At 35.9% G+C, this 144,179-nt stretch overlaps 2 long non-coding RNA genes across 2 annotated transcripts; both read right to left on the bottom strand.

The window, feature by feature from the left end:
* Window positions 1-16,982: 16,982 nt before the first annotated feature.
* On the bottom strand, window positions 16,983-48,025 carry LOC139044766 (uncharacterized). The gene is made up of 5 exons (XR_011501863.1): window positions 47,894-48,025; window positions 43,264-43,382; window positions 20,845-20,888; window positions 19,388-19,439; window positions 16,983-17,546 (listed from the first exon to the last, which is right to left on the bottom strand). It is a non-coding gene; the product is annotated as an uncharacterized lncRNA (long non-coding RNA).
* Window positions 48,026-56,102: 8,077 nt separating this feature from the next.
* LOC139044765 (uncharacterized) lies at window positions 56,103-112,947 on the bottom strand. Its single transcript, XR_011501862.1, has 7 exons — window positions 112,818-112,947; window positions 111,519-111,572; window positions 104,601-104,664; window positions 101,721-101,756; window positions 79,921-80,045; window positions 57,864-57,934; window positions 56,103-56,239 (listed from the first exon to the last, which is right to left on the bottom strand). It is a non-coding gene; the product is annotated as an uncharacterized lncRNA (long non-coding RNA).
* Between the last annotated feature and the right edge of the window lie 31,232 nt (window positions 112,948-144,179).

Here is a 144,179-nt window from a genome sequence, read left to right on the forward strand (position 1 = left end):
AGAAATAGCTCCTAGGTCTCCGAGCAAGACATTCTTTGGGTTGTAAAAATGGCAAGAAGTTTTTTAAAAAGGGCACAGAAAACATTTACAGTTACAAGTTTTCTAAGGTAAATGCTCTTAAGAAAAGGGGAACCAGGCTCTGTGGTTAGGAAGAAGCCTGTCTAAATTTCAGTCAAGCTGAGGGTAAGATTAAGGCCATTTTGGTCATTTCTTTAAATTTTTATTCCTTAAGGCCAAGCTTTCTTTGCCTTTCACCATTGAAGGGGTCCTAATAAGAATATTAAATAAACAGGTATGAGCCAAATTTAGAGATAAAAAATAAAGTATTATGTAAGGGAGTCTAGTAGTCAGAGAGACAAGGTGAAGCATATTTCAGGACACAAAAATCAAAGATACAGAATTGCTTGAAGAGTCAGTTGTACAAATATCTAAATAACTAAACAACAAAGCACTTAAGAAGATTCAATGCATCACAGAAAAATAAGACACTCTGGAGCCAAATTTATCTTAGCAAACTAAAGAAATCAATAAGCGATTTAAGGAAAGCATGTTATTTTTCAACATATTTTGTATGTCTGACAGTTTACATTCAAAATATATCTTATACTACAAACACATAGAGATAGAAATCTTATCAGAGAAGATAAGAAACAGGAGATCTAACATAATAGTCCATATAGGGAGAAAATGAAGGTACACAAGAGTGGCAATAATTAAACAAATAATAACAGGAAAAATTCCTAAGTGAAAGAAAACTGAGTTAGCAGACTGGAAGAGTTCAACTATTTTTCAGGTGTATGGATGAAAAATTACATATACCTAAGTCTTAGCATGGTAAAATTCTGAACCTAAAGGATGAAAAAAAATCTTTTAAACTCTCTGATAGAAAGAATAAGTTAGCTACAAGGAAAGAAAAGAAAGTAGAAGTTGTACATCAAATCTATTGCCATATTGGAATTTAGGATATTATATACACCTGTCAGGGAATAAGAAGGATAGCCAAAGCATCTGAGAAAAAGTACTACCTATCAAATACCTGACATATGAAATGATGTTCAATTTCACAAATAATCAGCAAATAGAGTGGAGGTTAAGATCACGGAGGAAAAGAAGTCATGGAACCAAAAGCCCATTGTATTAAAAGGATGATCAATACACTGATTTCTTCAGAAATCTTCAGAAAATGAGAGAAAGTAAACTAAGGTTTGTAGATGATTGCAACAAGAAAGGGTTATCAGATAGTATCGTCTTCATAGAGGGCTATTTAGGGAGGAGAGAGAGAAAATTGCACAGAAGGAGGATTGGGAGACAATTTCCAAGAGTCTCTGATGTTTCCACGTGTCTCATGAGCAAAATGTCTTCGCTCTGGACTATCTTTTCAAGGATGTTTGTGTAGTGAACAGCTTTGGAAGACAGAGATAACAAAGGGCAGATTTGTGTACCGGCCATTATGATAAAAATAATGCCTCCCTATACGGCAAAGTTGAGGCAGGCTTACTACCCATTGTTAAAGATGTCTGCTCCCTAGGCTCAGGGTTCCTCTCCTGTAATGCATCCCCATGTGTGCGTGTGTCGCCTGACCCTCTTTGTGTCACTCTGCAGGAAATGGGCTTCAGGGAACTGGTAAAAGAAAAATGATACTCTAGCCCTTGCTGTTGCTGTGAGTAATAAACCGTTCTTTGTCTCAGAAAAGAAAAGGAAAGAAAATACTATTCAAATACGAAAGAAACTAAACTGAGACTTGACAGGGACAATGAGGAACAATAGTGACAAATGAACATACATACATACAAACACAGAATTTGTGTGTTTCTATATATTAAGTCATATTTTAATGGGTTTGTAGTCTGTCTAGGAACACAAAATATAAAACCTGGAATAAAAGAGGACACACTATAAGGGAAACCCTCCTGAGTACTCTATGGCTCCTAAAACCTAAGAGTTGGGGCAGGAGGTGATGGAAATACGTTTCCAAATTTCCCCTTAGATAGTGGAGAAGGAAGAAGGAGAGAAAGGGAGTAAATGTAATTCAAAGATCTCAACTATGAGATGGATTACGGCACGGTGGAGGGCAAACGGTGCTTCTCTGCAGGGGAAAAAATGTTGGCATCTTGTTTCTAAATACTAGTCACAAATGTCTGAAAAGAACTAGGAAAAGGAAAGTAACTATGAATATAATAAAGCAGCACAGAAAACCTCTACATGCTGGGGGTCGGGGTGGAGAGGAAGAATTAATGGCATCTTGATTAAATAAGAAAAAAGAAGAGGAAAAAAAGGAGGAAACAGCCTTATTTTGTGCCTGAAGGCCTCCTGGAGGGCACTGAAATCCGAGAGGCGGCCTTAGCAGGAGTGGACTGCAGAGAATCAGGGGACAATCACAGGTGAGCCATTCCAGGCCAGCTAAGGAGGCAATATCCTTATCTGCAGAATTGCAGGTGAGAGATGCACAGACACTGAGGTAAGGGGAGCATTGAAGATTACAAAAGCATGACGGGAAAGGGTCAAGTAATTACTTCTGAATATGTTGGAAAGACTTCTTGTTCAAAGTTAAAGCTTCTCCACTTTTCCAGCTTGGAACAAGAAGGTTAGAAGCCGGCCGTGCCACTCTTCCATCTTGGTTTCATCCACTTATACCTTGTGACCTCTGAAGCTTCCAGTGTTGGGGAGGTAAGTGAGAAGTGGTAACAAGGCAAGAAAAAGTCTTTTTTGATTAGTCACTATGTGGCATTGGTTTCTACTAGATATGAAATTGTTTGATGCCAAAATCTTTTCCAGTTTAAACATTTATGACTATTACCTCTTATCTTCCTAGGTCACTCCATCTATTACCCTGACTGAAAATTCCCCGAAGTGATTGAGACCTACATCCATTGATCTCACTATCTTTTCAACACATTACTAGTATCTCCAGCTTTTCATCCTGTGGTATTTACTAGCATACACTGAAAAATATCTTTAAGTTAAACGTTTCCTCAGTAGAAAACATCTTGTTTTCAATATACAAACTTAATAGGAATATCTCCTAGTAAACCATTTTTCACATCAAATTTTTAATGGAAAAATATACGCTTATATTCCCCAAACTCAATATAGCATTTCATTTTATTTAATTAATTAATTTATTTATTTTAGGAAGATTAGCCCTGAGCTAACATCCACTGCCAATCCTCCTCTTTTTGCTGAGGAAGACTGGCCCTGAGCTAACATCTGTGCTCATGTTCCTCTACTTTATATGTGAGACACCTGCCACAGCACAGGTTGACAAACGGTGCCATGTCCGCACCCAGGATCCGAACCAGTGAACCCCAGGCCGGCCGAGCGGAGCCTGCAAACTTCACCACTGCGCCACTGGGCCAGGCCCTCAACATAAGATTTTAAACAACAACAACAAAAAATGCAAATAAATCTCAAGATGCATTCTAATTATAATTGATAGAATGTCAGAATTATATGGCAGCATATTGAAGATCAGTTTGTATATGAATGGTATGCAAACTCAATACACTTTTATATGCAAAGCTATTATTGTTATTGGCAAGGAATAATTTTAAACATTTCATCTAAACAAGAAAATTTTTAATTTATATACAGGCATTTTACTAAATTTAGTTCCACTTAGGGAAATCAGTTGGAATTTTAGGGTTAATATAGTTGTTTATAACTTTTCCCTTTAAACAAAATAAGATATATGCTCTTTGTTAGCTTTTTTCACAAAAATCACATCTGATTTTCAGAAATGGATTACTAACTAAATGAGACTTCTCACATTTCCTCACCATCTGGCACCCAATGTCTAATTTAATACCACATGTATTAGCATTCTATTACAGCAGCCACTTTAAGGCTTAGATTTCTGCGTTAGAGGAATCCTTGTTGCTATAAGAAACATGCATCAAGATTTCAGTGACTTAAAAAATAAATGTTGCTGATCTTGCTATTACAATAATGGCAGCCCCTGGTTTCTGGTGGTTAAGTGTCACCCCTGGCCTCAAGTGCTTCAGGTCCTCATCATCCCCTTTGCCAAGCTCTGTGACCATCTCTGTACTAGAGGTCCTAGCCTGCAGATGAGAGCTACCACCAAACTTCTTAGTGATGCTGATGTCCTTCTGAGGCAACATCTTCCTGATGAATATCATGAATGATATGTCCTCTGGACTCTCTCATAAATACTCCTTTGGTGGGCCTTGTGGCTTCACTGAATATACACATTCCAACATGCCTATGTCCCTGTGCCCTTTAATCCCTTCCCCACCATCTTCCTTGATAACTCAGGCATTTCAACTCTACTCAGTGAAGGCCACTGCTTTCTCTCCACTTCTAAGAGATACCACATCAGTGAGTTTGCCTAATTCCTTTGGGTCCTTGCCAGAGAGTTAATGTTCCAAAAGATCTCGTGCAAGTAAATTAGCTCTTGCTCATCCAACCCCATACCAATCCATGAGTCCTCCACTGAAAGCTCCAAGGGACTTTAAAAGTCCCTAAAGTGCTCTTTTGTGGCTACCAAATGATTCCAGATACCATGGAAGTCCCAACAGCAAGGAGCTATGGGATGCTATATTTGAAGATATGGGAGGAATCACCAAAGCCAGGGGACCAAATAGGAGTTACAGCCTGATGTCAGGGGATCTGCAAAGCATCGAGTGGTTGGGGCGGCCCCATGGCTGAGTGATGGAGTTGGTGCACTCCGCTTCGGCAGCCCAGGGTTTTACCCATTTGGATCCTGGGTGCGGACACAGCACCGCTCATCAAGCCATGCCAAGGTAGCATCCCACATGGCACAACCAGAAGCACCTACAACTAGAATATACAACTGTGTACTGGGGGGCTTTGGGGAGAAGAAGAAGAAGGAAAAAAAAGGAATTGGCAACAGATGTTAGCACAGTTGCCAATGTTTAAAAATTAAAAAAGAGCCTGAGAGGTGCCTGGTCAACAAAGAGCTATGGCCCAGCTTTCTGAGAGCTATTGTCTCGCTCAGAGAACAGACTATGTGGTGCACCAGCTGCAAAGTCTCCAGCTCTAAGGCAGTGTGAACAGTGTAACCTGGAACCTAGCAGTAATGAGCCATGACCATGCTGCAGAAATGGCTTCATGTGCACAACAACTGGAGGAAATGTCAATTCTCCCTGTACTCAGACGCTATCCAGGAGAGGAGGAAGAGGAGCTGAGACCCCAGGAGGCTGGAGAGGCCATTGAAATAAGGAGTTAAACTTTGAAATCGCTGAATAAATTACCCAAAAGGCACTCATTTAAGCTAAGAAAAAAATTCTAAACTGGAATTTAATGATATATTTAATCCTCATTATTGTTTATATCCCATGAAGTAAATGGGGGTTTATGTGCAAGATGATGTCCTTGTTGAAAATTAAGGAAGTTTAGATCCCTGTTGCTTTCATATTTATTCCTATTCTTATTTCCCTAAATAGCTTTTTCTTAAGTTCTTCTGTTTATGTTCATCTATAAGAGAAGGCTGCTAAAGAGGAGAAATGAACCTACCATACTTGAGTCTCTAACATCCCTTCCAGCATTCTTTCATTGATAAAAGTATACTAAGTTTGGGGAATTGATTCCAGATCCAGGAATTGTCCCTAATCAGTAAAGCCAGTCATATTACCCATTTCCCTTGATAGTAAACGGTTGAGGAACCCAGATCAATCATTGCAGGATTTTCCTGGGGCAATAGGCAGGCGACTTGTGCTAAGTTGGATTATAGGGTGAAAATTTATTCTATGGATGCAAAAAAGGAGATACGTACACGAGAAAACATGCAATCTTTTGACTTATGACAGCCATATTATAACCACAGGGAGAAGGACCTTAGAAAGAAATTAACATTGTGCAGCGTAGACTGGTGAGTTGGAGGAATCTGAATCCTTAATGAGAAAATTGAGCTGCTGAATCTGTCAAATTGGAAGCCCACACAACTTCTGAACTTTTGATATTTCCTTACTGTTTAAGCCAGTTTGTGTCAAGCATTTTGTAACTTGTACCCAAAAGCACCCCAGTTGATACCCACCAACATGAAAATCCAAATTATTACTTTTGTGTGGCCTGTAGTCCCTTTTGAGGTCAGTGTTATCTCAAACAGAAGACATTTATTGTCGTTCAGTACCAAAGCATTAACAGGAGTTATCAGCTACAGCAATAGGCACAGTAGTAGTCATCTCTTTGGGCATAGACACCACATTTTGTAGTCCTGTTATAAAGATCAGTAAATTGATCTGCTTATTGAATTCATTTTTATAAAAGAAAAATTTATTTCTTAAATTGCAGGATGGGGTGTTTTCTAGGAAAGGAGAGTATTCTCTACTGAGAAACTGACAGTGATCTCCAAACCCTCCATGCTGGTGGAACAAATCTTTAAAAAGAAAATGGTTATCATCTAATGACATAACTCTTGTAATTTTCATTCACACTGCTTGCTAAAGGCCACAACAAAAGTGCTTCCTCTGCAAGCACTCCTGTGTGGAGCTCATTTGTAATACATAAAGCTGGGTAGAAATTACTCTACAAGGCATTGTACGGAACAAAGAATTTTTTTAAAAAAGATATATAAATCCAATATACCTAATTATTTTGGAAAGAGAGAGGAAGAAAAGAAGGACCCAGAAGGTTTTTTTTCTTTTGCACTAGTAGAGGAAATCGTTATACACATTTGCTGAACTGCTGCTTTATCTTAAAGCAGTTTCTCTTTCGATCACTAAAATTGGGTATTTACATAAATACCTGGAAGAAATGTAGGGTATTCCTGCTAATGTTTTGTTCACTACATGTTGTAGCTAATTGATTGTGACACCTGTAAAATGACGTGTCAGGGGGAAATTCAAAAAGACAGATTACAAAGGAAAATGCTACTGAGTCCTCCTGTTAACTTAACTCCAGATGCAGAACCACTTACTAAAGCCAAGGGAGCTTTGCCTTTAGATAATCCAGCTGATGCTTAGCTTAAAAAAAAGAAAAAGCTTTTATGTATACTATTTGCCTGGAGTGTATCTGCATAGACAAAGGAAGTCCTAATTCTAAATTCTACAATTTTGACCGGAACTTCTAAGAGCTCCCTTTGCCACTTCAATTGTTCATTCGGGGTTTACTCCAGAAGAATTTTAGAGTTAGTCCATATTTTCTTAAAGTTTTTTACTATTGAAAATAGTATTAAAATGATTAGTGTCTAATAAGGTGAAAACTATAAAAAGGAAATGATATGTTCCACGTTCAGTTGGAAAAAGCACAACATGTACATGTGAGAAAAACAAGATATTTCACATTCCTTAATACGACATCATTCAATCTGGGTTTTAACTCATTTATAGGAGTTTTTCATTTATTTTAGTTTATAAAATAAATAAGCTGTCCTAAATGGATTGCTGAATAGTTCCTTAGAGTTATAAGATTATATTATTCTGAGAACAAATCAATAGCATAAAGAAAGCATATTAACAGGAAGTAAAGAAGTAATCAAATCTAAGTGGGATCTGTGAGAGAATTTGGAGCCCAGTAGGGTGAAGTATTGCTTATTTGTCATGTTCCATCAATAAGATAGAATCTACACCCTAAGTCTTAATAAGTATTATTAGATATCTCCCATTATCTTCTTTTTGAAAAAGAAACTACAATACACATCTCATTCTCCTATATAGTATCTTAAATTGTGTTTTGTGTAGCCATGAAATACTCTGAAAATTTTCCCTTGACTTATTATTTCTAACAATTCAAAAATAAATTCTCATTTAAAGTAATTTTATTTTAATTAGTTAAGCATCTCAGAACTTTCTTCAGTTTGGGCAAGCCACTTCCCGAAGCTGAATCTCAATTTTTCGTCAGTCAAATGAGGGAGCAAGGATGTTGGATAAGGTTGCTTCTGTAGTCTCTGTCAAGACTGAAACTTGAGGATCCCATGTATCAACTAAGAAATACCTATGATAATATTATGTTTTCTCATGGAGAGTGGGGCTGGAGACAAAGAATGGAAAAGTTGCCTGCAAATCATTACGTATAGCTGTCAGAGAAAACCTCAGAAATGGATTTTTTATAAGTGGAAATCTTAAAAATTTGAAAAAGTAGCTATTTTCCAAAGTAACAGTTTTGCCTGTATTGCTTGAATAATTTCAAATTATGTAACTTACTAACACAACTATTTTAAGCATATCATCATTCACTTGAAAATAAAATTCCTCAAAATTACTCAATAAAAGTGATATTTCTCAAATATTTAAATATTTAGGATCTGAATGGAATATATACATGCCCTTCCTGAGAATCCATACTTTAGTAGAAACTAATTATAAACTCTTGTTCATGATAAACATGGCTTTTTGCCACATAACAACATAAAAGTGTGAAATTCACATATACCAGACATGCTTCACAGAGGTACTTGATGTATGTTCTCTTACTGAAATACTACATAAAAATAGAGAGATCCACAAAGCACATAAGCATGTTTTAAATGTTTTCTTAAAGTTCTGTTTATAATTAGCCTATTTGGGTGGAAGTGGAAGGAGAGCAGATGGCAGATATTAAATGGGGAATATCTTCCAGAATATGATTTATGATGTCCTCAAGTGAAAAATAAGTCAAGGCCATACTTTACATTGTTAGCTATAGAATGTGACATTTTAAAGTAAATGAATCAGAGATAATTTGTACTGATGAATAAGACTTGGCCATAGAGCATTTTAACCCCTTTTTATTGCTAAGTTTCTTGTCCATAGATAAGATAAAACGGCTGAGTCTATGGTAATTAAACCCATACTTCTCTGGATGGATCTTAAGAGTAGGCTGGATCTTAGAGGTAAGGGATTAGTATAAGTTAAGCACCCTTTGAATAAACCTTGGGAGAAAGGAAACAATCAGCAACAGATTCTGCTCTAACAGCTGGGGAGAGACTGCTGTGATGCATATCCCACTTGTTTAGATGATACAAACCTTCAGAACCAACACAACAGTTATGACTGCCCCATAAAACAAGCAAATAATGAGCAGGTCACATTCTAAGAAGAGTCATTAGCATCCTATCCATTTAGAAAAATATTTGTACCAGGAGAAAATAGAAAAGTTCTACCCTATCTTGAGAAAAATGATAAAACAGGGGAACAGGGTTTTGGTATAACAGTGTCCTTTGTTTTCTATTTATTGTGCTTGGTATTTTCCCAGCTTCTTGGATCTGTGGTTTGGTATCTTCCATTAACCTTAGAAAGTTCTCAGCCATTATTACTTCAAATATTTCTTCTGTCTTGTTTTCTTTTTTCCCCTGCTGATATTCCAATTATGTGTACATTGCCCTTTTTGATGCTGTCTCACAGTTTTTGGATGTGCTGCTCAGCTTGTTTTTATTATTTTTTCTCTTTGTATTTCAATTTGGAAAGTTCCTACTGAGCTTTCTTCAGTTTCACTGATTGTTTCCTCAGCTGTGTGGAGTCTACTGATAAACCTGTCAAAGGCATTCATGTTATTGTGTTTTGTATTTCTAATTTCTTTTAGTTCTTTTGTATAGTTTCCATCTCTCTACTGACATTACCCATCTGGTCTTACATGTTATCTAATTTTTCCATTAGAGTCCTTTACATCTTAATCATAGCTATTTTAAGTTCCTTTTCTGATAATCCTAACACGTGTGTCACATCTGAGTGTAGCTCTGAAGCTTGCTTTGTGTCCTCAAAATGTACTTTTTTCTTTCCTTTTAGCATATCTTGGAATGTTTTGTTGAAAGTTGGACATGTTGTATCAGGAAATAGGTACTCAGGTAAATAGGCCTTTAGTGTAAGGTTTTATGTTAATATTGTTAGGAGCTGGGCTATGTTTAAGGTTTGTTCTAACTATGGGTACCAGAGACTTCAAATTCTTCTCGAGTTCTTGTTTTTGTCTCCTAACTTGGATTTGAGGCTTCTCCTTACACTGCTCCTGAGAGATAGTCTGTGTCTTGCACCTTTCAGCTGTAATCCACGCTCAGTATCCTGGAGGCTTTTGGACGTGATGACGGGGCATGGGGAAGGGGGAGCTTTCTACAGTATTCTGATTAAGACTCAGTCTGTTGTGAACCAGTGTCTTGAGGAGGTGGTCTTCACAGGTATTTCGGTCCCGCTTCCAGTGGTATAACTCCTTTTCCTCTTGCCTTTTATGCTCTTCCCTGGCTGCGGTATTCGCAATCCATCTCCTTGAACTCCTCTTCCCTGTTGACTTGATTTTTTGTTTTGTTTTGATTGTTTTCGGTTGTTTTTGTTTCTTTGCTTGTTTGTTTTTTTCCTTAGGTGACACAGGAAATTTGAAGCTGGGGTGAAATTTCCTTCTTCCAGTTGTGATAAGGTTTCAGAATTGCCCTCTGGCAAATTCATTCCCCCTGGAAACTAGGTTTTGTAGGGAGAAAAGTCTGAGTCAGTTTCAAGATGGTTATTATTCCCTTCGTCAGAATCAGGAGGAGATTTTTCTCAGATCCTCACTGGGAGAACCTGGAGGGATTTGCAGAGTGAAAGCTCAACTAAGTGTGGGGACCCACCTATGACTGCAGCTCCCAGGAATGTCTTACTCTTTCGTTAGCCCACACTCAGCCTCAGGAATTCATCAAAACAACCATTTGACTTTTCCTACCATCTTTTAGATTCTAGAGGCTTCTGCTCCAGGGAAACAAGTCTCAGGAGCTGTATCTCACTTTGTGTGCCTGTCTCTTTCCAGTTTGGGGTGGCCATTTGCCCAAAGACTGGTCCCCTGAAGGGTCCAAAAAACCTCTTGATTTTCAGAGTGCCCTGCTTTTTCTTGTTGTAGGGATGAAAGTCACAACTTCCAAGCTCTTCACATATCAGAGCTGAACTAAGTCTCACATCGTTCACTTTTGTTTGTGTCCCGACATTTGTCTTTTGCTTTTTTAAGAGTCTTTTTTAAGTGTTCCATTTGATCAACCTATGGGGATGAGTTAGGGACTGTTTGGAAATTTTTTCTTCAATCCCCTTAGTTAGTCAATGAGGCATTGAGAAGAGATGGCTAAGTGAAAAGTACTGATTCACAAAGTCCTGGAGTCCTACAGAGGAAGATACAAAGTTTTATGTGATTGTCCCAAATTGGAACTAATGAGCACTCTGTCGATCATGTCCTTTGTGTCATCAGGACTTTGAAAGCAGTTCTGTAGTCTTTAGATTTAAGTTTCTCAGTCAGGGCTAGTGATATCAAGCCAGGAAAGAACAGGCAAGTGCTCTGATCTGTAGCAGGAGAGAGGGATGAGCTTCTGGGTCAGGTTCTTTGTGATCGCTGCTCTCACCAGAATTAGACTCAGAGGAGAGTTGATGTTCAGACACAGACTGCTCTTGCCAATTCTATCTCACTGAAAAAGAAAGACTCTCTTTCTGGATAATTTGATTGTTTTTTCACTTCCTCAAAAGATCACAGTCATAGATTTCTGATATTCTATTTTCTTGTTACAGAGTGTGTCACATACGTTGTGCTGTTATAGCATTTTAAAAATAATTATTTCAAATAGTATAGCTTACCTGAGCATTTATACATATTTAGTACATATAGTACATGTCTGAAATGCATTTAAATTATTTATTACTCTGGAAAATGTAAATCCTTTAACTACTTAATTGGAATTTGCAGGATCCATAAAACTGAGTTTTGTTACTCAAAATTGCTACAAGATCTAAGAACAACTGCTAGATATTTTTGCTTAAGAAATGCTTGATTACATCAGTATTGTGATTTTTGTTTTATAAATTTTTCATTCAAAATTTTGAAATGGGATCATCAATTCATATTATATAAGCTAAATCTGTTAAGTATTTACAATTAAATAGAAAACCCCATTCTTTACCCAAATCGCTAAACAGAGGATTGCTTATAAATAATTCTTGGCTTAGTAATGTTGACACAAATCATCCATAATCGATCTATAAATATAAATTGGGGTGAGGTTACTATGACCCAAGTCTGAGGACCATAGTCTGGGGCCTTCTTTCTGCAAGGAAGGAAGAGCACCAAAGAAGTGGGGTAGACAGGGCAGTTATATACCATCTTGGAACAAAGAGCATACATCACGTGTGACAGGAATGTCCCTTTTACAATAGTCACAAGATTGCTTTGCTGGCACAGCAGGTGAGTGGTCACAAGGTGAGAACAGCATGTCAGTAATTAATCCTTAGTTTCTAGGGAGATGCCAATATGGGGGAAGATATATGTCCTTATCTTTAAGGGCATCATTCTTATCTTTGGAACATCATAAATGTTTAGAGCAGATGTACCATGTATGCTCAACAGGCCACATCAGGCCCTTTTGGAAAAACAAGGTCAGGCTGAATTAGTTTTAAACCAAATGGCTTCCTCATATATTCCAATATATCTTATTGCTTTTCATTTATATATCAGTAACAGTTAATGATTTCTGCAGCATCCAATGCTTGACTCCACAGACAATGCTTTATATCTTTCAAATCATTTACAAAATTTTAATCTAATGAATAACCTGCTTGGGTAAAAACTTTTACATTTATAAGAAGATTGAGGGGCCGGCCCCATGGCCGAGTGGTTAAGTTTGCGTGCTCCACTGCGTCGGCCCAGGGTTTCACCAGTTCAGATCCTGGGCATGGACATGGCACTGCTCATCAGGCCACGTTGAGGCGGTGTCCCACATGCCACAACTAGAAGGACCTGCAGCTAAGATATACAACTGTGTACCTGGGAGGATTTGGGGGAGATAAAGCAGAAAAAAAGAAAAAAAAAAAAAGATTGGCAACAGTTGTTAGCTCAGGTGCCAATCTTTAAAAAAATAAAAATAAAAATAAATAAATAAATAAAATTTTTAAAAAAGCAGTTTGAAAAGAATTCAGATCCTACTTACCAGCATGTTTTAACCTTGCTCTGAAAAAAATTAACATGGATCTTATCTTTGTTCAACTCTTGGCTCGTTCAAGTCTGGCAGATACCATCAATTGAGGTCTTTTCACAAACAGTCTCTTAACTCTCTACCACCTGTCCATTAGGAAGTGAATTTATATCATCAACAAATTAATCATCAGCTACTAAACAGATAGGAGCAATTTTTAGTTACTATTAATTTGATCAGATTTGGAATACCAGTTTTGCTGAGAAACCTCTGTTTTATATTATTTGTTCTTGTGGGCATTAATTTATTCTCCTTTTTTCATAAAAGATACATAGTTCTGGCAACTTTCAGCTTGTTTTAACAAGCTTCTCATGTCCCATTGAGTCTTTCATTGACTTAAATGTATATTCACTCTTATAAAACTAAAATATTTTAGTAGCAATCCAAAGGTATAGTTGAATTGAAAGAATCTTTTCAAGAAAGTAGTTTATCTCTAACTGCTTAGTAGACAGTTTGCCTAGAGTTTAATCATTTAGAATCACTAAATACAATATGGTAAAGATTTTTGTTATCTCTGCTTTCCATTTCCATGACAAAATGCTACATTAGAAACTTTTGTTTGTAAGATTCAGATTAAAACCATAAAGATAGCATTCTGTGCAGAACCTAAATATATAGTGCAGAAAAGAACTGTTAGAATTTATCCAGTTACGGTCGATCCCCATTATTTGTGAATTCACCTACTCACTAAGCTTTATTTGTAACTCCAAAATCAATACTCAGGTGCTTTCAGGTCATTTGTGGACATAGGCAGAGGAACAGAAAATTTGAGTCACCCATTGCCTACACTCCTAGCTGAGCTCAAACAAAGCAACACTCTGCCTAGTTGTTCTAGCTCTCCTACTGTACAGTGTCCTTTTGTGGTCTTTAGAGCCACATCTTTCACATTTTTGAGGTTTTTCTTGGTGATTTTGCTATTTAAAATGGCCCCCAAGTGTAGCGCTAAAGTGCCATCTGGTTTTCCTAAGCCCAAGAAGGCTGGGATTTGTCTTATGGAGAAAACATGTGTTGGATAAGCTTCATTCAAGACATGAGTTATATATAGTGATGTTGCCTGTGAGTTCAGTGTTAATGAATCAATAATATATTAAATAAGTTGTCTTTAAACAGAAATACATACAAAACAAGGTGATATAGTGATCGGTTGATGAAAATTTTGTGAGCAGAGGCTCACAAAGCACTCAAGAGTACTTTTGCATGACTTTTCTAGAAACCATGATATAAACACTGAAAACCACACCAGGACAGTGTAGCCGCCTCTGACGCAGGAAGGGTTAATAATCACTGGAAAAGGCTTGCCAACAAACTGTGACCCAGAGGTGAGAAGGCCAGTTAGCTAATGACGGGAAAGACCTCCCTGGTGGGGCAACCTAAGCCAGGCACGGTTGCCCGGGGGCACAGATGGAGACACGATATCGGGAGCAGGAGGGGCCATTGCCTAGGAGGCCTTGCATGCTCCGAGATAAAATTATATAAGCACAGCAATAACATGATAATATCAAAACAGACGCCAAGGGAGGGCTCCTTGAGAAATCACTAGGAATTCTCAGCATTCGCTAATTACATTGTCCAGAACACCTGTGTATGTTTAACAGCTGTAAGCTATATATATATTGAAACCCTGGTTATAATAAACTCAGAGCGGCCATCAGCCCTCTCTGCATCTATCCTGTTGTGTACATTGGATTGAGACACTGACAGACAGACAATGCCTTAAAGAACAGAGAAACAGAAAAGATGCTAAGGGAATTATTGTCTCCAGCTTTCACAAAAGTCACGTTCCTAACATCCACTTAGGTCAGAGAAGAAAATAAAATCTGTTATGACCTTACCATATGAAGGAATGAGCACCACTTTCTCCCACTTCCAAAGAAACTTCAATTTTTCTTTGATTTAGTCCAACACAGTCCTTTCAGAATTATGTGAAAATGTTTTGTCGTGTTTTTTTAACTGCTGAAGCACAAGCTACATTTCAGATTCTCAGGCTTTTGCCTTAGCAAACATGAAATTATTTTAGCACAATAAAATTTTTAAAACTCTTTTTGGTATGTTAGTTCATTTTCAGTTTTTGTCTTCAGTCCAAGAAAAAAATACCTGGAATTTTAGATATATTTGAAACGATATCAAAATCTATAAAATTTTAGACAATTTCTTATAGCTATACAAATGCCCCCTGCTGCCCAAAGCTGAGGTCAGACACGCTTTCCTAACAACCTTGAAATATTCTACCATAAATATTTATTGATACTTTAAGAGTAGTCATATTGTACTCATGGTAGATTTTAAACCGGTCTACAAATGTGCTTTTACTTACACTCAGCTGGGATTCTTAAGAGATATAATCAATAGAACTGTACTGTAATTGAAATGCAAAGAATGAAAGAAATAAGCTGAATAACAAAATTTGATCAGAAAAAGTTATTTTTAAGGGAAAACTTTTTAGAGTAGGTTGGAAAAAGAAGCTTCTGGAAGGCCTTGATTATTTTTTAATCACACTAGCAGTCTGAAAGTCCTATGTCTAAATGCAGAGAATGCCTTGGGCTTTCCCAGAAAAAGATTACATTGATTTCTGCATCAGGATCTGAACAGATGGATGAGGGTCATAGTACATTATGCTAGAAATCAATGCCATTTGACTCCGTCACTTTTCAAGCAATAAATATTCTGTTTTAACTGATGTTATTTTAGTGTCTTTTATTTTTAAATTCTAAACACAGTGCCAACCTATTAAATACCTTATATATTACTACCAAAATAGAGTAATTGAAAGAGACAATGTTTTTTTTAGAAAAAGCAAAGCTGCCAGCACCAATATAGAAATTATAAAACCCCTTCCTCTACTCCTAGCAGGAATTCTATCTCTAGATTGCTATAGTAAAAACCCATAAGAAAATCTCTGGACAATGACATCAGGAAATGTTCCAGGAAGAATCTTATGTAATTTGTAATCCATCTGGTGTCTTCCTGAAAGCAGACTTCAGAAACGACTAGAATACAGTCCACTTGCTTCCTCAGGTGGCACCCAAAGGATCTTCTGCACTGAGGCAGGAGTGAATCTTTTATTCAGGCGTGATTTCTGTTAATGGAAATCAGAGATCTTTTATTTACAGTATGTTAGCTTATGACCCCATGTGAGACTGGTAGATTTTAGCTTCTGTTTTTGCAGGACTTAAAGAAAGCCCTCCTTGTGAATAACCGTGCTTAGGAAAGAAGTGTTCACTCAGCTCTTTTAGAAAGAGAGTCCCTCCAGGCATTTTTGTTTTCCTTTTTGAAAACTTTAATTTTGTGCTGTGCCTCATTTCAGATGATGAAATTCACGATTGAGAGACGGTTGTGGCATTCTATTTCCATTCTCTTGCTCCCTAGTCTTTGAAATAATGAAAGAAAGGGATGCCTGAGTCCTACCATACAGTTTTTTCTCCTTTTAACACCTCTCAAATTCCTGAAAATCCATCACAAGCTGAAAACCAAACTAGGACAGAAAATATTTTGAGTGGCATATAGAAAGGAAAGGGACTGGAGGAATTATTGCTAGCCCACATTTCATATATTTTATTTCATATAATTATGAGTCTCTAACATCTATGTACTTAGGAAGCTTAAGTCTAAAAATTTGTCCAAATAACCATAAAGCTCAAAATCAAAACAAATAAACACACTACATGAGCTTCTGTCAATCATTGATATGCAAATATAGAGTGTATATAAATTATTTAAACTATGCTTACTATGCAAAATATGCTTTGCTTTATAATGAAACTGATAGCTAATGTCTATAGGGCATCTTCTAAGCTCTTTACATAAATAATGTTGGAGTAATTATTGAGTCTAGTACCATAATTACCCCCAGTCTACAGATGTTACATTTAGGATCCAAAGGAGTCAAGTAATTTGTACAATTTTCCATAACTGATATGTGATAGAAATAGGACTCATTTTTGGACACAGGTGCTTTGAAAAGTGAATAATTAAATAGACATAAATTCCACCTTCTGGGTTTAAATTTTCAATCTCAAAAATGATCCAAAATTATGTAAATTAATTCATCAAATTACAGAAAATCTTTTGTAATTCCCACCAGACACTGAATCCCTTGAATAATTTCTTTAAATCCTTTGAATTTTCATAAATTTTTATGCTGTTTATTTCTACACAGTTCATCTTTATACACTCCTATTTGGCATATCTTCGCTTATTCTTCGAAATCTTTACAGAAGAATCTCATTTCTGTTTGACACAACTTGATCTTCAGTTTTCTCACCTGGGATGTGTTTCATAGCCAGAGCACTTCAGCCTCTACTCTGCAGCTCTTGAAATCACTTGATACCTGGGATGACAGACGGCACTTATGTACCCAAGAAGAAATGTCAAGCTACTTCTTCATTGTCAAAACTGTCGGAAGTTGCTGAAGCTGGATCTGGAAGCTTGGCTTACAGTGAATGAGCTCATTAGAACATCCCTTTCACACTCCTGGTCTCCAGACTGTATCCTGGGCTTGCTGCACTGTCCTCTCCTGCAGGTGTCCTCAGCAATAACTTGAAGAGTCACTGCAGCACAGAGGCTGAATACTCAGGACGAAGTGGTGCCATTCCTCTGCAGAGGAAGGAGAAAGCTGAAATAGCGATGAATAGTCCTATTAGAAGGAAGACAGTATTTGTAGGGACTTCATTTGAAATACAATCTAGAATAAAGAGTAAAAATTAATACTTACATTAATAAGTCTCCCTTCATAAGCACAGTGCCATTGTGTGTTAAAGAGTTACATTTTCTACCCCAGTTTTTGTGTTGGTGGGCACATTCTTCCTCTGTTACTCTTTGTTATTATACAGTGATAAAATGGTCTCTATTTGTGATTAAACAATGACAAAGACATATCTGAGAGAAATACAGTGACTCGCAAAGTCTCTAATTTATTGTCCAATGGAGACAAATTATTATGTAGGTGGCAATAGTAACAGTAGTATTAGCATGGGTAGTTGTTGGTGTTTTAAAATTTGGTTGATGAACCGAACTTGGTCTCCGAACCAAAACATTTCCTAAAATAGATTTCCATTTAGTTTTTGTCAGAATTTTTTAAATTAAGAAAAATGTGTAGTCAACTAAGTCAGGGAGCTATTACTCGGCCCTATCCTGATGGAAATGCTGGCCTCAGCATGCTAGCGTGTGCTAAAATGAGTCTTTACAGTATTCCTAAATGCAATGAGTTCAACTCTTGACATCAGATGGCTAAGCTGTGATATTTCAATTAGTCTATAATAGGATATTATAAAGTCTGTTTCTCCAGGATTTCCTAAGGACAATCTTTGGCTGTTTTTTTTCCAATTTGTTTGTTACTTCTCAACATATTTTCTGGTCAGCATTTCTTTTTTCTAAGTTTAAATGTTTTTTTAAAAATGTGACTATAGATAATCTTTTAACTTAAAATCTGCTCTGTTAGTTGTGAGCTTAATTTTATAAGATGTAATTATTAACCAGCATTTAATTCCTTTCTATAAAAATCTTGCATGATTAAAAGGAAAACATAACTGGATTAGACATTGGTTTTTAGCGTTCATAATTTTAGTAGGGTGTAAGAAGTTACATAACTTGTCTTGATCTGTTTAGGGTCTACAATCATAACAAAACATCAATATTTAAGAAGGAACTGATTTCTATGAAAATATCATTGCATCATGGTCAATCCCATTGTTACCGTCAAATGCTTCCTCCAAAACCAAGCTTAAGACTCAACTTCTGGTTTCCTAAAGGACTCGTCACCTAACATGCAGATGAAATGTTTTGTTCTCAGATCTTCACTTTGTAATAAATCGCTGCAAGTTCTGGATTTGTTGCTTACTGACATTTTGTACGTTATTTCAAGAGTGCATTTTAATATGGTCATAAAGAAGAAAAATATATTTTAAAATTATGTTATATCTGCCCCATGGTAACATGCTGTGCCTCAGGAAGTTGGAGCTCAATAAATAGTCTTTAAATAACCAAAATATATTTTCTGCCAGTGGCATGCTGATTAGGATTTTTCCGAATCAATTCACTTTCCCCAAGCAATCAGAAACTCATCAATGCAAGAGACTTATCCAAATGATAAATATGACAGTTCTGCGGAGAAAAACACCACGGTGATTAACAAGCTGAAAATCTGCCCTAAAGCCAAATTGTCCTTTCTTATTATTAACCAGATCTATATGATCACAGCAAGAATCAGTTTGAGCCCAAAGGTTTTGATCACCCCGCAGCCCAGAAGTCCATTTAACTGTGCATGCGAGTGCCTTAGGGCTGCGTTGGTGCCATAAACACACAATCGATTATTTCAGTTCTGTCTGATTCCATCACAGTCATACATCATGGACTGTGGACTAAGGTTGATTATTCTGTTTTCTTACTCAACAAAAATCATTTCTTTGACAGCAAAGAAGCAGATAGTACAGTCTTTTTAACAATTAGTAGTACTATGAAATAAAATGGCAGATCTGGAAGGAATGTGGTTAAATTGAATCCAAATTGAGTTAAAATTCAACTTACTCTCAATGTAACTTGATAGTTTTGAATTTTTTCTCTTCTCTTCAATGATTTCCTTAAAATCAAAAACATGTTAATTATATTTTTGTCCTAACTCAGTTTTATTCCTTATAATAATTGTGGTGATAAGGAATAGGACTATTTATTTTTCCAAATTAGGAGGAGATAGAATTTACACACCAAATGTGAGAAAGCTGAAAAAATTAAATAATTTGGGCTTTAAAACATGTACTGGGAATTCAGATTCTGCTTTGGATATATAAAGCATGGCAGGCCATTATCCCCATTGTAAAAAACTAGAAAAAGATATAATAAAACAAACAAAAAATTTTAAGGCATCTAAGAGTTTTGTATGCAAAATAGTCTAAACTAACTGGTGCTCCGAAAATTAGCAGAAATTGACAGCTGCTTACCTCCATAGGATATTTTCTAAGTCTAGGGGGGAAATTGTACCTGTCATGGGTAGAGAAACTCTTGAGGGCTGGGAAGAACCAAGCAGGGATTTTAATGGCCATCTAGTCTGATGTGGTAGATAGGGGTCTGGGGGACATCCAAACTTGAAGGTTATTCTCCCTTATTGTTGATTCTCTGCCAAAGACTTTACCTGAGTATGTGCCAGTATGAGATGGAAAAGCAGACAGATCTTATTCCCTTAGTGCTTAGATCCCAAAGCCTGAACTTTGCAATACATACAGGACAACGATTGTTATCATGTTTTTGGAAATCAGGACAGAAAATGAATCTTGACACTGAATTATTAGAAATCAGAGGTCAACCAAAATTAACTGAGGTTGCAATTAAGCCCTAGTTCAAATAATTCCTCTTCAAAGTGACCCGGCCTTCATCCTGGCTGCCTGATAGAGAGAAGTGCTTGCCCTTTCTAGGGAAAAATGTTATCCTCCAGAGGCTTTATGGTTTGTTTACGCACAGTGTCCAGTATCCATAAAACATTTCAAGACATGCAAAGAAACACAATGGAAAAGAGGGTCAACTGATGCAAAACATGGATGATAAGATGTAGAAATTAACAAATGTGTACTTAAATTAACCATTATTAATATGAAAAGATGGAGAACTTAAACAGAAATGGAATTTTGGATATTCTGGAACATTTACAATAATGTAAATTAAGAATGTATTGGACTCATCAGAAGAAAGGATCAGGGAATTACATATCAGTAGAAATTTTGAAAAGTGGAGCATAAAAAAATGATAATAGTAAAACAAAACAAAATATGAGAGACACGTGAACAATGTTATATGATTTAACATATTGTGAAATTGGGCCATGATAAAAAGATGAGAAAAAAATGTTGCCAATACATATATAAAAATCTCAGTAAAACCCAACTAACTAATACATTTAAAATTCATCAAAATTAAAATATTTCACTCATCAAAAGACATTATTAAGAAAGTGAAAAAACAAGAAACAGACTAGGAGAAAATGTTTGCAGTACCTATACCTGATCAAGATTCATATCCAGAACAGGAAAAAGAATTCCTATAAGTAAAGCAGGAAAACACAACTCAATTCAAAACATAGTCAAAAACTTGAACAGGCATAAACAATAGATGTCAACATGTTCAATAAGCATATATACATACACACACACATGCATTCATATATGCTTAGCATCATTATTTATCATGAAAATACAAGTTAAAATTGCAAGGAGATAAAATTACATACCTACCCAAATGGATAAAATTAAAAATTGACAATAGCAAGTGTTGATGAGCATGGGGAGAAAATGGATCTCTCATTCACCAGCAGGAGTGGAAAATGGTAGAGCTACTTGGGAAAGAGGCATTTTCTACTAAAGTTAAACATACCTCTAACCTTAACCAAGTGATTCTGCTGTTAGGTATATACTTAGAAATTAGTGCATTTGTCTACAAGAATAGTTGTACAAGAATATTAGTGTTAGTTTTATCATAAGAATCCATTCAAGAATCAACCCAAAAGCCTGTCAAAAGAGAATGGATAAAGAAATGTGTTATATTCACACAATGTTATATTACCACCCATAAAATGAATGAACTACTAGCACATGCAATGACATAGTGGGATCTCAAAAGGACCTTGAGTGAAAGAAGGCAAACAAAAGACATGCATACTGTATAATACCATTTATGTGAATTACAAAACACAGAGAACCAATTTATGGTGCTAAAAGCTGAAAAGTGGTTAATTCTGGAAAGAAGAGAGAGGATTGTGGGTTATTAAATGGGAAAGAGCACATGGGAACTTTCTGAGGTGAAGGAAATTTTCTGTATCTTCTCTGAGTGGTGGTTTTATGGGTCTACGCATTTGTTATAATGGATAGAGTGGTTTACTAAAGATTTGTGCATTTAACTCAATAAAATATACCTCAATTTAAAAAAAATAGTTAATACTTGAGAATCAGGAACTTGGGAAAATAAGACAACTAGAAATTAATATTTGAATATTGATTTCTACAAGAATTAAAAGTTAAGACAGGGAGATTTATTGTGGTTTAAATTTGTTGATAATTAGGACAATGGAATATGCTCAAGAAAACCTACATTTGATTCTCTGTTGTGAATAATTCAGAGTCTCTTTCTTTTATGCTTTAAATCAGAAGGAGAAATTGATCTAATCTAAAGAAAATTACTCTATTTTTAAGTTTTAATGGTTTTATCATCTGAACAAACCTAAAACGTTTAGCAATATAAAAATAATAAAGTTCTGAAAGTAGAATAATATGGCTAATGGGAAATTCTGGAGGAGAAGATGTTATATAAATGTCACAACTTTACTTGTTATTACTTCACAATACAGTACAATCAGCCATTTAAAGCAAAGATGTATATGGACAAAGAGAACAGATTAGTGGTTACCAGAGGGGACGGGGTTTGGGTGGTGGGCATAAGGGGTAAAGGGGCTCATGTATATGGCCACTGACAAATAAAAATGTACAACTGAAATTCCAATGTTATAAACTATTATGCCCAGTAAAATAAAAAAAAAAAGATGTAAATTAGCAGAAGTCCATTTACATCATGATAATAAAGTGGCCTACCCCACTGGCAATGACTTCAGGGTTTCTAGAATGTCCAGCATTAGAAAAATTTGCATTAATCTTAAGTATGTAGATATTAATCAATCAAAAATGTAAAAAAGTGTTAGAGATTTCCTAAGTAATTATGGCTAGACTAAATTTTGACCATGGATTTACAGAAATTATTAATTTCTAAACTTGAGCTATCAGAAGAGAATGTCAGAGAAGTATGTTTCTTAGACTTATAATTAAGACAAAAAACTCAGGATTCTATTTTTGCAAAGTACAAAACTGCCTAGAGCCTTCTCTATAATTCTTTATTTCTGCTAGTTTTTTCTTAGTTCCATTATCATAATTTTCTCTAAGATGTGTTTTTTCAATAATAGTCTTAATATAATAATTTTAAGGAATTAATACAAATTACTAGCTATAATATCTTAAAATTATAAAAAGTGTTTCATCTTAAAGTTTAAAATTTATCTTTTTCACTATTATGTAAATTTTTTCCTTTTTTTGGCCTTGATCTCTTGAGAATTGAATATATGGTACTCATTTAAAATCTCCATCTGTCAACCCTGAAAAAGGAATGCAGTTAATTTTAAACCTAATTTATGAACCAGAAATGGAAGAAAGGAATAGGACAGCAAGCAGAATAAGAAGAAAGTAATTCTTTGACGGCTTACATCCACAACACAGAATCACACATTAAGGACAATTTGCTTTTAGCATACTCAAACCTATGGACATCAAATTCATGACAGTAAAATGTCCCTAAAGAAATTTAGAAAATTATGAAAAAATAATCTAGAAGAAAATATTTTACATACTTTAATGAGACACATTTATATTATTATTGAGATTTTCAAGTAAAAGGGTGATATATAGAAGAAATGTCTGAAAATTGAGATCTTTGTATCCCAAAATATTTCCTAAAGCAAATGATAAAAAGGAACCCAGATTGACAAATTCCCAATAGCTGTGACATTTCTAATAACTTTAGAGAGATGACTGACCTGTCAGTGATGTTGAGGAGATAGAAATTTTTCTAATTTTTTATTTTCTTGCTAAACACTCTCTAAATTGCCACCGTCTTAAAAAACTTTTTCCTCTTAGCTAGAATACACATAAGAGATATTTGCACTCACTCACAATGAATCTTTACTTGTTTAATCAGTTAAATTCCAAAATGAGATGATGTGCCAACTTTTGAGGATCTGTAACAGTCTTATTTCTAAGGGAATTTCCCTGATCTGACATTTTATTGTGCTGGTGTTGTCTGTTTTAGTTTGGGTTTTGAGTTTTAGAGGTTTGGGGGTTGTTTTTGGTGTAGGTTGTATTCAAAGATCTATAATCACTAACAAAGACAGGAAAAACACTTTCTGTCTTCCAACTCAGTTTGGAGGATAGTGGTAAAGATTCAGTTTCCGTGGATGACCGAGACAGGAAGCCAGCAGAAGACACTGAGCTGAACTCAACGCACAGAGAACAGTGTAACCCCTGCCCTGGGGGAAATCTCATCAACAGAGAGTAAGTGAGCGAACCAGAATAGCACTGAGCAATAGAGCAGCCCTCAGGAGAATGGCTCCTGCAGAACTCCAGCTTGCAAGCCTCCTTCATTCAGGAACAGTGGCACCTGGGCATATGAAGGAAACCAAAATCTGTTGCTATAACTGCACAGCAGATTTCTTGCTTGGAATAAAATGGTATACAAATAAATACACATCTGCAAATTTCTAAGTAAATTATCTTTTGATATAGCACGACGACAGTGCTTACAAGTGAAGGACTGACGCAAATTTACAAAGCAAGTTAGAGTTTTTCCCCAGTTTTTGAGAACACTAAAAACAAAAGTAAATTTTAAGGGCAAACACAGTTTAATGAAGAAGCTTATATTCCTGTAGAAAATTTTTCCTCTGAGAAGTAAAAACAAATATTCTTTTGAGTTTTATTAAATTCATACCTACTTGTAGAATTATTTCCACAAATAAGTGGATAATGATGATCGTTATGTGTTTCTCAATTATCAACTCATAAAAACTCTAAAATATTGGCTTGAGCAATCAAAACCAGGCACGGTTAGGAGCCTGGTATCAGCCAGCACTTTTTTTCTGCAGCACCCATCACATTCTAACATAGCACTCTACTTCTCCATGTTGTTTATTGTTTGTATCTCTTCTTAGGAGACAATCTCTGAACGGGCAGGTTTCCTCACATGTATTGTTCACTGTGGCATTCCTAACTCCTCAAACAGTACCTGCTTTAGAAATATTTGTTGAAGGGATATTTAAAAGAATGTCTGAGAAAATTCTGAGGACTTTTCATAAATATACCTGGCATCATGACTGGGAAAAGTTCTTACGTGATCTGAAGAATCTCTGTACTTTATACCTTCTGGTTTTATGTGTGATTTTTAAAATTTATTTTTTATTTTTTTATCGTGGTCATAATAGCTTATAACATAGTGAGATTTCAGTTGTACATTACTGTTTGTAAAACACCATATAAGTATGCCCCTTCACCCCTTATGCCCACCCTTCCCCCACTTCCCCCAGTAACCACAAATTTATTCTCTTTGTCTGTAAGTTTGTTTACATTCCACATATGAGTGAAATCATACAATGTTTGTCTTTCTCTGTCTTGCATATTTTGCTTAACATGATGCCCTCAAGGTTCATTCGTGTGGTTGCGAATGGGACGATTTTCTCTTTTTTTATGGTTGAGCAGTATTCCATTTCATATATATACCACCTCTTCTTTATCCAATCATCTGACGATGGCCATTTGGGTTGCTTCCACATCTTGGCTATTGTGAATAATGCTGCAGTGAACATAGGTCTGCATAAGGCTCTTTGAATTGTTGATTTGCAGTTCTTTGGGTAAATACCCAGTAGTGAGGTAGCTGGGTCATATGGCATTTCCATTTTTAATTTTTTGAGAAATCTCCATACTGTTTTCCACAGTGGCTGCACCAGCTTGCATTCCCACCAGCAGTGTAGGAGGGTTCCCTTTTCTCCACATCCTCTCCAACATTTGTTGTTTTTTGTCTTGGTGATTATAGCCATTCTAATGGGTGTAAGATGGTATCTAAGTATAGTTTTGATTTGCATTTCCCTGATGATTAGTGATGCTGAGCATATTTTAATGTGCCTATTGGCCATCTGTATATCTTCTTTGGAAAAATGTTTGTTCATATCTTCTGCCCACTTTTTGATTGAGTTGTTTGTTTTCTTGTTGTTCATTTGTGTGATCTCTTTATATATTATACAGATTAACCCCTCATCGGGTATATGATTTGCAAATATTTTTTCCCAGTTGGTGGGTTGTTTTTTCATTTTGATCTTGATTTCCTTTGCCTTCAAGAAGCTCTTTAGTCTGATGAAATCCCACTTGTTTATTTTTTCTTTTGTTTCCCTTGTCTGAGCAGATACAGTATTTGAAAAGATCCTTTTAAGTGTGATGTCAAAGACTGTACTGCTTATATTCTCTTCCAGAAGTTTTATGGTTTTAAGTCTTTGGTCCATTTTGAGCTTATTTTTGTGCATGGGGAAAGATAATTGTCTACTATCATTCTTTTGCATGTGGCGGTCCTGTTTTCCCAGCACCATTTATTGAAGAGGCTTTCCTTACTCCAGTGTATGTTCTTGGCTCCTTTGTCAAAGATTAGCTGTCCATACATGTTTTATATTTTTGATGTCACATTTTACATCTTTTTATCTTGTGTGTCCCTTAACCAGTTATTATAATCATAGTTATTTTTACCACTTTTTTCTTTTAACCTTCATAGTAGCTTTATAAGTGATTAATCCCCTATTTTTACTATATATTTACCTTTCCAGTGAGATCTATTCTTTCGTTTGTGTTCTTGTTACTAATCAGCACCCTTTCTCAGCTTAAAGTCACTTTAACATTTCCTATAAGACTGGTTTAGTGGTGATGAACTCCTTTGGCTTTTGCACGTCTGGAAAACACTCTCTCTCTATCACTTCTGAGTGATAACTTTGCCATGTAGAGTATTCTTGGTTTTTCTCTTTCAGCATTTTTGAATATATCGTGCCACTCTCTTCTGTCCAGTTTCTGCTGAAAAATCTGCTGCTAGGCTTAGGGGGGTTTCTTTGCATGCACCAAGTTGTTTTTCAGCTGATTCTATGTTTCTAATGCAGCTAAATTATTGATAATTCCACACTGCTCCTTCTGGCATTTATTCTTACTTTGTCTTAGAGTAGCATTTCTGTTGTGCTCCCTAGAAATTTTCAAGAGAAAATAACAAAGAAAAATCATGGAAGCAGTATTGTTAAGATATCTGTCACATAACAACCAATACTCCTCATCCTTCTGGATCTTCCAGATGTGCTGGGAAGCCAAATGTCAGTAGAGTCAGTCATCTGTATCCAAGCGTTCCACATCCACGGATTCAACCAACCCCAGGTTGAAAGGCCCACGATGGTTGCATCTGTGCTGAACATGTACAGACTTTTTTCCCCATCATTATTCCCTAAAGAATACAGTATAAAAACTATTTACATGGCATTTACATTGCATTAGGTATTATAAGTAATCTAGAGGTGATTTAAAGTACATGAGAGAGTGTGCATAGGTTATATGCAAATATTAGGCCATTTTATATAAGGGACCTGAGCATCCACAGATTTTGATATCTGCAGGGGGTCCTGGAACCAACCCCTCCCAGATACCAAGGGGCAACTGTATCTAACAATTTGTTAGATGCAGCAACATGCATCTTTCCTAAAGTTTTTAAGTTAGCCTGCATACCAATGAAGCTGAAATTGGAGAGGTGTTAGTATTCACAGAAATAGCAAGAAAGGCCACTTTCTTGTCATTGTGCATACCTGTGAAATTCCATGTTGCTTTAAACGTTTTTATTCAATTACTCAAAATTATATTTTTAAGTAATTTATGAGATAGATAGACTTTGATCTGAGATCAAAATCTCAAAATTTTCATGGTCCAGTCTTGTAAATCTAACAAAATCAGGTAATACAAGTTAGGTACCATGCATTTACTTATTTGCTTAAATCTAACCAAGCAGATAAATAATATAAATAAACTTGTTTTAAAGACCACTGGGCCAGAAAGTAATTTTATTTCTAAAAATCCAATATATATAATTATATTTGGTTCCTAAAAACCTATATGTAATTATTCTTAAGGCAATTACTTTGTTTAAATATATAACCTTGGTCAACCAAGAATTGTGGAGTTTTGTATAACATTTTCCTTTACTGTAAAAATTAAAAAGAAATCAATGAACAAGATGTCAAGTTAATACCAACATCTTACATGTCAAAATTTATTGACAAGAAAATGTTTTAGCTGCCTACCTAATACGCCAGAAGCCTTTACAGTCAGATGTTTTTTCACTGGGTACACAAAAGAATATCATTTATAGTCCCACAATGTGCTTTCACTTTCCTGTAAAATAAATCATGTGCAACACATTTTTAAATATGCTCCCTAATAGCAAAGTTTGACAAGGTGCTTGTTTTTAATTTTTCATGGGGGTTTAACTCCAACCTGAAATGCTATTTATATTCAGCAGTGCAATCAATTCTATCACTTTCTATTTTACTGGAGATAGTTTCATTGAAATGTGCCAGTGTAAATGCATTTCGAGTTGTTTGCTAAATATCTCATATGCCTCTTGGCAGTACTAGAACACAATAGTTTAAAAACGTTTAAAAGCTACAAGTCTACATAACATAAAGTAAAATATCTGCAATTATGGCGAAATGTCAGAGGTAGACACTTCATTTAAGATTTCTAATAGTTTAAACTCATTGCTATGATGTCTGGTTTCTTCTGGCTTCTGACCATAGTTTAAAGAAAAAAATAATTTTTTAAAGCAGAAGCAATTTACATATATAGAATTCGTGACGTGTTATGGCTACAAATTCTTGACTAGAGAATTGTTAATACAATTGTTTAGCTTGTCTAAAAGGCTAATATACATGACTATTATTGAAGAAATTGAGTTAGAGGCTGTCATAGACAAAGTTAAAGTCTAATTTAGTAATTAAGAATTGTAATTGAACAGTTATTAACATTCCAAGAGATCTAAAACTCATAGCTCATACCCAAACATAAAAGCATTTGCTTTGGCTGGAAGGGCAGAGCAAAATGGCGGGGTGAGCTGACCCGGGATTCTCTCCCCTCCAAAATACAACAAAAGATTGGAAGAACTGAATTTCAGAGAATAAACATAATGCCAGCTCGTTAGAGACCTACAATACCAAGAAGGCGGAGATCATAACCTTGCTTTACACCTTCGGAGGCGCTGGAACGGTAGGAGAGGACATCGCTCCCTCCCCTAGAGTCTGCGATCGCTGCGGCGCGGGTCGGGAAGGAGCAGGGGAGGGGCTGCGCCAACGGGGGATCATCCAGGACTCCTGCCGCTGATTCAGTGGAGACCCGCTGATGGGGGAAAGCTTCTGTCCGCGGGGACCCTATAAATCAAGGGCCTTGGGAGACCAGAGAACAGAACTGATCTGAACCCAGACCGGGGCGTGTGAGTAACAGCCCCTCCCCCCCAGCAAAGCCAGTGGGCGCAGCCATCTTGCCCCAAGGCGGAGAGCTAACACGCCGCTCTCAACCCCCATCTAGTGGCGACAGGCTGTAACTGCAACTGAATTCTACCACCATGAGAAAAAACCGCTCCTCTACCATCCAGCAATTTATAAAAGCCCCAGACCAGAAGGAAAACAATAAAAACACAGAATTAAGTCCTGAGGACTTGGAATTAGGTAAACTAAGTGATAATGAATTCAGAGCAGCTATAATCAAAAAACTCAATGAGCTAGAGAGAAAGATAGAGAAACAAGCTGAGTTCTGGAGTTACTTCACGAAAGGGATTGAGATCATAAAGAAGAATCAAACAGAATTACTTGAGATGAAAAACACAATGGACCAGATAAAACAGAATACGGATTCCCTGAATGCCCGTGTAGACAACATAGAGGAGAAAATCAGCATAATCGAGGACAGACAGGCTGAATGGCGCCAGACAGAGGAAGAAAGAGAACTAAGAATTAAAAAAAATGAGGAAAATCTCTGAGAGATAATGGATTCAATGATGAGTAAGAACATAAGGATCATAGGAATTCCCGAGAATATGGAAAAGGAAAATGGAGCAGAAAGTGTGCTTAACGAAATTATTGAAGAGAACTTCCCAAATCTAGGGATCAATGGAGAAATGTGTGTAGAGGAGGGTTTTAGATCTCCTAGATTTGTCAATGTAAAAAGACCCACCGCAAGGCACATAATAGTAAAGTTGGCACATAGGAAGGATAAGGAAAGAATACTCAGGGAAGTAAGAAAAAAAAAGAGAATAACCTATAAAGGAGCCCCTATCAGACTGTCAGCGGATTTCTCTACAGAAACCCTACAAGCTAGGAGAGAATGGAGTGATATATTCAAAGCTTTAAAGGATAAAAACCTTCAGCCAAGAATACTCTATCCAGCAAGAATTTCCTTCAGATATGAGGGAGAAATTAAATCTTTTCCAGACAAACAAAAGTTAAGGGAATTTGTAACTAAAAGCCCTCCATTACAAGAAATCCTCAAGAAGGCTCTCATAGTTGAAAAAAGAAAAAAGAGAGAAAGGGGACACAATCCACAGACTAGGGAGACCGATGGATAGAACCAGAACAGGATAGCAAATATTCAACTATAGCATTAGGGTAAAAATAAGGAAACTACCAAAACAAGGACGATCTTAGCACTCTAACTACAAATTAATAAGACGAGTTGGAATAAAATATTCTCTGGTGAAAGAATAGACTATATTATACACGAGATTCTAAATACAAACTTCAAGGTAGACACTAAAATAAAGTACAGAACAGAGTCACAAATCATAGATAAGGAAAAATCTAAGAAACCCAGCATAAGAAATTGCAGTATTAAATGGGTAGTCTAAAGCACACAGGAAAAGAAACACAGGAAAACAAGATAATGAGCGACAGATTGACAGCATTAAGTCCACATGCATCAATAATCACTCTCAATGTGAACGGATTGAACTCTCCAATAAAAAGACACAGAGTGGCAAAATGGATTAAAGAACAAGATCCAACAATTTGTTGCCTCCAGGAAACACACCTCAGCCCCAAGGACAAACACAGACTCAGGGTGAAGGGGTGGAGGACAATACTTCAAGCAAATAGCAAGGAAAAAAAGGCAGGTGTTGCAATTCTTATATCAGACCAAGTGGATATCAAAATAAGACAGGTAAAGAGAGACACAGAGGGACAATATATAATGATCAAAGGGACACTTCATCAAGAAGAAATAACACTTATAAATATCTATGCACCCAACACAGGAGCACCAAGATTCATAAAGCAACTATTAACAGACCTAAAGGAAGATGTTAAAAACAACACAATAATAGTAGGGGACCTCAACACCCCACTCACATCAATGGACAGATCATCCAGACAGAAAATCAACAAGGAAATAGTGGAGCTGAATGAAAAACTAAAACAATTGGACTTAATAGACATATATAGATCACTCCACCCTGAAGAAGCTGAATACACATTCTTCTCAAGTGCACATGGAACATTCTCTAGGATAGACCATATGTTGGGAAACAAGGCAAGCCTCTACAAATTTAAAAAAATTGAAATAATAACAAGCATCTTCTCAGATCACAGTGCTATAAGGCTAGAAATTAATTACAAGAAAAAAGCTGAGAAAGGCACAAAGATGTGGAGACTAAACAACACACTAATGAACAAGCAATGGATCATTGAAGAAATTAAAGAAGAAATCAAAAAATACCTGGAAACAAATGAAAATGATAGCATGCCATACCAACTCATATGGGATACAGCAAAAGCTGTATTAAGAGGAAAATTCATCGCAATACAGGCACATCTTAACAAACAAGAAAAATCCCAAATAAGCAACCTTAAAGCACACCTAACTGAACTAGAGAAAAAAGAACAAATGAAGCCCAAAGTCAGCAGAAGGAGAGAAATAATAAAGATCAGAGCAGAAATAAATACTATTGAAATGAAAAAGGCAGTAGAAAGGATCAATGAGACAAAGAGCTGGTTTTTTGAGAAGATAAATAAAATTGACAAACCACTAGCCAGACTTACAAGGAAAAAAAGGGAGAAAGCTCACATAAACAAAATCAGAAATGAGCGAGGAGAAATAACAACAGACTCTGCAGAAATACAACAGATTATAAGAGAATACTACAAAAAACTATATGCCAACAGAATGGATAACCTAGAGGAAATGGATAAATTCCTGGACTCCTACAATCTCCCAAAGCTCACTCAAGAAGAGGCAGACAATTTGAACAGACCAATCACAAGGAAAGAGATTGAAACAGCAATCAAAAACATCCCAAAGAATAAAACCCCAGGACCAGATGGCTTTCCTGGGGAATTCTACCAAACTTTCAGAGAGGATTTAATACCTATCCTTTTCAAGCTATTCCAAAAAATTAGGGAAGATGGAACACTTCCTAACACATTCTATGAGGCCAACATCACGCTGATACCAAAACCTGACAAGGACACCACGAAAAAAAGAGAACTACAGGCCAATATCACTGATGAACATAGATGCAAAAATTCTAAACAAAATTTTGGCAACCAGAATTCAGCAATTCATCAAAAGAATCATACATCAGGATCAGGTGGGATTCATACCAGGGACACAGGGATGGTTCAACATCCGCAAATCAATCAACGTGATACACCACATCAACAAACTGAGGAATAAAAACCACATGATCATCTCAATAGATGCAGAGAAGGCATTTGACAAGATCCAACAGCCATTTATGATAAAAACTCTGAACAAAATGGGCATAGAAGGAAACTACCTCAACATAATAAAGGCCATATACGACAAACCCATAGCCAACATCATACTCAATGGGCAAAAACTGAACCCCATCCCCCTGAAAACAGGAACGAGACAAGGATGCCCTCTATCACCACTCTTATTTAACATAGTACTGGAGGTCCTGGCCAGAGCAATCAGGCGAGAAACAGGAATAAAAGGAATCCAAATAGGGAGGGAAGAAGTGAAACTCTCGCTGTTTGCAGACAACATGATCTTATATATAGAAAACCCCAAAGAATCCATTGGAAAACTGTTAGAAGTAATCAACAACTACAGCAAAGTTGCAGGGTATAAAATCAATTTGCATAAATCAGTAGCATTTCTATACTCCAGTAATGAACCAACAGAAAAAGAACTCAAGACTACAATACCATTCACAATCGCAACAAAAAGAATAAAATACCTTGGGGTAAATTTAACTAAGGAAGTGAAGGACCTATATAATGAAAATTACAAGGCCTTTCTGAGAGAATTGGATGACGACATAAGGAGATGGAAAGACATTCCATGTACATGGATTGGAAGAATAAACATAGTTAAAATGTCCATTCTACCTAAAGCAATCTACAGATGCAACGCCATCCCAATCAGAATCCCAATGACATTCTTTACAGAATTAGAACAAAGAATCCTAAAATTCATATGGGGCAACAAAAGACCCCGAATTGCTAAAGCAATCCTGAGAAAAAAGAACAAAACGGGAGGCATCACAATCCCTGACTTCAAAACATACTACAAAGCTACAGTAATCAAAACAGCATGGTACTGGTACAAAAGCAGGTGCAGAATTGAAAGCCCAGAAATAAAACCACACATCTATGGACAGCTTATCTTTGACAAAGGAGTTGAGGGCATACAATGGAGAAAAGAAAGTCTTCTCAACAAATGGTACTGGGAAAACTGGAAAGCCACATGTAAAAGAATGAAAATTGACCATTCTTTTTCACCATTCACCAAAATAAACTCAAAATGGATTAAAGACCTAAAGGTGAGACCTGAAACCATAAGGCTTCTGGAAGAAAACGTAGGCAGTACACTCTTTGACATCAGTATTAAAAGGATCTTTTCGGACACCATGCCTTCTCAGAGAAGGGAAACAATAGAAAGAATAAACAAATGGGACTTCATCAGATTAAAGAGCTTTTTCAAGGCAAATGAAAACAGGATTGAAACAAAAAAACAACCCACTAACTGGGAAAAAATATTTGCAAGTCATATATCTGACAAAGGCTTAATATCCTTAATATATAAAGAACTCTCGCAACTCAATCACAAAACATCAAACATCCCAATCAAAAAATGGGCTGGAGACATGAACAGACATTTCTCCAAAGAAGATATACTGATGGCCAATAGGCACATGAAAAGATGCTCATCATCGCTGATCATCAGGGAAATGCAAATCAAAACTACACTAAGATATCACCTTACACCCGTTAGAATGACAAAAATATCTAAAACTAATAGCAACAAATGTTGGAGAGGTTGCGGAGAAAAAGGAACCCTCATACACTGCTGGTGGGAATGCAAACTGGTGCAGCCACTATGGAAAACAGTATGGAGATTCCTCAAAAAACTAAAAATAGAGCTACCATACGATCCAGCCATCCCACTACTGGGTATTTATCCAAAAAGCCTGAAGTCAGCAATCCCAAAAGTCCTGTGCACCCCAATGTTTATTGCAGCACTGTTTACCATAGCCAAGAAGTGGAAGCAATCTAAGTGCCCATCAACAGACGAATGGATAAAGAAGATGTGGTACATATATACAATGGAATACTACTCAGCTGCAAAACAGAACAAAATCATTCCATTTGCAATAACATGGATGGATCTTGAGAGAATTATGTTAAGTGAAATAAGCCAGTTAGAGAAGGACAATCTCTGTATGACTCCACTCATATGAGGAATTTAAAACTATGGACCAAGAACAGTTTAGTGGATACCAGGGGAAAGGTGGGGTGGGGGGTGGGCACAAAGGGTGAAGTGGTGCACCTACAACATGACTGACAAACATTAATGTACAATTGAAATTTCACAAGATTGTAACCTATCAATAACTCAATAAAAAAAATAGCATTTGCTTTGAATAAATATTTAAAGTTATTATATTTGTGACTTATAGAAGAATTAATACTGAGATTGTTTTAGTATTCAACGAATTTATATTCTAGAGTTAAAATAAACCTCACCTATTGCATTATATTAGTTTCCTATTGTTGCTACAACAATGATTACAAATTTACTGGCTTAACATAACACAGATGTATTCTCTTACAGTTCTGGAGGTCAGAAGGTTAAAATTCGTCTTCCAGGGCTGCCATCAAGGCGTTAGCAGGGCTGGTTCCTGCTGGAAGCTCTAGGGGAGACTGTTCCCTACTTTTCCAGCTTCCTTGGCTCCTAGCCTTCTTTCATCTTCATCAGCAATGTCATCCTTCCGACCTCTGCTTCCACATTTTCTTTCACTTTCTTGTCTCCCTCTTTTTCTTAGAAGGACCTTTGTGATCACATTGAGCCCATTCAGATAATCGAGAATAACCTCTCCATCTCAAAATGCTTAACTTAAAAACATCTGCAAAGTGCATTTAGCCATATAAGGTAACATTTTCCCAAATTCCAGGGACCGGGGCATAGAGCCATTATTCTGCCTACCAAAAACAGAAAAGTAAATTTTATTTTAATTTTTACCAGCACATCATAGTTTTTAAACAAAGGCTTAGCCCTTTTAATTATACTATTAAACACATTGCCATATTTAAAATTAATTTCCACCTTACCTTGATTGACTATATATTTTTTTCACAAATAGTTCTATTTCCTTCTGATCATTTCAGCTAATAGTGAAAATTATCATCCAATTGATAGCACAGCTAATAGCTATTTTGAGCTGATATATATGACTTTGAAAATGTTCTTAACTGTGTGCACCAGTTTCATTGTGTTTCTGTAATAGTGTATCATTTTTTGTGAATCATTATCTTTCTTGAGAGAGTAAGTCCTAATAGTTCAGGTGGGACTTTCCTCATCATTTGCAGCCAAATCACACACGTAGCCTTCACTTTAGATACCCCCTTCTTGTCATGTGAGCCACGTTTCTAATGGCATAAAAGAAGAAGTCAAGTGTTCTTGTTAATTATTAAAACCTCACGGAAAGTTCAAGTTGGTTTAGTAAGGTGGTGATTCTTATAAACTTTACCAAAAAATCAAGTGTAAGATCTGGAGATGTTTTTCCCAATTCAAATGTATAATGAACATTTTCCCACTAAGACAGTAAACAATAAAATATAAAAGAAAACAGTTTATTATTTCAGATGGATGGAAAAGAAAGTGAGACAGTTTATGACTAAGCACAGTCTTTGTAGGCCAGCCACTGAAAAGGTAGCGTGAATTTCACTGCTGTCCTTGTAAGAAATGGAAGGCCCTCCTCTCCTACTCCCTTGACTCTAGTTCAGGCGTTATACATGGAAGAGTACACAAAGGACAGGCTATAAATTAGGATGCTTTACTGCTCTTCGAGATCCACTGATTGGAAGACAGCAGAAGACACTGTATATAAATATCATTGCCTCTATTGGAGAGGAGAAAGACTGGATAAGAAGCAGTCATTCTACTTATTGGTTATGCAAAGAATATTTGGTGTTATTTAGATTTCTACAATTCACATTGCTGAGACCAAATTTGGGCCTGTGGCCAAAAAAAAGAAAAAACTTTCAGAATAAAATCAAGAATCTACACAGATCCTTCCCAAAACTACACTGTCCTACCACCCAAACTATCATCTTTGGAGTGGGATAAAACTACTCCTAACTTAACATTAGCAGTTCATATGAAAAAAAGTTACTTTTTTGGTTGGCAACAAGTTCAAAATCGACTTCCCTGAGATGAGACCAAATTTTTAAGAACGTGTGCTTTATTCATTAACAGAAATATGTTACCCAGAACAACTGATACGTTATGGATAAGATACAATACAAAATGATAATCAAACAAAGTGATAATACTCTGTATTGGTCATGCCCTCTCTGGAGTATTATTATACTTAGTACCGGACATCTTTCTCAAACCAGAGAGTATAAAGAAGAGGATGAAGCCTTTAGTGCAAGCTTTGAAGGTTCCAGAGCTCTTAATCCTTAAAAAGAAGTAATGGAGTTTCAACGTGGCCCCTGGGGGGGGTATGTCTTTGTTCAAAAAACCATTTGAACAATTAACAGTTATCCGCATGAGCTACCTTGTAAGAAAACATAATAACTATATTAAATTACTACAGCTCTTGAGGTTCCAATGTATTTTAACACCTAATGTTTTCTTTAACCTCTAAGACTTCCCTAGAAGAGAGACAAAGCAGTAATTGTTCCCATATTATAGGTAAGGAACCAAGCTAATAGGGATTAAGTAATTTGTGCAAGATCACGCAGCAAGTGGGAGACTCAGGTCTCAAATATTGATATTCATATTCTAAGTCTTTGTTCTGTGCATTAGATGACAGTAGTCTCTAGTGAGGGCGATATTTATTATTGTGTGAACTAAATGATATAATATATGTAAAAGCACATAGCAAAATATGAGACAGTATAGTGGAGAAAAGCAGACGCTAGACACAGATGACCTCAATTTACATCCCTGCCCTAACAGTGACGAGTTATTTCATCATCTGTGAAAAGATGTTAACACCATCACCTATCTTTCAGGGTGTTTGGAGGAGTAAATGAGTTACTATGCTGTAAAGTACTTTGCTGTAAGAGCTCTATCAGTGTTAGTGAATATAAAAATCTATTATTGTCTGGCACACAGAAGGCACTCAATAAATGTTAGCTGCATTAGCTGTCTGATATGAGAAGTGTTAATTCAGATGATGAATTAATATGTTTGTCATATTTTAGAAGATATTCTAGAAATGCAGGGAGTGGGAGAACGGTGGAAAATTTGAATAAGCAACCTCCTGAGTTCCTTTGTAAAATCCCGTGAATCCCTGATTTGTGGAGAATCATATGGAAATTCTCTCCCAAACCAAAGATGTTCTTTCTCCATTCCATATATATCTAATCTGTGCCTAACATGCAATTAATTGAGCGGCTAAATTTGCAAGCTACCATAGGCCTCAGTAGATAAGAAAAACAGTCATAGCTGTAATTATACATGATTTCCTGTTGTAGCAATTTCAATACCTACCTATTTACAGGATTTTTTTAAAAACAAATCTTATTTACCACTGTATGAATAATGTGACCTCATTGCAAAGATTTTCCTAAAATATTCAGTTTTGTATTTAATATCATTTCCAAGTTTGCATTATACACTGGTGAAAATCAAATCCCTACATTTTCTCTGGTGTTCATAGGGAATAAAATTCACAGGAAAATAACTAAGTTTATATATTTCACGAATACAATCTGGACCAAGATGAATTAGATGCCTTTTTTCCTTCAGGCACTGGAGCAAAAGCAGACTGTAATTTAGTCATAGTACATCTCCGGAGGAAATTACAATTTGTAAATATGTCATGATCTGAGAAAAGGTGGATCCACTAGACATATTTTACAACAATAATACTGTCTCATGTGTGCATAAATTTATGAACTGGATACTCTGTGTTCTCTGCTGGATTCATGGTCTTGTCTATGTTACAAATTCACTGCTTTCAATATGAACTAGAGAGTGATTACCCCCGGCCCAGGGAGCATAACCATCTATTATGAACTGGCTCCAATAACACATTATCATGTTGGTGCCTTGAATGGTAAGTAAGAAATTTTTCAAATTGTTTTATTGTTTTGTCACAAAAAGGAAATTAATATCTAAGCTAATGAAGAAGAAAAAGATGCCTATAAATTATTGACAGTGGAAGATCCTTGTATAAATCTACAAATCTATATTATGTATTAAGCAGAATGTTTTCCATTTCTAAAATGTTGTTTTGGTGGGGTTTGTTCTTATGACTATTCAGAACAATGTAGTTTTCCTCTTCTCCTTTTGTGATGTTTTTTCTTTTTTTCTCACCATTATTCTTCTCAATTTTCTACTGCTTATAACTTTGTTGACTTCTCACACGTTATCTCTTTTATAACAAATGTACTGAGGTCTAATTTACATACAATAAACTGCACACATTTAAATATTAAACTTTGACAAATGTGACAGCTATACATTATTTTAAAATCACCATCAAATTCAAGATACAGAAATTTCCCCTCAAAGTTTTTTTGTTCCCTTTGCTGTGTATCTCTCATGCCACCCATCTCCAGACAACTACTGATCTACTTTGTAACTCTAGATCAATCTGAATTTTCTAGAATTTTATGTAAAGTTTATGCACTATAAACTCTTCTTACCTGGTATCTTTCACTCGGCACGAATTTAAGGTCCACACGTGTTGTTGTATATAGCAGTAGTTGATTCCATTTTATTGCTGAATAGTATTTCATGGTATGGATTTAGCACAACGTCTTTATATATTCACCAGCTGATGAGCATTTGGATGTTGCCAGTTTGGGCAATTGTAAATAAAGCTGCTGCGAACATTTGGATACAAATCTTTGTGTAGACACATAATTTCATTTCTTTTGAGCAAATGCCTTGGAGTAGAATGGATGAGTCATATGAGAAGTATATGTTTAATTTTGTTATAAACTGTCAAACGGCTCTCAAACTACTTGTGCTGTGTACAACCCCATCAACAATGTATGAGAACTTCAGATTTCTACATCCTTGCCACCTCTGGGCATTATCAATCTTTTTAATTTTCACCATTCTAATGAGTATGTATCTAATTGTGGTTTATTTTGAGTTTCCATGATAATTAATGACTTGAGCACCTTGGCCACTCATAAATCTTCTTTTATGAAGTGTTTTCTCAAATCTTTTGCTTATTTTTCAATTAAGTTTATTATATTCTTATTGAATTATAAATGTTCTCTACATATTATGGATTAGAGTTCTTTGCCTAATATGTGTGAATATTTGTTTCCAGTCTGACTTGCCTTTTTATTTTTTGATGGTATCTTTCCAAGAGAAAAATGTTTTAATTTTGATAAAGTCCAGTTTATTAATTTTTTATCTTTCACAAATTGTTTTTGTGGTCTAGCTAAGAAATTTTTGCCTATCGCAATGTCACATAGGTATTCTCTCCTGTTTTCTTCTAGAAGTTTTGCAGTCTTATCTTTTATTTTTTACATTTAGACATGTGATCCATTTTGTGTTAATTTTTTCTTTTTTTTTTTCTTTTGAGAAAGATTAGCCCTGAGCTAACATCTGCTGCCAATCCTCTTCTTTTTTGCTGAGGAAGACTGGCCCTGAGCTAACATCCATGCCCATGTTCCTCTATTTTCTATGTGGCACGCCTGCCACAGCATGGCTTGACAAGCGGTATGTAGGTCTGAGCCGGGATCCAAACCAGCAAACCCCATGCTGCTGAAGTAGAGAGTGCAAACTTATCCACTGTGCCACTGGGCCAGCCCCTTGAATTAATTATTTTATGGTGGTGTGAAGTAAGGTTGCTGTTCTTTATTTCCATAAGGATATCCCATTGTTCCAGCACAATTTGTCAAATGTCTTTCTCACTGAATAGCCTTGCTGCCATTGTTGCAAATCAATTGACTATATATGTAGTATTGGCATAAGTAATTTGGGACTTTCTTTTCTGATGTATAAATATATATATATATTTCTAAATATTTAGAATAGAATAGACTATTTAGAAATATATATATTTCATATATACATATATATATATATTCTTTTGCCAATACCGACAAAATCCAGCAAGCAATAACATAAAGTTCACAATGTCCAACAACAATAAAAAATTACCAGGCATACAAAGAAACAAGAAAATATGATCCACAACCAGGAGAAAACCCAATCAACCTAATCAATAGAAACTGCCAGAAATACATAGATAACTCAATTTGAAGACAGGGATGTTGAATATCCAATATAAATATGCTCCTTATGATCAAGAAAGTAGATGCAAACATAAGCATGATGAAATGATAAATGAGAGATTTTTTTTAAAGGCCTCAAACAGTACTTCTAGAGATAGAAATACAATCTAATAAGTGAAAAATGCATGGGATGGGAGTAGCAGCAGATTAGACAATGCAGAAGAAAATATCTTTGAATTTGAAAATATGATAATCAAAAATATCCACATTGAAGCACAGAAATAAAAACAAATATATTTTTTAAATGAACACAGCATGTGGGAAACTAAGTTACTGGTCTAATAACTACTAGATTAATTTTACCAGAGTCTCAGAGGGAGGACAGGGAGGAACAAAAAAAAGACTTTAAGGCAATAGCTGAAAATTTTCCAAATTTGATGAAAAATATAAACCCACAAATTCAATAAGCTCAACAAACACCAACCAGAATAACAATAAAAAATGCCAATGCATGTCATAATGAAATTGCCAAAAACAAAGAAAAATGGACACATTAAGCACAAAAGAATAAAGATAAATGCAGCAGCCCTACAGCCAGAAACCATACAAGCCTGAAGACAATGGGGAGACATCTTTAAAGCAACAAAAGAAAAAGACCTGTCAGCCTAGAACTTCTTACCAAGTGAAAATATCTTTCAACAATGAAGGCAAAAAAAAGAATTTTTCAGATAAACAAAAATTCCTAGGTTTCATCTCTATGAGAACTGAAATACAAGAAATGTTAAAGGAAGTTTCTTGAGCAGGAGGAAAACAAAACCAGATGAAAATTTAGAGCTACACATAAAAATGAGAGGACTAGAAATGATAAACATGTTGGTAAATATAAAACAAAGTTTTTCTTGTTTTAATGTCTTTAAAGATAACTGACTGTCAGGCTGTATTAGTAGTTGGCAGGAGTCTTAGTTCCTTGCCAGCTGGATCTCTGAGAGGTCGCTTGAGCGTCCTCACAACATGGCAGCTGGCTTTCCTCAGAGCAAGCCATCCAAGAGAGAATGAGGAGGAAGCTGTAGTGTCGGTCATGGCATCGTCCAAAAGTCAGACACACCTTCACTTTTAGCGTTCTAGTCATTGGGTGTGAGTCACCAAGTTCACACTCCAAGTGCAGAGAATCTTTTGAAGTGAGGAGTGTCAAAAAATTTGTGGACATATTTAAAAACTTACATGTTGACTTAATGCTGTCCCTGGTTACTATAGTATATGTCCTTTCAATGAGGAGAAAACCAAATATGATAATAAGCTTTGATGATGATTAAGTGGTCATCTTAGTGTCCAGGTAAGTAAGCTAGAAGGGGTGAATTGGTATTGAATTCTCATTTATTGGATTATTGCCTAAGAAGATTCTACCTCTGTCCTGCGACAGGAAGGGTAGGTCCAGATAAATGAGGTCTGGGGCAGTTGCCCAGAGAAAATAAATTATCAACGAAAAATAATACCTTTTAAAACATATACCAAAAGGGATAGGGACAGTGGTAAGTGAACCTTGGTGTTGGAAAATTACAAAAATCTTTACTTCCTTCAAAATGTTACCTACAAGTAGTGCGGAATTTTTGTCTGACCATTTCAAAACTCTCTAATAAATTATATTGAACCAACTCCCTATCCCCCGACTCTCCATTAATCACGCCTCAGCTTTATACTAAAATATTCCTACAATTATTTTGCTGCACAAAAGAAATTTGATTGATTACCTAATATCTTAAGTCCAAAGTACCTTTTTGGTTTATTATTATTTATAATCATATAAATTACAATTTGCAATGAAAGATTTATTTCCCCTTTAAAATTGTGTGTGAGTATGTATGTTATACAGCATTTGTGAGTGTATAAACAGATATATATACCCACACAGATATTCTGTTAGTGAATAATTTTATGACATATTCTATATTTCATGCTAAGGCGTGTTTTCAAGTCTATATGACAATCAATCTTTTGAGAATTCATTATAAGAAGAGAAAGCTAGGAAGCCAATTTAATAATTACCTTCAATAGAAAACAATAAAAGTATTATTCACTTCCTGGTGCTCAATAGGAAGAGCAAAAGGTAGTTTTAATTCAAACAATGGGCATTAAATAACAAGAAAAATAATATGTATGCTATGTTTTCTAGAATGAGAACATTTCAAAAGATCAATTGGCAATATTAGCATCAAATGTTCTTACTTAATTTTCTAACCAGAAACTGAGAAGTGGTCACAAACGCTGTTAATGAGTGACATAAAATTTAATTAGACTGGCTTTACAGTATATAATAAGACAATAAGAAATGACAGTGACAATAAGAAATGCTTATGAGTCCATTGTACCTTATTTGATTAGGTCACATGCAAAATGTGACCAAAATCAATCAATGATGATGAAATATAAAGTGTTCAACACATCTAAAAAATGTTCAAAATATTGATGTGACAAAATATTTTGACATCTGGCAAATAATCAATTCAATTTTTCAATGTTTGCTCAAATGTGTAAGTCTCACGCTGGCAAAGCTCAGGCCACAAATTCATCAACATTATCTGTCAAAAGCACACAATTGCACAACACTTTGGCAGTAGGCTGATTGTGAAAATGTAACGTTAGATTTTGTGGACATGGCCTGGTGCTGGAATGTCCCATTCCTCTGAACTTCATGGCAAATTCAAAACAAGTATTTAAAATAAGCGAGGTTGTGAATTGGAATTATTTGCCAATTTTCATCACTCTGTTTCACATACACTAATTATTCTTTAAAGGTCTGTACTGTGGGACATGTTCTGGAATTCTAAGCCACATAAGTTAGCAGGCTTATCTTGGCCCTATTGTAAATTTGGCATTTAGAAAATGTAATGAGGTGACGGGATTTAAAGTAGAGAAAAAGAAAATGACCCTTTTCTTCTGAGTTTGAAGAAGGTAAATCATGCAGAAGAGAACTGGATGCAATCACAGTGAGAGCTGACTGATAGTCATACCACACGCTAATATTTCAGGTTTCTCTGCTGTCTTTTCTCAGTGCAAATAGTCTGCACTCTTGGCCTCATGTCGAGCAACACACCTGGTAGTAGAAAGAAGACCTTGAAGCAGATGATCTGCTACATTGCTCATAGCACTTGCTCTGTGGGGAAGCTGTGCTCATTTTGAACTCTGCTGTGGATGAGGAGACAAACCAATAACCTGCGGTAAGTCGAAACACACACGAAATTAACCTTGATAGGCCCTTAATGGAGAAACCAATCAAAAGACAACATATTAGCCAGTACACTAACTCTGACTGATTCACCATGCTTTTCTCTAACAAGGCGTTTATGGTTCTTGTTAAAGGAATTGGCTTGTTTTCTTTCCTTGAAATTCGTGTGATTATAAAGCTTGTCTCTTTTTAAAGATATTTTATATCTTTTTTTCCAAACGTCACTTTGATAGTTTTCTATGAGCTCTTATAGAATAATTATGTCTCTTCCTAGTTCTTCATAATTATTTAACCTTTGCTTATTATTATAATCATTATTAATAATAATCATATTATTTATTAACTCATATAATAGCCCTCTGATATTGCTGTTGTTATTATTATTATTATTATTTTCTTAACAAATGGTCAGTATCAAACAATCATCCCAATATATCCTAAAATAACTATCCTATTCTTTAACAGGCCAATGAAAGGAGAATCAATTAGAATATGAACTATAATTTTTAGTAAGGTAATAAAGGAATGGCAGTGATGCTATTTTTCTGTGTTTTTGAGTGATACAGTAATTGAATTTTTAAATGATTAATATATATTAAAACTAAAATTTAACAAACACATACATTGCAATCATCATGTACCAGGTATAATTATAAGGGCAATAAAAAAATTAATTTATTTAATCCCATAAGGATCCTTTGAGATAAATTGTACTATTATCACACTTTTAGAGTTCATGTACTTGGTACAGTGTGCCAAGGTAACATTGCCCATAAGTAGTGGAGTTGGGATTTGCACCCATGTAGTCTGGTTCCAGAGTCAGCACTCTTAACCACTATGCTGTGTCATCAAAAATAAGGGAAGGGGAAAGGGAGATTGTGAAAGGGTGGCTATGGCAGTATAATTTTTTATTCACATAAATATAGAGCAACTAGGGGCCAGCTCCCTGGCCAAGTGGTTAAGTTCATGCGCTCCGCTGCGGCAGCCCAGGGTTCGGATCCTGGGAGCGGACATGGCACCGCTCGTCAGGCCACGTTGAGGTAGTGTCCCACATCCCACAACTAGAAGGACCTGCAACTAAGATATACAACTATGTACCAGCGGGGTTTGGAAAATAAAGCAGAAAGAAAAGAAGGGAAGAGGATTGGCAGCAGTTGTTAGCCCAGGTGCCAATATTAAAAAAAAAAAAGAGAGAGCAACTAGATAGTAAAACACACCAAACAGCTAGATAGTATATCCAAAAACTCATAAGCAACATTTACAGCAAATCAAGGTGGCAAGGTACTCTATAAACATCAAATTATAATTGGTCAAGGACCAGCCACCAATAACCACAAAATCCACACTATATCAGCATCTATGCATGAGGATCAGAGGAAAGCAACAAGGTGACTGACAGAAGGAAGAAAAGAAGAACCTAAAAATGTGCAACACGCTGAAACAACTGTCATGCAGTTTGAAAGCAGCCGCTGAAACTGATCATGTTTTTGCCAAATCCAATATGAGATGAATTGAGGGGTCCACAGGAAGATAATCTGAAAAGGCTGGAGGAGTATAGCCCCTGGGAAATCTTAAAAGTGACCAGTGAGGCCTCCCAGGCTGCGAAGTTGCCTGGAGTGGAGTCAAAATTGAGCAGGACAATTACAACAGAGAGGAAGGAAAGAGAAGTGTCGGAGAAAAGTAAAGAGGGAAACAAAACCAGGAAATCTTAGAAAACAAGCTTCTATAGTTTTGTTGTTAGATGAAAATAGGAGAAAAAGAAATTGAGAGAAGATTAGGGAAACTTCCAGAACCAGACCTCTACTAAAAGTTCAGAAAAAAATAATTTCACATCAAAAAAGGAAACAAAATGTATTGAGGTAAAATTCCATATAAAGCTCTTACACGAAAGCATGTCAAAAAAATACGGTATAGATAAACTACACCATCATAGCTCAAAACAAGCTAAAGTTTATTAAAAATTACTTGCAACATGAAAAAACAACATTAAAAACAATATGACAGAAAAACTTAAGCGTATTTGAGAGAACTCAGGAAAAAAATAGAAGTGAAAGAATCCATCCTTTCATAAACAAAGAATGAATTAGAGAAACACAAGCAAAAATAAACACAACAGGTAACATCTTAGGAAAAATAGAAGGTAAAAAAATGAAAAATTTTAAAAACTAGAAGTAAATGAAAGAAGAGGTTAAAAAAAATAGAAGGTGACAAATATTGAAGATAGGCAAAGGAAGCCCAAGAAAGAAGGTCCAGCAAACATTAATAGTAGCCCAAAGGAAGGAGGAAGAGTAAGAGAAAAAGAAAAAGAAATACTAAAAATTTCAATTCAGGAAAACTTCCTTATATAAAGAGATGTTAAAATTGCATATTCAAAAATCATACCACATACATTAGAGTACAGCCTCAAAATTATCAGTGACAAGAAATACTGGGCTTTGAAGAAAAAAGAAAAAGAAAATGCTTTTTAACATTAGTCACAAAAAAGAAATTGGCCTTTACAGGGAAAAAGTTAGTTCATCAACAGTCTTTTTGACAGCAATATTTTAACCCAAAAGAAAATAGAGTAACGTATTTAAGATACGCAAGGAAAAAGAAATGAGGGGTTTATACCCAGTAAAACTGATTTCAACTATGAAAGTCCAAACTACGAGGCTGACCCTGTGGCATAGTGGTTAAAGTTCCGTGCACTCTGCTTTGGCAGCCCAGCTTCTCAGGTTCGGATCCCAGGCACAGACCTACTCCCCTTGTCAGCCATGCTGTAGAGTCACTCCACATACAAAAAATAGAGGAAGATTGGCACAGATGTTAGCTCAGGGCTAATCTCCCTCAAGCAAAAAAAAAAAAAGATAAGAGGAAGATTGGCAACTGATGTTAGCTCAGGGTGAATCTTCCTCACACACACATAAAAAAGTCCAAACTATTATCACATGTAACAACTCAGGATATATTGTTCCCATAAGCTCTTCCTGAGGAATTTACTAGAGAACGAACTTCAGACTACTAAAATGGCTATAAAATGTCACTGTAAGAACTGGTGGCCAGCATTAAATCTATAGATATTTGAAGGTCTAAGTAAGACTAAAGGTTAAAATGAAGATAGTATTGAACACCTATGTGCTCGCATATTGTTAAATCGTGGAATAAATAAGGAGGGTTTTTATGAAAAAATACTTTTAACTATTCTCATTAATTATATTAGAGGTAGTACTATTTATTAGTATTGTTATTCTCAGATTATTGTATTCTAATGTATTAAGCAAATGAGTAATTATGAGTTATTCTATCTCTATCACTGCTTGTGATATTGAGAATAAAGATTTTTACAGTGGAAGAAAGGAAATATAGGTGTAATACAGAAGAGTTAAATTTAAAAAACCTATAGACCTGCATTTGAATTAGAAATACCTATATGAACTCATGCTATGGGATACTCATTTCTACTGTATTTTGCTGACTACTTGTTACAAGTGCAATCTGCTTGCTATGAGCATTCCTAATTCCTAGATTGCAGTCTTAAATTATCATTTATCACTCAAAGAAACTCGGACTTCCTGGAGAAATGGCTGATTCCAGGCCTCGAGCAAGAAGTATACAAAATGAGAGTGAAATGTCTCCATATCAGACAGCAAGGAAGTCTTTGAAGACCAGGGCGGTCCTGTCAAAAAATGATCTAAGAGCAACCTGAAGCAGCGCTTACTGGCCGAAGATGGAAGAGTCACTTATTCACAATAGATTTAGAAACTATTTGGTTAAAACTGAAGGGTGATAGGGAACCAATTAATTATCTTGCAAATGGGTACATAAAAGGGCAGACTAAAACATTCATCATACCTTTCCAGTTTGAATTTTCTGTTGGGTAACCAAACAGTGTCTCTTTAGAGAAGTATTAAATTAATAAATTAAATAGAAATGATAGAATTGGAGTATGACTTCTTCTGCAACCCGGAATGAGTTAGTGGATCTGTGCATTACAGATCACCACTGATAACATTACAGAAAAGAGACAAGCAGACACTGGTCTTACTGACTCCAAAATCCAGATCATGACTCAATCTACAGATCAAACACCCAGCGTTCTTCAACAGACTATGAAAGACCTAAAAGACAGCAAAGTTTTAGTTTCTAAATTCTGTTATTGAGGGATTATCACTTGAATATAACATTATAAAGAAGTGCAAGAATGTGGTCACTAAATAGGATAGTGATCCCATTTCAGGGCAGGAAGGAGATTAGAACTGGCATAAGGATCATGGAGAGGACGGTGGGGCGCTGGAAAAGTTCTATTTATTGATTTGAGTGGCAGTTACAAAGGTATCCACCTTAAAATATCTCATTGGGCTATACATTTGTTTCATGTGTGTTTCTGTATCTGCATTTCATTTCCTAGTAATAAGATAAAAGTACTAATAACCACTAACTTTCCTTTTATGAAACATTCATTTAGGCACCAGCATATATCAAATCTTCTAAGTGTATACTTTTAAGTCAAAATATATACTTCTTATCTTATATCTCTGTTTGAGACACCAGAATCCATGCAATCTTCCAAGGCCAGTATCAGAAAGTCGTTGCAGATGTCATGCTTCTCTCACGTTAGATCCAATTTGGTCATTCTACTGTGACTTTTCCACATATCCCCTTTCTTGTCAAGCCAGTCATCACTGCCTTCTTTCAAAGCTCTAATTCTTCTCTCCTGTATAATAGAAATTACCTGCTGTATGATCACTCTGACTACATTCAGGCTGTCTTATTTTTCATCCTCCGTAATATTACTGAAGCGATATTTCAAAAATTGACATTTAAGATAAGATCATTCATTATTAGGATGTCAAATGTAATTTAAGGAAATTAGACGTAGGAGTGAGTTTTGCTTTCTCAGAGAACTTAAATGAAGAATACGTTTTTATAAACTTTCAATTAGCACTATTTTAAAGCAAGTTTGAGTCAATCATTAGATGAAGTAATAGGACTAAATTAAATTAATAAAGCAATTAGAGAAGGTTCTAATCTTTCAAGGAAAATGGAATGATATTCTTTGAATCATAGATACTCATCACAATTGAAGTTTATCATAGAATTTGTCACCTTACAAGCTGACTACTTAATTAGGCTACAGGCACTGTAATCATTGGGATCATCCAAAAGATTAATCTTCAGGTCTAGCCGGTCAGAACTCCATAGCAGCTTGCAAGACTCTTCTTATTTTCCAAGATGGCAAGGAGAGTCACAGGTAAGACTCCTGTCTTATAAGCCATAGACATTGCAGTTTCAATCTGGAAAATGCCTTTAGAGCCTAACACTCCCATTTCAAAAGTATAGACATTTAGGCAGAGAGAAAGTCCTGGTAGTAGAGGTGGAAGATAAGAGAAGAAACCAGGTCACTCGACTTCCGATCCACTGCTCTTTCCCCTTGAATATCAATAAAATAGAAGAGCTCAGAGACAAGACTAGAGCAACCCAGGGCGTCCAAGAGAGAAAACAAACCTACCTTTGCCCACAGAGGCCTCCCTGACGCATGTTACATGGGACGTGTGAGAAAGAGCAGAGGGGATCCCCGGGCTGGGTTCAAGCCCAGCCCTGGGTTTTGATGCACTTTAGGGGCCAAGAGGTTTATATTCAGATGCTGAATTCCTCAACAGGTAAATATACTACTGAGTCAAACAGCTGATGAACATTTATTTTATTAGATTACAATATAAGTTACATATCTTTCATAGAATGGGTCAAGAACAAATTTAAATCATAGTTCTCATAAAAATGTAAATTAACAAAATCTGTCCTAAAAAACAGATTTTGAAATTTTATAATATAGATTAATTTCTGACCAATCAAAGAGGAAAAACATGAGTAAAGATTAGGACCATCAGCATAGATGTTAAGGAAAGGAAACTGAAGTCAGTTCCTCAACTTTCTATGACATGCAAAAAGGAGGTAAAGGCAGCATTGCATCCAGCTTTTGATGTTTAATGTGAAGATTACATAGAGGAAAATTTTAGATTTAAAGTTTTTTAACTGATTTTTTTCAAAGATTTGAAGCACTAAAAGTTGTAGCAAAAACCTAAATTTTAAATGTGAAATTGCTGGTTTATACTTCCTTTCATTCTATAAAACAGCATTTCCTTTACTTTTTTTCTCTGAAAATAAGCTTTTGCTATTTAAAATATATTGAGAGTGTCTACGTTCCAAGCTTAGAAATCACTCACAGGATAAATGAAACCCAGAATCTGGTCATAAACAATTACATTTTAAGTACTAAACGTATGTACCAAATCAAGATGTAGAAATCAAGGGCATAATTTCAAATGTGGAATCTGAATTTGTGTCAAAAAAAATGAAAAAAGAGTATCCTTACATTGGTTTTTTCACCAGAGAATGTTCTTCTTAAACTGTGTGGTCAACATATCCTATAGGTTTACATTCCGAAAAAGCGTATATCAAGCATGAAAGACTGATCAATGTCTTCAAATAAAAGGAATAATTTGTAATCTCCAAGCTATTTTTCCATTTCCGTTTTAGTCTTCAAAATAAAAGTGAAAAGAATGAAAAGAGGGAAGATTTTATAAAATAGTAGTTCCTTTGTTCAATACCATTCATAGTATATATTAACTATTCTTTTACAAAATCTTAATTCTAATTAAAATTCCATTATTGCCATGTATGTCAGAACAGGCCATAATGGTAAACCTCATCCCTTCTACTGTTTGCATATGAAATTAGCTAACCAGATTTAACTATGCCTTTTTTCATACAAATAGGGAATGTTGAAAATAGGGGAAAAACCCTCTAAACAATTGAAATGTTTTCCCTTATTTTAAATCTATGAGTACTAAAGGTACATTTGTTCTTACACAACCTTATAGTCTCAAAAATCAGTTTTTTATTATTGAGTAATCACACCAAAATAGCGATTCAATGATGTTGCGTTTCGAGAATTTTAAGGGACATTGTTTATAAAACTGTTCATTTTCTTTGTTTCTAATGTCAGTGTGTCTGGATTGCCAAAGGAGTTTAAAAAAAAATAAGTTGACAATCTTAACAACATAATTACATTCATTGTCATTTCAATAAAGAATTCATCTTGTCAATCGGATTTGAGCAATTCTTATGGCTCTAGCTGTAAGATGAGGAGCTTTTTTCTCTTAAGAAATAAATTGAGGGGCTCATCCATCAAGTCTGTAATCAATCACTTCTTTCCTTTCAGAGCTCTTGGAGCACTGTGTTAGCAGTGAAGCTGGGGAAGCTGTAAGGCAAATTTCTCTTATTTCATTTTTTCCAGTGGGTTTTCAGAAAATCAATTCTTTTGTTTTAAGATAATACTTTATTTTGTATTACTTTGGCTCTGCATTTACATTAAAATGGGCTATTTGATTAATATATAGGATGAAATATAATTGTCATATGCATTCCAGAAAAGAAAATGTTTCTTGTTCCTAAAGTAAATGATTCTTATAAATATACAAAAGAATATTAATTTTCCTTGTGAGGCATTTGTTATTTTGATTTGCTATGATTTTTATATGCAAAGATAAGGTAACAGTAAGGTGCATGGGTTGGACATTTAAATAAGTATGATTATTTTTCTGAAACATGATGGCAAGACATGCGAGCTACAGCTGAGACCTTGACAGTTACAATGTCAATGACTTTTCCCTGACACTGAACAAGAAGAAAACAGATACGTCAATATACCATGTAACAATGTTCTGCTTCTTTAAAACTACAGTATTATAGCTATCTATCCATTCACTTTTTTGTTTATGAAATAACCCCTCCTCCTATATACTAGATACTAATATGCTTCTCCAAATACTATATATTAGTATTTCCCTCCTTCTATATACTAAAAAGAAAAGAAATATAGAAAAATTCCAACATTAAAATGAATTTCAAAAATCACATTTTAAATATATATCCTAATGTGAGCAATTGACTTTAAAAGAGAAGTATTATAGCAGACTGAAATTGTATTTCCCCAAAAATATTAACCAGTAATCCTTTGTTAAAATATATTTTAGGAGTTGGGAAATAAAATGTATGGGAAAAGGCAAAGTAGCTGAGTTTAATCAACATGCAAATTAGAAATTAGAATATATCCCAATAATTTTCAAATATACAAACTGTCCAACACAGGGAATGGTTGACAACTATATTCATCTCTACCTAAGGACAGGGTACATGAAGTGGGCTCAAAATGCGGCAGGAGAAATTTCAGTTGGAAATGCGAGTCCTGAAGGGTTTGGCTAGGACAACTAGAGGCTCCTTTCACCGGCCTATGCAGACGGCTTCTGTCTCTGAGTTATAGCTGTGTCCTTTATCTCAACTATTTCTTTCTTTTGGGTGTGACATGTAAACAATACTGAGAATGTAACATATCCTATGCAGTCATATGTGGAAAAAGTCACTTAAGGACCATTTTCTCCTTATTGGCAACTTCTCCTTCCCACCCGTGATAGAGCATGACACATAGTAAATGCTCAGTGACTATGAGCTAACTGATAAATCAATGAAGGAATGAATCTATATAGAATGTGCTATGAAATTTCCGGCCTAAGGCAGGGCAGGGGATCACAATAGTTAAGAGTAGGGTCTGGAGTTGCAGCTAGGATAAAACTCCTGGCTCCTCCACTTATCAGCTATATGACCCTGAGCAAGAAATTTTGTCTCTCTGTGCCCCAATTTCCTCATCTGTAAAACAGAATATCAATAATTAAGTATAAATTAAACATTTAAGAGACTGAAAGGAAACAGTGAAGAAACAAATAGAAATAAGGTAAGTTAGTCACAGTGAACTTTTCAGAAATGCATATTAAGGTAATAAAGTTAAAATATATGGCACAGTGGCATGAGATTCTAGCCAGCTTCAACGTGATTATTTCACTTATAACCAATTTCCCATTGCAGATCCTGAAATTTGTCATTGACATTTCACAGCCTTAATTTTCTTTATATGTGGGAAAGAAACTACTAATAGCTAACATTTTGAAGCTAGCACTTATATAACATCTCATATATATATATATATATATATATATATATATATATATATGTCATTGTTCTAAGCACATTTTGAGGTTTCAAGAAAACTTTGCAACACTTAAACAGTGTGAGGATTAAGAGCAACCCTTGGAGAAAAACTTATTCACAAGGACCAAATCCTCACAGATTGCTCAAATGTCAGGACAGCGATTTTTCTTCAGGGACAGCAAAAGCCTGGGTTAAGCCATGGCATGTCCCTGGAAGGCAGTGTCAGGCAGGAACCCGACCAAGGTCGGTGGTGAAGAGCAGACGTGCAGGAGATGCTTCACAAGGAGGAACTCCTCTGTGCTTAGCACACACACCCACACACCGTGTCATCACTACTAGAGAACAGAGTCCAGCAGCCTGAAGTGGTGGCAGCCCGTCACACCTGAAGTGTCCCCTTAGAAAGGAGAGCTTCAGTCATCAGATTATTATGGGAACCCATTAAATGCCTCTAATTCCTAGGAATGTGGAAAATCAGTTATCCCTCTTTCCCTCTAAAAAAGAAAGTGAACTATGTGACATACTTATGAAAATTTCCAAGTAATATTGAAAGGTACAAGACCCTTCAAATTTTTCTACATGTTTTGATCTATTTTCCTATAGCCCAAATATTGCAATGCTCACAGAGACACAACAGCGAGCTGATCATTAGTAATAATATCAACATTTTAAAATTAAGAACCTTAAGAATGTTTAAATAATTTTAATAGCAGTTAAAATGAAAGCAAGATATACACTAATTCACTGACTTTTCTTTCATGGCTATCTGCCATTTAAAGACTTTATTAGCAAATTTAAATTCTGTAAAATTTTGCATACGTATCTTAAGATGGCACATATACATCAAGATCAAATTATTTGCCTTGCTCGCAAGTAAGCTCAAATATCCGTTTTTTGATGGCTTCTCGCCTGATAACTTTCTCCTAATTTATTTTCTAGTAATTATTTAAATTAAAAAATAAAACAAGGGTCTGGCTTGGTGGGCAGCAGTTAAGTTCGCACACACCACTTCGCAGCCTGGGTTTGACGGTTTGGATCCCAGGCTTGGACCTACTTACTGCTTATCAAGCCATGCTGTGGCAGCATCGCACATATAAAACAGAGCAAGATGGGCATGAATGTTAGCTCAGGGCCAATCTTCCTCAGCAAAAAGAGGAGGATCAGCAGGAGATGTTAGCTCAGGGCTAATCTTCCTCAAAAGAAAAAAAGAAATGAAAATCCCATAATAAAAATTACTTCCTATTATTACATTTAAGTTTCAGACAACAAAACCTGTAATTTCCATCATGAAAATATTGGTTAAATACAACTTTACAAACTTATACGCACTGTCTTCTTATCTTTTCTTCTAAAAAAATCAACGACCATAAATTGAGAATAAATCTACATCAGTTTATTGCTTCAGAACTTACTCTATTTCCACCATCAAGAGCACCTACACCGACTTTCCGCAGTTTGGTTTAGCATTCTCTGCTGAGCATAATTCAACTATAGATGAGGAGAATTCAACTGTGATCTTGGAAAAAATGACAAAGAAAGGCTTTTGATTTCTTAGGATAAAAATGTGCTTCAAAAGAAACACTAATTTTTTATGTAAATTCTCTTATAGTTAACTCAGCCTCTAGCCAAATCTATTACAGGCTTCTGCCTGATCACCATACTAAGAATTTTTTCCCCTCAAAAATTTCCTGCAAAGCTATTTCTGAATCCATTTCAATGTTGATGTACCACAGAGAAGGAATGACACCGAAGGTGCTGCTCAGAAAAAGGAGAGGCAAAAGGGAGCATACCAGCAACCACTTATTAAACTTCTAGTATGGCCAGGCACTCAGCTGGCTGTTTCTGCCCAAGCCAGAAAAGGCCACTCTGCTTTAGAAAACTTGGAGGTAATTTACATGAAATCAGGAGATCAAGATTAGGCAAGAGTGAAAATAAGGGAAAATGATTAATTACTCTTTAAATAAACAAAAAGAATCATCAAATTCACCTCTTTTTTTAAGGTTGTATTTGACCTACTCTTGCCAGTTATTGGCACACTCCTGATATAAACTGGTTTTGCTTTCAGAGAAGCACAATCATTGGAGATAGTGTTTGTCTCTGAGGAAAAAACAACCAATGGGTGATAACCCTGAAAACTGTACTTTAAACGTTAGACCTCAGAAGTGGGAACAATCTAATTTCCCCATTGAGGGCAGGCTCCATCCATGTACATATTGCTGCTCATTTTCCTGAAGGAGAAACATTTGTTAAACGCTTTATGTGAATCGAAGATGAAATCATTTTCAGGTTCTGGAAAAACAAATTGGTGTGTTTGTATATATTATTTACCCATTTTTAATAAATACATGTATTTCAGTACAATAACCATTGTGATCTGCTGTCGTTCAATGCCTTTTACACACTGGAGACACCATCACGGGTTTTGTGAGGCTGATACGCAATTTAAAAATAAATGTTTCTAATAATTTTTGAAAGGCAACCTCCAGCAATGGACACTGGGCACTCACAATTAGCTATACACCCTCAGAACATCTGATCAAAGACTCGTTCTCAAATATAAAAAATTTTTTAGTATCTCCCGACTTCTCTTAACTCTTTAGGTCAAAATTAAAACACATTTCTTTCAAGTTAGATTTCATCTGAAAAATTACTTTAGCTGAGTGTCATGAAAAAAAGAATAGGTGGGAAATTTGAAAGACAGAGTATAAATTAGGGGAAAACAATAAGCAGAGATCCTCACTACAGACATAATTAGGAATATGTCCTATACAAATGTAGCCAGATTCCAATTTCCCCAGAAGTTATGACCCCTGAAAGTTTACATCTTCCTCTTTGCCAACAATTAAGGAGCTAGAGAATATTTAAAGAACCTACAGATCAGTGGCTTTAGATTTTAATTACATGAGTCCGTGAAAACAGTGTAAAAACTGTATACCAAAACTTCGTTCATCAAAAACGCTTTTGGCTTCACACATTCAAAACATGAAGACTGATATTACTTTTGGGATGGGGGTAGCAATAATAAATGAGGTGTGAACAAGAACCCAAAGGACCACATTCATGGGAGGAAAAAGAATTATATAAAAGTGGCTCCATTTAAGACATTGATTTTAGAATGTGATAGGAATAATGATATGAACATGAAAACAGTATCTGGAGATATCTAGTTAAGATGAATCTGTATGTTCACAACTGGACACACCTTCTTTTCCCCAAACATTTAGCATTGATAGAAAATAATAATTTTTAAAATGACATAGCCTCTTAAAAATACAATAAACATCATCTTCGTGGGGAGGAAATAAGACAGAAACCCAAGCAACGATTTGGCTGAAGACAAATGCCTGCTGAACCAGAGAGCTTCGAGCAGACAGCATTGCTCTAGTTTTGGCTGCTGTGGAGCAAAGACTAAAGTGGTCCACATCAAACAGGGAAGGCAATCTTGGTGATCTACTTAGAGCCACTGGCTTCAGAGGATTTCCCCTGCTTGTGAAAGGAGGAGCGCAAAGAAAAAGTGAGTGTTGTTAATACAGCCTGTGCTGTGGTTTTTAGCAATGAGAGCACTGGGCAGAAGGATAACACAGATATTGCCTCCTGCCCAATACCTGAAACAAGCTTCCTCCAGCCCAATGCGTGAGTCACCACCAGGCAGGGGTCTCATATTGCCAGATCCTGGAGGATGACAATGGACCACTGTCAACTCTTTGTAGGTGGCCCCAATTGCAGTGCTGTGCCAGAGGAGTTCTCTTTGCTAGAGCAGATAACAGTGTTTCAGGTACTTGGTATGTGGCCATTCATCTGGAGAATGTATTCTTTTCTATCCCTATAGAAAAGAGGATCAGAAACAGTTGCAAGTCACCTGAGACAGAAGAGAGTAGATTTTGACAATCTTGTCCCAAAACAATGTTAACTCTTCCACTCTTTGTCATAATATACTCCAAAGGGATCTGTGCGAGCCAGATATACTAAAAAATATCACATTGGCTCACGATATTGATAATATCACATTAATTGGATCAGTTAAGCAAGAAGCAACAAATATATGAGAGGCTTTGGTAAGACACATGTGATCTAAAGACTGGAAAAAAAACCCATGAAGATTCAGGTTTCTGCCACTTCACTAAAATTTTTAGGGTTCTAGTGGTCAGAGACCTGACAGACATCGAATATGAAATAAAAGACAAATTGTTGCACCTTGCAATCCAAAAAAGGAAGCCAACACTAGATAAGCCTCTTTAGGATCTGAAGGCAGAGGGAATAATGCTTTGGCCCTTGTGCTGAGTCACTTGGAAAGCTGCCAACCTTGAGTGGTGCCCAGAGTAAGAAAGGGCTGTGCAGCAAGTCAAGGCTATAGTATAAGGAGACCTGTCGTTTGACTCATTGTCCTGGTGTCTCATGGTGTTGGAGGTGTTAATGGTGAAAAAAAGATAGAAAGAATGGAGTTTATGGGAGAATCATAACTCAAGCTTTTGGGTTCTGGAGACAAATTATGCCGTCTTCTGAGATTGTAAATTGGTACAGCTACTATGGAAAACAATATGGAGGATCCTCAAAAAATTAAAAATAGAGCTACCGTAAGATGCAGCAATTCCATTTCTGGGAATATATTCAAAGGAAATGGAAACAGTAACTTGAAAACAACTTTGCACCCCCATGATCATAGCAGCATTATTTACAATAACCAAGACATGGAAACAACATAAGTGTCCATTAATGGCTGAATGGATAAAGTTGTGATATATATACAGTGCAATATTATTCAGCCATAAAACAAGAAGTAATCCTACCATTTGCAACATCATGGATGGGCCTTGAAGGGATTATGCTAAGTGAAATAAACCAGAGAAAGACCAACACTGTGTGATCTCACTTATATATGTGGGATCTAAAAATAAACAAACGTACAAACTTGTAGAAAAAGAGATCAGACTTGTGGTTACCAGAAGTGGAGGGTGGGGGGAGGGGAAATTGAAGGAAGGTGGTCAAAAAGCACAAACTTCCAGTTATAAGATAAATAAGTACTAGGGCTGTAATGTACAACATGATGACTATACCTAACACTGCTGTATGATACACAGGAAAGCTGAGAGTAATTTTTTATGAGTTCTCATCACAAGGAGAAAATTTTTTCCTTTTTTCTGTTTTTCTTTCTCTTCATTGTATCTATTTGAGAAGATGGGTGTTAGCTGGACCTATTGTGGCAATTATTTCACCAATTATGTAAATCAACCCATCATATTATACACATTAAACTTATACACTGACATATGTCAATTATTTCTCAATAAAGCTGGAGAAAAATATATACCATCTTCCAGAGAGAATTATATACCTTTTAAGAAACAGCTCCTAGTGTGCTACTGGGACCTGATAGAACACTTAACCATGGGCACCAAGTGATGCTACACATGAACTGTCCAATAAGAGCTAGGATCCGACAGACTCACCAAGTCATAAAGCTGGGCATGTCCAGGAGCAATTCATCATAAGTTGGAGTATGGTACATCCATGATCAAGCCTGAGAAAAACAAGAGTAGAAGTAAGCTATGGTATGTCATGGTCCATTTAATCTATCGTGGTTGTACCAGTACTGCTCCCTTAGGCAAGACCTACAACCTCGTGAGTAGGGGTCTGTTATGACCAGCTGTCAGAAGTGGAAAAATCTGAGTTTGTTTTGTGAAAAGGTCAGCTTGGGATGTGTGTGCATTCTGAAAATGGGCTACAGCTATATTACAGCCCTACTTCTAGACCCCTTAAGTATACTGATGAGGAGAAGTCTTCCCAATGGGAAGAGCTTTGGGCACTATATTTGCTCATCTACATTGTGTGGAAAGAGAAGTATCCCAGTGTTAGAATGGATAAAGGTATATGAGCAATGATGAATGGCTTAGCTGATTGGTCAAGGACCCAGAAGCAGAAATATTTGAATATTGAAGCTAAGAAGGACTAGGCAAGAGGCATGTGGATGGATTTATGGGAGTGGACACCAGTGAGAAGATCTTTGAATTGTATGTTAACATCCCCCAGGAAATTTTGAACCGAGAAGAAACTTGCTTCAACAATCAAGTAGAGAGAGTAACTCAACTAGTTGTCTGTAGCTGGCCACTATCATCAGATATGGAGTATTGGCAAATAGATACATCAACAGAGTAGCCACGGTGGCCAGGATGGAGGCTAGGCATGGATCTGTCAGTATGGGCTCTGATTCACCAAGGCTGATTTAGCTACTGCTGATGCCAAATGTCCAACATGCCAGCAAAAGAGATCAAAGCTGAGCCCCCAATGTGACATCAAGCATTGCAAATTCCAAAGAGCTGCTTGGTGGAAAATTGACTACATTGAACCCCTTCAACCCTGGAAGGGGTACCAATTCATATTAACTGGAATTGACATATATTTTTGCCTTCCCTATTCACAGAGCTTCAGCCAACAGAAAGCACGTTGACCCACTAACACTATGTCACTAATTGGTGTATGAGTCTGTGAACCAAGAGGAGATAGTGGGCGTGGTCTCATTTAACAGCATCCTAAATGGCCCGTTTTGGAGAGTTTGTACTTCCTGTTGATGTGACTTTTGGTTCTGCAAGTTTGGAAGTCTTGGATAGCTGAAAGAGGAGAACACTTCCACAGCAAACACATCGTTGCATTTTAAACTAGAGCTACCACTCACTTACCATCATGAAAGGGGTAATTGACCCTACCTATAAATCTCTTTCTCAGAATTTGCTTTTTGGGGAAACTGACCTGCTACAATCCCCTTCTCAGTGAGGCTTTCCTGACTACTATATTTAAAATTCCATCTCCAACACTCCCCATTCCTCTTCTCTGCTTAATTTTTCTCCATGACACTTAGCAATATCTAACCAAGCTATTTGTTATACACAGTTATGTTGTTTACTAAGACATGTCGGTGGGGAGTGGTATCCATTTTTTCATTCCTGTCACCCCATATTTCTGTTTCAGCTAACAATTGCCACAATAGTGCTACATAACAAACTAACTCAAAACTCAAGGACTTCAAACAATAATCATTTTATCACTCATGGTCATGCAGGTCAGGGTCCTGAGTCTATTTCATGCTACATGTCTCCACAGGGGCAGTTATTAGATATTTCATCACTCAGAGCCTTTTCATTTCTATTGTACAGTAACGTTCTTCAGATATGTTATCTCATCTGTAGTTTTTCTTTTCTTATATATTCTATAGAAATTACATTATTTTCATAAACTCACCAAATTGATGCATCTAATTTTAACATTTAACAAAAAAGTGCTACCTTTGATCATAACTAAAATGTAGAGTATAAAATGTCATATGTGCAGAAGTTTCTTCTTTTTCTACTATTCACCAAATAAGCTCCAAGGATTTTGAGTACACAAAGATCACAGGACAGCATTGTCAACTATTTTATATCCATAGTCCATGTATTGTGATTTTAGGATACTGCTTCTGAAAGAAACCTTTAAGAATGCTTTTTCATTTTTATCTCAATGAATAAAGATTTTATTTATGAGCACTTTCGTATATTTATACGCAAATGATGCCTTTCTTCGATGTTTCACTTTTGAAGGCACAGAAGACGTGCTTTGCCTCAGGCGTTTCATTCCCATTGTGAGCTTTATGGAAACAGACAATATATTGTAGTGCTTTTAAAGCGTTTCTTGTAAAGAACTACATGGTAAGCCTGTTCCTGTTTACAGAATTCTGATGTAGAAAAGCACTTGAAAAGAAACCTATTATTAGAAAATTAATGTGAAAAATTTATGCACTAGTAGATTTATTTAATGAGGTATGTTGCAGTTTGGGGATACATTGATCACTGAACAAAGGACATAGTGAGAAATACTTATAAAAATAGTATGCTTAAAAAAGCTGATTTGACTCTTTAATGAAGGGAATAGAATTTAAGGCAATTAATACACTTATATCCACATGAATATACCACATATATACACACGTAGCTATCCAACTACATATATCAATACACACATGTACGCACTCTATATGGCTTACACTTTACATATATCAAAAAACTGTCTTGTTTTTCAAGGCTATTTTAATATCATCATGAAATTGATCTTCATAATCCACATTTGTATATAATTATGGTGTGCCATTTTTAATTAAAAATAAACATTACTTAAACTTTAATTAAAAATAGCATAACCTTGATACTTTGTTGCTTATTAAAGATTGTGGCTTTTTTACTTTAATTGGAATTATGTTATTATTAGCATCATCATCATCACTCAATCTTTAGAAGACCTAACAATATTATAAAGTATAAACACATATTATAACAAATGTATGCAACTCTTTTCCAAAAGGTTATGTTATACATTAAGAAAAAAACACCAAAATACCAACATACAGTGGAAATAAAAAGGATAGAAGCAGCAATGGAAACTAACAAGGGAAAATATTTATGGGATCAGAAAATAGCACATCACACACATGCAGAAAGAGTTTGCTCCTACCCTATCAAAAATATTTAGGGAGACCCGCTCGATGGCGCAGCAGTTAAGTTTCACACATTCCGCTTCTCGCTGGCCCAGGGTTCGCCAGTTCGGATCCCAGGTGCCAACATGGCACCGCTTGGCAAAAGCCATGCTGTGGCAGGCGTCCCACATATGAAGTAGAGGAAGATGGGCATGGATGTTAGTTCAGGGCCAGTCTTCCTCAGCAAAAAGAGGAGGATTGGCAGCAGTTAGTTCAGAGCTAATCTTCCTAAAAACAAAAAAACTTAAGGAGATAGCAAAGAAAACATATATAAAAGTTGAGAAAAACAAAGGAGGGCAGTGAGGAAAACTACTCTGTAAAATAACATTTCTTTTTATTAGCATGAAGTATTTAGCATTTACACTGATAATGAGAAGAAACAAATATCTTACAGATAAATATGAGAAAGACCAGAGAGACAGAGGGAGAGAAAGAGAGATGCTCTTTCTAAATTAAGAAATTACTCTTTGCCTCACTAATGGATGACATGGGCACATCTGCATAGACAAGCTAGTAAATTATGACACCGTTTACTTTTCTGGTGTATGAAAGCAATTCATTGCATAAAAATTCTTTAAAGTGGCAGAGTGACATAAGACTTATTGTTATAAGAAAGAGAGATTCTCCCCAAATCCAAGACTCTAATAGTGCTAGAGTCAATACCAACTTAATATCTGAATAAAATTATAAAATACATACCATATATATATATATATATACACACCAAACACACACATATACACTCACAACAGTATACATTTTTCACAAAAGCATGCAGACAATTCAAATACTTCTATGGTTATTGGCTTACCTGTGTTTCAAATAAAAATGTTAAGCTCAAACACCTAGTTAGTTAAAATTAATCATGTGATTAAATTTTTCTTACCATTTTTAAAATATTTAGTTTGAATCTCTTAGGTCAGGTTTTAAAACTACATGTATATTCATAACTATAATTTCCTTAATATGTCATGATAAAAAATATTATATGAAATTGATTTTTTAAATTTTTGCAAGGACATTTATGCAAAATGAATATAACTCAAGCCAGTATCTTGATATTTATATATAATCTATTTTCCTGACTTTTTGATTTCACATAAATTTAAATATCAATCTTGACACATACATATATGTATGTGGTGATTTTATGTATTCATGTAAAGCGTCATTAAAATTAACAGATTCCTCTAATCATACTAAATAATGCCATACATGACGATAATAAAATTTAATTGTGTCTGTCTTTAAAACTCCAAAGTATTTGAAAAGGAATATCATATTTTTAGCTAGTGATGGAAAAATTTCCAGATGGTAAAAAATGTGAATGATAAAAATAGGCAAATTGAAATTAGAACTGTGATGGATTAATTTCCTTTTGGTTGTCCTTATGTTGTTTATGTTCATGCCAAGTACCTGAGCCAATGCATCATCTCAAAAAACACAGGCAGGAAAGAAAAGGAAAGGAAAGGAAGATTTCTAAATTAGTTTTCAATAACATTTGCAATTTGAAAATCAAAATAACTGTTCACACAAAAAAAATTTTGTTTCTCTTGCCATGCTTAGTTTTTCAAAAATGTATGCCTTAAACTTTAAAAGCCCTTCTTTCCGCATGCTTTTGGATGTAAGTGCATATTAGAAGATTGCCAGAAATAATGGGGCCAAAGATATAGCCTTAGCTTTCCTATGAAAACAAAACTTTCTCTGAATCGTCATATGAACAAGAAATCAAAATGTTTCCAATTAAAATGGGTCCACTCTTTTTACCTGAAAAGTAAAATTGAATTTATCAAACACTCATGAAATAAAGTAGGCAGAAATCAAGAAAAGTATAATTCTCCTGAAATGGAGGTTAATCTTTCAATTGTGTATTCTTCATATTTAAAATTATTTTCTCTCAATGAGTGATAAGTTTCCACACTAGCCCAAGAAAGTTACCAGCAATGTTACTAACAATGTTCTTGGGTTTGAAAAAGCAAAGTGAAAGCTGATTTTTAATCCCCCTGAACTCCCACAAGGGATAACTTTTTTGGCTATTCTTGAGCTAAAGACCACCCATGGAAAAGTCTTAGCATGTATCTGGTCTTTTTTCCCCAGAGGAAAATAGCACCAAATATCACACTGACTGTGCATGCAGTAAAACAGATCCATGGAAATGCTCTTGAATGAATATTTCAAGTCTCATGCTTCCTGGCTGCTAAAAATCTCTTCCTTGTGTTCACTGTTTGTTATTGATAAACATTCTATTCCACTATTTCCCAAACATGTTTCAAAATGCCCACATATATACCAAGACTAAGGGTTCTCTGGCTAAAAACCTCTGAGAAATGCTGGAATAAACACACTAAACCCGGTCTTTGGCATAGGCATTCCCAGACATATTAATATTCTAATGAGCACCATTGGTCTCCAGGAAGCACTACTGCCTGTGTCTGTTCCAACATATAAGCTTAACTCATCTGCCAGCGTCCTCTTGTCCCTCAATTCCTAGGTGACATTGGCCCACAATTTGAACTCTTATTCTCTGGATTTTGAAAATCTAATGCTTACTACCAAATTTTCACAAATTCTCTAAGGATTTGAGACGGGTTGAAGAAAGAATAAGTTTTGGAGTTCGGAAGCTTACTTAATTTTGTGAGTACTCTTTAAGAAAAAATAATACAAAAGTACTAATGCATAAAAGGGCATAAAAGTTAATACTCGCTTGAGAGGAAATAAGAAATCACAACCAACAGTGCACATTTTAAAAGCTGAAAAATTCCACAAACATCACAATGTCCAGAAAAATAATATTTTGATTAATTGCCTGAAACACTTTTGTTATACTTTTCATACAATTTTTAGCTATCCTTTCTTTGACAGTTTCTTTATATGACAAAAATTTTGTAACAATTTTTCTGTAGAGAAAATACGTCAGTCTCTTGGCATAGGTGATTAAAATTTGTTTTTTATCTTTGAAAGTTTAGAAAAATTACTTTCAGTTTAACAAATTGTTCTTGATGATGTCATGAATTTTTAGGATAGTTGTCAAATTTGGGGAATTTTCTATCAGATTTCTTTCATATGTGAACTGTAATATTTTAGTCTTTCATTTTTCTTGTGTATTGACCAATATTAACTCTTCCTTGAATTGATGATGCTCATTCACCACTTTGTCTCCAATGTCTGCTGAAGTGACATATTATGGTTATGTACGTTATCTTTAATCATATCAGTATTTTGTGTTAATTTAATATCTCAATGTGATTATTAAGATCCATGTAATCTATCTCTATTCACTATCCATTTTGGTTAGTATTTAGTTTTATTTAGGCTCTCAATTTTGCCGTCTAGTATTTAACAAATAGATTGCTTTGTAAGTGGATTTATAAATGCAAGTACTCTTTATTAGCAACTTTTTGAAAAAGAACTTTAGAGTATAAAGAAGGGAGTAAATGCCTTCTGCAACAGCATGAAGAGATGCCACTGCCACTTGGGATTATAAATTGAAGCCAGGGAATCTGCAGTGATGAGATGTCAAATTGAGAATAGTGGCAAGACTATCATTATTATTAACTTTCTGGTCCTAAACAGGGAATAATATAAAAATTTAAACTTTAACCATCCTTGTCTGTTTTATGTAGTCATAACAAATGTATTTGCAATTTATTTGCAAAATAAATTATTTTTCCCAAGACCCTGAGGTTTTAACACTTATTGTTAGAGCTTGTAGAACATAATATTTAATATCAAATGGTCTTGCTTGTTAATTGGTTATTTTGTATAACAATGTTCAAATTGGAATCTCTGCTTGAGGAAGGCATAAATACTGGCTGGGTTTTTTTTCTTAGTAAATAAAAATAATTTTATTTGTTTAGTTTCCTTTTGTGTATAAAGGGGAATAAATGGTGCCTCTTCTAGATTCCTGATATTAAAGAAATGTAAGCAAGTGTGTTTCCCAATGACAGTCATAGATTTTACTTTCTTAATGTGCTCCTGTAACTTTTAGATGATATTTTATTTAGAATGTTTTCATTGATATTTACACATGACATAAATGAGCTTGGTCTATGTTTTTCTTTTTGATGTTTTCATTGTCAGGTTTCAGTGTCAGTGTCAAAAATTTCCCATAAAAGTCAGTTGGAGACTTTATTTTTGAAACACTGTAAAAAGTTTAAATAGCATTAAGATTATCTAGACATTATAGCATAGATGAACTTTGGGCTTTGTTCTTGGGTTTGTTTTGTTGGGGGCAGGAGGTGGTGCTAAATCTTTAAGGAGCCTGATTCTTTTAGGTTGTTGTATTGAGTCAATCTCTTCTGAAGTTACATTGATTAAATTATATTTTGTTTGAAAACTATTTCTTTCATCCAGTGTTCTAGTTTCAATAGAGATGAGCAAATTATTTGTGTTAATCATTGGTCAGAAAAACAGAAACCACTCTAGGTATTCAAACAGAGGACATTTAATACAGGGAGTTGGTGACTAAACAGAAAACAGTGAGGGCTCCTCAAGAAGGCAATAGCAGGAGCTGCTGCTGCCCCAAAGGGAGAGAGGAGCCAAGTCATGTTATCAGAGCCCAGAAATCAGGGCTGTCAAGTGAGAAGAACCAGCAGGAGAGAAGTGGGGGCAGGGGGACTGTGAAGGGGAGGGGCTGTCTAAAGAGAGCTAGAATCACAGAGAAGATGCAGACGCTTCTAAGGCACTACCTGAATGAGGGGGTAGAAAATATCCTGGATTCTCCTTGCTGCTTTTCCCAGGCTGCCTATTCTAAGAAGACAGAGAGCCAGGGAGCTGGGGAAATATAGTTCCCACCGATGTGGAGCAGAACAAGGAAATCCAGGAGATGGATCTGAGAACAAGCATGAGATGAAGTTTAATTTTCTTTTACAATTCCCCACTATCTTTTCTAATTTATATATAAATGCACATAGATTACAATTTAAATCATGCTTAGGATAACTAACTGATGATCTATTTTATTACTTTTTTCAAAGACCCAGGCATGACCTGTTTCTAGTAATACGGTGTACTAGATGCTGGAAAAAACTACTGCTTCAGAAATTTTGGACACAATATGTGATTATATTATGTGCATGGCTGCCAGCAGAGCCTCAGCCAGAACACTCTCCAAAAGTGCACAGTATTTGATCCATAGACACAGGATTCTATGTAATATGGACTGGTAACAAGGCTCTCACTTTAGAGCAAAGGAGTGTGGCAGTGGGCACATTCCCACTGGATTCACTGTCCTTATCACATACTATAAACTCAGTAGTTGCCAGCTGAGAGAGAGCAATCGAAAGGCCTTTTGAAGGTGCAACTGAGGTACCAGCTTGGACATGATACTCTGAGAGACCATCCCCACTGACACAGAATACACCTATATCAACAAGCATTATATGTTGCTGTGTGCCCAACAGGTATAATAATGAAACTGGGAACCATGAAGTGGATATGGACTTTCCTCTCATTATAAACTCACATTGCCTTCTTTGGGGAATTTGTTCATCCTATCCCCTCAACTTTAGTCTCTGATCGTGGTATGTACTACATAAGCGTTCATTGTTATTCTTATTTTTATGTTAATAGTAAATTATTATTTGATATTATACACAAACAAATTCAGGTGAATTGTTTTTCACCATAACAAGAAAGTGCTCTTGAATAAAAGGCCCATATTAAAAGCTCATAATACAATAAAGTTATGAACATGTAACAACCAAAAACATAGTAATACATGAATACATGTTTTTTATAGTCCTGATCAACTGTTCACAATTGCTCGTTTTTTACCATCTGCTTTATCTTGACCACATTTTGCTTGTGTCCCTCTATGAATTTCTAGCCCTAATCTCTTAAAAATCACCTAAAACTTTTCTTGAAGACATTGTTTTCTTATCTTGATTTTTCTTACAATTCCAGTTGAAAAATGTATACTCTTACTATCTTAAACACATTTTGTTTGTGAATTATAATTTTTTTACAGAATTAGTAAGAATCACTAGGCAAGCAATTGTGGTAGTGAAGATGCAAGTACTCTTGGTAGCCATAACAGCATCATCAGGAGGTAAGGACACAGACACACTGTAACGGATTGCATAGTTCAAATAGTTATTGTTATCTGCCTCAACTGGGGAATAGGAGGAGCCCTGAATATATAACTTGAATAAGAAAACATATTTTCAAGAACACGACATGTTAAAAAATAGAATCTTAAGAAAAACACACCCAGGGTGGAAAAGAACAAATAAACTGCCACAAGAATCATCTTTATCAATGCTGGTTATTGCAGTGAAGGTTTTGTTTAAATATAGAAAGTACGTGGGAAGTTAAAAAGAAAAACGTTTCCCTAAATCTTAAGGCTGTGTGGAGTTTATGAAAATTACAGCAATTGCCTAATATAAAGAAGGAGAAGAAGGAGAAAGGAGGGGAGAGTAGGGAGAGAGGAGGGGGGGCAGGGAGTGGGAGGAGAGAAAGAGGAGGAGGGAAAGAAAGAGATCAGCAGCAACAACTTTTGCTTTCAAAGAACCATCGGCAAGTATCAATGCCAACTGGAAGACATTACCCACTGCTTACACCTGGACCAAAGCAAAATTTCAGACATAAAACATATTTCAAATAAAAAATATATTGCCAAGTCTGGTGTGCTGTTGACTGACATGAGAAGGATTTATTGACTCAAGAAATTAGAAATTTTAAAAATGTACTTGGTCTTCTAGTAAGCTTACGATTATACTAGGACTTCTGTGTGAATAACTTCTTTAACATGTTTAGCATTAAATACAATATATTACCTCCCAGAAATCCATCACCCTAGATTAATCATGAGAAAACATCAAACACAAATTCTAAAAAGTATCTGACTAGTACTCTTCAAAATGGTCAAGGTCACGAGAAACAAGAAAGGATGAGAAAATGTCATAGTTTGGAGGAGACAAAGGAGACCTGGCGATTAAATGCAGCATGCCATCCGGGATTGGATCTTGGAGCAGAAAAAGATTAGTGAAAAACCTGGAAAAATCCAAAGCAAGTCTGTACTTTAGTTAATAGCATTGTGCCAATGTTGTTTTTCTGCTTTTGACAAATGGGCATGTAAAATTTATTATCATTTGGAGAAGCCAGGTGAAGTGTGTAAAGGAACTCTCTGTGCTATCCTTGCAACTTTTCCATAGATCTGAAATAATTCCAAAATAAAAGTTTGTTAAGTATATATAATACAATAACAAACTTAGTGGCTTTCTTTGTAACATATTTCTAAGTACTGTTTATCTTTCAGGGCTAGGTAACATTGTATCACTCTAAAGAGTAAGACATTTTATTCACTGTGTTTCCACTAATAACACTACCATGAAGGTTACGATGATGAAGACATAACATGCTCAAAAACACACCTCACATTACTGGATGTCAGAAATAAACAACATTTGCGCACAGGAATAGTAGGCTTGATTATCTAAAGCCCATCTTACATGTATTGAATCTACTATGCCTATGGCAATAATGTTATAAACAGTTCTTGAGTTTATAAACTTTTTAAATTTTATAATAATTATTATTAGAAAGCATTAATCAATAATTCTGCACATCTGGCATTATTCTAAGCACTTTATTTACTGATTTATTTAACAAATATTTGATGAATTCCTACAATGTGCCTGCCACTATTCTAAGCACTAGTGATAACGCCAATAAATAAAAAAGATGGCGTCTACTGTGGAACTTACGGACTAGGTAGGGAAAGAGGCAGGAAATAAAAATACAACAAATTGATACTGGCAGGCACCAGGAAGTCCAATCAGGAGGAGTAAATTGGGGGAGGGCAGCATAGCTGTTTCTGATGCACAGCTATTCCTGGAGGTGACTTGTCAGCCAAGATCAGAGGGAAGTGAGGAAACACAGGATGTTTTAGGCAAAGATATTCTGAGCAGCGAAATGAACAAGTTAATATAAACAAATAAATGAGGCAGGAGCATGCTGAGAAAAATCATCAAAACAACAATACCTGTTATGATCTATAGTTGATAACTAAACAAATCACTGATTAAACATAGTAATTAGAGTTATAAAAAGTTAGTACTAAAGTAAGTTGTAGCAAATGATTGCAAATACCTCCAGGGCATAAGACTGTTATAAGGAAGAGAGGGTAGAGAAGTGTCTTGTTTCACAATAAGCCCTTCTGAAATATTTGATGCTTTACTATGTGCATATATTACTTTGTTAAAGATTAAAATATTTTATCTAACTCTAAGACTTCACTCAGTACTCCATAGTCCTTCTCCATTACTAGAATTAACTTATCGGATTTATACCTAGTGGGCATAGGGAGATGTCTGTATAAAACACTAAATTTTAAAAGAAGAATTGAAAATCCCTGCTGCTAATTTTGCAAAGTTGGATATATATGTTTCCTTTCTGTTCTCTCTTTTCCAGGAGCAACCTTTCAATCATGAATATGCTCAGCACGTACCTCCACTTCCTGTCCTTCAATCTGAACTAGCCTTCTCTCCTTCAAAAGTCTGAAATAATTTGTAAATTTCTGACTAAAGTTCTGAATCCTCATCAGAACTAACAAACACTAAAGGTAACTTCAATTCTCGAGCATATTGCCTGGCTAAGAGTTTAAGATAAGTTTCTGAACATATTGTGAACATATCAAAATGCATATTTTCCTTCCTCTGTGTCAGAATTATACAGAAGTCTCTTAAAACGTTCTGGGGGAGAACAGTTTGTAATCACCCATGGAAAATAAGAACAGGAAATATGATAAGTTCCAAATATATTTAGCACTATAAAACTTTGATGAGCTGCACATGGACGATTTCCTATGCAATTTTTTTGAAATAGTACTTGGGAAAAATTTGTCATAGGCATTTAAAATTAATGTGTCAGGTTGTCAGAAATAAATACTAAAATCTATAGAGCCTGTGTGTATTGTTTTGATTCTGTCAAAATCATTATCAAACTGCAGCAGAATGTTTAGATATTATCTTTCTTACAAAGTGGGAACACATCTTTCTCAGATGCTCTCAGATACTAATTGATAACAATGTACTTAAATATTTGATTTTTTTTCGATGAATAGTGTGTATTAACAAGTTGAATTATTTAAGAACAAGAGTAAATTAAGTGAAATAACTTTTCATTAAATCAAGGATAAAAGGGATGAAAAGAGCTTCTATTTTTTTTAATAGTTCTTTACCCTTTAAGATATTTTTTATAATTACTCCCTTTTTTCTCATTCCTGAAGCACATAACTAACATTGTGTATTATACTTCCAGATGTTCATGATCAAACTGAATGTCTTTAATTTAGTTAACACACATTAATTTAGTAAACACACATTAGCTTTTGCTAATTGTTGCTAAAGAAAAACAATCAAATAGCTGAAGGAGAAATGGATAGTAACTGGCACGCTCTCATCTCAGCAAATCTACTGACTTCATTTAGTCATGTCAAAAAGAAAACTTTATTTTTAGCCATTTGGTGCAAAATTAAGGATTGCATTTTGTTTTTAACATTGGTATTTTTTTAAAGTATGTTAAACTTGTGTCAAAATTCCTGGCAATTAGCATTTATACTATGTATTATTCTTTAACAATGTAAAATTGAAATATAAATGGATATAGCCCATAATTGATGATGAAGCAAAGTCATTTCTATGAAATCCACATTCAAAGTAATGTGAAATTTTGTAAAGAGTGTCTGAAATATACAGAGGTTATTTAATGAAGATGTTCATTTATTCATCACATGTATGTCACTTACGTGCCAAACTCTATCCAATGCACTGGTGATTTAAGGTCAATGCAGCCAAGCCCAGTGCTCACAGTCCATGGAGGGAACAGAAGCAGAATGTGCTCCCAGAGAAGAGGTTGTCCACAATGAGCTTTTGAGAAGTGAGCATGCAGGAAACAGGTTCCAGGCAAAGGAAGCAGTGAAACATGACTCCTGAGATAGCACCACATAGCTATTTCAGGGACATCATGGCAGGAGGATTTGGGTGAGCTTGAGAAGGGAAGGATGGAAATCAGGGGTGGAAAACTGATCAAGAGCCTTACATGCCTTGTTAAAGAGTTTGAACATTATCCTATATATAGAAACTGGAATTGCATTGAAGGTTTTTAGAAGGAATTTGATTTCTGATATTCTGAAGCTTTCTAAGATCAAGGAAAGAATCAAGATTTATCTGTGTAGATAAACAAGCTATCACTTTAAGATATTTCTTTTTACAAGCAAATCAATTATTCCCCTTAAAAAAAGAAACTCATAGTTAATTCTACTTCCTCCTGTATTTCTTAATTATTACTTCCCTAATATAAACTGACATGTAAATGTGCCTTTCTTTAAATTATGACAGGTAGCACTCCCAAAGTCACTCCCACTTCAACTGCCTCTTCCTACACTTCATTATCAGAAATCTAAATGGCACCAAAAGAAAATGTAGAACTTTGTAATTTTCTAGCCACCTTCCCCTTCACTTTAAAGATCTGGAAACCGAGGCTGAGAGAGAAGACAATTTCCCCAAGTCATACAGCTTTGGCTAGAATTTGACTCCCCAAAATAGGAGAATTTTATTGTATGTAAATTATGCTTAAATAAGCTTGACTTACAAAACAAAACAAAACACTACATAGGCTAAATACTTTAATTTGTTTAACATTTTGATATTGTTGTTTCTTCTTTTTACATGTGCCATTCTCACAAAACCCCAGGAAAATAGGACGAGAAGATAATTTTCATCTAAGGATAACTGAAATTCAGAAGGATTAAAACTCTTGCCTTATGTAACATAGCCAACCCAAAGGCCTGGTCTTTTAAATCTAGTTCAGGGTTGTTTCAACCACATCTTCTGTCCCCTACTCCACTCCCCATCATTGCTGTACAAACTGGTAAAATACAGCAAAACTTCCATTTCTAAACACTGATAAACCACACAAACTCAACTAAACAGACAAGATACATTTACTTACATATCCTCTAATTCTTTTTTGTTTTATTTATAAAAATGAGGATAACAATATCCCCAGATGGGAATTTGTATGATGAGGGAAAATTAGAAGATGTACATGCTAGCTCCAGACAACAACTGTGACACAGCAGACCCTCAAGAAACATTTGGGGCCAGCTCCGTGGCTGAGTGGTTAAGTTCGCGTGCTCCGCTGCAGCGGTCCAGGGTTCCAATCCTCGGCGTGGACATGGCACCGCTCGTCAGGCCACGTTGAGGTGGCGTCCCACATCTCACAACTAGAAGGACCTGCAACTAAGATATACAACTATGTACAGGGGGTGGGGCGGGGTTGGGAAATAAAGCAGATTGGGAACCATTATTAGCCCAGGTGCCAATCCTTCAAAAAAAAAAAAAAAAAAGGAAGATTGGCAATAGTTGTTAGCCTAGGTGCCAAAAAAAAAAAAGAAAGAAAGAAACATTAGCCCCATTCTGCACTTGTTATATCCTACACTCATGCTTCTCAATTGGGCTAGCCCCATGAATAAGATATGGTATGCCAGATGACACAAAATGACATTTTTGGGGCAACAACCTTTCTGGGACAGTGACCCTTCTGGGAACTTCAGTTTTACTCACATTTTGGAGGGAAACTAAATAATTCAAATGATCAGTATTTTCATCTTTGTTAAAATAAACTCAGACAAGTAAGGAAATAAAAAATAAAGCTGAGATAAATTTTTAGGATTTCGAAGAAATTCTATTCTTATAGGTTACTTTGGGCAGTGCCTGTGTTTGTTATATCAGGCTGTGATTAGCATTTTGGTGGAAAGGTGTGAGAAGCAAGCAAGAGAAAAAATTTAAATATCCTATATGTAACCACTTTGAAAACTCTTTCTCGGGACAGACCAAATCCGAGCAAATGCCTACCCTACAAGCCAGCAATTCCATTCCTAGGTGTGTGCCAAGTAGGAATGTGTACACAAGTGCACCAAAAAACATGCAATCAGATGTTTACAGCAATACTCTTTGCCACATCTCCAAATCTGAAACTAGTCCAGATGCCTGCAAGAGTAGAACTGACAAATGTGGTTATTCACAAGGAATACATAGAAATGAGAATCAATGATCTACAACTGCAAGCCCGGGATGAATCCCACAAACACGACATTAAATAACAGGGGATAGAAACAAGAGTACATACAGTATGACTCAACCTCTATAAAGATCAAAAACTAGCAAAACTACTCTATACGAATAGAATTCAGGGTAGTGGTTACCGTTGGGAAGTGGTAGTAACCAAAAGAGGGCACAAAGGTGTTGTTGGTATTGATAATGTTCTGTTTCTTGACCTGTTGCTGGTGACACAGGTTATTCAGTTTGGGAAAATTCCGTGAACTGCACACTCACGATAGGTGCACTTTTCCACATGCGTGTTATAGTTTAATAAAAGCTGGGGGTTCTCAGTGGAGGGAAATACAAGGATCTATCCAAATTTCACAGATTATTTTCCCATTATGTTTAGAGATTGTGGATGAAAAAATTTCTAATTTTTATGGAGATGGATAAGCAATCTTATTGTACTTGGAACTTCTGATATTAAAAATCTAGATTTTTATTCCAGATTAGATTCCAAAGTTCTACACTAAAAGTATAAATGTATTCAAAAGGATTTTGAAATATCTGTAGGAAAACGAAAAGTTTTAGTGCTAATTTAATAGTATTTTGGTGTTTATTTAATAAAGAAGAACTACACTATAGGCTTAGTTCAGTGATAATTTTCAAAAACAGATGTATTTAATAATTTATAAAGGGGTATTTCAAGAGCTCTAGTTTGCGTCTATTTGTTTATATGCCATCTTCTCCCATCACGCTGGGAAGTACTTAAATATAGGAGCTGTGCCTCATCTACTTTACGATTTCCACCACCCAGCATAGTTTGTGGTACATAGCAGGTGCCTGATGCACATTTCTAAATCAAAGGACAACATGGGAATAGATGAGTTAAAAGATGCAAAGAAAACAACTATTCATTGTCCACTTTCATTTTGTTTTGTTTTGTCACACACCAGTCCATCTTCCCTAATTGACATGCCATGAGGGTACTCAAGTGAGGTCCCTCCTTCATAAGAAGGCTTCAGGGTAAGAACTGAGGTCTTTTTCCGGCAGCCAACACCAGCTAGACAGCTATGTGAGGGAGCCATGATGGAGGCAAATCCACCATCCCCAGTCAATATTTCAGGTGATTGCATCCTGGCCAATATCCTGGCTGAAACCGCATGAGAGATCCTAAGCTAGAAACACTCAGTTAAGCTACTCTTGAATTCCTGACCAACAAAAAAAGTGAGATAATAACCATTTATAGTCTAAGACACTGTTTAAGGTAACTTTTTATACATCACTAGACAATCAATGCACCAATTTTTGTTGATTATGAATAAGATGGATATAAAAATTAGTTTTTGTGTGGACGTATGTTTTCATTTATCTCTGTTAAATATCTAAGAGTGACATCTCTGGGTTGTACAGTTTATGTATGTGGCTGTACAATACTGTATTTCCACCAGCAACATGAAAGATCCAGTGGCCCCTGCAGCTTTTCAGCTTTTGGTATTCTCAGTTGCTGTTACTTGGGTCTTCGCTTACTTGTTTGTTTTAGCTGTTCTGATGGGTGTGTGGTGGTATCTCATTGTAGTTTAACATCCACTTCTCTAAGGACTAATGACGAGCATCTTTTCCTGTGCCAGCCATTTTTCTTTGGTTCAGTGTCCTTATAAATCTTTTGGCAATTTTTTCTTTTGAGGAAGATTAGCCCTGAGCTAACATCTGCCACCAATCCTCCTTTTTTTGCTGAGGAAGACTGGCCCTGAGCTAACATCCGTACCCATCTTCCTCTACTTTATATGTGGGATGCCTGCCACAGCATGGCTTGATAAGCAGTGTGTAGGTGCACCCCAGGGATCTGAACTGGCAAACCCCAAGCCGCTGAAGCAGAGCACATGAACTTAACCACTACACCACTGGGCAGGCCCATTTCGGCAATTTTTAATGGATTATTTTCTAATTATTGAATTTTGAGAGTTCTTGTTATATGCCAAATACAAGTCTCACCAGAAATATATTTACAAATATTTTCTCCCAGCCTCTAGATGGTCTTTTTATTTTGTTAAATGTCTTTTGAAGAGAACTTTTTAATTTTGATGCAGCAAGATTTGTCATTTTTTCTTTTATGATTCGTTCTTTTTGTGGCCTAAGAAAAGTTTGTTGAAGCCAAGTCTCCCATGTTTTCTGCCAGAAATTTTATAGGTCTACGTTTTAGTTTTAGATCTATGATCATTTCCATATAAATTCTAAAACCAGATTGTAAATTCCACCAAAAAACTCTTCTGGGATTTTCATTGGGGTTGCTGTAACTCTACAGATAAATTTGCAAACAAAAGAAGTCTTAATAATATTGTATCTTCTGGTCCATGAGCATGGTATCTCTTCATTGATTTAGTTCTTAAGTTTATCTTAGTAATGTTTTATAGCATTATATATACAAGGCAGGCATATCTGTTAAAGTATTTCATACTTTTGATGGTATTATAAAAGTCTTTTCTTTCAGCTTGCATCTATTTTAGTATTTAGAAATACATTATTTTTTATATATTGATGTTACATACTGAGATATGCTAAAGTCACTTATTATTTCAAGTAGCGTTTTTTTTTTTTTTCCTGCCTTATTACAATGCCTAGATCCACTAGAGCAATTGAAGTTGTGAGGGTAGTTATCATTGACTAGTTACCAAAGTTAGGGAACTATTAAATATAAGGTTGCCTGTAGGTTTTTCAAAAATGTCCATTATCAGGATAAAGAAGTTCTACACATATAAATTTGACAACTTAAATATATTGAACCAATTCCTTGAAAATCATAAACTGTATAATCTCACAAAGATAAAATACACAACTTGACCTGTACTAAAACTATTAAAGAAATTAAACTCATAATTAAAAACCTTCCAAAAAAAGAAATCTCCAGATTATGATCACTTCAATGGAGAACTTCACCTAACTTTAAAAAGGAACGATGACAAATTCTAAACCATCTCTTTCTAAAAAGAAAAGACAAAGGAACACTTTCCAACTCATTTCATGAGATGAGTATTTCCCTGGTACCAAAGACAGACAAAAGACAATATAAAAAGAAAAAAAGAAAAAGGACACTACAGAAAAGTATCCCTCATGAACAAAGACACAAAACTTCTCAAAAATATCACAAAACCGAGTAAAATTTAACAATAAAATGGGTTTTCTCTTGGGAACGCAAGGTTAGTGACATATTCAAAAATCAATTCATATAGTCTAGTATATTAACAATGTAAAGAAAATAAACTATATGATCATATCAAATGATGTGGGAAAAGCATTTTAGAAAACTCGTACCAATTCATGATAACAACTCTCAGCAAACCAGAAGTAAAAGGGAATTTCTCAACCTCATAAAGGGCAGCTGAAAAAGACTACATGTAATATTTGCAAAATTTTAAAAAATGAATTCATAAGTCATATCACAACCAAAATAAATTCTGAATGAATCAGAGATTAAATGAAAAAGAAACATCTATACAAGTATTAGAACAAAGCATAGGTAAACACTTTACGATGCCAAATCCAGAAGCAATAAGAGACAAGATTGATAAATGTGATATTTTTTTAAAAGTCATTGTAGGAAACATCATAAGTGAAGTCAAAATATAAATGACAAACTAGGAGAAAATATTTTCAATTTATAGTTAAGAAAAATGTTCTTAAAATTCTGAAAAAACTGAGCAAATAAATGTGACTAGCCATCTCTCAGAAAAAATATGCTAATGACCCTTAAACACGTAAAATATGCAATGCTTCACTCATAATGAGAGAAATGAGAATGAAAATGACATTTCCATGTCATTCCTTGCTTATCACAGTGGTAAAAATTCGAATAATTGACAGTCCACTATGTTGGCAAGGCATATAGAGTGCTGTCATACATGGAATTTGGCTATGCCCAATAAATGACATTTGCATTTGAACCAGCAATCCAACTTCTAGAATCCTTCTAAGAACCCTTCTAAGAATTTACCAAGAAGATATAGGCCTCTCTTAAAATACAGTGCTTAAGTGCACAAATTTAATTATTGATAGCAAAATATTGGAAACAAGCAAATTGCCCAACCATAGAAGACAATAAATTATGGTACAACTATATGAAACAGTACCATGTGGCTGGAAAAAGGATGAAAAAACATCTCTATAAACTGATATGTGGGGGTTACTCAGATAGGTTATTAAGTGAACTAAAGCAATGACCTTTAAAATACCTTAACTAAAAATTAAGTGAACAACTGAATAAAGCAAGAATTGTAGAATCTTGATTATTTTAGAATCTCTACATCCTTACTATTCTTGATTCATTGAATATTTTTGACATTTTTCAAGCTAAAAAATTTAAAACTATGAAGTTAAAAAATCATATACAACAGTTTTATTCACTCTAGAAGTTTCCTTCTGTTGATATAAGATTAGATCTATAGTTGCAAGCAAAGAATCCTAACTGTTTAGTTACCCACTTTTCCTTCCTTAAGGTTTCAAATGGAAAAGAAGCAATTGGAGGATGCATCCTTTGATACCTAATCAGAGTTTAATTGTTCTCAGTCTAGGGTGGCAGACAATCACTCAACTGAAAAAGCAGGTCTTACCATCTTTGCTCCCACAGGAATCTCTAGAGACCACTAGGCATTAGTCCAGCAAGAGCATAGGACTGAGCGCATCCACCCTAGGGAATGGCGGCCTGCCCAACCCTGATAATGGGCTCTCTACTAGGCTGCTGTTGCCCAAGCATTAAAAGACATTCTGCTGTGCAGTTCTCCTTAGAAAAATATTCAGTGACCTCACTTCTTTGGTAAAAGGCATCTGATTTAAAAAGCATGGATGGGGGCTGGCCCAGTGAGTGGTTCAATGGTTAAGTTTGTGTGCTCCACTTTGGCGGCCTGGAGTTGGTGGAGTCAGATCCCGGGTGCAGACCTAGCACTGCTTATCAAGCCATGCTGTGGCAGGCGTCCCACATATAAAACAGAGGAAGATGGGCACGGATGTTAGCTCAGGGCCAATCTTCCTCAGCAAAAAGAGGAGGATTGGAAGTGGATGTTAGCTAAGGACTAATCTTCCTCAAAAAAAAAGCATGAATAGATAATGGGACTTACTGAATTTTATTCTCTTGATGGAAAAGAAAACATAAATGCTCGACACCAAATATTGAGGAAAATAATCTGTCAAGAAAAAACTACAGACTCCCACCCCCAAGATAAGCAAAACCTGTGACTTTCGTTTATTCTCGTAAACATAAAGTGTAATACTTAGAATTTAGACGTTGAGAAAAATGGAAGATATCTTGAAACTTACTATTTAAAAGGGAAAAGCCCTCTGAAATTTCGAGAATTCGTCTGTTTTCCTTTTAGTCCCATGCCCCAAGAAGGCGATGTTCATACGTCTTCCTTGCAGTGAAATCATGGACATGGTTGTTCTCAGCCTGCTGCTGGCCGGCTCCCTTCATTTTCCCTCAGTCTACAAGGGTGCTCTTTAACATTTAAACTTTCACTTGTCTGGCTTCATGCTACAAAAGCTGTGATTCTGCTGGATTGAAGAGATTATGGAGGGAGGTGATACCATGACTTCTTTTTAGTTTACCAGAAACAACTATCACCATACTTTTTATGACTTCGCTTGCATTTCTAAGGTGGAGAGTGTCACAAACTGATGTCCGTCTAAGATAAGCCTGTCCTCCCCCCTTTATCTCGACCAAGGCCTCACTTATTGATGTGTTCTTGGCACACCCTGCATTTCTATTTAGTTGGCTGTCTGTAGTGTTAGGTTGTGAATCTCCTGAGGACAGGTAATTTGCCTTATTTTTTCATTATCCACACCACCTACAGGGTACTTACGTATTTTAAATGCATAAATAAATGAATGACTAGAAATGGATACCTTAAATAAACGCTTGATAGAAAAACATTCTCCTACAGCTACAGGGCTTGGTGTTTCTCTAACTGCTGCTGGCCCGGGATAGCGGCAGAGCACACCACACCTGGGACCCATCCTTGACCCTGTTCTGCTCCCCTTTTGCCATTCGGGGCAGGCCTGTGATAGCAGGGCTCATGTAAAACGGTGGAAACAGAAGGGGGACACATTTGCTCCTGAAATCTCCCCTTTAGCTTTCCCCCCAGAGCAGACAGCCTTGAGTGATTGGTGGTTTCCTTTCGTTGCATTCCTCAGCTCCTATTCTTTTCCACCTCACTCAGAAAGGAAAGTTGTTTACTTTGAAAAGGAGTTGAATATTACTGCTTGTCGGTAAAAGTGTTTGTAAAGAAAACAAAACTCGAGGCAGCATTCAAACCGTAATAAGCATCCTGAAGAGCTATAAACTCCATAAAAGAGCAATTTGGGAGCTAACTCTAATTGTGATAGTTAACATTTATTGAGCACTAAATATGTGCCAGATATTTTGCAGTTTACACTTAATCCTCTAGCAATTTTTTGAGATAAGCATTATTACCTTTTACAAATGAGCAAGTAGTCACACAGCTAGCATTCAAAATAGGTTTATTCGACATTAAAACACACTTGCTTAAACATTTGCAGCTGGAAGCCCAAAAAGCAATCATGGAAAAGAGACACTGTTTTGCCCAAATACAGTAGAACTGTAGCATCCTTTTGCTGCTAAGACATTTATAGGATGAACTGACCGAAGGACATGGATTCGCAATTAAATATTTTAACACCCCTGGAGTTGTTCTACGTTGAGGGGGAGGAGCTATAGGCCCCAGAACCCAATACAAGGATAGCATCTCTTGAAAAACCAGCCCATGTGAGCAGCTGAAAGGAGCCCAGCGCTGTTCTCTGCGGTATGTATTTACTTCCTAGATTTATCATCAATAACACTGCAATTTATTTCCATAGAATAATACCCTTTTGTGTTATCACAGTCATAATTATTTTATTGATTATTAAGATTAGTAAGTCCAAAAATTCTTTCACTTCTTTAATTTTACATACCTGGACGACTAAGATGCTCAACTAGAAATGCTCCAGTCTTCCAGTAATTCGACTTTTTAGATCCAGCGCCATAATATTATAATCTTAGCATATAATGGTGGGTTCTTTAAAGTAAATCTTAAGTCCTAAAAAGAAAAACAAAACAACAACAAAACTGACAGACATATACCATCTGTCTTTTTATATTTTTAACTGATTTAGATTAAAAGAATATCAGGCTTATTGATGTCTATAATGCATTTTCTGCTATGATTCTCCAAAATGCTCTGGGTCAGTTTTAAGAACTTTAGGCCTCTCATCCTCCTCTATATCAGAAAATCACATTTCCCCTCCTACATTTTTCAATATGTTGTCCTAAGTGTGATAAGAAAATGAAACACAAACTCTGTCTTTACATTTTCATGATTCACGTTTGTTAATTAAGTGATACATGCCAGTGGCAGTGGGAATGGGGTATTGGGAAGGGCAGGGGGAAATATTTTGATCTGTAAGTACCAAGTGGGAATAAACATAATGATGGCAGTAAAACCACAGTGCTGACTGGGGAAGAATTACAAGAGCCATTAAGTTCACGGAACAATGTCTGGCACATAATGTCATCAATAAATATTTCATATTCATCACACACATAGCAGTGACAAAGCATTCAGTGAAGTTATTATAAGCATTCAACAAGAGATATTTTTCTCCATCTTTGACTAATAATTATCAAAATATTTTCTTATAGGCCCCAAATTGATCCATGAGAGATACAAATATGTATTCATTAATTTGTTTAGCAATCAAATAAGAAAAGGAAAGGACATCAGATTGAGGTAGGCAGGCAAACTACCCACATGCATCTTAACTATGGATGTAGGAATTAATTACTAATGATCACTAGTTTATCTGAGTATATAAAATTGGAGTGAAATAAAAAGAGTTGAGTAAATTAGAAGTAATGGACATATAAAAAGGCATTGCATTAATTTATTATTTTATTCACATGATACACTGGGGGATGAGTTTAGCACATTTCCAGAACTTACATGCATTTCTCATTAGTTTCACTTAAATGTAGAAAATTCACTAATAGGTGAATAAAATTTTAACGTATATGAAAGTTAAACTTCAAATTTCTTTAGCTATATATATCGTAAAATGCCCTTGAAATCATCAACTTCTTTAAAATAAAGAGCTCTATCATAAAATGTGTGACAAAATGTGATTTAAACAAAATAAGTTCAGAAAACATGTGATTCATGACCTTAAAAAAGAATTCCAACTTAAAAATAACTCCAACTAACAAGTAGTTTTTGTGTCCACTAATTTCAATAATAAAATAAATCTGTCTCTTTAAGATGCCACTTTAGAATTTTTTTCTCAAGTTTACAAATGTGTATACTTTCAGGGGTTTTTTTTGATAATAACCCTCCATTGGCCTTCTAGACATTCTTACCACTGAATTTTGATGTACAATATTAATAATGTCTAGATGTATGTTTTGATTTAACCAACTATTGTTAAAGGTGACCTTTGGATTTGATTGTTTAGCTGACTTTGGTGCTAATAAGATAAAGAATGAGGTGTCTAACGAACCTTGTGTATGGAAATAATGATAGATGGCTGATCCGGAATTCTACAGGCGCGGCGATGCCGAGCCTGCTTAGGAGTCTCTGGAACCTCACTAATTTTAGAGCGGTTTTATTGATTACACAGAGACAGGGCACATTTTAATCATTTTTACAGCACTGTATTGCCTGAGGTACCAAAATCCATTAAAAAAGGATTATAAACTTTGTTTTAAACTGGATCCTAAATTGTTTCTTGATGCATAGTCAACAACAGCTCTGTAAGATCAATCACGGTTACTAAGGCATATTAAAATCAAGTTGTTTAATTTTAATTGCTCATATGCCTGACCCTCCGAGGTGCAGCTGTTCATGAAGCTAAATTACTTTTCTCCCAGGTAGGAGTTTCATTTTCGTTTACGTTGCAATCATTTCTTTCCTAAGGCCACCAACACACTCTACTTCTACTTTTAATTTACTCTTCCTATCCTTAAAAATGTAGTGGAAATGATGACTAGATGTGACATTTTTGGTCATTTTCTGCATCTTTTATCTTTCTAGGGAATAAGATTTTAATAAAATTATGTGAGTTGGATGTTAAAATACATTGTTTAAGTATATACAGACACATATGCAAACGTTTCACATGGCTGTATTCTTGCAGAATCTTAATAGTTTAACTAGACTACCTTACATCTGAGAGTCAAAATATTTAGTTCATTCAATGACATTTAAATTATCTGGTTTTAAATGGGTACTTTATGTGTTTGATGTATTGCATAGAAATATTTAAATACATGCACATGTTAAATATTAATTAAAATGTAAAATGTTATAAATCAACACCCTTATTTTATGGCATAAGAGAGAACAGGGGAGAGGAAACAAACATGCAAGCATAATTTATCTGGGAGCAGAGAGGCTTCAACAATCACAAGACTTGGATTCAAGATCTAGATTCCCACTGTTCTAAACAATTATGTGCCCAGCTAGTTAATTTCTCTGGGCCTCCATCTCTACATCTGTAAAATAAAAATAAAATAAAGATAGGGAAATTTGCATCACTTTATGGCAATACATCTGAAAATGTTTTAGAAATTTAAATGTCCATTATTTTGTCCATGTGTACACATACGCATATGCTGACTCACATGTATGATCTACTCAATCTGCAAAATATATAAAAATAACTGTAATGAGGAAGGAAGTGAGAGAAAAGAGTACAGTATGAGGGAGATTAATCTTATTTTAAAATTATACATTTTATGTTAAAATGAGCTTTATATATTTTCAAACCTACAGATTCAAAATAACTAGACCAACACTTAAAACTCCAGTCTTGCTAGGTTCATAGTGAGATAAACACTAAAATTGCATTAGTGCAAAATATATCCATTACATGTGTATATAGTCAAACTTTAATTAATTTAATTGTTCTTTAACTCTCTAGCTTCAACTCAATAAAATTGTTTAAAAATGAACTTCAATGTTTTGAATTTCAAATGAAGTTGAATACCACTGTTTGTGACATATCCTTAAACATAAATCGAGTAGGAAAATTGCTAGCATTATCATATTTAGTGATATGTATATTACCTCATTTCATGAATATCAAAATTTGCTTACTGATGCATCAATTATAATTATAAGTCACTGATTATTCTGAACAAACTACTCAAGATGCAGGAATGAAATGTCAATGCTAGATTCAAGGTTTCCCGTTATTCAGTCTTTAAATGCACTGTAAGTTAATATCAGTAAAACACTTTGTCAATTTCTTAAGGGAAAGAAATAAGCATAGCATGACATGTTGTATCAGTTAGTGTTTGCTAACTGATAACCAGCCACCCCAAAATGTATCATGTATTGGCCAAATATAACGAACACTTATTTCTCATAGTGCTTGGGGTTCGTTGAGTAATTCTGATCAGAACCAGCTAAGCTGAGCCTAGATGTCTAGAATCACCTTACTCACATGTCTTGGGCCTCAATGACAATTTCTGGAAACTCTCTCTGCTTGGTCTTTCATCCTCCATTAGGCTAGCCGAGGTTTCTTCACATGATGGTAGAAGTATTCCCAGGAATAAGAGTGGACAATTTTCCCAAAGTGTGAGAAGTTTTCAAACTTCTATTGTTGCATTTGGCAAGTCACATGGCCAAGAGCAATCAGTATGGGAGGAGACAACCAAAGGACGTGGGTACAGGGAGGCACGAATAAATTTGAGGTCCAGTATGACACAATCTATCACACAAAGCATAATGTAATGTGCTTTTCCTTTTTTTTTAAGGTAAGATTTTGGTGAGGAAGATTGGCCCTGAGCTAACATCTGTGCCAATCTTCCTCTATTTTGTATGAGGGACGCCACCACAGTGTGGCTTGATGAGTAGTGTGTAGGTCCACGCCTGGGATCTGAAACCACAAACCCCCACCTGCAGAAGCAGAGTGCATGAACTTAATCACTAAGCCATCAGGCCAGCCCATCAATTTTTAAAACTGTAAATAAGTATTTACTATCTCATTTATTTCTCTTATTCTTTTTTTCATAAAAGTTAAAAGCCTGTTCTTAAGCACTACAGTAGGTCACGTTTACCCACATTACGAAAAATCAGGAAAGTAAAAACAAAATTCTCGCCAAGACCAAATGGCAAAAAAGATTGGTACCAAGGAACTGAGGATATATTTTATTTTTAATATAATAAGTAAGAAAAAATAGCACATATTATATATTTTATTTTTAATATACCAAGTAAGAAAAAATAGCATATATTAAAAAATAGAAATATGTTAGCACTGTCATAGAATTCAAGGAAATTAAAAATGAAACCCAAAAGTTTTTAAGCATTATAAAGATTTTTTAATATGCTTTTCCAAAATAATATTTTGTAATAAATATCTTTGAAATTAAAGAAAATGTTATGGTCTATGTATCTTTTTGAACTCCTCAGGTATAAATTCACAGAATGTACATAATAACAATAAAGTACATTACTTCCCTACATTTTGCTATATAAAAACTATTTTCTTTCTCTTTGAGACTCTTCCATTGCAGTATTAACTTCACAATATACACAGTTCACATAAGATATCACTTTTTCCTTTCTATTCACTCAATTTTAGATCTTCATAGATCTATCTGTTTATATGTCTCTGAATTTTTACCTTAAATTTGAGGCTTAATTTGTCTAATGTTATTTTGAAAACTCTTATCACTTGAGACTATTATTTCATTTACAATCATTCAAGAGTAGCATTGATATAAAAAGAATTATACACCACAACCATGTGGGACTTATCCCAGGTATGCAAGCCTGGTCCAACATTTTAAATTCAATTAATGTAATCCATCACATAAACAGGCTAATGAAGAAAAAACACACGACTACATCAGTAGATGCAGAAAATAGCATTTGGCAAAATACAGTACTCGTTCATAATAAAAACTCTTAGTAAAAAAGGAATAGAAAGGAATTTCCTCAACTCGATAAAAAATACCTATAAAAAACCTAGAGCCGACTTCATACTTAATGGTGAGAAACTGGAAGCTTTTCTATTAATCAGGAAGAAGGCAGTGGCATCCCCTCTCACCTCACCATTCCCTTTCAACATCACACTGGAAGTCTGAGATAATACAATAAGACAAGAAAAGGAAATGAAAGATATACAGATTGAGAAGGAAGAAATAAAATTGTCTTTGTTCACAGACAAAATTGTCTTTGTTCACAGATGACATGATCATCTATGTAGAAAATCTGAAACAATTGACCAAAAAATCCTGGAACTAATAAGCGATTATAGCAAGTTTGCAAGATCAAAGCTTAATACACAAAAATCAATCATGTTCCCATATACCAGCAAAGAACAAGTGGAATTTGAAATTAAAGACACAATACCATTTACATTAGCACCCGCAAAATGAAATACTTAGGTATAAATCTAACAAAGTGTACAAGATATTTATGAAGAAAACTACAAAACTCTGGTGTACAAAGTCAAAGAACTAAATAAGTGAAGTGATATGCTAGATTCTCGGCTAGGAAGACTCAGTATTATCAAGATGTCAGTCTTTCACAACTTGATCTATGGATTCGACACAATCCCAATCAACATCCCAGGAAGTTATTTTGTGGATAGCAACACACTGATTCTAAAGTGCATACGAAGAGTCAAAAGACCCAGAATAGCCAACACAGTATTGAAGGAGAAGAATAAAGTTGGAAGACTGATGCTACTTGACTTCAAGACTTACTATAAAGCTACAGTAATCAAGACAGTGTGGTATTGGTGAAGAATAGACCAGGTGATGAATGGAACAGAAAAGAAACCTAGAAATAGACCCACTTAAATATAATCAATGTATCATTGACAAAGGAGCAAAGACTAAACAATGCAGCAGACAGTCTTTTCAAACAAATAGTGCTGGAACAACTTGATATCCACACGCAAAAAAATAAATCTAGACACAGATCTTTCATACGCTTCATAAAATTAACTCAAAATTGATCACAGATCTAAATGTAAAACACAAAACTATAAAACTCTTATTAGATAACATAGGAGGAAATCCAGATGACCTTGGGTCTTGTGATGACTCTTACGTAAAATACCAAAGGTACCATCCATTAAAGAAAGAATTGATAAGTGAGACTTCATTAAGATTAAATTTTTTTGTCTGTGAAAGACACTGTCAAGAGAATGAGAAGATAAGTCATAGACTAGGAGAAAATATTTGCAAAAGACGTATCTGATAAAGGACAGTTATCCAAAATATGCAATAAAACTGTTAAAACTCAACAATAAGAAAACCAGCAACACAATTTAAAAACAGGTCAAAGGCTTTAACAGACACTTCGTCAAAGAAAAATACAGATGACAAATAAGCATACATAAAGACGCTCCACACCATATGCCATCAGAAAAATGCTAATTAAAGCAACAATGAGATATCACTACACACCTATTAGAACTGCCAAAATTTGGGACACTGACAACCCCAAATGCCAGGGAGGATGTGGATCAAGAACTCTCATTCACTCCGGTAGGAACGCAAAATGGTGCAGCCACTCTGGAAGACAGTTTGGAGCTTTCTTATAAATCTAAACATTCTCTTACCATAAAATCAAGCAACTACACTTCATAGTATTTACCCAAAGGAGCTGAAAACTTAATGTTCCACAAAACCTGCACGTGCATGTTTATAGCAGTTTTGTTCACAATTGCCAAAACTTGGAAATAACCAAGTTGTCCCTCAGTGGTGAATGGATAAATAAACTGTGGTACATCCAGACAATGGAATATTATTCAGCACTATCAAGCCATGAGAAGATATGGAGGAACCTTAAATCCATATCGTTAAGTGAAAGAAGGCAGTCTGAAAATGCTACATACTGTACGATTCCAATTATAAAACATTCTGGAAAAGGCAAAACTATGAGACAGCAAAAAGATCAGTGTTGCCAGGAGTTAGGGGGAGAGAGGGACAAATAGGTAGAACACAGAGGACTTTTAGGGCAATGAAACTACTCTGTATGATCATACAATGGTGGATACATGTCATTATACATTTGTCCAAAACCCATAGATGGTACAAGACCAAGAGTGGACCCTAATGTAAACTATGGACTTCGGGTGATAATGATGTGTCAATGTAGGTTCATTAATTGTAATAAATCTACCACTCTGGTGAGGGATGTTGACAATGAGAGGGGCTATGCATATGTAGGGCCAGAGGGTATATGGGAAATCTCTGTACCTTCCACTCAATTTTGCCGTGAACCTTAACTGTTCTAAAACATGAAGTCTATTTTAAAAACATTAAAATTAAAAAAGGGAATAACATTGACAAGCTATTCTTTCCTAGGATTTTTTGGTTCTGTTAAGTCACATTTTGCCAGTGAGATGTAAATTAAAATTTCCAAAGCTAATAACTTCATGATAGTTTTGTTTGGAAAACAAGTTTGTTAGGAAATAAACATCTTCCATTTCCATAGTTTTTTCCTCAAATACTGGTATTTTACTACATATAGGGGTGACTTCAAATGTAAAGCCAATATATCTGTACTAAAGCATCCAAAGGAGTTTAAAATGCCAAACTAATTTGTTACCAGAAATTAATGAGAAGAAGGAGTTTAAGTTTCAACCAGAACTACTCTAAGATAACTCTTCTGAAAATACGTCTCTAAAGAGGTTAAAAAAATTAATGGTTCTCCTAAAATTTATATCCTCTAAATGAGTAGTTTATGTGTGTCAGAGCTCCAGGTTATTAGTAAATCCAGCCTAATGTGGCCACATGGAGAGTCTCCCACCAACAGTTCTTTTGTCCTTCCATAACCACCCTTAAAGGCACAGGAGACAAGGCCTAGGAAAACTCAACATCATTATTCCGGTTCTTAAGAAGAATATTGTTCTGCATCATACAGGAAGGATTCATCACATCTGATTCACAGCCTGGGTTTCCTAGTCTGAAAACTAAGGCACACATCTAGCTAAGGTCTCAAGGACCAGTCTTGCCTACTGTGGACATAATTGAACAGGTAGGAAGGTGTGGCCCAGCACCTGAACTTGAGCTCTCCAGCTCTCTTCCAGCACCCTTTTAAACACGTCGTGCTGCTTGGAGTGGTTGGTGAAAGCAAAATCCAGTGGACATCTGAGTAGCATTCCCTCTACTGACAATCCTGTCCTCCTTGACTTCCTGGATACTTTCTCCTCCTTACCCTGCTCTCTCTCTCTCCCGTGCAAATTCATCGCCCTCACAAGATTTTGGCCCTTCTCCAGATTTCATGATTTTTCTCTATTTCCACCTCCTAAGAAATCAACTACAATTTCAACTATCACCAATTTGGAGATGACCTTTAAATTTTTATTGGTAACCTAGATTTCTCATCTAAACTCTAGAACCATATATCAAATTACTTCCTCAGTGCTGACTAAGACATCCAAGAAGGCAGAGACTACATTTTGACTTACTGGAGGATCTCCAACACCTAGCATAGTTCCTGGCACATAGTAGATAGGCATTCAATAAATAGATATGAATTAATGAATGTGTGTTTTATAAAGACTAATCTGATATCTATATTAGAGGAAGAGCAGAGGTAACATTGGAGAGTCTGATTTAGTTTGTTGGAGGAAGCCTCTGACAACCATTCAAAATGAAGTGAGGAGGCTCTGCAATGGAGTACCGAGTGTGGGGATAGAATGAAAGGTACCTAATGAGCCACTATTTGGAAAAGAGTCCCTACATGCCTGTCTGTGACTCATGCCGTTACCTAGGTCTGAACAGCCCAATCCTTTTCCCTTCCCCTGTCTAAATTATTCCAATCCTAGAAAGAGGCTTAAAGCCCACTTATTCTATGAAATTTAAGCTGCTTACCAGATCCCACATTATTTTCTCCTCTGAACTCTGACTAATATATAAATATAATTATATATATAACGCTATATAATCACACACACATACATACAGTTGAAATTGCATTAGCGTGAGAAATCAGCAGGTCCGTGTAAACTTGGGCCTGTCAATCACTACTTCTGCGGCTCTTGGTAATTTTCTAGATGTTTCTGAGACTCACTGTCTTCAAATCCTACAAGGTGATTGTCAGGATTAAAATTAATAAGATAGTACATAAAATTCATTTTGCATAAAAGGCACAAAACTTTCATTTCTACTATACTTAAAATGAAGTTCACACACATTGGTGCTTAATTTTTTACTCTGAATACTTCAGATTTGTCACTTAATCAGAGTGAGGTATTTAATGAAAGTCATATAGGTCTTTGTAACCTCCAAGACACTTTAAACTTGATATATTCTTGATTATTATTTGAAATTTTTGCAAATAGCTCTATATTTATAAACATTTTTATTCTGTAGTATTTGATTTGAAAAATGTTCAACGTAATGAACTCAGCATGTGGGTGTTTAAAGCTTTAGGGTGATGGAAATAATAATTAATTTGGATCTACCAAAAATCTTGATTTTTCCAGATGTATTTATTGTGCTCGAAGAAAATATTCAAATTCCACACAATAAAGACTAATTTTTGAGGTTTCAGTGAATTCATTAGTTGTTAAACCTGAAGGCTTTTTCAGGGTTTTTTTTTTCAGCTAATGGTAAATAAAATGTTGACTCCTATTGTCAGTGTCCTTTGGTGCTTGCATGTATGTCTATGACTACTATTCTGCAGCCACATAACTCAACCCAAAATTGTTAAACATCAAGTCACATGCTTCATTTGATGATAAAAGTAATTGAATTTTGATAAAAGGCAGACATAGTAAAATAATCTCAATACATTTTTTGAAAGTTCCTATGAATTTAGTATCTTAATAAAATATTCACATATAACTCCAAGAACTTTAAGCATTTCATATAACATCAAAAGGCAGAAACTATTATAAAACACATTTGTATTTTGCTACAAACTATAGATTGTCTTTAGAACCCTGAAAATTTCTTTCTCCTAGTGGCTTGATGCTCATACTCAGCTCCCTACAGTCCTGTAACTCATTCAGGCATGTAGGCTTAGGCTTTTAGTAAGCGGAAACCACATGTTTCATTGCATTTTGTCACATTGCTCTTTGCTAAACATCCACAAGGAAATTTATGCAGGCAGTCTCTATAAATTAAACAAGCTAACAAAAGACGAGTAAGATTAAAAATTGATCAATTACAGTCACCTTTTCTTACAAATACCAGGCTTTATTATGTTTTACTCTATGCTATTTAGATCTTTTTGAAGTTAGAAAGTTTAAAAATACATGTTGTGTGAAGCAGAACATTCTGTGGAGTTTGCTATTTAGACTTTTGTAGAAAAACCATCCAAGTGAAAAATTGGACCATCTTGTTACTGTCACCTGATTTCCCATTAGTTACTCACCTACACAGCTTTAAATTGAACATGTGGCACTGCTATGCATTTCATGTCACATTTTTCTCAGAAGTTCAGTTTTTCCTAAGCATTAAATGGTATTTGTTGAAAGTAAGGTCCTTAAAAAATATGACTTTGAGAACTTTGGCCAACATGGTAACTATGGCAGAAGGACATATGCTCCTGATGACCTGGGGCCAGGCTCATGTACCCCACTTCCAGAATCCAAAGCTCAGTCCTTCCTTAGCAGTCAATGACAAGGCCAAAATTCAAAATACTGGGAAAATGCACAGGGAAGATATTACATAATTCTGTATGGAATTAATTAACAATATTTGTTAACTGTTCAACTGTCTTAGTAAAAACAGAAAATTGAAGATGTTATATAAATATCATTGGTTCATTTAAAAGTAAAAATATTTGAGGGGACCAGCCCCAGGGCATAGTGGTTAAGTTAACCTGCCCCCCTTCAGAGCCCAGGATTCACAGGTTCAGATCCTGGGCAAGGATCTAGCACTGCTCATCAGGCCACGTTGTGGTGGCATCCCACATAAAATAGAGGAGGATTGGCACAGATGTTAGCTCAGCAACAACCTTCCTCAAGGAAAAAGAGGAAGATTGGCAGCAGATGTCAGCTCAGAGCTAATCTTCCTCACAAAAAAAATAAAAGCATTGGAAATATCAATTAGTGAAGAGGACAAAGAGCTTGAGTTTTAGCTATAGAGTGTAGCATTTTTAAAACAGTCACAAGCCATTTCTGCCAGTATAAGGAGATAAAAATTTTCAAGAAAAATAGGTAAAGTTTAAACGTAACTAAACAGCATTTTCAGGTTTTTCATTCATCTTCAATCATTTGTTAAGCACCTGTGACTTGCAAGGTGCTGTGTTATGTGCCCAATGGCAAGTCACATAGACAGTGATCCTGCCCTTGGAGTTGAAAAATAGCAGGGAAATAAATACAAAAAATTTTAGTCACTGATATTACAAAAGAAGAAACACTTAGTGTTCTAGAAGCAAATAAAAGGGAGGCATAACAAACTTGTTGTTATCCTTTGCTAATTAAATCAGCCATAAAACACTTTATTCTGATCTAAGTTTTTACACGTAATGTAGGAAGGAATGCACATGCATCAGAGGGAGGAATGGCATGCTGGATTGGTCAGGCAAAACACCAACTCACATCTGGGAATCCCTAGCTGGAAGTTGTTGCAGGCAGTACATTAAGAGGCTAGGGTAGTCAGAAGGCAAAATCAGTCAGGAGAAGAAAGAATACACATTCACTTTGCAAATGTCAATTATGAAGTAAGAGGACATATTAAATGAAAACGTGCAAGGGAAATTGGGAGGGAGTGGTAATGCCTGGGTAAGGCTCAGAGACGTAGGAAATAGGGAAGTATGTTTCAAAATCATCCACAAACAAATAGATTGTGAAGCCACTGGCGATTACAAGAAAAGAACAGAAAGAAAAGGGAAGTCTGAGGATAGTTCTTATATAAAAACTAAAAAAGGAAAAGGAGTCGTACTTCAACATAATATTTTCATATAAGAGTCCCTTATATCTGACGTGCTTCTACTGAATATATTGTAACTTTAGACTCTTACTACTCTGTTCAGTTAATCATCAAAGTTTAAAACTGATTAAACACCAGTTTTGAGAAAATATTTCTATTCATAATAATGCTATTACAAACTCTAAAAAGTAAATTCTGACATATCATTGCTTAGTAAATACCTATGAAACAAATTTACAGTGAAAAATGCACACAAATAAATAGTCATGTATCTAGAGAAATAGCACTAGAAAATTTGTCTCCACAGCCCACAATTTTTTCTGTCTCCAACTATCAATGGACAGGTTGATTTGAGAAAATGAATGTCAAAAGTGAAAGATAAGCTGCATAAAAAGAATAAAAATAAAGAAGGTAACTGCCCTGATGATCGCTTACAGTTCTGTGAGAACAAATGGCCCCCAGCTTTGCAGTAAATGATGACGTGCACGGACAGGTGGTTAACACTGCTCTTTGGCGAGTCCTTTGTGTGGTTTGTGGATGGATCTGGACTGAGTACCTGGAAGTGATTCAACTCCCACGCCACCACAAAATAATCAAGGTCAGACCATTTCAGAACTTAATGTTTTCTGCCACTTTTTGACCAATATTGTTTGGTATATATTTTATCAAAATTCCAGTCTTTTAGAGTGAACAAGAATTTTGTTTAATCACGTTCACAAGGCTTTACTTTCCCCACTTGCCCAAAAACCCAGGAGCCCAAGCCCTCAAAGATTACTGAGTATCACCCTCATAAGTCATTTTCAAATGATCAGAGACCCATGAAAAGCAGCATTATGGAGGCAAATCAACTCAACAGAAAAATCTTAAGGAAGAAATTGTTTCATCGTCTTCACATAGTTTACCTACTAGGTTTTCATGCTTTTTCTCCTGAAAAGAAAGAAATCAGCAAGTACAACAATAGGTAAAAAGTGCAAATCTGTCAATTTTTTACTCCTCCCACAAGACTTTTTTTTGGTGAGGAAGATTGGCCCTGAGTTAACATTTGTGCCAATCTTCCTCTATTTTTTTGTATATTGGATGCTGCCTCAGCATGGCTTGATGAGCAGTGTGTAGGTCTGTACCCAGGATCCAAACTCATGAACCCTAGGGTGCCGAAGTAAGAGCTGGAAATTAACCACTACGCCACCAGGCCAGCCCCAACACTTTTTAATCCTATTTATCTGTCCTTTCTTAGTGTCGTGTTTTAGAATATTATATTTTCATTATCATTTAGATGCTGTATGATAAATATTTTAATTAATTCTTTAGGACTTCTTCTAAACAAGTCAGATTGATAATTGCTTCAAATGTCTTGCTTCCTTCACTGGATGCTCATCATTGCATTTGTACTGTACTAGCTTCAGGACTAGGTAAAAATACCATGTTAATATTAGCTCATGTAAATTATTACAAAATAAATCTTTTTAAAGAAGAGATGATGAAAGATATAAATCCATTTAGACCAAGTGGAAGGCATTTGATCAACTCTGAGACTGACAGTTTTCAGCTGCTCCTAGTGACAAACTACTATCTAAAGAGTAAAATTGCCAATTTTGCGGTAAGAAATAATTAATATGCTGGAAATACCTTTTAATTTCCACTCATATGGAAGATATACTGTCTGTGTTTATAAAGTCGGCACTGGACTTTTTTTCTTTCCTAGCATATTTTGCAACAAAATTCTCTTTAAAAAAACTAGCATAAGCAAGTTGGCCGTATTTCATACGAAGAGAACTTTTTAATATTCCTCTCCTCAATTATTATTATAACCTTAAATATTGTTATGACATAATGATATTACAATTTAAGACACTCTTTTTCCTTCCTTATGTTTTTCAAATTGTCTAAAGCCCATATATCTTAACAAAATCATTGGTTTTAATACTTTTTTCTGGTAATAAGCCTACTTGGAATTCCTCAATCATAGATTTTTTTAAATCATGTTGGACACTGACAAAACGTAAAAGTGGTCAGGGACATATCGTTTTTCTTCTTAATTTAGAACTTGACTTAATTATTTCAAACCAAGATCTAGCCTGAAGCAAATTTTTAATGAATGAGAAAATTTACAGGGGAGGAGGGGAGTTATCCTGATTCTGATTGGTTCACTTTGATAATTTTAAACAGAGTGGCAAATAGTGTCACTTTAATAAGCTTAAATGAAATCCTTTCTAATATTATTGAGCACTTTGATGGGGTGAGGGAATAAGTGAAAGGCTTTAAAAATAACAATCTCTCAGAATATAGTTTTAACAAATATCAGAATACAAGGCAAAGAAATATATTTAATAATCGTAGTTGAAAAACAAATAACTTTTCAAAGAGTTCATTTTAATTACAGTTCAAGTTTCCTTGACAGTCCTCTGAAAAAGTGTCAGTGATAGTGAATTTCTAGGCTCACAGTCATTGCTTGTGGGCGTTATCTATTAATAGAGTCACTTTGGGTACTCTCATTATGTCTTCCTGAGCTTTGATTCTACCAGCAAATATCGATCTGTAAATGGGCTGCCCAAGGACAATGGCACCATTAATTGCTAAGTGATCTGAAAAACAATTAGAGACCTCCAGGCTCATGGACACATGGGGAGTCAGAGCTGTCAGCCTAATCAGACACGGTCGTGCTCGCCTGTGGACCAGTTGGACTTCTGGGAAATGTCCTCCGCATCTGTCACTTTCCCACTTCTCACAATAAGTACATGTCAAGCCTTATAGTTATACAGTCTTCTTTTCTAAGAAATCTTTGTGCATATATGTGGGCAAAAATCATATCGGTTGGACATAGTCCTTCAAAGGGAACTCGATTAGAAGCCAGGCTCAGAAAAAAACAAAAAATATGTGAGTATGAGAAAGGTTCACTATTTATGTGAGTTGGAAGAAAAAATACAGTAATAAAATCTGAAAGTTATTCAAAAGCCATGCATGGATATTATTAACATCTATAATTTCTGATTTGCCAGTGCACCACCATTTCACAACCCTGCACATCCATTATTTCCCATCTTATGCAAAAAGACACTAATCAATTCAACTCATAAAATTAAAAACTCAAAAAGATTTATGCAAGGATTTCAACAATTGTAAAGAATGGTGACACCCTACCTTTGGAATTAACATACACAAATATTGACTTCTTAAATAACAACCATTATAATTATTTTTCCTCATTTTCTGTGACATGGATAAAAACATTTGATAACATAAACAGCAAAATGATCTCATGTATGTGTAATTCTGATTTCAAAGCAGATAATTTTGGAATTCTCTCCTCGGACTTGATTAGTTCAGTTGTTTAGAAAAATATTAGAAATTCATCAGTTACTACTCTTTTTGCATTATTTTCTATTGTTATTTACCTTGTCAGTACTTATTATATTTATCTTGCAAACTAAGCTATAAAAGCACGGTGGACTTGTTTTATTAATAATAATAATAAATCATCACACAAATATTGGATAACCAAGCACAGATGCATGTTTACTTATTTAACAAATATGTATTGCACGCCTAGCCGAGATCAAGTGCTTTGCTAGCCTGGAGACACAAATGGCAAATGAGAAAATACAGCTACAATCACAGATCTGAGGCACCTGGATGAATATATAGAAATAAGTATCTGTAAGTAGTTTGCCTATATTTTGTTTCTGCTATTTCCACCTGTTCTTTTGACACAAAAGACATAATATACAAGAAGGGCATGGGCCTGTAATTTGGGAAACCTAGATTTAAGAAATTTGGACTCTCATCCCCGACGTTAACTAACAGTTTGAATTTAAGGAAGTAACTTAAACTTTGTGTCCTTATTTCCTTGCATGTTTGCCATTGCTTTTCTTCATGGCCCTGTGCTTGTATAAGTTTGTAGACACAGGGACGCTGGGACTTGTCTTATTTCTCTTTCTTTTCCCTGTGGCTTAGTAGGATATAGCAGGAGTTCAATTCAAGTTCTTTCAACCTCATGAAACTTATGAATAAAATAAGAATTTCCACCAAACTACCAAGATTTCTTTAATATACAGATATGGTTACAGGTAGTATTGATTTTAGCCCAACTTTTATGGAAATAAAATTAGTAGCTAATGGCATTGGTTTTGTATTCAGAAATTGTTCTATATGCTTTCCATGCATCTGTCTCATTAATACTTTCAACAATGCTGGCACTAAGGAGTGAAGATTCACCCAAACAATTCAAGACACAGCTTCAGGTTATCTAACTCCTTCCCAGTAATGTGCAGTTCTCTCCATCACACAAGTTCACTACTAATTAAGTCACTATCTTTGTCCTTGTCCTTTTTTCTTTCTTATCATTTTTATTAGAATTATAAAACACAAAAATATAGAGAATAGTATTTTATCCCCATATGTATATACAACCATAACCAATCTCTATCCTTCTCTCCACTGAATTGTTTTAAAACAAATAGCATATGACCAGATGTCATAGCATTCCACTCTAAGTGTCCTCAAAACATCATTATCATACATAAAGAGAATCAAAACTATTCCTCAATATCATTTAATACATATCTAACAAGTTTCAAATTTCCCAATTGTCTCATAATTGTTTTTAATAATTGGCTTGTTCAAATCAGGATTCAAACAAGATATGCATTTTTCTTTTTTCAGTATCCTTATATTACCTAATATATCTGCTAGGTCTTCAAACTTTCCACTCTACTACTTATTTTGTTAACAACTCATTATTTTCCTATTTCCTCATTTCACACTTCCAACAACCCATTTATCCTAATACAAGACTGGCCAATTCTCCTCTGATAATTTGACTATATTGCTATGCAGCTGGAGTCAAATACATTTAGGCTGAGATATGTCCTGTACTGTTAGACGGAATAACTGTGTGCTATTTGAGGATCATTCTTAACTATCTCTAAAATAGTTATAGACTTTTGTGCACAGTTGTCAATAATTTATTTTCCTAGATCAATCCCATCAATCTATTAACCTAAGCCTGTTCATTGCAGGGCTGGTATTTTCGTTTCAATAAAAATATTTGTAGCAAATGCTTTAATTGTTCCAGAATAAAGAAGAAAATATTCTCCTAATTAATCCAGACAGATCAGAGATAACTACAATTGTCATTTTTCTATACTCCATTTTCTTGCTTATATACTTGCAAAAAAAATAGAGAGAGAGGTATGGATCAAAGATACTGAGAAACTTATAGAGAGGAGTTAGGGGGGCAAATTCCAGATTCAGACAGAACTCAAACCCCATTTCTGATCATTACCAGTTTTTTGATCTACAAATCTTAATATTTCTGAGCATCAGTTTCTCCACCCCAAAAATGAAAATAGTAATAATGTTTATATTATTGGGTAGTTTTTAAAAATTGTCGTGTGGCAATTAAGAACACTAGTCCATTCATTATACTGCATAGATTTGAATCTAGACTTAATTATTTACTAATTGGACAACTTACTTATGCCTTCCAAGCGTGAGTTGTAAAATGGAATTGATAATAAGATAGAAATGGATATTTTATTGAGAATTTGAGGAAGTTTGTGAAATTGAAAAAAAATATGTTAAAAAAACCCTCTAGCTTAGGGGTATTTCTTGTTTGAAATCTCTGATCCTACTCCTGTCCAAATTTAAAACATTTTAATAATCGTGGCTTCAATTATATTATAAGTTCAACAGTAGAAAACATTCTGTATATACAGAAACAGACAATACAAAGAGCTCCTCTTGCTAACACTGCTCACTTTGTTTATATTTGATTATTTTTAGCCAAACTAGTGACCAATTTAACCTGCTAAAAGTCAATAACAATTATCCACTATTTCAGGATGCTCCCACCACCATGTGAAATGAATATATTTCACTGAGATCTCAACTAGTGGATATAAAAATAATTCTCTTCAGCTTTGCAGCTGTCAAGATGAAAAGAAAGTAGTTGAGATTTTTCACAACTTACGCTCACTTTCAGAGTCAAACATGCCATTTTTTGTCCCTCCAGAGAAGAGATTAGCAAAGACCTACAATAAACAAATGCTGCTTTGGATTTTCATTAAAATGTAAGCACAGTCAAAAGACTCCCTTTGGGTCAGAAATAATTCTTTTCATAACCTACAAGAATAGGCTTTCTGTCTGATCTAACTGTTTTGGTTATTAGAAAAAAGTTATATCAGAAATTTGAACCAAAAATAGGCATTTATTTCTAGAGTTTTAATCTGCATAATTGTTTCTGTATTAACTTGCTTTTGTATAATATCCAAATAGAGCAACAGAAAATATTTCTATAAATAACTGATTATTTCAAATAATTTTAGATGAAGTCTAGAAGAATAAAAATGGTTTACTTTTAAAAAGAGAATCTTTCAAGAAAGCTCTTTAAAAACACTCCAGTATTTTGAAAATGCAACTTCAAAAAGCAATTCAGATCCCAGGAAAGAGAACTCATGGAGCCCCTAGGGAGGAGACCCAGATATGACACCTCTGGTTTCCACCTGGACAGTTCCATTAACACATCTGAAACACAGGAGCCTCCTAAGAGACTCTGCTGGGCGTTTTGTCTCACTGACTTTATCCTTTCCAGATGACAGTCACTCTTTGAGATCCAGGCCTGGAATGTGTACAAGCTACAGCATAATGTTAGTTATATTCACTGTGATATAATAAAGAATGTGCTTTAAATAAATTAAAATGTGCAATATAAACGAATTTGTAATAAATCCAAAAGATTTAGAGAAGAAATTAAAGTTATAAAGCCTAATGGCTTAAAATTAAAGCAAGCAGTGTCTCCGGCAAGTGTGTGTGTGTGTGACTGAGCTGGGCGAGGGGCTCACAAGTGGCTCACGCAGAAGGGAGAAAACGTCAGACATGGGGGAGGAAGTGAAGAGAAAAGGCTGCTTCGTGGAATTAGCCAATCCGTGAAACCTGCAGAGAGAGGAGGGAAAGCAGAGTGCACACCGGCTACACTAACAACAGCCGTTCAACATCTAACAGCCGAACTCCTACTGCCCTGGTTTCTCTTTCTTGATTCAGTCCAAATCGTCCAGGCATTTTTTGCCGTCACTGAGACACACACACACAAGGTCTTTGGAAAATCTTACAGTAATTCTTTCCCCTATCCACAATGAAAAGACTAGGAAATTTTCACCCGAAAATGAATATGCTAACAATTAGAAAACTAATGTTTATTTTCAAATGCATTCACAGCTTTCAGTGGATGATGATATATGAAATTTAGGACTTCCCACTTCACTGGAGTTAATATTAACTGCTATGTGTTCTCACAGCTTTCATTCTGGGACTAGCCAGGAGGTGGCTTGTTTTGAACCTTTTGTTTATGTGAATGAAAAATCAAAACTTTTAAAACTTTCTCTAAAAGTAATATAGTTGTTCTGTCTTTGTCCCTCTCATACACAGCAAAATGATATCATCGCAAAATAACCATCTGCACTTTGAATGTCCCTATTCTGTTTTCCTTCAGAATTCTACCTTTCTCAAACATCTCTGATACTCAAATAAATCTCACGGAAGTACAGAAAACTAGAGAAAAATATCTGCAGCATTAACATTTGCCTAAAGAGTTCACACTTGTATAAAATATGGACTTCTACTTGTCTTTATTATGTTTCTATTTATCCAATGCCACAAATGACTCAAATTACAGATCCACTCTCAAGGGCAGTGGGAAATCAGTAAGAAGGCAGGAAACTCTATATTGTCATTGCAGATGGTAAAGCCATAAGTGAAATTACAGCATTTCCAGGTCCCAGTAATATCAGGAAAGAGATAATAATAATAATTTATAGTAGACAGCAGTATGTCAAGAATGCTTACTGTAACCTCTCAATTGACCACTAAAAAGAAGAGTAAGAAATGCGTGACTAACAAGCTAATTTTGTTGGGGGAGAGACAGAGGAAGACTACATAATAAAATCCTTGCATTTGGTTAATTCAAAGAAGACAAGAGAGCACAGAAAAAGAACAACAGATCTCATATGAGACAAGTGGGAAAAAAAGTAACTTATAACTTTAAATAGAAACATGTCAGCAATTATACTAATAGAAAATGGACTAAATATTCCAATTAAAAGAAAAAAAGACCAGACAGTATTAAAGAATACTATAAGCTACTTATAAGAGGCATATCTTAAATATAAAGCTACACAAAGTTTGAAAGTAACAGTAAATACCCTAAGAAAGAGAAAACGTTTATATTTATACTAATATCAGACAAAATAGACTTTAAGGCAGTATGTGTTATTAGAGATATAGATGGCATTTCAAATTGTTTATACGATGGTAAATCCACTTGAAAGATATAAAAATTCTAATTTTTATTGATCTAATAATTTAGCTTCAAAATATATTCAGCAAAAGTTAACAGAACTAATAGAAAAATGTATTAATCCTCAATTATAGTGAGAATTGACATATTTTTCTCGCTAACTGATCAAATGAGCTGACAGAAAAATCAGTAAGCATATAAAAGAATGACAATGAACAAATCTGTCCTAATTGATGGGTATAGAATGCCACACACCACAATAAGAGAATGTATCTTTTCAAATAAACATTTATCATAATCAACCCTATGTTGAGTGCTAAAGCAAGTCTAAACAAATTTCCAAAGATTGAAATCATTTACAGCAGATCTGTGATCACAGCAGAAATACAATACAGGGGAATCCCCAGCTTTCAAAACCAGTCAAAGAAGAAATTATAATGAAAAGTGCAAAGTACTTTTAACTAATTGATCATGAAAACACAACAGGTCAAAGCCTAAGGGATACAGCTAAACCTGTGTTTGGAGGAAAATTTGTGATCTTGAATGTCTATATCACATACAAAATGAAAATCAATCATCTACGATCCCAGCTCTAGAAATTAGAACATGAATAGCAATTAAACTAAAAGGAAGAAGGAAGGAAATAATAAAGTAAAAGCAGAAAAAATAAAAGGTAAATGTACAGTAGATAAAAGTTAATAAAACTGTAAATTGATTCTTTAAAAAGACAAAAAAAGGGGCCAGCCTGGGGGCATAGTGGTTAAGTTCGGCACATTCCACTTTAGCGGCCTAGGGCTCGAAAGTTTGGATCCTGGGCACGGACCTGCACACCACTCATCAAGCTACGCTGTGGCTGTGTCCCACATACAAAATAGATGAAGATGGGAACAGATGTTAGCTCAGGATCAATCTTCCTCAATCAAAAAAGGGGGAGATTGGTAACAGGTGTTAGCTCAGGGCCAATCTTCCTCACCAAAAAAAAAAGACATAAAATTGTTGATAGACATACAGCAGAATTGAGAAAGAAAAAGATTGAGACAGTGCGGAACTTACCAACATTAGGAATGAAAAAGAGGGCATAATTACAGAGCCTACAAACTTTAAAAACATAAGAGACTATGTATGCAACCATATACCAATGCATTTTAAATTTTACATAAAGTGGAAAATTTTCTAGAAAAACAATTTACCAAAACTTTACAAAAGAAGAAATTTAAAAATCTATTTCTATAACTGTTACATCTCTACTTAAGTCATCTTTTTATAAACAAATCTCCAGCCCCAAATTTCCTTTCCAGGAAATTCTCCCAAATATTTAAGTAAAATCCTACACAAAGTCTTCTAGAAAATAGAAAAGGGAGTAATTCTGAAATCATTTTATGCAGTCAGCATAACTTTGATACAAAAACCTGATAAAGATATTGTAAGAAAGGTAATATCTTTCATGATATTTCCTGACATGACATTACCTGACATGACAGATCAGTATCTTTCATGAAGAAGGATGAGAAAATAATCCTAAACAAAAATATTAACAAATCAAAGCAAGCTGTATAAAATGAATTAAAACTTCATACTTACATTGAGAGTTTTCTGTGCCTGAGAAATCAATGACCACTAGAGAGATATGAACAATAATATTTGTTTAAAATTATGATTGATTCCAATTCAAAATATGTTTCAAGTATAATTTGATGGTTTACGTTTATAAATTAAGTAATGTAATACACACTCAAAATAAAACAAAATCTGAACAGTTACAGTTAATATTCTGTCCACAATGTGCAGCATATTTACTGATGTAGCTTTCCTCACAGTTATTGTGACCCTAATAAATCAAGGAGAATATACATAATAAAAGAAGATTTCCCAAAATGTGTTCTGCAGAATTCTGGTTCAAGTTTTGAAACTATGAATAGAATCTTTTTCTTAAGAAATTAAAATAGGCTTTTAAAATATAGTTGAATAATAATAAGCTGAGTAAAATTAGTTTCTTTTTATAAAAACTGGAGTAGACCTTGGAGCTTGATACGCTAATATGTTACAACACTCCGAGAGGGGAACATTCTAGAGTTCCCCAAAGTTATTTGGTCCAAGAACCGCCACCTTCCTTTTGCTGTCATGAAGCAGCACCCTCTGAGTAATTCTGCTTTAAGTAAACTTAAAGTAAATGTGACAATTAAAAGAATCTTTTGAGATTGGTGTGCCAAGTATTATACAAAAATGTGTTATATAAATGAAGAAACTAAAGCTTAGAAAAGTAAGATTTGCCTAAGGCCCCTGGGCAGGCAAGTGAGAGAAAAATCCACATAATTCACTTGCAATGTCTCAGGAAGTCCATAAATAAGTCTAAGATGCTATTTTCTTTATTTAGACTATGTCAATTGTGTCACATCTTTACAAAAAAAAATTTTAGTTATATTTTAGCTACTCTTGGGAATTATATTTAAAAACTCATCCCTCTTATCACAACGTACATGCAGGATGTGAAAGGCAAGAAGTGACTGGCACACTTCTATCCCTTACTTAGTTCTAACTTCTCACAACACCAGATCATCGGCCATGAGACTGAACATAGCTAGTTTTCTGATCCCAATTTTTCTTATCTATCTGAATCTTTCTAGATTCGTTTCCGGCTTACTCTTTGACTTTATACATCTGCCTTGCCAATTTCCAACTACGGCTCAATCCATCTGTCCATTTCCTTTGTTCCTTCTCCCAGGCTACTAAGAATACACTGCAGTGCAAGAAATATTATGCAACTTTCTTGCCATGTTTTCAAACATACATTTATACACCAATCCACTCATTGTCTCAATTCTTTAAACAAATGCTAGTGGAATGTTCCAATTCTGAGTTTCCAAATCTACCAGCAGATGTCCTTGTGTCACACTAGGAGGAAATAAATACCACCAGGGGCAAATCCTTTCCACCTCAAGGGACACCAAAAATTCACTCCGATTGATTTCATTTGTTTTTTTCTCTTTTCCAGTAATGACTCTCTTTTCCAATAATTAATTCTCTATCAATTTTCATCTGCCTACTCAGCTCTTCTTAGAAGAATCACCCATCTTTACTGCCTCTTTTTTCTCACTTCCATTCATTCTTCTGTTCACTATAATCTACCTTTCCTCTGATCATTCCACTCAAAATGGTCTAGGAAAAAAATATCCTATTATCTCATAATTGTGAAGTCCAGAGACCTCTTAAAAACCCTCAACCTTCTTGACCTCGCAGTCTGATTTTCTAAAACTGCCCATCCTCTCTTTAAAACTTCCTCGTCCTTTACCTTTTATTTTAGCTCTTTTTCATAGCTCCACTGAATCTCTGATTATGCTTTATCTTCTTCACCAGCAAGTTACTCCCTTTTGCTACTTAAATACTGGTATCTCCCAAGGTTCTAGTGCTTCCATACTCTCTTCCCTCTATCTGCTTATGCAGGATTATCTTATGATTCACATGAATGCAACTATCAACTCCATAAATCAGAATCCTCAAGTCTGTATCTTTAGTCCTGGCCAGTCTTCTGAGTATCGGAGACACGTTTCCAAATGGCTGCTTTATCAAAATATCCCACTTTACCTCCGACTTAGCCTGTTCAAAACGGAATTCCTCATTTTCCCTCTAAAGCCTGTTTCTCCACCTGTATTCCCATATCGTAATGAATCATCATTTACTCAGTAGTCATGGCTGAAAATCTACCATTCACAAATTCTCTCTTCTTAACTTCTAACAGTAAATAAAGTTTTTGAGTCTTATTTTCTTAAATTACTTCTCTAAGGATTTCATCCTCTTTATTTCCATTATTCTAATGAAAAAAACCCATCATCATGACTATTTTTAGAGTCAGATGATATCTTTTGCCCACTGTCTCTTACAGCAAAAATACCCTTCACCTTGTTACCAGAATTCTCTCTCTCAGTACATATTTCATTATATTCATCTTCCATTTAAAAAAATCCTAAAGGTTTCCCCACTATCTACAGTATAAAGATTAAAATCCTCACTTTAGAATTCAAGACCATTTGGAATGTAGCCCCAAATACCCGTCTAGTCTCACTTCCAGTTGCTCCTTTCATTCATTCCGCGTTCTCCTCATACAAAGTAACTCAAAGTTCCTTTACTGTGTCAGTCATCACCACACCTCCATGAGTCTGTGCAAGAAACACCTGCAATGTGATCCTTTTTTTTTACTATTCTTTGCTCTTAAAATTCTACTCTTTCTTTATTCTTAGTTTCTTTCTTTAGTCTTAGCTAAAATGTGTGTAGAATTAAGACCCATTTAAAATGCAACGAACTTTTTGAAAGCAAATCCTGCTCATCCCTTCCGTCTTTACTCAGCAGAATCACTTATTTTTCATCTAAAACTGCATGACCTTTAATGAGGCTTTTCATATGGATGGTGTTGAAAGTAAATTATATATCTGGAGACTCAGAGATATCTTAATTTTAATCCCATACCTTCTTTTTAAAACTGTGAAACATTGAAGAGGTTATTTTCCTCTCTGAAAACTGATTTCCCCATCTGTCAAAAGAGGGATAACAAAGAAATCTCAGGGATGTTGAAAATATTAAAGGTGATGTAATGCCTAGAACATTGTTTAGTTTCATTCACTTTAATAAAAACAATAACAACAATAATAATTTAAAAGTAACATCTATTAGGTACACACTAATGTTTTATGCACTTAACATGCATTGATTCATTTAATTCTCACAATAGCTCTAGATGATTATTACTATAACTTTCCCATTTTATATATGATGAATCAAATACTTAAAAATATTAATTAACCTGATCAATGCCGTTGATATAGTAAATAAGAGAATCAGAATTTCAACCCAGGCAGTCTGGTCTCAGATCTCCATCTGGGTAATAGCTTCAATTCTGGCCCCAAACCTGCCCAGATTCTCCCAGATGTTTATTCCTGATTTTGACCTCTAATTTTGGCATTTAGACTCAGTCACTACAGTATTTGAATATCAGCTTTGCCCAACAGATCTTGTGTTTGTTGATCCTTAAGCATTTTCAGCAAACCCCAAACTCCCCACCACTATTATCATTGGTTTCTCACAAGACCAGTACCCCACTCCATTTCTAACAGTTCCAACTGTGATCACATGGCCAGTTTTTCTATATGTCAGTGTCTCTCAAGTGAGAAGGCATTATGATAGTGCTTCTTAAAAACAAAACAGACAACTCAATAGCAAAAAAAAATGATCTAATTAAAAAACAGGCAGAGAATCTGAATGGACATTTTTGCAAAGAAAAATATGCATGGCCAATAGGTACATGAAAAGATGCTCACCATCACTAAGCACCAGGGAAATGCAAATCAAAACCAAAATGAGATATCACTTCACACCTGTTAGAATGGCTATTATCAAAAAAAAAAAAAAACCCACAAGAAATAGCAAGTGTTGGTGAGCATGTGGAAAAAAGGGAACCTTTGTGCACTGTTGGTGGGAATTTAAATTGATGCAGCCACTATGAAAAACAGTCTGGAGTTTCCTTAAAAAACTAAAAACAGAACTGCCCTATGATCCAGCAATTCCAATTCTGGGTATTTATCTGAAGAAAATGAAAACACTAACTTGAAAAGATCTCTGCATCCTCATGTCCACTGCAGGATTATTTACAACAGCCAAGACAGGGAAACAACCTAAGCATCCATCAACAGATGAATGGATAAAGAAAATGTGGCATACATATATAGTGAAATATTATTCAGCAATAAAAAAGAACGAAATCTTGCCATTTGCAACAACATGGAAGGAACCTGAAGGATTATGTTAAGTGAAATAAGTCAGACAGAGAAAGACAAATACTGTATGATCTCACTTATATGTGGAACCTTAAAACAAGCAAAAAAAAAAAAAAACCAAGCTCATAGATACAGAGAACAGATTGGTGGTTGCCAGAGGCAGGGGATGGGAGGTGGGCAAAATGGGTGAAGGGGGTCAAAAGGTACAAACTTCCAGTTACGAGATAAACAAGTCATGCGATGTATGTAGAGCATGACAACTTTAGTTAATAACATTGTATTACATATTTGAAAGTTGTTAAGATTAAATCTTAAAGGGTCTCATCATAAGAAAAAATTTTGTAACTATGTGTGGCGATGGACGTTAACTCGACTTATTACGCTGATCATTTTGCAATACAGATCTTTCTCAACTTAGCATGGGTTACAAGTCGATAAACCCATCATAAATTGAAAATATTGAAAAAGTGCAATTAATATACCTAACCTACTGAACGTCATAACTTAGCCTAGCCTACCTTAAACGTGCTCAGAACACTTATGTTAGCCTACAGTTGGGCAAAATCACTAATACAAAGCTGATTTTATAGTAAAGTGTTAAATATCTCATGTGATTTATTGAACACTGTACTGAAAGTGAAAAACAGAATGGTATATGGGTAGAGAATGGTCATAAGCACGTCGCTTGTCTACCCTCATGATCGTGTGGCTCACTGGGAGCTCCAGCTCGCTGCTGCTGCCCGGAGTCACGAGAGTGGATTGTACCGCATACCATTAGCCCGTGAAAAGATCAAAACTCAAACTTCAAAGTATGGTTTCTCCTGAATGCATATCTCTTTTGCACCATCGTAAAGTCAAAGAATCGTTAAGTGGAACCTTCATAAGTGAGAGACCGTCTGTATATATAAATATTGAATCATTATGTTGAATACCTGAAACTAAAATAATGTTACATGTCAATTATATCTCAATTAAAAAACTAATAATTTTTAAATGATGATTCTCATTTTTTTTAAATAAGTAAAACTAAGAGAAATTTAATTTAATTTAGGTCTTCAAATTCCTAGTTAGTGTTTTAAATGAAAATAACTGATGGTTTGGATAATAGTTTCATCATTGATTGCTTGCAAATATGATTTCCTTTTACAAGACTCACAAAATTTCATTCTTCCTCATCTTCTGAATACGATCCTTCCACTTACCAAATCATTGTTTCTCTACTTAGATCTTCATACCCAGCTTTCCCTCATCTTCTTATACCTTCTCGAAAATATTCCAACGATATCAGCAGACAACCTTATACTACACTAATGGCCTTGAAGCATTTTCTTTCCTTCCTTTTTTCATTTATAGTTGTTTGATATAATAAATTTACAAGGTAAAATGAGCTAGAATTTTCTTAATCTCAAGTAATTCTGGTTATAAAAATGTTTCTATTGTAGCAAGAGATATTAAATCATTACAAATACAAATAGATGAAAACTAAATGGATGTAGGGGACATATAATATTTCTTCTTACTTTATTTGTTATAAGTTTTCAGCAGAAATCATTAACCCAGTAATTCAAATAGTAAAATTGCAGGAGTTGTAAACTAAGATATTTATTAAGATTTAAGGACAGACAAAACGCAACTGCTTTCTTGGAGACGTGTAGAGGAGGAAATGCTGAGATTTACAAGAGGAACCTAAGGAGTAGAAATGCCAACATGCCTAGAAAGCTTTTCCTTTAGGACCTACATCCTGAGCTGAACTGTTCTGAAGATTACACACCCTATGGTAAGCCAAAGAAAGAAAGGTGATCTGTTAATGTTCTTATGGGGATATTGGGGATGTGTGTATTGCTTGAGATTCTGCTCCACTGTCTAGGAACTAAAGAAAAGGTAAGACATTTTGTGACTCACTGACCTAAAATTGATTGTAAGAACTGAATGATCACAGAGGCCAAGGATATATCTAGAGGTTAGCATAGCATATCTAGAGCTACAGTATAGCATTGGCACTTTATAGGTATCGACTGTATGGAGAAGAAAGCTACTTATTCTCTTAATCTATGCCACAGAAGAAAATATTTTTATAGTAAGATGCGGTATTAATTATAGCAAATTTCCACCAAAGAGCTATAGGTTTTAGAGAAGTCAATTTGAATTCAATGTGGTCTTCTTTAGTCAGAAATATATAAGGAAATATAGTAAACTCATATCAGAAATCAAGTTTGAAATATAGGACCACTGGCTCCACAGTAGTAAACTCTCACAGTAGCATATTTTTCATTTTGTATTGTTAACGCTGCGCAACAATAAGACTGTCAGCCTATAGGGAAAATTAATAGCTGGACCTATGCTAGGGCGAAGAAAAACGCTTGTAACTGGGCCAAAATATTCACATAAACTCCCTAGGTCTATATTTAATCAGTGTCATTTTCAGCATAAGAAAGTTTCGTCTTTATTTACAGCTTCTACCTTGGGGAGCAGAATGTTCATGATCTGTCTCACTTGGAACGCTTTCAAAATGCTTTTTTAAAATATGAGGTTTTCAACATATTACTTGTAACAAGAAAAAGAATCTCCCTTGTGGTAATAAAGCATCTTCTCAGAGGGCCTACTATAGTCCAACCACCAAAGAAGACCTTAAAATAAGTAAACATTTAAAATAAGAAAATGTATCCCTGCAGGGAGTATAAAAAGGTCTATTTGGACTTTCTTCTACTCTCAGTCCACTGGTGGACCAAGCAGATTCTTTTATCTGATGAGCTCAAGGAGCAGGACCTTGAGGAAACAGACAGGTAGTTGGAGCCAAGGAGAATGAGTTGCAGGTTTGGAGATGGGGATCCAGGACAGCAGCATGAGCCTTAGGTGACTGAGAGCATGGGGAAGGCAAGCCATGGACAACACACGTCCAGAACAGCCGCTGAATTGGGTCCTTTCAACCCAAAGAGATTTTTTTCGCTGGTTGCAGAGAGCTGTAATTGAAAGTCAGAAAAGCATGTTCCTACTGGCTGAGAGGAAAGAAAACATCCACGGTGTAAACTGCAGGCAGCCTCTAGGGGCTGAGAGTGGACCCTGGCTGACAGCCAGCGAGGAAATGGGGACCTCAATCTACATCCGCAAGGAACTGAATTCTGCCAACAGCAAGAATGAGCTTGGAAATGAATTTTTCTCCAGAGCCTACAGGTAAGAAGTCAGCTGGGTCGACACCTTGATTTCAGCCATCTGAGAACCACAGCAGACAACCCAGCCAGTCTGTGTCCTGATTTTCAACTTACAGAGCTGTGAGCAAATAAATTAAATGGGTGTTACACTATGCTGCTATATTTGCAGTCATTTATTACATAGCGACAGAAACTAATACAATTGGGAAAGTGATGATGAGGATATTAAGAAGCAACTATAAAGAACTGAAAATCCACTCAGGCTGGCGTTGTACCTCAGGAGTAAAGGTAATACCTTATCAGGATTTAAACCTTCTGCAGGCATGATATTTCAATTTGGCAATTTCAGAGAGGGTGACATAAATACGGCAGAACAGGGGAGCAAAATGTAGTTGAGTTCCTGAAGTTGACTTTTTCTATGGTGTTATCCTAGACACTAAGGAAGAAATTCTAAAAACACTGGCGTGGTTCTTGTTCTCTGTGCCTGAGGAGAAGCATTCTCTAGAACTGTTCTCGCACATTGCTACATGTTAGAATCACCTGGGGGGGCTTTGAATCCTCACAGTGTTTAGGCGACTTCCCATTCCAACTAAATCAGAATCCCTGGGGGTGGGACTCAGGCACAGATACATTCTTTTAAACCGCCCAGGAGTTTCCGTCCAATGAGCAATCCAATTTGAGAACAGTGCTATAAAGCCCATAACCCCAAAGTGACAACTTTGTATTCAAATCCATTTGGGGGAGGAAAATCAACTGAAAACTGGTATTGGGTTTTCATTCAGAAAATAATAATAGTTAATGTCTGACAAGTACTTACTATCTACCTGGCTGTGTTAAGCGTTCCTAAGAACAGTCCTATGAGATAGATATTATTATTTACAATGACCCCATCTTACATATGAGAAAACTGAGGAAGAAACAAATCAATAACTTACTCACAGTCGCACAGGGAGTGTGCCAGAATGTGCACAGCACTGACTGCCCCAGAGTTCCCATACTCAATCTCCTGTCTGTAATGCATATATTTAATGATTTATATCCAGACTCTTATGTCTCCCCATCAACTGCCAGTGAAAATCAAATAGCATTTTCTGTAGCAATTCTCTTTCCTCTTAGTCATTTTGTCTCCAAATATGCAGAACAAAACAAAGTAGGCTTTTCCCAAAAAGATTAAGTGCTAAATAAACCTCCCTGAGTCTTTAATTCTTGTTTGATTCCAAGGTAGCTATTAAATAATACAAGTCACTTAGGCCTGTAATTAGAAGGGCACCTTTTCTTTCCTAGGGCAAGTCAAAATCCAATAGAAGATATGCAAGATGCTTCTCAAAACAATGATATAAGAAAGATTAGGTGATCATCAAACGAAGGAGTGCAAAGACGTGGACACGACTGATGACTGGAGGTGGGTGAAGAACCTTCACCCACCTCCACCTTTGAGGAAATCTGCAAGGAGATCATCTGCAAAAAGCGTTGTTCACGCTGTTACATAATCATTAGATAGAAATTCTTTTAAAGAGAGATTTGTACCCATAAAATCTCTATTAGAAATGTTATAATTTCTGAATTTAACTAATTCATCTGACAGATATTTATGAGCATCTTCTAGGTGCAATGCACAGTGTTATTTGTTGAGGATGTTAATAAATTGAAATAGACCATCCCTCAAAGAGATTAGTGCCTATAGGAGAAAATAAAAAGACATTACCTCTGACCCAGCAGGAATAAAGAAAGGTCTATGAGTATTTTTATTTATCTAAGTCGCTTGCACATATTGGAAAATCATCACTGTGCTTGCTCTTGAGTAAAATTCCATGAGAATCTATTTTGGCCTTTCATTAGTGTTTACTTTTCGTTATTAATAATTTAAAGAAGTTCTTTGTGACATTGCAGTTTCAGCCGTAAGGCGTGTGTTGCAAATAGAGAGCATTACAGTGAGAAATAGCTATAAAGTTTGGTCTCCATATGGTTCACTTTTTAAGTGTCTGAGATTTTAGTCTTTGACCACCCCAATTATAAACTCTGAATTTTATGAAATCGCTTACCTTAAAGAAACATGTTATTTGATATAGTCCATCTTTCTTTCCAGCTCTGAAGCCTAATGTACCTTAAAAAGAATTGATGCCCTCTGTTTTACTAATGAGGAAACAACAGCAAATTTGACTTTCCAAAATAACCCAGTAAATGACACAACCAGATTAGCATCAAGGACCCTAACTCTTCTCTAACTGTACAATCTGCAGTCCGTCCGCCTGAGGCCCCTCCCTTCTCTTCTCTGCTCCCCAGTGCCCACGTGGATCACAAGACAGAGGCTCTGAAATTGTTCACCAATCAGCCCAGCACTATTAATTTGCACTGAACAGGATGAGTCATGGTCAACAAAATGGGGGATCTATTTCTACCATTTATTATACCAAAGAAGTAATTTTTACCCCACAAAAAGGACAAGTAAAAAGGAACAAACTTACCTTTGCGCCCGTGTGCTGGAAAGAACAGGTAACTCATCCATGAGCGAGCACTACCTGTGGCAGAAAGACAGAGGTTGTGTGGCTGCTCAAGGCAAAGAAGGAATCGAAAGGACTCGCAAAACCAAAAACATTCACAAAGGGGCTTAGTAAAAAGACTGGATGGTGATGGGTTGGCAGAGCCTAGGATGGTGAAAGAAAGACTTCCACAGCCAGTAACTCATAAATACTGGGTACGTGGACATGTAAATATTTAATTTGAAACTAAATGGTTAAGGAAAAGCTAAGAATTTTCTGTAACTTTTAATGACTCAGAAGCTAGAAACAGTTATCCTAATTTGTAAGACATGGATAACAGAGAGTCAGAAAAACTTGTATAGACAGAGATCACACCAGATCAGAGACTAATCCATTAGCCATTGTAATTAAGAATTAAAACAAGTCCTTTTTAGTATAAACTGGAAGTTGACATGAGAACACTACTAAATATCTTTTTACTTATTAAATATATTTATATCAAAATTTGCTACAATACAGATATCTTTAATATTTCAGAATATGCATTCAGTTATTGTTAGCCTGCTCTTTTAAAAATCCCATTTTCTTGAAGTTCTTCATTTAAAAATTCTCCATGTATTGTTTTATTTATTTTAAAGAACGTGTTACATTTATCTCCTGACTTGATCCCTCCAAAATTAATGTTAATTACAGAATTATATATAAACTGAAAGGAGAAAATATACAAAATAATGTTAGATACAGGTAATTATTTCAGTTATAATAGTGGTGCACAGCAGAGATAAAATGAGTGAACAGCATCCTCGTAGAATATGACCGTACCACAGCTTAGGTTTCATTGAAGGTCATTGTGTTTTATATTTAAACATCAAAACACTGCAAGGACTAGCAGAGAAGTTGTGTTTAACTACTTGAAAATTAGCATTTTATTACATTCACTTGTTAATAGCATGGCCTTCCTCCACGACAGGACAAAGCATTGTGTCTCATTTATCATTTTATTAGTCAAGCTTGTCATATATTTAGCAATTGGGTATAATAAAATTTTTCAAAGGTGATGGAGCAATTGATACTATGAAGACAACAAGCATATGAAATGCATGGAGTCTCAGATTTCAGTCAGTATTTGCCGATTTCAAACCATATTAATGCTCATTATTATGAAAGCAGAATTCAGTCTCTGTGAATTTCAAAAAAAAATCCAGAATTTTAAAAGTTAAAAATTGAGACAAATTCCATTTAATTTGATGAAATTCAATATTTAAAAAATAAAAATTAACTAACCTTACAAAAAGATTGTACATGTAGTCTTCAATTCATAGAGTAAAAATAGATTTACATGGTTGAGAAAAGGTATACTTTAAAAATATTAATAGAGACTTTTTCTTCTGGCCAAGATAGAATTAGATTTACCATTCTTCCTGAAACAAATAAATAATAGTCAAAACACATGAAAAAACAACTTTCAAGGAAATGGACATTGGGCAATAAGGACAGTGATGCCTGAGAGAAGGGAGGCAACGACGTGAGCACTAAGATTTCCTGAATTGACTGCCTTACGAAAGTTTCCACATTGCCCTGCAAGGAGGGGGAACCCAGGACAGAGATGGAAGTCTGGGGGAGTCTTAAGACAGAGTGCCAGAGAGGAGAGCACATGCAGAGGGAACCCCAGATATCTGTGGAGGGCCCTTCTCAAGTCTTTAGCTGAGAATTGCTCATCACATGCATTTAAAGAAATTGCCTTAGGCTGGGAAAAGAACCACTGGAAAGAATTAGAGGGAACAAGGAACACTACTTGATGATTGCACAAGGCCAGAAATATTTCCCGTTCTCACCAGCCAGAGTAGAAAACTTAATGGATGTACTTAGGAAAGAGTACTTCAGAGGGTTTTGTCTCAGTAGGGGAAAAGTTAGACTAAATGCCGTTCTGGATTGCCTGACAAACTTTAAAGAAAGATCTGAAAGGATAAAAGCTTTTATTCCAGAAATACCAGCTTAGTTTAGCACTTTAAAAACAATCAGTGTAATTCATTATATTAATACACTAAAGAAGGAAAAGCGACTTGATCATATAAATACAAATAGGTACAGAAAAAGCATTTGACAAAATCCAACATCATTTCTGATAAAAACTCTAAACAAACTAAGAATAGAAGGAAACTTCCCCAACTTGATAAATACATTGTATTTATAAAAAAAAAACCTACCACTAATATCACACTTAATGGTGGAGACTGAGCGCTTTCCCCCAAGATCTGGAACAAAGCAGCACCTCCACTACCACGGCTTCTAGTCGGCATTGCACTCGAGGTCCTGATGAGTGCGATGAGGCAAGAACAGGAAATAAAGGGCAGACAGATTGGAAAGAAAAAGAAAACTTTTTACTCTCAGATAACATGATTGTCTATATAGAAAATATTACAGAATCTACAAAAATGCTTCCAGAACTAAGCTAATTTGGAAAGTTATGGAATACTAGATCAATCCAAAAATCTATTGCTATCTACAGAATGGCAACAAATAATCAGAAACTGAAAATTTTAAATTATCATTTACAAAGCATCAAAAAGGATAAAATACTTAGAATTTTGACAAAAATTGTGTAAGATATGTGCACTGAAAACTACAAAACTTTCCTGAGAGAAATTAAGGACCAAAATAAATTGAAAGATACGCTGTATCCGTGGATGAAAAGACTCAATTTTGTTAAGATGTTATTCTCCTCGAAATCGAACTATTCCTTCAAAGTAAGCCCAATTATAGTCTCTGCAGGCTTTTTTTTTGTAGGAATGACAAGCTGATTTTAAAATTCACATGGAAATGCAAAGGACTGAGAACAGACAAAACAACATCGAGAAAGAACACTGACCTTTACGCAATGTTACAAAAGAATGTGACCTCAATGAAATAATTTTTAAAAAAAGAAAAAGAACAAAAAAAGAGGATTCACGCTACCTTATCTCAAGACTGATTATAAAGCTACAGTAATCAATACAGTAGTGTTAAGATAAACAAAGAGACAAACTGAACAGAAATAGACTCAAATATATATTAACAAGTGATTTTTGGCAGAGGCCATTCAATGGAGAAAAGATAGTGTTTTCAACAAATAGTGCTGAAAAAAACATATTAATATGCAAAAACATAAAATAAACTTTATATTTCACACCATGTACAAAAATGAACTCAAAGTAGATTGTGGACCTGTATGTGCAATCTAAAACTATAAACTTCTAGAAAAAAAGCAAAAGTATAATTCTTTTAAGAAGTAGTATATTTCATCAAAATCCAGAACTCCTGTTCTTTGAAAGATACGGTTAAAAGAATGAAAGGACAAGGCACAGACTGTAGAAAATATTTGCAAGTCACATATGTAATAAGGGACATGAACTGACAATATATGTAAGGAACTCTCAATGACTCCATAATAAGAAAACAAAAAAACCAATAAAAAAATGGGCAAAAAAATTGAAAAGATACTTCCCCCAAAATGGTAAACAAACATCAAATAAGCACATGAAAAGATGCTCAACATCATTATTCATTAGGTAAATTAGGTACCTCAAGAGAAATGAGAACATAATCAAACTTTATGTACCCTTATATTTAAGATGTGCCTCTTGTAAGTAGTTCATAGTTATTTCTTTAATATTGCCTGACAATTATCTTTCAACTGGAGCATTCATTCCATTTGGCTTTCATATTATTGCTATATATTTCTGTTTAAAGTTTCATGTTTAAAATTTTATTAGTAACAGTGAAAGACTGGAAACAATCCAGATGTCCATGAACAGGGCGAATGGATAAAACATTACTGCATATTTACACAATAGAATACTACTCAGTACAGTAATAAAAAGACATACTTCCAATAGCATGGAGGAATCTCAAAATAATCATGCTGAGTGAATCAGCTAGACAGAAGAAGAGCGTATGTTATGTAATCATATTTATATAAATTTCTAGAAAATGTTAATTAAATCTGTAGTGACAGCAGATCAGTGGTGCCTGGGAAGGGCTGGGATAAGGGGGAGGGGTTACATATGGGCAGGATAAAACTTTGGGGATGATAGGACATTCATTTCTCTATTGTGATATATACATAGGTATACATATTTCAAAATATTTAAAATTATACACATTACGTGCAGCTTATTGTATGGCAATCATAACGTAATGAAGCTATCAAAAATCTTTAAATGCTAAAGATAAAAATTATATTCCAGACTTCAATACTATGGAAAGTATAATTTTAAGTAGCGTAATATATCTATATGTTTGAAATAAAAACGCTTCCAAGTTTTTATTTTGAATATACCTCTATATTTTGACTGACTGGAAAGATTTTGTGCTAGGAATTAATAAGAAACTTAGTAAATAAAACCCTGTCAATCAAGATTCAACCTAAAGCAAAGTTTTACAAGGAAATTTTCAAAGCATAGTGTCTATAATTGGAATTTTTATGGCTGAAAGTCACTCAAGTTGAAAATTATCATAATGATTAATCATATTGTCCAAACTTATTTTCATCCCAAGGGAGAAGATGATGATCGGACTATGAAAGATGTTGATTTAAAACAAAAAAAAATCTCATGATAAAATTGCTTAATCAGTTCTCCTTTTAATTTTTAACATAGTCAATATAAGTTTTCTTTCCCTTTTATTATATGCATTTCTATTTTCAGGAATGTATATAGATAGGTGGCTGAAGAAAAATGAAGGGCCTAAAATTCAGGCAATTTTCATCCAAAAATGTTACCAGTTGAGCTGCAGTGAGTCTGAGGCCAAACACAGCACACTAACATTAAGTCCACTGACCTGAGACAAACTGTACCCAAATGTTTTCTCCAAATCTTTAGTACCAACGGAGCATGCCTCACACCACTGGTACTGCAGTATCAGAATAGTTACCTCCAGAGAACTGACCAGATTGAGAAGAGAGTAACGTTGAGTTCAGGAGCTGAAGACTGTACATGATTTATTTTGAGTACACTATTTTTCCACTGTTTGAGGGAAATTCACATGCAATATGAGACTTTTTTTCAGGCTCAGAGAATTAAAACACTCAGACTGGCTAGTGGAGTTACGCAACACAACCCACTAAAAGTCTTCTCTCAAGGCAGACCAACCACCCAACCGGCTGACAATGTTCGAGAAACGTCTGCAAATTATGAAATATTCAGGGACATTTAAAACAAAATCTAGGCATATCTCTTAGATTGTATGGACTGTAGAAGGTCAGTGGGAAACAAATTAATCTAGACACAATTCCGGATGAATAACTAGGCGCGGGGGTGCTCTACGGAAGGCTGGAATAAAAGAAGATAGCAAGATATGAAGCCCCCCAAGGCTGAAGAGGGAGAGAGAAGACCTGACTGAGCGTGAAAGCCTTGATACCAATGGGAGCACCACTTGAATGTCACTGTGACACTAGGCTGTGCTCAGCATCCTCAGCAAGGAGACAGGGCCATGACGGAAGGCACCAAGACAAGAGGTAGAACTGCAAGAATGGCCCCAGCCCTGGGACCTGTCCCTTATCAACCCCTTCCACAACGGAAATTATTATAGGACTGTGGATGCCTGGGTCACTCAGGTCATATTGCTCATTGCTGGCACAGCACAACTTAATCCTAAATATCCATCTCAGGAATTATTACACTCGTGCCCCAGGGAGTCACTACCCCACATCTCTTGTGCTATGTCCTCGAAAAGAGGCAACTATACCCAAAAGCCAAGCGTATTTGTGTCTGTCAAAATCAGAGACAGACACCAATTCAGACTGTAGGGAGGATTTTGAGCAACGGAAGTGCTTAAGGCAAAAGCAAAAATGATTATCTTGTGAAGATAAAAAGATTATCATGATTGCAGTATATTCTTGGATGGTGAAGCACAATTCCTGGTAGCGCCAGGGCTCTGTGTCCCTGTTCCTCTTTGAGGTCCCTTTTGCACTTGTGAAATTAGCAAGCCCTTTCCAACATTGCTCACACAGGCTGCAGACCACAGTGCAGTGTTTGCATCGTGTGCTGTTTATTTGTTATAAAGCGTATTTGAGGAAGGACAGAACATATTTAAGTCTGATTCTGTGACTATTAATAGTTAGACAATGGTGTGTGCTCTCCACTTGTACACTTACCCTCAGATAACAAGTGTTCTACTAGTGCAACAGCTCTGCTGCGTGAAAACCGTCCGGGATAAGAGGTGAAGGGGATTTCCCTGTTGGCTTAGAAGAATGAAGAGGGCCCAGGAGCAGGGCAGTGAGGAATATGACACAGATACTAAGGTCATAAAGAGCTCCAGTGGTGACTCTAATTGAGTAGGAGACCACTCTAACCACCTTTAAAAAGACTTTAAAGGGAAAACGACCTTACCTATACCAAGTGCCTAACAGGCATCCGGGGAACACGTAAATGTGTGCTGGAATTCTTAAAAATATTTTAGGAGGAGATCCTGAGAAAAGTCTAGAATTTCTGCCGATTAAATAGGTAAGGAGAACTCCAATCAACAAGATTTGAGATGTTGCTGTAAATTAGACATATTTCTAGTTACCAGCAGGTGAAACTGAAGACATACCAGTCAAGGTATTTGACTGTGACCATAATGAAAATGCATATGTTGTATGTTTCATAAAAGCAAATGTAAAACTTCATATGAATGTTTCAACTGGGATTCATAATGTCCATGTGAGCTAGATGTGGAGGGAAAAACAAAACTCTTTTTCTGTAGGAAAGGGCACCAATGTGTATTGAAATGGAAGAAGTTGACCGGGAATCCCAAGTCCTTTGCAGTTTAAACCTAATGTTTCTCTTACATCATGCTATGCTATCCACATGATCGATTGATTGATTGATTGAAATTTTATTTTGAATAAACTTTTCACTGTTTATTTTTTCTGAAAACTACAATATGGTGAATTGTATATGTGAAAGAATGTTGAAATCCTAAAGTGTGATAGACAGGAAACTTATCATATTATTACTGACACTTAAATAAATAGTTTAATAATAGGATACTATGACATTATGCTGATTTCCTGACTAGTGAAGTTAAGACTTGTTAAGTTTTTATTTGAGGACAATAAAAATATTAATAATTTGTGAGATTGCAAAACACATCCAGAAAAATATAGTGCTATTATTCTGATTCACTACTGCTCCGAGGCAAAGCAGTCTGGCATCTATTCAGAAAAGAACAGATTATGACAGAAATAGATATCAGAATGTGTCAAGATGCATCAATATTAATTTGAAAAAATTATGTACTGAAAACAATAATCTGTATAGGGATTTTTTTTAAAGAACAGAACGTGTTTGCTAGAAAATACTCAATTTTAACCAGCATGATTATGGATAAATTAAACAGAATAAGATGGTGATGTAGCATTGGTCTGAGGGATTTCAGCAGAAAATACTCCTACTTCCAGTGTGATCCATTTGCTGGCTATCTTCGGATAGTCGGCAGTTTCCAACAACTCTTTTTGGTGTCTAAATGAAACTATAAGAATGGAATCTGAAATATTGCCACTGTGCAACAAAGCAGTGGTTTCTGTTAAATATCAGAACTGGTTTGCATCCAAAGGTGAGATGGAAGTAGAAAACACTTCACTTGGGCTGGCACCAGTTCCAATCACTTGACCAGAAATACCTGGTTGACCCTTGGAGTTGTTTTATTTTGTTTTGTTTTTTCCATCCCTGCATACCATGTATAGATTATGCCTATAAAAGAGAAGAAAATTAAAAATCTACAAACTTCCATGCACAATTCTCATCTTTGTATTAGGCCTCAGAAAAATTTAACAGATATGTCATGAGTAATAATAAAAATAGCAAAGCACACCTGAGAACAGCGGCTGACACAGATAAGCTGACTGTCGGCCTAATTGATATAAATAATTTTTCTCAGTGTAAGTTTATTCCTTAAATATTTTTTTTTAAGTTAGCAAGCAGCGCCTAGTATCAGTTCTTATAAACCATCTCGGCAGCAGTTGGCTTTGCATAGGATCAAAGCCAAGCTGAAGTGTAGGAAGGGAAGGAAATAGCAAGCCACTGCTCAGCGGATCGTCCTCAGGGACCTCTTCTCTGCCATCAGCGGGTCCAATGTTGATTAGATCTTCAGACTTCATGCAGTCTGTTGTGAGGTGCAGGCTTTACCGAGGCAGAATAAGAAAGTGTATACTGAAATTTAGGAAGGTAAGAAAAATGAAATGCAAAATATTGCAGGAACTGTTACAATTAAAATTAATAATCCTATCTTCAGGCTTAATAAGTTCCACATAATATGCCAATCCGTAACATGCCTCCAAATACAAGCTCCGTAAAATCAGGGGTTTTTATCTATCTTGTTTACTACTGAGATGGAGGGGTAGACAGATATCTTTTTTAGAAATTCAGAAATAATCACATAATTTGACCTCAAAGACATTATGAGTGCATTTACGTATAAATTTCAAGACTAATTTAGAAATCCACATCCACATCCACGCACATAGCCAGCCCTCATTATTTGTGGATTCTGTATTTGCGAATTTGTCTACTCACTGGAATTTATGTGTAACCCTGAAAGCAACCCTCTCAGCACTTTCACAGACATGTGCAGAGCTGCAAAAACTGTGACTCCCCTGACCCGCACGTTCCCAGACGAGGTCAAACAAGGTGACTCTCTGCCACATCGTTTCAGATCTCATATGTAAACAAGTGTCTTCCGTGGTCTATTCAGTGCCGCTTTATTTATGGGTTTTTCACTTTTTGTCAGTGAATTTTCTGTTTGAAACAGGCCCCCCAGCACAGAGCTGAAGCATTGTCGAGTGTCCCTAAGTGCAGGAAGGCTGTGATGTGCCTTACAGAGAAAATATGTGTTGGATAAGCTTCATTCAGGCATGAATTATAGTGCTGTTAACCATGAGTTGAATGTTCGTGAACCAACAATACGGTACATTCAGAATATGGAAGAGGAAATTAGCCCCATTTGTGTGTAAGATGCCCCAGAAAGTGCTAAAGTCACATCTCTAGTGTGTGATGAAGCTGTGGAAAAGCAGCTAGAATTGTGGATTCATGAGATGATGACTAAATTTAAAAAAAACAAAGGCGTATTGGACAGTATTGTTGTGAGGCTCAAAGACAAAGAAAACTACAGTCACATCACCCAGGAAAATGTTAATCCTTCTCAGGTAGTGCTGACTGTCTCACACATTCCAGAAGGTGACATGGTGTGAAAAATTTTAAACCTGCAGGCAAAGCAGGTTCTGCGGATCAGGAGGCTGCAGAAGAATTGTTTAAATATCTGCTAAGTGATATGCAGGAAAAGAGTTATGTGGAGGACTAGATCTTCAGTGCTGATGAGAGTGGCTTGTGTGACAAGGACTTTGGCAAATGAAACTGTGAGACAGAAATGGCCTCTGAAGCCCCTGGATTTCAGTCATTCAAAAAACAAGCAATTAATTATTTGTAAGAAGTACATATTAAATAAAGTGTCTGTAAACAGAAATACACATAAAACAGGGTTATATATTGTTTGGTTGATGAAAACATCGCGACCAGAGGCTCACAGGAACATAATCCTCTTTTCCCCTAGGAACAGTGGCTACATGTGGGCTACTTCAGATTATTTCACAGAACGTAACTACCATGAATAACAAGACTTCACTGTGTGTGTGCAGATACATAATATATATATAAATATATATACATACATATACACAATTGGTACTATATATGCTATATATACATACCTTATATATGTGTGTGTGCGTGTATATATATATATATATATATATCTGACACCAGACTTTGACCAGTAGAATTGGGTATCTAAACTAAATAAACAATTTTATGACAACTTAATATCTCCAAGAAACAAAAGAAACTCGTCTACGTGTATGGTTCTTGATTTGATCAGTAATTCTTCGGTGCTGGCAAACATCTGCATCTTCCCAGATATCGGAATCAGTTCCCCTTTCGTGTGCTCCTTGGCTACTGTGGTGAATGTTCAGAGCTAACCGGGCAGGCATGCCCCTTAAAGTGTATGGATACAGCTGCTCAGAGAGACAGTATGAAGTTGACTTAGTGAAATCTCTATATATTCTGCTTTAACCTGTAAAAAGCAATACTTTTGATGCTACTATAACTTTTAACACCCTTTGCACTAGACACTCAACATGATGTAGAAATTCTATTTGCAGTGTGGAAATAAACAAAGACTACCAAATGAGAAGAATCAGAGGCTATATTCAGAGCTTGCTATACAAGGGAGTCAGCCACCACCACTTGAACACAAGCACTGCAATATCACAACAGTCAGTCTGAGAACTGAGATGGCTACCACGTGACTAACGGGTGAGCAGTGTCAGCATGGATCACTGGAAAAATGGATGAGTCATGTCCCGGGTGGGGTTGAGTGGGGTGAAGCAAGATTTCATCAAGGAACTGAGAATGATGTGCAATTTAAAACTTATGAACTGTTTATTCCTGGAATTTTCCATTTAATATTATCAGACTGCTGTTGATCACAGGTAACTGAAACCATGGAAAGTTGAAACTGCGGATAAGAGGCGACTACTGTATATCTACCCATCTATCTAGATATACGTCTCCTATTGATTCTGTTTTTCTGGAGAACTTTGACTAATATAAGATCTTTGAGGGACCATTATTTGGCTTAACACACAACTTAATAATGGCCCCTGTAGGGGAGGAAGACATTTCCTCTTCCCAAATGGGGGTTCGTCTGGCTGGAGAACAAATTAAATTCACATGAGACAGAATAACAAGAGAAAATTAAACAAAGCTTTATGGGGAACCATGGCCTGGGGCCTTTCTTCCCAAAGGAAGAAAGGGCACCGAAGAAGTGGGATGCACAGAGTGGTTATATACTCCCAAACAGGGTGTTTCACATATGATTGAAATGTCCCTTTTACAATAGTCACGAGGCTGCTCTGTCAGCACAGCTTTTGATGGAAACGGCAGATTGGTCTGCTGTCTCGGTGAACGCCACGGGGTGGCAGGTGTGTTGCCTCGGGCTGGGGGGGTCACAGATGAGCACTGCAATGGGCTCCCAGACTAAAGAAAGATGCTTAACTTTTAAGGAGATGCCAACGTTGGGAGGGGGAGGGAAGTCAGTTACAGGAGGTTACCAGAGAAGCACAATAAAATGCAGATTTTAAGTCCTTGCCTTTGGTATTGATTAAAAGTTTCTAGAGAGAAGGTCATCTCCTTTCTTCTTCCTGGTACAGAGAGGGAGGCACATTTTACAGATAGATATTTACCTTACAAATGTAAATGTGTCCTAATAAAGGGCAAGTTCCATTCCTCAGAGCCTCCTTCCCTGTCCCAGTTTATCAAAAGCAATCAGCCTCAAATAATCCTCATGCCAAAGAGACATATCTTGGGGTGGCCATTTCCAGGTCCCCTACACCCCAAAATGCAAGGGTGGTGTTACTGTCAATTCAGATATGCCCTAGAGAAGCTGTAAAGGGCCTCCTTTAAGTGAAAAGGTGAAAGTTCTCGATAAGAAAAAAATTTGTATGCTTAGCTTGCTAAGATCTATGGTAATTTTTATTACATTATATTTTTATAATTGTTCTATTTTATTATTAGTGTTTTTAATTTATTACTGTGCCTAATTTATTAATTAAACTTTGTCATAAGTATGTATGTATAGGAAAAAATAGTCTATATAGGGTTTGGTACTATCTACAGTTTCAGGCATTCACTGGGGGTCTTGGAACATATCCCCGACAGATAAGGGGGAACTAGTATATTAGTATATATGTATATATAAAGAGATTAATATAAGGAATTGTCTCACTCAGCAATCAACAGATTATAAAGATTTGGCTGAGAAATTCCAAGATCTGCAGTTGGTGAGCTGGAGACCCAGGAGAGCCAAGGGCACAAGTTCTCGTTCAAAGGCAGGAGAAGACTGATGTTCCAGCTCAGCAGTCAGGCCAGAGAAATCACCTCTTAGCCTTGTTGTTCTATCATATTTTCAATTGAGTGGATGCGGGCCGCCCACAGTAGGGAGGGCAATGTGTGTTACACAATCTGCTGATTCAAATGTTAATCTCACCCAAAAATACCCTCATAGACACACTCAAAATAATGTTTGACTGCATGTCTGGATAACCCATGGCCCAGTCAAGTTGACACATAAAATTAACCATCACAGATGTCCATGTCCCTGGAAACTGTGAATGTGTTGCCCACATGGAAAAGGAGACTTTGCAGATATGATTAACTTAAGGATTTTGAGAAAAAGAAATTACCCTCAATAATACAAGTGTCCTTATAAGAGAGAGGCAAGAGAGTCAGAGTCAGAAACGATGTGACAACAGAAGCAGAGGTCAGATCGAGGCACACAGGAGTCAAGGAATACGGACAGCCTGGAGAAGCTGGTAAGGACAAGGGATGGATTCTCACCTAGAGCCTCTAGAAGGACCAGTGCTCCACTGACACCCTGATTTTAGCCCCGTAAGACGCATTTGGACTTCTGACTTGCAGAACTGTAAAATAATAAACTTGCATTGCTTTAAGCCACTAGATTTGTGGTAATTTGTTACAGCAGCAACAGGAAACTAATACAGCTTGCACTTGGTACAAACTCAAAAGGCAGGCAGGGAAGTTGGAAAGCTTTATAGTGAACAAAAAGGAAGGCTTTAGCTATACCTTGATTGAAGGCTGCTGGCGTGAGAAAGATGGAGGTAAGATGGCTCAAAGTGGGGTATCTCATGTGATTAGTTAGGGAACACATTTGGCCCTATGATTGATTCTGAGTTGGAAACGGGGGTGAAATAGGGAAGCTGGCAGTCATTGACCAAGTCCTGATTATTCTGATTGTTGCAGAGGTTGTGGTTTGGCTTCCTGGCCTAGTTGCTGCAGAAATTGTTGGTCAAAACTCAGTTGTCATATTTGATTATGACTAGAGGAGTCCTCTGGAACCTCAAGAAATAGTCCCTCTGGTGTGCATTGTGTATTATAACTCCACTGTTCCTGATGAGAAGTAAGCATCTACTGCTTTTCCATTGAAGGAAATATCTTTTTTGCCTGGCTGCATCTCATATTTTCTCTTTTCTGTTTTCTCTTTATCTTTCTTCTTCACATGCTTGACAATGATGTCTCTATGTGTGCTTAAATTTGTATTTATCTTGTTTCAGGTTCACTAAGTTTCTTGGATATGTGGGTTGATATCTTTCAAAAATTTCAGAAAGTTTTCAGCTATTATGTGATCAAATGGTCTGGTTCTCCCTCAGCTCTCCTTCTAGAACTCTAGTTACACATATGTTAGATCCTCTAACGTTGTCCTACAGCCTCTGATGCTCTGTTTCCCCCTCCCACACACACACACCCCGATCCTCATTCATTTGCCTCCAAGTTCTTATGAATGGATTCAGTAGAGAAAAGAAAATCCAAATGGACAACTAACATGTGAAAAAGTGCTCAACCTCATTAAACATCAGAGAAATACAAATTGAAAGCAAAATTAGATGCCACTATATACCACCAGAATGGCTAAAATTTAAAAGCATATAAAATACCAACTGTTAGTTTTGATATGTAACTACCAAAATATCTTGGTCCTATGTAATGCCAAGATTTCTCTTTGAGAACTGGATCCTACTTTCTCATATTATTCCAGCAATTGTCACTATTGCATCATGAAGTTTTCCCTCTGTACTGGACCATACTAACGATAATGCAAACAAAAAATAAAATTCTCTTAACCCTAAAACCCTCTCTGGTAACTTCCTCTGTTCTGTACTTGCGTTTATAGCTCTCTTGGTGACCTCAATCAGTGTCACAGCTTTAAATATATCTATATCTTGATGACTCACAAATTTATACTTTAATTCTGATCTATCTCCTAAACTCCAAATTCATACACCTATCTCCATCTCCGCTTGATGTCTTATAGACGTCTTACACTCCTGATAGCCCCACAATCCTGAAACAACTGCTTTTGTTAGTAAGTGGCAACTTCATCTATCCAATTGCTTAGTCCAAACACCTTGCAATCATCCCTGACTCCTCTCTCCCACCTCACAGATATCTTTCCCTAAAAATGTAAGATTTACCTTGAGAATACACCTAAAATTAAGACCATTTCTTATCATATCTACTATTTCTATCCCATTCCAAGCCATAATCGTTCATCCTATTTTACACCTTACACTCCTATAATCTGTTCTCAACACAGCAAGCAGCACATCTTTTAAAAACGTAAGTAAGATTCTGTCACTCTTCTGCTCAAATTCTCTAATGACTTCCCATTGCTTTCAGAATAAAAACCAAAGTTCTTAAAATTTCCCATAAATGTTCTAATGTTCTAACCCCCATCTCTTGTTACTCTCCTTTAAGTCCTTTATTATTATTAAGAATTTTGTTATATAAACAAAAACTCAGAAAATATATTATTCTGAAGTAATATCAGACAGGGGAAAAAACATTATCCTAATAAAAAGTAGTGAAGAAATTCAATTACATCATTTTTTACTACTCTTCAAAAATGAAAAATAAGGTTGTTACGGGCCTATATTTAATCTTGATGGTAAAGATTAAAACATTACAAAATGAATTAGCTCTCCATTAGTTACTATATCTCTCAACATCTCTGACATGACTTAAATATAAACTCAGGTCTGAGACTGAAGTCTTGCATCTTTAAATGAACATTGAAATCTCTTTTTGCAATATTCTTAAGTCCTTAACCATGTGCTATTTTATAAGCAGTATAAATAATATTCACAAGGAATCAATATTTTGTTCTCATTAATATTTGTGGGCAGACTATATAAATTGTTTTACTGGAATGTTTCCCCATTAAAATAAAAGCATTTTAGTAACAGTATTTATAGTATTTCCTCTTAAATGAACTTGTGTAAAATGCTTGCCATCTTTCAATATCCCTTATACGGAATGGTAACAATAGACTACAATTACATTACTTAAATAAAAAGCTGTGTGTAAAATAATAAGAAATATATATTAGTCTCTTCCCCCAGATTCTAACAGAGATCCAAAAATCCTTGTAATCTCCTGAGTGATAGGAGTACTAAGAGCATCTTTTTTCCTAAGATTTGGTCATTTGACCTTGGTTTGTGACGAAAGAGTTTCACAACCCTTGGAATCCCCTAAGCGATAAGAGTGTCTTTTTCTTTGCTAAAGAGATGACTGGTGACTGGGGCCCCTAGATAGCTTGAGGATGGTGACTGGCACCAGAAAGATCAAGCCATGATTAGAAGCTTGAAACTCTCAGCCCCAGCCCCCATCCTCTGGGAGAGGAGAGAGGCTGGAGATTGAGTTAATAATCAATCATGCTAACATGATGAAGCCTCTGTAAAAATCCCTAAACTATGAGGTTCAGAGAGCCTGCAGGTTGGTGAACACACCCACGTGTCTGTGAAACCCACAAACAGCCATTGATGATTAAGTATTTAGGTACTAAAGTTTTTTCCTTTTTGCAATCACTGATTACAGCTTTTAGCTGTTTAACCCGCCCATTGTTAACTGTGCTGCTTAGGCAGTCTGCTATCTGACTCCACTAGGCTCCTATAGACAACATCTTCCTGCAGCCTGGGTCACCTTGGTAATGGGTGTGAGAGCTGTCTTTCAGGAATTAGAACTCCTTGTCCACTTCAGGTTGGTTGAGACCACCAACTCATCAATCAGGCCCATGCAGATGTCAGATAGGCAACCTTTTGACAGCAAGAGGCTAAAAACTCCACCCTCAGCTCTTGCTAATGCGCCATTTTGTGAACTATGAAGAGGCATGAAGTCTGACTACGCTTGCACAGATCAGCAATTACCTCACCTCTCCTCACCTCCAATCACCTCTCTCCACATTTCAGACCACCTTGACCCCATCCCATAAATATCCCTGAGTTCTTATTTTTGGTGAAGTGAATTTGAGGCTCATGCTCTCACTTCCTCATGTGGCTGCCTTGTGAATAAACTCTCTCTCTGCTGCAATCTTGTAGTCTCACTGTTTGGCTTTCTGGGCAGCGGGCAAAAAAGAACCTGGTTCCGTAACACCTGGAGGGTAGTGCACTCCAACTCAAAGGGGACAGAAGCTCCCGTACTCAGGATCTTTCCAGATCTTGCCCTGTGTACCTCTTCATCTGACTGTTTATGTGTAGCTTTGATTTTATCCTTTGTAATAAACTGGTAAACAAGAGTAAGTGTTTCCCTGCGTTCAATAACAACAGCAAGTTATTGAAACCGAGGAGGGGATTGTGGGAACCCTTGATGTGTAGCCAAGTTAGACAGAAATGTGGGTAACCTGGGGACCTGCTACTTATGATTGGCATCTGGGGTGGGGGGTAGTCTTGTAGGACTGAGTCCTAAACCCGTGGGATCTGCACCAACTCCAGGTAGTTAGTGTCAGAAATTGCTGGGTATAGAAAACCACACATTTGATGTCAGAAGTGTGTGAGTAGTAGAGAAATAGTTTTCCTTTCAGTGTGATTATAAGACTTTAATATTGAAATTAAGGCCCTTTTTATTTATTTGACCACTTAATTATCGGGCAACTATTGTGAGCCAGACACCACACTCTCGCTGCACATGTGGCAGTGTGCAAAATAGATAAGGGAACTGTCCAACAGAGCTGACAGCACAGATTGGTCTTACCCTTTTGTAATGTTGATGCAAATATCCATAACCAACCTATAAATCTAAATTGAGGTGGGTTTATCATGAACCAGAGTGAGGATTATAACCCGGGAATGCCTTACAAGGCATTCCGGAGAAGCATAGGTTTCAGTACAATCTTACATGTTTTCAGAACAAAGAATATACATTAAACTCACTCAGGATACATTTCCATCAAAATTTCAAAGAGGTCTTCAGTTGCAAATTAGCATGTCAACATGCCCATGATGTCAGGAAAGGGACTGATCCAGCTGTTGCCAATAGGGCGTAGAAGGGGAAGTCTGCATTCTTATCTTGAGAGGGCATTCTTTAATGGATAAGCAGATGCACAATGTGTGTTTGATAGGCCATAACTCAGGCTTTTTAGTTCAAGCCAAATCAATTTTGAACTCCAATAATTACCCCATATACCTCAATATGTGAAATTCTCTTTTCAGTAACATTCACATTGCTGATCCCTCCAATAGAAAAATCTGAAATATAGAAATTTTATACCAACAGAATTTCAACTAAGAAAGACATACCACCTCTTAGTCATCTAAGTGCGCTCAGTGCTTAGCCCAGTACCTAGCACGTGTTAGACTCTCAATGAGTGAAAGATGAAGGAATTACGTTTCTTAAAGGGAGATATCTTGTCTTATTTGCTCTGTTTCTTAACCACCTAGCAACATATTTTTAAATTTAGACTCCTGTAACAGATCAAACACATAATGCTACTACCCAAAACCCACTGCCAACTAACTTCAGCATTTCCATTTAAACTTTTATTTTATTATATTACTTTACCACCTTTGACAAATAATGTTACTATTAGTAAGGAGAAAAAGGGAAAATGATATTTCTTGAGTACTTGCTTTGAGCCAGGCACTGTGTAAAAACTCCATGTATATTATGTCATTCATTCATCATAATGTCACTAGGAAATAATAACTATTATTCCCATCCTACGGATAGGGAACTGATGATGATAGGTAGTGGACTCAGCTTCTCTGGCTCTAGAGCTTGTACTTTCAAGCACTATGAAGCCTAACCCCTAATGCTCAGAGTGCACACTCTGGGCAAGACGTATGCTACTTTCCTTCAGTAAGACTAGTCTCCTCATCTAGGTAGATCATAGGTCCCAGTTTGCCCTGTTCATCCCAGGTAGGCCTGTTATCTGGCTTAATTATTAACAGTGCCCTCTTTCACTCTGAAAGGTGTCCGAGTGTGGGTGATAAATCAGATGGTCACCTCACCTCTTACTTCATCTCCATCCCAGTTGTCAGTCCCCATAATGGTTTTGCCCAGGTAGAGCAGCTTATCCAGAGAATGTCATTTAGAAGACACCCTTCTCTTCACCAAGTCACTTTCTTCACCATTTTCAGAGAAGAGCCTGACTCAAGTTTTCAGAGACATCTTTGATTGACAATACAACACGATGGCATTTTTCTTACTTTAAAATCTCTCACTGGTCTAAAATAAGACTCTTGATTTATTAAGCAGCATTTTAAAACTGTTTTCCCCAGTACATGTTTTACGTTTATACAACGTGGTCCTTCAGACATGAATCTAAGGACAGCATGCTGCACTCTTCTGTTTGTTCCTTTATTTCCGAACGTTATCTTTTTTTCAGGAAGGATTTAAGTCAGTTAACATAAAAGACATACACAAAGTAGTTTAGAAAAGTAAAATCTGGATCAAAGAGAAAGAAAAATGTAAATATGGTAAGAGAAATTGCCAAAATATTTTCTGTAGTTGGATTACTTTACTATTGCTGCTGTGACAAATGGCCACAAACTTAGCGACTCAACACAACACAACACAAATTTCTTACCACACAGTTCCATAGATGCAAAGTCTGACATGGATCTTCATCAGGCAAAGATCAAGGCTTTGGCAGAGTCCATGACTTCCTGGAGGTTCCAGGGGAGAACCTGTTTCCTTGGTTTTCTATCCCCTAGATGTCACTTGCTTTCCTTGGTTCGTGGTCCCCTTTCTCTGTCTTCAAGCCAGCAATATCAAGCCAACTCCTTCTCATGCTGCCATCTTTCTGGTTCTCTCTTCCTATTCCCTCTTTCACTTTTAAATACCCTTGTGATTACCTTGGGCCCACCTGGATGACCCAGGATAATCTCACTGTCTAAAAATCAACTGATTCGCAAACTTGATTCCATCTGTAGCCTTACTTTCCCTTAGCCAGGTAACGATGTATTCATGGATTTCAGTGGTAAGGACATGGACCTATTTAGGGGACCATTGTTCTGCCTATCACAGTTGTGGATCTTCAAATTTGACTTTTAACTTCCTGGTAATCAAGGCCCAAAAAAAAGTGTGAGTCGGGTGGAGGCCAGCAAGATAAATCCTGTATTCAAAAGTGATAAAATACAGCAGTTTCCAAAGAGAGTAAAAGTTTTCCCTAACAATATTTGTTGAAAAATATTTATAAGAAAGGCTTTTAGTGTAAGATAGTGAATATTAAAGCAAAGTATGACATCATAGCACTGTGTTTTCCTACAAATGGAAAATCATATTTCATATGTCCTTTTTTGGGAGGGGAATGGACCTTGCAAAGGCATATCACTAAACACTATTTAAAGATTTCTTTTTCTCATTTTTAAAAAATTCTTCATGCTGAGAACTTGCCTCATTCAGGAATTAACAGCAAACCAATGAAGAAAGATGTAACATGCTAGTACCAATCAAAAGAAATCAGGGGTAGCTATCTTAATTTCAGATAGAACAGACTTCAATGCAGGGAAAGTTGTCAGGGATAAAGAGGGGCATTACATAACGATAAAGGGGTCAATTCTCCAAGAAGACATAACAATCATTAGTGTGTTTGCACCTAACAAGATAGTGCTAAAATATGTGAGGCAAAAACTGGTAAACTGCAAAGAGAAATAGATAAGTCCACTACTATCCTTGGAGACTTCAACACCTCTTGATCAGAAATGGACAAATACAGCAGGAAAAAAAATCAGTAAGGGCGTAGTTAAATTCAACAGCACCATCAATCAACTAGATACAATTGACATGTATTGACTGTTTCATCCAACAAAAGCACAATACACATTCTTTTCAAGCTCACATGAAATACACCACATTCTGGGCCATAAAACACACCTTAACAAATTTAAAAGAATAGAAATCATTCAATGTCTATGATCAGACCACAATGGAATTAAGTTAGAAATCAATTAACAGAAAGCTAGAAAATCCCAAAATATTTGGAGATTGAACAACATACTTTTAAATAACACGAGTCAAAGAAGAAATCTCAAGAGAAATTAAAACATTTTTAACTAAATGAAGACGAAAATTTGTCAAAAATTGTGAGATTCAGAGAAAACAGGGCTTAGAGAGAAATTTATAGCATTTAATGCATATATTACGAAAGAAGAGCAATCTAAAATCAGGAATCTAAGCTTTCACTTTAGGAAACTAAAAACAGAAGAGTAAATTAAACCCAAAGTAAGCAAAAGAAATAATAAAAATTAGAACAGAAATCAATGAAATTAAAAGCAGGAAATCAATAGATAAATCAACAAAACCAAAAGCTAGTTCTCTGAAAAGATCAATAAAATTGACAAGCCTCCAGCCAGGCTAACTAAGAATAAAAGAGAGAAGATACAAAATACTAATATCAGAAATTTAAAAAGAGATATCACCACAGATCCCATGAACACTAACAGGATAATAAAGGAATATTATGAACAACTCTTACTCAAAAGTTTTATAACTTAGATAAAATGGACCAATTCCTTGAAAGCAACAATCTGTCACTACTAACATAAGAAGAAATAGACAATAGGAGAAGAGAAGACACAGACTAGGAGAAAATATTTGAAGATGTATCTGATAAAGATTTATCTTTGTTAGCCAAAATATACAAGGAACTCTTAAAATTCAACAATAAGAAAAACAGTCAAATTAAAAAATGGCCCAAAGGCTTGAACAGACGTCTCACCAAAGAAGATATACAAGTGGCAAAAAAGCATATGAATAGATGTTTAGCATTATATGTCATTAGGGAATTTTAAAACAATGAGACAGCACTACACAAATATTAGAATGGTTAAAATCCAGAACACTGATGACATCAAATGCTGACTAGGGTGTGGAGCAACAGGAAATCTCACTCATTGCTGGTAGGAATGCAAAATGTTACAGCCACTTTAGTAAAGTCTGGCAGTTTTTTACAAAGTTAAACGTACTTATACCATATGATCCAGCAATTACGCTACTTCATATTTACCCAGAGGAGCCAAAAACTTACATCCACACAAAAACCTGCACACAGATGATTATAGCAGCTTTTTACATAATTGCCAAAACTTGGAAACAAACAAGATGTCCCCCAGTAGATGAATGGATATACCGTGGTACATCCAATCAATGGAATATTATTCAGCACTAAAAAGAAATGAGCTGTCAAGCCATGAAAAGACATGGAGGAAACCTAAATGCATATTACTAAGTGAAACAAGACAATCTGAAAAGGCTACATTGTGTACAATTCCAATTATATGACATTCTGGAAAACGCAAAACCATAGAGCCAGTAAAAGGACCAGTGGTTGCCAGAGGTTAGAGAAAGGGGAGGGATGAATAGGCAGAGCACAGAGGATTTTTAGGACAGTGAAACTGGATTTGTATGACACTATAATGATGGATACTTGTCATTATACATATGTCAAAACCCAGAGAATGTACAACACCATGAGTGAACACTAATGTAAACTATAGACTTTGAGTGATAACGAGGTGTCAATGTAGTTCTTTGATTATAACAAATGGATCACTCTGGTGTGAGATTTTGATAGTGGGGGAGGCTATGTGTAAGTGGGAGTAAAGGATATGTAGGAAATCTGTAGCTTCCACTCAATTTTGCTGTGAACCTAAAACTACTCTAAAAAATGTCTATTAAAAATTTTAAGCAAAAATAATTTTAAAAAATGGTTTCAGTGCTTGCTACAGATGTAAGTAATGCATCTGGATTAACATATCAGAATTTTATGTTTTAGTTAAATTTTCAGTATATATACAATATTTTGTAAAATAATAATTTAGTATTTAAAAATAAGCATTGCTTCTGGTTTGCATGATACGAGGTTCTGCATTATTTATTATTTTTGGATACTTATAATTTAAAAAGATGAAAAAAAATTAAGTTAAAATAAAGATATTAAGGGACTAAGGGGATTTATAGGTCTCACCTGCCCCCACCCCCAAAAACCAGGATACTCTGGAACATTCTGCAAGGTCTAGAAAGATTGAAATAAAGATTTCATTCATTACATGCACATAGGATTCACGAGTAAAAGAAATGTCATTGCTCGTGAAGAATTCATGTCTAGATAAACATGGGCACCTCATCGCATAAAGATATAAGATATGCTATCAAATAATTATTAAGCACCTACCTTCCATGTGATCAACCATCATAAACATTGGGTGTGATAGAAAGAAAGAGAAGACGCAGCCCTGCAATATTTCAGGGAAAAGGAAGAAAGAAGGCTTTAATGTGGAGCTTGTACATGAATTGCAGAATGGGTGAAACTGGGAGCACAGACTTACTGAAGTTTATGTAAATATAATTATTTCTCTTCATTGCTTGTTTTACTGTATTTATATGGGAAAGATTTTTTTGTAGAAGAATAAAATAAAGTTAAACCAATGGCATGATTGTCTTCTCTACCTACCCATACAGACTTAAGTCATATTTCTTATTTTTAAGTCCCCAAAACAAAGAAAAGATTGGTTATAAATTATCTTAATACTGTGAATCCTGTTTGTAAAAGATAGGTACATATATTTACATGTGAATATACGTATATATTAAATACATGTCATCGAATATACATGAATAAATAATAGAATTATATCAATATCAAGGTATATCTAACATACAGAGGTATATTAGAAAAGTCTGGATGTATGTACAAAAACTTTAAGAATAGTCATTCCTAGGTGATAGACATAATTTTGTTTGATTAATTGTTCCTTCTATGAGGTTTATATAAAAGATCTCATAGAGGAGATAGTCCTTTTTCTGACAGCCTCTTATCTCCATTAACTTATCCAGGTTCTTCCTTTTCCTCTTCCCCTTCTATGTTTTTGTTGTCACAAATTATTCTTTCTTGTGTTGTGAGGTTGTGACCAAATTGATATGGTTACAGTTATTTTTGATGCCTTCTTTCCCTTTATCCTTTATGTTACAATTAACTGTTTACTAACCTCTTCTGAAATAGAGTGGCAATTTTCCAATTCTGACTGTGTATTTATCTCCTTCCTCTAAGCTTTGTAATCCTTTGCCTTTTTGTTTCAGATAGGAGGGCTCCCTTCAATATTTCTTGTAAGGCAGGTCTAGTGGTGATGAACTCCCTCAGCTTTTGTTTATCTGGGATGTTTATTTCTCCATCATATCTGAAGGATAATTTCACTGGATAGAGTATTCTTGGCTGATAGTTTTTGTCTTTCAGTATTTTGAATATATCATTCCACTCTCTCATAGCCTGTAAGTTTTCTGTCAAGAAATCCACTGAAAGCCTGATGGGGGTTCCTTTGTAGGTTGTTTTTTTTTCTGTAGCTGCCCTTATTACTCTTTATTTGTCACTGAATTTTGATAGTTTTAATATTATATGCCTTGGAGAAGGTCTTTTTGCTTTGAGGTAATTAGGAGTTCTATGAGCTTCACGTACTTGCATATCCAGTTTCTTCCCCAGGTTTGGTAAGTTCTTAGCTACTATTTCTTTGAGTAAGCTCTCTGCTCCTTTCTCCTTCCCTTCTCCTTCTGGGATACCTATAATCCTTATGTTGCTTTGCCTAATTGAGTCAGATATTTCTTGTAAAATTTCTTTATTTTTAAAAAATCTTAGTTCTCTCTCCTCCACCACCTGAATCATTTCTAGATTTCTATCTTTGAGCTCACTAATTCTCTTTTTCATATTGTCTGCTCTATTTTTAATGCTTCCTGCTTTGTTTTTCATCTCATTAATTGTGTTCTTCATCTCCAGTATTTCTGTTTGATCTTTCTTTAGTTTCAATCTCCTTGGTGAAGTAATCCTTCTGTTCATTAACTTTGTTCCTGATGTCTTTGAACTATCTGTCTGAGTTTTCTTGTAATTCATTGAGTTTCTTCTTCACAGCTATTTTGAATTCTCTGTCTGTTAGATTGTAATCTTCTGTGACTTCAAGCTTGGTTTCTGGAGAGTTATCATTCTCTTTCTGTTCTGCCATGTTACTGTAGTTCTTCATAGTATTTGCTGAAATTATCCTCTGCTGGCACATTTGTGGTAGTAACCACATTTCTTATTTGGGTACAGCTTTGGTTACTTTGTTTATGAGCTGCTTTTGGTTGTATTTGAGATCCTGTACTGTCCACCCTTCACTGCCTGTGCTAGAGGCATTATCAATGCCTTTCTTGTGCTGCTTGTGCCTCTGAGGTTGCTGGTGCCTTGCTGCGCATGCTGTCACTGCAGTTTCAGGTGTTGCAACCAGGTCACCAGGCTTTAAGCACTTCTGCTGCTTCTGGGGTCACCTGGGTCTCATGTTCCTCCACCGGTTCTCCACGGGCTCAGATGCAGCTGTTCAATGTACCATTTGTGCTGCTGTTCCTGGGTTATCTTGAGGTGCTGGCATCACTGCTGCCAAGGGTGGGTTCATGGGTGTTGCTGTTGCTGCCAGGGGCCTGGGTGCTTTTATGTAGCCCCTGCTGCTGGTAGAGCTGGTGTCAGGGGTTCCACCACTAGGGCCTGGGTCACGGGTTCTGCTGTGATTCCTGAAGCTTCAGGTTGCAGGTGTCATGTGCCACTGCTGGAGGAGGGGTAGGGACTAAGCCACTGTTGTTGTTGCTGGTCCTGTAGCCTCCAGTCACTGGCAAGTGCAGGCATGCTCCAAAACCTCAGGTCAGGGTATGCCAGCCCCACCGGGCAAATTCATATTTTGGATGCTGTCCCCACTGCTGGAAAGACCGATGCCACTACCAGGCAAGGGGACAGAACCCCAGCTCTACTCTGTGTCCTGAATCCTCAAGATGTGTGTGCCATTTGCCACCATGTGCAGGGGTAGGGGGAGAGGGACCAAGCCGCGAGTGCCGTGTTTGCCCTTGAAGCCTGTGGTTACAGCATGCGCACCAGTGTGAGGATCCAAGTTTTGGGTCATCACTCCTGGTGGGGGAGGGCTATTCGCTTAGTTCCACTGCCCCCCAGAGGTCCAGTCCACCCACCTTCAGATGTATGGATACATGGATGTCTCAGGCATTCTGGCGGGCTGTGCAGGGAGTCCTTTGCTGGCTGATGGATGTCTGACTGGTTGTAACTTACAGGGGAGAGACAAAGGGAAAACTTACTCCCCATGATGCTGATGTCACTCTAAACGTTCTCTCTATTTTGTTTTTATTTTCCCGTGATCATGCATTGTGTTCATAATCATGAAGAATAACAAGTTCATAAAAATATTCATTTCTAAAATTTTAAATTTATATAATAGTGAAATAATCACAGTCAACCATGAAATTTACAGAAATATCTAAAAAAAAAAGAAAAGGAAGGATACTAGTTAAGGAAGAGAAAGCCTCAAAACAAAATATTTTTAACACAGATCTGTGATTCTTTTAAGATCTGGATATATAGATGAACTAATTTCTAACTCTCTATTATTTAGAAGAAAAGATGATTGTATATGTGGTATGATTACAATAATAACTTTCAATAAAATTGCCATTTGAAAAAGAAAATATGAATTCCCTATTTAAGGTTTTTCCTACATGTTTGTGAACACTAGAAATAAAAGGGAAAAAGGGGAGAATAGATTTTGTTTCATGCATATTTAGCTACCATTTTATTCGTAACTCTTCGATGATTAGAAAAATCAATTTTAACCTGAATAGTTATAATGGGTCATTCCACAGCAGGAAGTTAGTCATCCTCTATGATCCATTCAGCCCACTTTAGAAAAAGTATTAAGCAGTAACTTTTCTGTTCTTTATTAATTCAATACAACAAATCTAACACAGCAGTAATATTTATGGAAATGCAATAACTGCTCACAAAATTATAATACAAATTTTCATGAGCTACACTGGAGTTAATTTTAAGAGTTTGATAATAGTGCCAACATTTGGAAACTGTTTTCATGCTTGATAATACACATTGCTTTGTTCTCACAAGCCGTGGCTAAATAATGAGGCATGTTAACGAAAGAGTCCATTTACTTAAAACTCTTCTCTAAATGTTTTTGGCTGTTTTCTTGGTGTGTGTGTGTGTGTGTGTGTCTAAAGATCTATTAATAGAATGGTCACTTTACTGAAAAATGGATTTAGAATTAAAACCTTATCCTTGATAAAAGTGTGTGCATATATGTGAGTGATGGTGAAAGGTAAAGAACCACATATTTAAATAAAACTTGCATGCGTTCACATTAGCTCTCTACAAACCGCTAGGTAGTTGCACTTTCAAATACATATAAAAATGTAGTCGTAACACTAAAAACTATTTCTAATTCATAGCAGAGATTGTGTGTTTCACAAATCAGAATTTTTTTTTATCTAGTACATTTTTATTACTTACTAGGCGTGTAACAGGGTGAAAGAGCACACAAGCCGTTAAACTCTGTTAACAAGCCGTGGTACCCTTGTATTTCAGCTCAATGAGGCCATGGCAGTTCTGGTTTCTTTCAAGCCCTGTGACATTCTGTGCATCACAGATCATATTTGACTAAAAAAAGCATGTTCTTGAAACATCTGTCTGTTGGGTTACATTCAGATTGCCCCTTATGGATACATTTTCTTGGAGTCTTTCTATTCCTGTTGGGTGCCAAAGGGGAAAAATAGACTCTCCAAGGCCACCAGATTTCATTAAACACAGCTGACAATGTTATGGTACACACAAAAAAAATCTTTCCAAGTCTGTATATAACATTAAATTTGCAAAATGTTTGTTTACTCTTAAAGGAATCAAGACAAATACCAAGGGAACATGGTTATAAATGGTGACAGGTGCTTCTCAACTAGTGTGGTCCTTTGTGTCATTTGGTGACAGAATGTAAATCAGGTAAATCCCTTCCTCCCTCAGGGCACTGAGCAGGAGTCGAATCCTGTGGCCAGGCCAGACTGGCTGGATTTAATTAGGAAGACTGCAGCATAAAATTCACACAACCTCCTAAAATTTCATTTTGCCCAGTTAAGCACTAGTTATTTTCAGAGCTCACTTACCACTGGGGAAGAGTTCCCAAAAGATTACCAGATGTTGTCTCATTACTTCATCCCCAGAGCAGGACTGGGATGGTCACTAGTGTTGACACTGAACAGGGCTAAAATAGGAAGGGTAGTATTGGCCAAAAGAAAAGTGCTTAAACATTCAGCCTTCTTAAAAAATGCCATAATAATTTGAATATAGCTTTATGAGACTAGCAGATAGTTTTTGAGTAGAGAGATGAACTTTTTTTTCTAAATGTCAACTGCTCATGATGCCTACTTTGAAAACCCTATTTAAAATTCTAATTCTGATGCTCCATACCCTGATTTTTTCCATTTATTACCTCATTCTAGATTATTTCCACATTCCATTTATTTTTTTTTATTGTCTATCTTTTCTCCACTAGAACTGCGCAATTTTTTATGTTTCATTTGCTAATATATCTTAAATGTTTTAAATAATACCTGACACACAGAAGAGGATCAGTAAAGATTTGTTAAAAGAATAAAACTTCTGAATTTTCAAGAATTTCCCTTGGACTTTCTCCTTTAGGAAAGGCTCTCTAGTGAAAAAAGTTCTGGATGTTTATGAAGTCCGAGCGATGTTTCCCCCAGTCGTGTGTACTGAGCTCTATGCTCTCAAAATGTAAGGAAACTGTAAGGTCAATGGCTCACCACCTTGACACTAAGGACAATTATAGCTGACGGAGCATGGTGTCCTGGAAGAAAAACAAGTATGGAGTGCAAAAAAACAAACTTCACCACCTCATAATTATGTACATTTAGGCCCACTTCTTAATATGTCTTTCTCTCAATTTTCTCAAAATAAGGATATTACCTACTTGGCAGATTCACTGTGAGAATGAAATGAGGTTGCACAAGTAAAGCATTTACTGAAGTGCCAGACACATTCAGAAAATGGTCATGGCCTTGACCTCAAACTCAAGTGCACCAGAATTGAATTCCTAGCCTTTTTACCATAATTAAGTCCTTTCTTGGAATCTCAATGCCCAAGCCTGAAACGCTGACTTAGTAACTGGATGTCAGCATCCACCCCCTACCTCCCTACTAGAGACCACCCACCGCGCTCAGCCTCTTCCCATTCCCTACCGCAGGGCTCGACATTAATTGCTTGCCGGCCATCTGTTCAGATAGACGCATAGTTCATTTCTTGGACTGTTTAAAGAGTCTCAGCCTCAGTTCCTCGGGTCGCCTGTCCTTTCCCCTAAAGGCTCATTCCTCAAGTCACTAACCCTTGGCATTGCCCCAGGTTTCTGGACAAGATACCTGTGTAATGAGAGAAGGACGCCTTGCTTTCTTTCCCTCCAGGTCATCCTGACTTCCTCAGTTCAGGCAGTCTTGCTACCACATCACCCTGGGTCTAAAAGGAGTCTTACTTCAACAAAATGCCTAATGCATTTTGAAAGAAAATTGATTTTGTTTTAAGAAGTACATAGATGGTAGCTCCTGAGACTGATATTTTAAAAAGTTAAATGTAGGAAGAAAGCAGAGCAAACAACTAAAAAGAGCTGTTTCAGTGGAGCTGAGGGTGGGGAATCATGCTCATGGGCCCAGGCCAGTGGTATTTCCTAAGTGTTTCTCAAAACGACAGATCTCACTTTTCATTGCTATATCCACAGCCTCAGTTTAGGCCTAGGCATCTTTTGCCTGGACTACAGTCATTGATTCATAATTGGTCTTGTTGGAATCAGTCTTGGCTGCCTCTTATCCATTTTCCACAGAAGCAATATCTAAAATGCTAACGTGACCATCTGAATGCTTAAAACCCTTAATGACACCACAAAATATAAAGTAAAACACGCAACCCAGTGATAACCGAAATGCTGTTCCACCAAATGCTTGTTCCCAATTCATGATTTGGAAAGCACAGACATGGAGAGTAAGCATTTAGAATCCTTATAGCAACTTAACATTGCCTTGATATCCAAGCATGTGATTTTCCATTTTATAAATATATCAGTCCACATCATATTGGAAATTTTTAAATAATAATAATAGAGTAAAACTGGCCTCTCACCATAGATAGTTGAGAAGCCCTAGTCTAATCTTCTTAACAAGACACACAGATTTGATACTTACCACCCATCCTCCCCAGCTGTGTCTTCTGATTTCCCAAAGTAGAGTTTTTATCCAGTAATTTCAGTTCATGTATAGGCTCACTACACCAATCAGTGAACTCTAGCGAGAGGCTGTAGAGTGGTTAAAATCTGGACTCTGGAGCCAGACGGTGTGGGTCTGAATCTCTGCTCTATCACTTACTGGCTAGGTAACCTTGGGGGATTGACTTAAACATTCAGTGCTTCGGTTTCTTCACACATAGAATTAGAATAGTAATAGCTGCCTCACATGTTTGTTGGGACGATGAAATGGTTTAATGCATCACTTAAAATAATGCCTGACATATAGCAAATATTAAATCAATATGGGGATTCTTATTATTTCCTTGCTGGTGTGTTGCCTCTGCCTTCCTCTAACTTTGCATCCAGGTAATTTCTAACCAACTTTATAGACAAATCAGACTTCATCTTCTCTGTAAGGCCTTCCTTGATTTCCCTAGGCTGATTTGTGTGCTTGCTCTGTGCTACCCTGTCACCCTAAACCAATGCCTCTATCATGGCATTTACCACATGGTATAATAATGATCTCCTTATGTGTCTGTTTCCTCCACTGTGATGAGAACTTGACACATATAAAAGGCTTAATACATAGGAACAGACTCTATAAACACACATATTTAACAGACTCCATTTTGATCCTTAGAAGGATCCATATTCACGTTGTCTCACCACGTCCATCACCCATTGCTTCCTGAAGGAGACCCTGGATGGGAAGAGGGGCCTCTGGTGCCCGAGTAAGATAACTTGGGATCAGAGCTTGTTGGTTTGCCCTCCTTGCACTTAGCATTGGCCCTGGGAGTTGAGACAAAATCTATACAAATCCCAAAGAAACTTGACCAAATAATGGCTATATACAACGTAGCCCATGCCATGAAAATATGTCTCTTCTCTCATCTGATTCTTCTGTGGTGTTAATAGTATAAATAGTGATGAGAATGAGATTTACACTTTTCTTCATAATTAATCCATTTTATACTGCTTATTATGCTTCTGAGTATAAGTACAATTATTTTGGGAAGGAAAGAAAAGCTCTAGATTTTAAACTAAGCTAAAAAAATGAGTCATCCATTAGCAATAGTTCTATCATTCTGTAATTAATTAGATTCAAAGGTGACAGTGTTTTCAAAGGCTTCTAGTCTCATTATAAAATAGCTAAAACATTGATTATCAAAGACCACATGAAAAAACTGGCATTCAAACACTGTTATAAACCATAATAAAATCTCAAGTGATCGTGCTGCTGCCAGCATCTTCATAACCTTCATTAAATAGATCCTAAAAGAAAAACAAAGATTAGTCTGGGTACAGATTTCTCAGACATGGCTAAAGAACATGCAAATTACAGTATATCAACAGGTCCAAGGCTAAGGAAATTAGGCCTCTGAGGAAAAAAAAATAAAGTAGAAAATACAATCAGCTCAATTGATAAGAGTATTTTAATTATCTAGGATAAAGGAGAAGGAAAGGTAACACGAGCAACTTAAAATTGCAGACAATCTAAAACATTTCAGAAAATTATTTCAAGCTTTCTTATATCAAGAATGTATTTTTGGGGGCTGGCCCAGTTGGGTAGCGGTTAAATTCACACACTCTGCTTCATCAGCCGGGGGTTCACTGGCTCAGATCCTGGGTGCTGACCCACATACCACTCATCAAGCCATGCTGTGGTGGTGTCCCACATATAAAATAGAGGAAGATTGGCACAGACGTTAGCTCAGCAACAATCTTCCTCACAAAAAAAGAAGAAAAGAATCTACTTTTTAAAGGCATGAAAAAATAATAACAGTTTATTAGAGTTTAAGCTCTTTCCTGTGGTCCTATTCAGTGTATGATTAGTGACGAGAGCTATAAGATGACCAAAAGTGTGGGGAGAAAGAGGGATGAAAGCAGAAGATCATTAATACTGTGCATAATTTTAGAAAACAGTCTCTTTTAATCGCTACTTAATTTGAGCAATTTCCATAAAATATTTAATGATGGCCATTTAAAGAAGCGCGAACAGCAAAAACACAATGTGAATTAATTGTAACTTCCCTTTCCATAACATATGGTAATAAACAGTGAAGGCAGTTAAAAGGAAAGTCATCTGAATAACAGGAAAATCTTACAGGTGGTATTTAAGTCAGAAATTATTCTTCTTTATCTACATTTAGGGATATTTGTTAAATTCCTTTCAGGGCAACAACACTAAAAAAGCATTTTGCACCAGACACTCTTACAGTCAGCTGATGCAAATGTTAATTTGTGCTTCAGGATAATCACACCTCCAGGGTTTCAGCATTATGTGGATCTGTGCAGATGCAAATAACATATCATCTAGAGGAATAGGAATGTGGTAGTGGGAATTTGATGAGATCAAATTTTAAAAATGTGTACTTTAAAACTAAATACAGAAAAATTCACGTGAAAAGACCATGCCCTTTATAAAATTAGTTTAGCAACCCCAATATCAGCAAGAAACAATACATTACCTCCGCAAGTTATTGATGTGGAGAAAGCTATCATTAATAAGGTAAATGAGATCTAACACGGGGAAAAAAGAAAACATCAACCAAAACAAAAATGGAAATACAATACAGGTCATTCCGGACTAAGGGTGTCACCCTAAAACTTGAGGAAGGAAGCCGTGGTGATAACAAGGCCATCACCATCTCATTCTCTTCCCAATTAACAAAACATCATGGTAAGCCCCTAAATCAATAGACCTATTACAAGATTTTTAACAGTTGCATAACAGACCATAAAAAAAGATGTATCACATTTACTCCAGCATTCTGCTATCGAAGGGCATGCAGGCTTTCTCTATTTTGCTGCTATGCTCAACAGGACATGTATCATTCTTGTGCATAGGCACTTAAGTCCTTTGACTTTTGTTTTTCGTTTGTTCTCAAATTGTATGTAAGATTCTATTGTTCTTTTTTCTCCTAAACGTGTGTGTGGGATGCTGGGCACTCAAAAGAATTAAATTAGTAATGACTTGGTTGTTATTACAAGAGTTCAGCAATTTCATGTAATAGACCTCCAGAAAAGCATTAAATTCATCAAATTCCATTTACTTAGTGGGTCTCTCCTTATTAGATTGGTGAGTGTGCTTTCAAAACAAAGAAAGAAATGTTTCTCAGACAAGGTCGAAGGGTAACAGAATCTGGCACATAAATTTTAGGATATCATACAAAGATTTACATAAACTGACTTCTTCTAACTCTACTCTCATTTTTCTTCTCTTCCCCAGACGTCTCCTAAATTCCAATCATATTAATCCACACTAGTTCAACAAGGTATCATACTTTTTCACAAGTACACTTAGCTTGTGAAGAAATTTCCTCTACCTGGAACATTCACCTCCCTCCACCCCATCCCTCCAGCTCCATTTTCACCTTGCTAAGTCTTCCTCAGGCCTTCAAAACAAGTTACAGGTGTAAAATGATTCTAGTACCAATTAAAACTTCTGATTACCCAATTAGGATTCTGTACTCAAGTTCCAATGGTGGAGGAAGGGATTTCCCACACCAAGCAATTCTCTGACACTAGCTGGATGTTCTATAATTTAACTCAATTCTGATACTATTTACTCAGAGATAGCGTTAGACTTCGCAGGCTAAGGGCTCAGTCCTACGAGACTCCACTGCCCCACCCTACTTTCCAGTTTTCTTGTTTTGTTTTGTTTTTGTTTTATTTTTTTTAATTTTTATTTTTTT

Source organism: Equus asinus, chromosome 3, assembly GCF_041296235.1.
Source record: "Equus asinus isolate D_3611 breed Donkey chromosome 3, EquAss-T2T_v2, whole genome shotgun sequence".
In the NCBI taxonomy this organism is placed as follows: Eukaryota; Metazoa; Chordata; class Mammalia; order Perissodactyla; family Equidae; genus Equus; species Equus asinus.